The 144,179-nt window shown below is 31.0% G+C and overlaps 13 protein-coding genes, 1 long non-coding RNA gene and 2 other non-coding genes across 18 annotated transcripts; 12 read left to right on the top strand and 4 right to left on the bottom strand.

Annotated features, from left to right (window-relative positions):
* Positions 1-9,883: 9,883 nt before the first annotated feature.
* On the top strand, positions 9,884-11,014 carry LOC124912904 (kirola-like). The gene is made up of 2 exons (XM_047453541.1): positions 9,884-10,079; positions 10,746-11,014. The coding sequence occupies exons 1-2, from the start codon at positions 9,884-9,886 to the stop codon at positions 11,012-11,014; spliced, it is 465 nt and encodes a 154-aa protein (XP_047309497.1).
* Positions 11,015-14,869: 3,855 nt separating this feature from the next.
* Positions 14,870-21,380, top strand: LOC124912237 (cell division control protein 48 homolog C). The gene is made up of 11 exons (XM_047452804.1): positions 14,870-14,985; positions 15,311-16,342; positions 16,794-17,380; positions 18,117-18,269; positions 18,351-18,467; positions 18,547-18,651; positions 19,501-19,566; positions 20,154-20,218; positions 20,321-20,522; positions 20,600-20,719; positions 21,186-21,380. Exons 2-11 carry the CDS (start codon positions 15,421-15,423, stop codon positions 21,222-21,224), a joined length of 2,376 nt encoding a protein of 791 aa, XP_047308760.1. The 5' UTR covers positions 14,870-14,985; positions 15,311-15,420; the 3' UTR covers positions 21,225-21,380.
* An 8,438-nt stretch (positions 21,381-29,818) lies between these two features.
* Positions 29,819-40,020, top strand: LOC124911103. 3 transcript variants are annotated; one of them, XR_007096576.1, is made up of 8 exons: positions 29,819-30,129; positions 31,008-31,488; positions 31,608-31,840; positions 31,923-32,974; positions 33,068-33,118; positions 37,055-37,167; positions 37,970-38,058; positions 39,748-40,020. XR_007096576.1 is itself a non-coding variant. In XM_047451548.1 (5 exons), the coding sequence occupies exons 1-5, from the start codon at positions 29,841-29,843 to the stop codon at positions 33,095-33,097; spliced, it is 2,085 nt and encodes a 694-aa protein (XP_047307504.1). In that variant the 5' UTR covers positions 29,819-29,840; the 3' UTR covers positions 33,098-33,257. The 3 variants fall into 3 exon arrangements, 1 of the variants encoding a protein (XP_047307504.1); XR_007096575.1 differs by lacking the exon at positions 37,970-38,058; XM_047451548.1 differs by lacking the exons at positions 37,055-37,167; positions 37,970-38,058; positions 39,748-40,020 and having other exon boundaries at positions 33,068-33,257.
* A 4,997-nt stretch (positions 40,021-45,017) lies between these two features.
* Positions 45,018-46,346, bottom strand: LOC124911171. Its single transcript, XR_007096589.1, has 5 exons — positions 46,166-46,346; positions 46,014-46,073; positions 45,859-45,919; positions 45,612-45,698; positions 45,018-45,522 (listed from the first exon to the last, which is right to left on the bottom strand). It is a non-coding gene; the product is annotated as an uncharacterized LOC124911171 (long non-coding RNA).
* A 7,455-nt stretch (positions 46,347-53,801) lies between these two features.
* LOC124913438 (transcription factor bHLH162-like) lies at positions 53,802-55,420 on the bottom strand. Its single transcript, XM_047454020.1, has 3 exons — positions 55,278-55,420; positions 54,861-55,199; positions 53,802-54,054 (listed from the first exon to the last, which is right to left on the bottom strand). The coding sequence occupies exons 1-3, from the start codon at positions 55,413-55,415 to the stop codon at positions 53,980-53,982; spliced, it is 552 nt and encodes a 183-aa protein (XP_047309976.1). The 5' UTR covers positions 55,416-55,420; the 3' UTR covers positions 53,802-53,979.
* Positions 55,421-82,358: 26,938 nt separating this feature from the next.
* Positions 82,359-83,745, bottom strand: LOC124912903. Its single transcript, XM_047453539.1, has 3 exons — positions 83,524-83,745; positions 83,216-83,444; positions 82,359-82,886 (listed from the first exon to the last, which is right to left on the bottom strand). The coding sequence occupies exons 1-3, from the start codon at positions 83,743-83,745 to the stop codon at positions 82,429-82,431; spliced, it is 909 nt and encodes a 302-aa protein (XP_047309495.1). The 3' UTR covers positions 82,359-82,428.
* Positions 83,746-89,397: 5,652 nt separating this feature from the next.
* Positions 89,398-90,596, top strand: LOC124911411 (tetraspanin-19-like). Its single transcript, XM_047451889.1, has 5 exons — positions 89,398-89,697; positions 89,772-89,871; positions 89,959-90,039; positions 90,160-90,264; positions 90,356-90,596. The coding sequence occupies exons 1-5, from the start codon at positions 89,552-89,554 to the stop codon at positions 90,566-90,568; spliced, it is 645 nt and encodes a 214-aa protein (XP_047307845.1). The 5' UTR covers positions 89,398-89,551; the 3' UTR covers positions 90,569-90,596.
* Positions 90,597-90,652: 56 nt separating this feature from the next.
* On the bottom strand, positions 90,653-92,114 carry LOC124911410 (E3 ubiquitin-protein ligase AIRP2-like). Its single transcript, XM_047451888.1, has 5 exons — positions 91,873-92,114; positions 91,623-91,773; positions 91,483-91,549; positions 91,141-91,384; positions 90,653-91,071 (listed from the first exon to the last, which is right to left on the bottom strand). The coding sequence occupies exons 1-5, from the start codon at positions 91,947-91,949 to the stop codon at positions 90,861-90,863; spliced, it is 750 nt and encodes a 249-aa protein (XP_047307844.1). The 5' UTR covers positions 91,950-92,114; the 3' UTR covers positions 90,653-90,860.
* An 8,729-nt stretch (positions 92,115-100,843) lies between these two features.
* Positions 100,844-104,225, top strand: LOC124911474 (cold-responsive protein kinase 1-like). Its single transcript, XM_047451962.1, has 7 exons — positions 100,844-101,025; positions 101,921-102,027; positions 102,374-102,486; positions 102,562-102,772; positions 102,863-103,097; positions 103,298-103,448; positions 103,731-104,225. The coding sequence occupies exons 2-7, from the start codon at positions 101,952-101,954 to the stop codon at positions 104,058-104,060; spliced, it is 1,116 nt and encodes a 371-aa protein (XP_047307918.1). The 5' UTR covers positions 100,844-101,025; positions 101,921-101,951; the 3' UTR covers positions 104,061-104,225.
* An 8,990-nt stretch (positions 104,226-113,215) lies between these two features.
* TRNAI-AAU lies at positions 113,216-113,289 on the top strand. Its single transcript has one exon. It is a non-coding gene; the product is annotated as a tRNA-Ile (tRNA).
* A 318-nt stretch (positions 113,290-113,607) lies between these two features.
* TRNAI-AAU lies at positions 113,608-113,681 on the top strand. The gene has a single exon. It is a non-coding gene; the product is annotated as a tRNA-Ile (tRNA).
* A 678-nt stretch (positions 113,682-114,359) lies between these two features.
* LOC124912901 (polyphenol oxidase, chloroplastic-like) lies at positions 114,360-116,165 on the top strand. The gene has a single exon (XM_047453538.1). It carries the CDS (start codon positions 114,360-114,362, stop codon positions 116,163-116,165), a length of 1,806 nt encoding a protein of 601 aa, XP_047309494.1.
* A 3,753-nt stretch (positions 116,166-119,918) lies between these two features.
* On the top strand, positions 119,919-124,220 carry LOC124912158 (protein STRUBBELIG-RECEPTOR FAMILY 3-like). Its single transcript, XM_047452720.1, has 15 exons — positions 119,919-120,151; positions 120,227-120,356; positions 120,441-120,512; positions 121,107-121,172; positions 121,265-121,336; positions 121,427-121,498; positions 121,585-121,656; positions 121,736-121,801; positions 122,051-122,116; positions 122,196-122,733; positions 122,797-123,074; positions 123,283-123,421; positions 123,507-123,628; positions 123,715-123,871; positions 123,981-124,220. The coding sequence occupies exons 1-15, from the start codon at positions 120,016-120,018 to the stop codon at positions 124,041-124,043; spliced, it is 2,049 nt and encodes a 682-aa protein (XP_047308676.1). The 5' UTR covers positions 119,919-120,015; the 3' UTR covers positions 124,044-124,220.
* A 3,620-nt stretch (positions 124,221-127,840) lies between these two features.
* Positions 127,841-130,690, top strand: LOC124911967. Its single transcript, XM_047452512.1, has 5 exons — positions 127,841-128,317; positions 128,559-128,608; positions 128,971-129,048; positions 129,132-129,723; positions 129,965-130,690. Exons 1-5 carry the CDS (start codon positions 128,162-128,164, stop codon positions 130,580-130,582), a joined length of 1,494 nt encoding a protein of 497 aa, XP_047308468.1. The 5' UTR covers positions 127,841-128,161; the 3' UTR covers positions 130,583-130,690.
* A 4,382-nt stretch (positions 130,691-135,072) lies between these two features.
* LOC124912296 lies at positions 135,073-137,293 on the top strand. Its single transcript, XM_047452893.1, has 11 exons — positions 135,073-135,363; positions 135,463-135,570; positions 135,651-135,788; positions 135,871-135,948; positions 136,032-136,150; positions 136,235-136,336; positions 136,418-136,534; positions 136,697-136,762; positions 136,885-136,951; positions 137,024-137,077; positions 137,154-137,293. Exons 1-11 carry the CDS (start codon positions 135,334-135,336, stop codon positions 137,271-137,273), a joined length of 999 nt encoding a protein of 332 aa, XP_047308849.1. The 5' UTR covers positions 135,073-135,333; the 3' UTR covers positions 137,274-137,293.
* A 2,925-nt stretch (positions 137,294-140,218) lies between these two features.
* Positions 140,219-142,664, top strand: LOC124912203 (ribosomal RNA-processing protein 17). The gene is made up of 4 exons (XM_047452768.1): positions 140,219-140,399; positions 140,513-140,618; positions 142,059-142,176; positions 142,274-142,664. The coding sequence occupies exons 1-4, from the start codon at positions 140,287-140,289 to the stop codon at positions 142,525-142,527; spliced, it is 591 nt and encodes a 196-aa protein (XP_047308724.1). The 5' UTR covers positions 140,219-140,286; the 3' UTR covers positions 142,528-142,664.
* Positions 142,665-144,179: the final 1,515 nt, after the last annotated feature.

Below are 144,179 nucleotides of genomic sequence, written 5' to 3'. Positions count from 1 at the left end.
TTTTTTTTAAAAACATTATTTATCTATAAAAATAAAAATTAATATTATTTAAATTTAATTATTTAAAATTAATTTTAATTTATAAAAATTAAGTTAATTCCAAATTTAATATTATCATATATTTTAAAATTCATTAAATATCTAAAAAAAAAATATGAATTTGAAAAACTTCCAAGAAAGATATATTTCTTATTAATAATAATTAATTACACAATTTATCTAGCTAGTTATTATAGATCGATTTAGAGATTTTACTTAAAATTGTGTCATACATCTTGCTCTTATATAAAGTAATGTTATACGCGTTTTAGACTATTACCGGCCTCTTATCCATTATCGCGATCTTTCTTACTACCACTTCGACAAACCAACCACTAATCACACAATTCACATCTCATATTGTAACCTCATACACTTTCGTATACCTATTATCTCTTGTCAAATCAATCACAAATCTCAATTGACCTCTCATATCATGACCTCACATTTTTCTCATGCCTCTTATCACACTCGACAAACCAACCACAAATCTCAATCGACCTCTGAGCTCACACGTTTTCACATTTCGGTCAATCAAAATTTTATTCATATTATTTTTAACCATCAATATCTCCTTTATTATCGGCCTCTTATCCCCACAAATACCACTTCTCATCTCATCATTTTTATCCTTTCCGCGACCTCTTTTACCATCATTTGATCTCTTATCTTGTGACTCACACTTTTTCATATTCCTCTATCCACTCATAAAATCACCCATAAATCTCAATCAACCTTTAATCTCGTAACCTCACACACATTAAAATTCGATTAATCAAGATCTCATTCACATATATGTAACCACTAATATCTCATTTATTACCATCCTCTTTTATATTATCGCGACCTCCTTCTTTACCCCCACTTCGGTAAACTAACCACCAAATTTCAATCGACATCTCATTTCGTGACCTCAAACACTTTCACACAACTCTTATCCTCATCAAATCAACATCAATCCCTTAATCGACCTCTCATCTTTTAACTCATACTTTTTCATATGTCTCTTTGTCCCTTAGACAAATAACTCATCAATCACAATCGAGCTCTAATCTCGTGACCTCACACACTTTTACATTTCGATCAATCAACATCTCATTCATATATATTTTAACCACTAATATCTCATTTGTTACCAACTCTTAAATTATTCCTCACTTCCGACAAACCAACCACCAAATCTCAATCGACATCTCATCTCGTCTCATGACCCTACATACAATTTCACACACTTCATATACCTTGTCAAACCAAACATCAATATTCCAATATATCTCTCATCTTGAGACTCACACTTTTTCATATGCTTTTTTATCCCCTCGGCACTCACAAATACTAATTTTGAACTCTAATCTCGTGACCTCACACACACGTTTATACCATTGATATATTCTTTAATTATTGGTTTCTTATCCCGATGAATCAACCCTAAATCTTCACCTAACATCTCATCATATTTACTCTTATCACGACTTCAACAAATTAAACAACCAATCACCCAATCGACCACTTCGGTCCATCAACATCTCATTCATATATTTTAACCACTAATATCTAATTTGTTAAGAAGATCTCTTTATATTTACCCTCACTTTGGCAAACGAACCACCATAATCTCAATCGACATTTCATCCATGACCTCACATACATTCTCTAAGTCGACCTCTTGTGACTCACACTTTTTCATATGCATTTTTATTCACTCGAAAACCACCCAATAAATCTTAGTCGACCTCTTATGACTCACACTTTTCATATTACTCTCTATCCCCTTAGAAAACAACCCACCAATCTCAACATCCTTTTTTACCCATACTTCAACAAATCAATAACCAATACCAATTGATCACACACCTCTTATACCTCGTCAAACCAACCACTAACCCCCCCCCCCAATTGACCATCATTTTGTGACTCTTGACTGACAAATCATTTGGCACCCTACCTCCATCTCGTGACCTCACACTTTCAAATGCTCGTCAAACCAACTAAAAAATCCGATCACACACTTTCACATGATCTTATCCGTTGTTTAAAAGTTGTAGCACCATATATTATACTAAAAAATGCATTCTTTAACATATTTATAATTTTGTGTATGTATATATTTTTTTGTATTTAATATTTATTACCAATAAGTTAATTAGTCGATATCTTGTGACTCACACTTTTTTAAACGCCTCTTTATCATATTTTCACATGCCTCTTATCCTTCGGTAAACAAACATCTCATTCATATATTTTTAACCACTAATATCTAATTTGTTAAGAAGACCTCTTTATATTTACCTTCACTTCGGAAAACCAACCACCAAATCTCAATCAACATTTTATCTCGTGACCTCACACACTTTCACACTCTTATCCATTGTTAAATAACCCACCAATCCTAGTTGACCTCTTGTGACTCACACTTTTCATATGTCTCTTTATCCACTCGGCAAACTACCCACCAATCTTAGTCCACATTTTTTACCCCACTTCAATAAATCAACAACCAATTCCAATTGATCATGCACCTACCATTAAATTGTCTTCTTCTGCACTTGATCTTTTGATTCCACAAAACCCAAGATTTCCCAGTTCATTCTCAAGAGCTTATTTATTACTTATTCCAGGATTCTCATGTTCATTACCTCGAAAGGTGGCTCTAAGTCCAAAGATTGGGTCATTTCGAATTCTGATGACATTATTTTTTCGGTTCCTGTTTGCATTCCTAGAACTGTGAAGAGTGGACTCACGACCTATTAGAGTGTCTTTAGACCCAAATTTTCTTGTTTCATATGGGCCAAGTATTCCTCGTCTCATAGATCTTTTAACTCCAAAAACTTTATAACCAGGACCTGTAGTTGCATCAAGACCAGTTCTTTAATTAGTATTGGGATCGGTGGAGTTAGAACCAGCAATAATATCATCCACAATAATAGGACTTGTGCTAGTATCAGGACCAATATAGCTGGGTTCAGCAATGGTTGTACCTTTTTCATCAGGACCGATAGTAGCAAGTCCCGTAGCTTGAGTAGTTTCAGGATCAGCAAGTCCAGGACCAGGCTTAACATGGTCAATATGGCTAGGAATGGTAGAATTATGAGAAGCTCTAGGACCGGTGTGGCTATGTCCAACTTTATCAGGACCGATACCCTGACTAGGACCGACGTTTTGAACAGGACATATTCTTGAGAAAACAGAATCCCTAAGACCGGTGCCCTGAACATGACCGATAGGATCAGCGTTAGTAGGTCCAGCTTGTACTCTTACCCACTTCATTCTTTTTCCTACCTTCTTCCTTACCCTTATATGTTCTTGCTTTTGGTTGCCTATCTTATCATCCTCAATACATTCATTGCTGTTAAGTTCAGACCTGTTCATATTTCTCTCAACCTGAGCCTAGTTAGAGTCATTAATACTGTCTACTTTAGCGTTGTTATTGGCCTTTGATTTTAGATTATTATTGACTGGACATTTATTTGTAACGTGTGTGAAAGTGCTACACCATATACATCGATTTGGTTTCCATTCGTATTGTACTCGAATTTCAAATAAATTTCCCAGTCTATCTTTAAGTTCAAGCTTGATTGGAAGAGAGCTACTTGGATGGATTTCGACACTAACTCTGGCCATAAATGCACGCTCGTAGCCCTCCATTGATGGGTCAAACATAAGTGGTTTGCCTATAATGCTTGAAATATAGGTCAGGCCCATTGGGTTGCACATGTGTGGTGGAACATTCTTGAGATTCATCAAGATTTGTTCAAGTTTAGACGGTTTATGATTAGTATTAAGTTCTTCGCTCCACTTGTACAACTTGAATCTTTTTCCTCTAATAAAGGTATACTCGCTCTCTATGATCGACTTTATTTCGCTTCCATTCCTAAAGGATAGAAAGTATAATCCGTGATCATTGATTGTGATCTTCTCCAGACTAGAGGATTCCCACTGACCCATCAACGTTCTTTTAACCTCAGCAAATGGTACTTTCATGTTGCCCATAAAGTGAACAACTATGATAAAATCTCATGCCTTTACGCATTTTTCTTTAATTTCTGGTGGGAGCTCAAACCGGTGCGGATGATCAAGTGTAATTACCTTTGGGAATAAGGTGTCTATATGGAATTTTCCCTTTTCAGGATCGCTCATAGCATTTCCATTTCACACATTTCCTTCTTGTCAGGTTTTGTTTGGGTTGCTCATGATTGTGTACACCTTTGTTTTATTACATTTCGAAATTTCCTTCATGGCGTCAACCGTTCACTTGATCACTTCATCATATTGGTCTTTGTTGAAGAGATTACAATTCTTTAGATAGTGACTATTGAACTGAGCAGATCATTTCTTTCCCGGGGCATCGTAATCTGTTGTTTATTAACTTGGAAAAATAGCTTTTTCATCTAGTTTCTCAGTCCTGCCAAATTTGCTATTTTGTTTTTCTTCATTGACCACGTTGGACCAGTAGTAGGATCCTTGTTATCAGCCTGAGTATTTTCTTTGCAAAGAATTGCAGTAGTAGGAGGAGCTGAGGAGATGATTGTTTTAGGGTTGCTATATTTCTTGACTTGTGTGCTCTTTTCGGCCCATCTAACCCTTGTATTTCCCATAAAACTGTTGTCTTCAATTGTTCTAATCTTCTTTGGAATATCCCCTTTAGTGCTCTTCTCTTGTGTACCAGTTTTCCTCTTTTGAATTCTATCAATTCGAATTTCAGGATCCAGATTAACGAGTGGAAAAAACGCACACAGGTTTAATATCTTAGGGTTAACCTCGGGTGTCACGGTTTCCTTGGGATTTACTTCAGCATTCTTCTTGGAACTTGAGTTATTTGCCTTCATGTTTTTCCTTTCTTTGATTTTCGATCCATTCTTACCCTTCTTAGCTATTTTAGAATTATTCGGTCTTGTTTCTTGACCAATCCTTTCAATTTCAGCACTTGTTTTGGAAGAACTATGCCCATTTGCTTTTGGTTTGATCTTTGTTGTCGACATCTTCTTCATGGACTTATGATATTCAATGTCGCATATTATTATTTCATCATAGTTGGTGCTATCGTCTAATTACAAATTAACATTCATGCTTTGATTCTTTTGATTCGACCGGTGGCTCATAGCTTTGATGTCTACCTTTTTCAATTCAAGATTCATGTCATCCACCCTTGTTAGACCCACCTTTTTAGCAACCAGATTATCTTTTTCAGACCTAGCCAAGCGAAAACCATTGGCTAGCCCCTTATCAGACCCGGCCAAGCGAAAACCGTTGTCTAATTCTTCCAGTTTCATACATTCTTCACCTCTTATACCCTAACTTATATTCTGACCTAACTTATTTGTAGCTTCCATGAGATCCATACCCAAACCCAGGCTTTCAAACAAATTGCCATTCATGGTGCCATCAACCAACGAATCAATATAATTCTCAGTCAAGCTATCACCATTGGCTATACCAATCAAGTTCAGTTCATCATCCTTTAAATCTGTATTATTAGGCTTTTCTGATTTAGCTGAATTTATTTCCATGATCAGCTCCAACTTAGATCCAATTTCTCCAGTATTTCCAGATTCTGTTAGACTATGTCCTTCAACAACTTCAGCTAGATGTGCATGCTGTTTAGAAGATCATGCAATTTTAGCCTCAGTTTTAGAATCCTGGGCGCATTTAGTGTCTTCTGTCCAACCTTTTTCTTAGCCTAGTCCATAGTCTGGTTGTCTGACTTTCCATCTGATCATTAGCAGGACATGTAGACTTAGCATTCTGATCATCAATAGAACCCGAGACTTTCAAATTTGCAAGATTTCCCATTGCAGAACAAGATTCTGAAATTATATCTTTCTTTAGACCCAATGGACTCTGAGCAGCAGATATCTCCATCTCTATAGAGGCAATTTCAATATGACCCATTTTGCCCGGTTCAACATCCTCTATAGTAGGACCGGTAAAATTTGTTTTCTGATCTTTCTTTGCACCTGAATAACCCAAACTGTCATGTTTTCCTGTTTCTGAAACTAACCCCGGCCTTGTAATATTCTTTGAACTTACTAATTCTCGACTAATAGTCGTATTCAGCCCTATCATACTTACCTCAATAGGAACCCCAATATCAACTTGATCATTCAAAACAGACATAGATCTCAGCATAATGTTTTCATCCGATGTAGAAACAGACCCCAACATTGAGCTTTCAATATGATCCGATAAACTTGTACAATTTATGTCATTTTCCTGCATTACCATAGAGCCCTTTTGACAGATTATCTCCAACATTGGGACCAAATTTTGAGCACAAGCAACCCGATTGTCATCAGTTTCAGCTAGACAAGATTTCAATTCCAATTTCCCAACAGAATGACCAGTTAGGTCTAGGTTACCAACTAGCGACCCTAACGGTCCATTATGTGCAGCAAGTCCAATAACAACAGAATTTTCTGGAATTAAAGTTCTATCATTTCTATATGCAGTTCTATCTTTTCCTATCATTTCTATTATGAACATGCATATCATTATAGTATGAATCCCCAATAGAACTACTCTCATATAATTCATCAGCATGTGGAAATGAACTCATACCCGATGATGTATTTGGAATAGAATCAATAGGCTCATCTTCTCCATTGTTTAGGACTTCATCCATGATTTCTGGCTTCTGCTTCCTGGGATTGTTAAGAGACCTGCGAGTTCGTCTATCAGACCTAGCCTTGCTGCTTGTCGACGGCCCCTTCAACACCTTCTTAGGATCATCAGGGCGGACTTGAAGGACGCCCCTTGCTCGAGTAACTACACTGGACGGGCGCGTACTAGTCATTGGAAAGATCAAGCGCAAACTGCTTAATCTTCAAAAGAGCTAAAGAGGTTGGAATTCTGTAGTAAAGGGTGGGCGCAAACAGCACGATTGGAAACCAATTGCACCAGAATAGGGGCTTGAAGATAATTACTCAAACAAGAAAGGGTTTAAGCAATTTTGGAACGGTCTGTAGCTACGAAAGCTTCCTCTAGACCGAACACTTGATTTAAACGGAGAGAAAGAAGTTCAATGGAGACCTGCCCGCACCTCGCGGTGTGGTTTGATGTCCCGACCGAGGTCCGAACTAACCTGTAAACAAAAAGTGAAAGAGGAGGGCGACCGATGCCGATTCACGTCAGGTCTCTATAGAAGGGGGTTTTGACGAAATGCTTCGGTCAATGGTAAGAGAAGATGACCGCGACCGTCCCTTGCACAACAGAACACGTTCCAAAGGGCGCACAACAACCGATCGAAGGCGCTGGAGGATGGCGGCCGACTTCCGATGTAGAAGCACGGTCGCGGCGAGAATCCGTGTCGTTTGTATCGTTCATGTCGATCAATGACACTTGGTTAAAAGGTTGTACTTATTTTGTTATGTTGCAAGTTCGAAACATACCTATAACATTTTTTATTTCATCTTTAAATGTTTCAAGTTTATGGGCGGGTTAATCTATGCCCGACTCAAGTAGCCATTTATTTATATATATATATATAATTAACTACATTTCTGACTTAGCGAATCAAATAAATTCAAATTAAATATTATTATATAGATATATATTATTTTAATATATATATCTATTTTATTTTGTTTTTTTTCTTTTGCTATTTATGTTGATGTTACCTAACTAGACAAGACTTAAAAGCCAATATGGGAGAAGGCTATAACCCATCCGTAATAAAATCTTATATTATATTATATTATATTATATAATATAGGGACAAAGTTTTAAATGAGCACTTAATATTTTTCCCTTTTTAATAATAATTTTATAAATTATTATCTATTTAAAAAAATATATTATATATTATTACTTTAAAAATTAAATAATTTAAGATTAATTAAGTTTTTAATAATATCAATTCGAACTACATTATTTTTAAATAAACTTAGTTTTCTTAATAAGTCAATTGGATTAATTCTCACTTATAAACTAGAGCGGCCAGACGGGCCAATTCATGGCGCGGTGAGTCTATCCATCAAAATTTATCGTTTGACGGGTCGACGGCGGGCTGGTCCACCATCCCGGCGAGCTGAAAATCCCCAACCCAACCCAACCCAATGTAGGTTGCGGGTTAGGCGGGTTAGTCCGCGGGTTATCTCATTACAAATAAAAACAAATAAAAATTATTAATAGTTTTAGAAAACAAGAGTGCAAGAACATGATCAAATAGTCATAATACACACTAAACAAGAGTCTTGACATTGATTAGTAGTCCTATAATGTTTACCCCACATTTATATTGTTTTTTGCATCCATTACATTCAACATTTTCTATATTATCAAAACCTTCATTTTTTTTAAATACATCCAAATATCATAATATTCTCTAGACTTTTTAGATGACCATTGATCATGCTTAGCACTTTCAAATCCATCAACATCCAAATTAATACCTAGATTTTTAGAGGAGTCCATTTCGAAAATGAATCTGTTATTTAACAGAATATTAAGTTTTAGACTTTCAATGTGAAGCTTCTAGGCTAGAACCAAGTTTGAATCCACGAACCCTTGAAGGCGAGAACGAAGAGAAGAAAAGCGGAACAAATAAGTAGTCGGCGGCCAATGGGCGAAGTATTGAGTATTGACTGTTGCAGTCTAAAACAAAGTTTGAATCCACGAACCCTTGAAGGCGAGAACGAAGAAAAGAAAGGTGGAACAAATAAGTAGCCGGCGGCGATGATGGGCGAAGTATTGAGTATTGACTGTTGTAGTGCTGCCTGTGAGAGAGAAAAAAACTAGGGTTATGCGGCATATGCCTATAAGGCTATAAATCAGATTAGATTTTTTTGTCAACCCGCGGGCCAACTCAAGCCCGACCCGCCTAAGCCCGCGACCCGAGCAGGCTGGCCCGTGTAGGCCCACATCCAAATAGGTTGCTAATATTTTAACACAACCGTCTAAATTGTTTGACGAGTCGGACCAACCCAACCCAACGGGCCTAACCCAAATTGACGGCTCTACTTATAACGTTGTATTAATTCAATAATATAATAATTTAGATTTCTAATTTTTTTTTATCTTAATGAACATATATAGATCATTTTGAAAAATAAAACAAAAACCCTTTTGATATAAAATGAATAGGGATGAAACTCTTATCTAATTAATAATCATATTTATTAGAATTGTTAAATTAATTAAAATAATAATTATCTCAAAATATTTTATTCTAGATCATTATTATTACATATATGATTTAATTAAATATATTATTTAGTAAATATTATTCTAGATAAAATTAGTTATAAATTAAAAAGTGGTAATTTTGTTACAAAAATAGAAATAAATTTATTATACAAAAAATTATTCAAAATTATTATTAAATTAATAATTCTAAATAAAATATTTATACAAATTATTATTATTAATCTTTTTTTTAAATTATAATATTTAAATATTTTTTATTTTATAATAAAATTATTAAGTTAACTCGTTAATAAAACGAGTAATAAAACAGTGTGTTACATCCAAGTGAGAAATTGTAGTAGCTTCTAAGTTAAAATAAAATTAATTGATAAATATAACATAGATTATCAAATTTGTATATATAACTTTGACAATAAATTATCATGTTCATCTAAAAGTATCATTATTATATTTTTACAGATGTCCTAGCCCACAGCATGCATGACTGGTTAGGAAAATTGCAAGTTGGATTAATTTATTATTTTCATTTTTTAACTTAGAAAAAAAGATTTTATGAGATCTTATTAATATTTTATTGTATTATTAGCTTGAGTAGTATATAAATTAAACTCTATAAATAGTCCCCCATAACCCATAACCCATTACCCATTGGAAGGAATCATCTAAAACAACTTCTCTCTCTATATCAATATCATTGATCATAATGGCAAATACTAATTTACGGAAGCTGGTGAATCAAGTGGAGATTAAATCGGACGGTGATGTATTTCATGAAATTTTCAGGCAAAGGCCTCACCACATCTCCACCATGTCTCCTTCATTGATCCAAAACGTTGATATTCACGATGGTCATGATTGGGGAACTGTTGGATCTATCATCTACTGGAATTTCACTCACGGTATTAGTTTTGTTGAATGTTTTATTATTTTTTATTGGAATGATTAAAAGTTGATTTATAGTAAAAATCTTAAAAGCTATTAATATATATTGAAAAATTAATTGTTTTAAAGAAAAATCAATGGTCTTTTGAAAAAATGAATAAGCTTGAGATTATAATCAAGCCCCACCCAGTATTAAGGGTGGGGTTAGCTAAGAGTCAAGTTGGTTGGAGCTCAGCCTAAAGGACCGGGCATCGATCGGGTGAGGCTACATAGGCATTTCCTGATTAACCTAAGATCAACTTCTCTTCGGACACTCTAAAAAAATAAGCATTTAACCAACTTTAATATATTTATTTAATTTTTTAAAATTACAATACAACTATTATCTTTTTTTCATCCCTATATTAAAGAATATTTCAATACTAAAAGAAAAGCACTTATAGTTAATAAGAGTAAGGCTGTGTTTATTTATATCTTTCCCTACATAACCGAATATATAAAAGATTTTGCAAGGGTATCCAGTCCCTAAAGTGCATAATAAATAACTAATTGAAGACTTTGACTTCTCTCAACAATGAATTGTTACTATGGAAACTGATCAAAATAAGATTATGAATATATTTGAGAATAAGAAAAATTGGTTATTTCTTGATGATTACAACAAATTGTTTGGTTTTTGGAAGATGGTAAGGAGAAGGTGGCAAAGGAGATAATAAGAGAAATAGACGAGGAGAAGAAATTAGTGAAGTATGAAGTTCTAGAAGGTGACATAAAAGAACATTACAAAACATTTTTCGTCACTGTTCATGTGGACACTGAAGGAGAGAATAATCTTGTTACATGGACATTTGAATATGAGAAAATGAATGCGGATGTAGAGGATCCCACCTCCCTCATGGATTTCTGCATTGCTGTGTCGAAAGATATTGAGACTCATCATCTTGTTAATTAATATGATGGTAAGAATCAAATGGAGTGTATGGTCATGGTTGTGTCTTATTGTGTGTGGTTAAAACATTATTATATATTAATAAGCTATTAAATAAATTGAAAATGTGGTCTATCTTGTTGTAAAAAATGATGTTTGTGATCATTTCATCATGTTTGGTAACTATATAATAAATTGGAGGAATAATTTTAAATTTGATGTTTTTTTATAATTCTCAATCTCCCTACTTATTTCGGATTGTAATTTGAATATTTAATTTTTTGTATGTTTTCCAAACAAAATATCATATTATTTATCATTAGAAAGTTAAAATGTCGAATCAATATTTTTCAATATTTAACCGATAATTAATTTTTGAATTTAATAAGTTAAAATGTAAATCGATTCTTTTTAATTTTAGTAAGTTAAAATGTCGAACAGATATATTATTATTTTTTTTAATTTAGAAAATTAATATATTTAACTGATATTTTATTTTTTTAATTTATGAATTTAAAATTTTGAAAAAAAAATCTTTTTGAAAATTGAATGGTAGACAAAATTATTGACAAAACTTTTGATATTTGAGTAGGAATATTTAATATTTGGTCTGAATCGAATATCCGACCGAATTCGAATAACTTAATCGATTTTTTTTTTTCAGTTTTCAAATTGAATTTTAAATGGATTCGAATTCAAATACGGTTTTCGGTTTATTTTTCTAGTTTGTTCTTAACTCGAAAACAAAACCGAAAACTGAATTATTTTTTATTATTTATTTTAATTATATATTATATAATTTATTACATATAATTAAATAATTATATATTAATTTACCATGGCCTCCTGCAGTATCCATAACATTTTTATCAAGTCCAAATTAACCTTAGTCTTTCATAATTATATATTCCAACTTCATCTCTAACTCTAAAAATATCTAAGATTCTTCACCTATCTAGATATCTCACTAATAATATTTTGGTAGTCACCAATACTAATTAACTTCCATCGTTTAACTACTGAACATTGAGATAATAAGTTATTAGAATTTATAGGTTGGTTGATTTTTACATTTTTTTATAGTTTTTGATTTTTAGTAAATAAGATCTCTCTAATTCAAATTTGAATTTTGATTTGAATTATAATTCGAATTCGAATAATTCGAATTCGAAATTGATTTGACAATAAAAAATTGAATTATGTTCAAATTCGAACTGAAAAATCGAATTCGATTCGGTTTGAATAAAAAATTTCAAATTTGATTCGGTTTTCGAATTGTATTAAAAAAAATAATCGAAGAACAAAAACCGAGTAACTCGAATAATTCGAAAACCGAACTAGTGAACACCCCTATATTTAAGTTATCCTAATAGATTATGTGAACCAATATCTTAATAATATAGATAATATATATTACAATCGTTTTTTATTATATATTTTTTAAACATTGTAATTCAATTTCAATTACTATAAAATTAGAATTATAATTTTAATATAATTTTAAATTTCACTCATCTAAACGGATTTTACAAAATATATATTAAATTATTGTTTTTTTAATAAACAGTATTTTGGGTAATAAATTGAGTAATGTGATTAGCAAAAGAATTAATTCTAGTGTTTTATTATGATTGTATTTTTTAAAAGAACTAGGAAAATTTCCTTGCAATTCACGCGGATAAGGATAAAAATAAATTAAATTAAAAAATTATAATAATATTTATTCAATGTTTAAAATTATTAAAATAAAAAATATAACGCTCTCATTCCACATTTTATTCACTTCGATAAACACAACTTATTTTCTCACATGTTTCATCATATATTTTTTCCGAATGAATCTCTCATTTCGTGATTTTACACTTTCACTTTGTCAATCAAATATTTGATTCATATTTTTTAATAATTAGCATCGTGACCTCACACTTTGTTCAATTAAATATTCGATTCATATTTCTTTAACCACTTTCAAATGATATCGGTCTATTATCTCTCGACAAACCACATCTCAATCAAATTTGGTTAAAGGTTGTACTTGTTTTGTTAGGTTGCAAGTTCGAAATCTACAAAAAAAAACATTTTTAAATTTACCGTTTTAAGTTTATGAGCGGGTCAACCCACAATTCGACCAAAGTATCCATTTACTCTCACATAAATATTCAAATTAACCACGGTTCTCGACCCAGCAATCCGAAAACTTTAAAAATTAAGCATTATTATATATATATAGATGAGTTAGTTAAAAATTTGAACTTTTATTGTTAAAATGTCTCGCGTTCATCAAATTTTGTGTTAAATCTTAATTATAAAGTGTTGTTAGCCTAGTTGGTTAAAGGGTTGTACTTGTTTTGTTAGGTTGCAAGTTCGAAACCTACAAATAACATTTTTAAATTTATTTTTAACCGTTTTAAGTTTATGGGCGGGTCAACCCACAATCCGACCCAAGTATCCATTTACTCTCACATAAATATCCAAATTAACCACAGCTCTCGACCCGACAATCCGGACATTTTAAAAATTAAGCATCATTATATATATATATATATATATATATATATATATTAGTTTGTTAAAAATTTGAACTTTTATTGTTAAAATGTTTCACGTTCATCAAACTTGGTGTTGAATCTTAAATATAAAGTGTTGTTAGCCTAGTTGGTTAAAAGTTGTACTTGTTTTGTTAGGTTGCAAGTTCGAAATCTACAAATAACATTTTTAAATTTATTTTTAACCGTTTTAAATTTATGGGTGGGTCAACTCACAATTCGACCCAAGTATCTATTTACTCTCACATAAATATCCAAATTAACCACAGCTCTCGACCCGGCAATCCGGACACTTTAAAAATTAAGCATCATTATATATATAGAGATTAGTTAGTTAAAAATTTGAATTTTTATTGATAAAATGTCTCGCGTAATCAAATTTGGTGTTGAATCTTAAATATAAAGTGTTGTTAGCCTAATTGGTTAAAGGGTTGTACTTCTTTGTTAGGTTGCAAGTTCGAAACCTACAAATAACATTTTAAATTTATTTTTAACCATTTTAACTTGCAAGTTCGAAAAATACATATATCATTTTTTATTTTATTTTTATTTTTAATCGTTTTAAGTTTTTGGTCTGGTCAATCCACGATCCGACCGAAGTATCAATTTATTCTCACATATATATACAAATTAACCACAACTCTCAACTCGACAAATTCAAAGATTATATGATTGTCGCGCGTTCATCAAATTTTGTGTAAATTTAAAATATATAGTTTTATTAGATTATTTGGTTAAAGAGTTTACTTGTTTTTGTTAGGTTGTAAGTTCGAAACATACTTATAATATTTTTAATTTTTTAAAACTGTTTCAAGTTTATGTCCGGGTCAACCTACGATTCGACCCAAGTTGATATTTACTCTCTCATATATATATATATATATATATATATATATATATATATATATATATATATATTATTTATTTTATTTATTTTTTCTATTATTACTTATTTTAAAAATAAATAAATTAATAATCATAAATATCTATAAATTAATAAAAGAGAGAAATAATTAATTAAAAAATAATAATTATTATTTTAAATTAGTAATCATAAATATCTATAAATTAATAAAAGAGAGAAATAATTAATTAAAAAAAAATAATTATTATTTTTATTTAAAATTGTATTCTCTTAAATATATATTATCAAATATAATATATTTTAAAATATATATATTTATAAGTTTTGTTATTTAATTTATTATTTTCCTTACTATGATTATAAAAATTATATAAATAAATAAATTAAGTAATAAAAAAAATATTTATATATTTACAAAATTTTCAAACAAAATTTTATTTCTTTAATTATTTTGTACAAAGGATTCAACGGGCCTTTGGGCCTGTTGCGGTAGGTCGCGAAAGATATATAAGAACAAGGAAGACAAAGACCGCTATAATCTGAGGGAGGCGTAAAAGAACAATTTTTCGAGCTCCAGATTCCAGGTCAGTCGAAATACTAGCTTCTGCTGTATTTTATAAACCGATCAATGTAAGGGTTCACATCCTTGATTCATAGATAGGGATTAGTTAGTTCATAATTCTTCTGTAATTCTTGTTTGAGAAGTTGTGAAATAATTTCAGCGTATCTATGCTAATTTGATGATTTATGCAAACTAGCTGAAATCAAAGTTTTGAAATTAGATGTTAATAAGCTGTCGCTTTCTACCTTTCTCCCCGTTACAATTCATATTTGTTATTCCTTGTTGCTAATTAAAACTGTAAAATCGTGGATTTTTTCTATTCAATCCTTTGCTTTTCCTTGTTGCAGACTTTGTAGCTGGAAGACCTAAGAGAACTCTTATTTTCGCAGACCTAGGCTTACATTTTTAACAATAAGCTCGGAATTACCCTAGCAAGAAGCCCTCTCATACCTGTAAAATGGGTAAAAGACGAGGCGGTGGTGGCGGCAGCGGGACATGTGCATCTAGTGTTCTCCGTCGGCATATAGAGTCGTGCAAGCACAAGTATCCGACCCTTGAGGAACTTGTAGATCATCTGCGGTCAAACTACCCACACTATAGTCGACAAAAGCTAAATCCTTTAACCAGGGCAGTTAAGCGAATGCTAGACATCATCAATTCGAAAGAAGACCAATCTAGCGATATCAGCCATAGGAGGTCAAGTTCCCCAATGGACGAAGAGGTCCAACTGTCAAAGAGAAAGATGAAACTGATTGACCAGAGCGAAGAAGAGAAGATAGAGCAATTGGAGAGGCAATACATTCAAAAAAGACTGAAATTTGAAGATGGCAGTGTGTCTTCGCAGTCTGAGACATCCTCATCTGAGGAAGAAGATGATGATATTTCCACATTTGAAGATGCAATTTACGAGCAGAAGGTTGAGCCAAAGATCGACTTGGTGAAATCCATGCTGCGGGCAACATACAGCGCATCAAAGGATGCAGTAAAATCAAAAAGGAAAAAAGCGGTTGAGGAGAAGAGTGTCGAATTGGAGGATGTTGGGTCTAGTAAAGTTCCTATGCAAATTGATTTACTTGGAAACAATTCAATTTTGGGGAAGGTAGAAGAAGAATTAAAAATCTTACCCGGCAAGAGGGATGGGACGAGTTTTAGTGACCTAGGTGGAATGGCTGAGATTGTGGAGGAATTGAAGATGGACGTGATATTTCCAATTTTTAATCAGCATCTTTATAAATCACGTGGAGTGCGTATGCAGTCTGGAATTTTGTTACATGGGCCACCAGGGTGTGGAAAAACGAAGTTGGCTGAGGCCATAGCTTTTGAGTCTGAACTCCCTTTCTACAAAATTTCGGCTACTGAATTGATCAATGGTGTTTCAGGTACATATTGATGTCTTTTAGCATCCAATTTGTTATATTACCTTGCTTATGGTTTTAGAGTCACTGCTTATAGTTATCACAAATTCTTGCCAGAAGAATTTTGTTCTTACATTCATTTGACTATTCTGTTTACTATTGTTAGGGTATAGAAAAAAGCTTTCAATGAATCATCATGCTGGTTATGAAACCACTATTTTGTCATCTCAAATGTTCTGGGTTAGAGGGAAATACTTTAGTATGTTCTGGGTTAGAGGGAAATAACTATTCTAGTATTCTGTAACAACCTTCCAAACTCTTGCAAAATGAAATTTATCATCTTTCCTTGTTTCCAATCCAATTTTTCCTTCTGGACATTGTAGGCTAGATATCACTCATAACATGTTCTAGCCCATGGTTATTGTGATGTAAGACCGTTCGACTTTTGTTTAGTCCTTCATTGTGGTAATTTCAGGTGGATCAGAAGAGAATATCCGAGATCTTTTTGCAAAAGCCTACAGGACAGCACCGTCGATTGTGTTCATCGATGAAATTGATGCTATAGCTTCCAAAAGAGACAATTTGCAGAGAGAAATGGAGAAAAGAATTGTTACACAGTTGATGACTTCCATGGATGCTTCACACCGACCTGTTCAACCAGATGGAGAAGCTTCTTCTTCGGATAATCCTCCTTATGTTCTTGTGATTGGGGCTACTAATAGACCTGATAGTATTGATCCTGCTTTAAGAAGGCCTGGAAGGTTTGATCGCGAGATTGCCTTGGGGGTTCCAAATGAAGAAGCTAGGTTAGAAATTCTTTCAGTTGTTACTCGCAGATTTAAGCTTGAAGGTTCTTTTGACCTTTTAAAGATAGCCCGGTCTACACCTGGTTTTGTTGGGGCTGATTTGGAAGAACTAGCAAACGAAGCTGGAAAATTATCTATGAGAAAACTCGTCATAAACAGAAGAAATCTAGAATCGTCGAAAGATAAGAACTGGTTTAAGAAATCTTGGCATCCCAAAGAGTCGGAAGATGATGGCATAACAATGGCAGATTTTGAGGTAATCATAGGATGATGTATTATTTGAGTTATTGTGCTATGCAGATTTAGCTGCTATTATTTGTTAATAAAGGATAAACTTTTCATTAACTAGAAAATTGTTGTGAATGCGAGAAGCACTGGAAAAGAAAAATGGAACACAATTACAGAAATTAGATTCTAATACGCTCAAAGAAGTCCCATCCATTGCATATTCCTTTCTTCTTGATAGTTGCGAGAGTAAGAAGAATGGAGCCTTTGATCTTAGCAATGCTATGCTTTTTCCTTTGAAAAATTCTATGTTTTCTTTCTAAATAGACCACCACATAATTGGAAGGATTGGCTTTAAGTGAGAATCGTTATTGGGACCTCACATTTCAAGATGAAGGCCTTGTTTGATCTTGGGTTATTAGAATGATTAAGTGATTATTTCTAAATAATCTTACTTGATGCAGATTCTTGTAAATCAGGTTATTTTTGAAAAAGGCAGTAGGGTAAAAAATATTAATGATTCTTTATTATTATTTTAAATAGATAGTATTTTAGTTGATGATTTGATTGATGGGTAGAAGGTCGATTGTTTGAGGTTACCCTGACTGGAGGCCTTCTATGAATGTTAGGTCTCCTTAAGAAGTATATGTGAGGAATACTTGGAATTGTGGATGATTTGTGGACAGCTTTTTCTTTTTACAAACCTCTTTTGTTTTTTTGAATTTTTTATTTTGTTGTGATTCCAAAGATGATGTGTCTAAGTGCAGGAAGCAGCCAAAAAGGTCCAGCCTTCATCGAAAAGAGAAGGGTTCTCTACCATCCCTGAAGTGAAATGGGAAGATGTAGGTGGGATGGAACCAGTAAGGCATACGTTTATGCGTTCCATAGTTGGCCGCATTAAGGATCCCGATGATTATAAGGTGATCACCATTCCTTCATTTTAATGAAACATGTTAAGTTTTATTTTTGTGTAGTGTATTTTTACATTTTTAATGTTTTAGGTATTCAATGTTGATACGGAGAAAGGATTTTTGCTTTATGGACCTCCTGGCTGTGGAAAAACATTAATTGCAAAGGCTGTGGCTAATGAAGCGGGGGCTAGTTTTATACACATTAAGGTATGCGTGTTTCTTATTGTTTTCTAGAGTTGTTATAAGATATTTCTCTCAAGTCTTAATTGTTTTTTTTCGTGTCTAGGGTCCTGAACTCTTGAGTAAGTATGTGGGAGAAAGTGAATCGGCAGTTAGAACTATATTCCGCCGTGCAAGGACATGTTCCCCGTGTATAATTTTCTTTGATGAGGTGCGTTGTTTATACTTGTTATAGTAACTTATCTGGTTGATTATCATGATAGTGGCCCTACTACTAAATATGCACTTTTTTTATCTCAAATTGTGTTTTGTATTTTTATGATTATTTTCTTGTGATTTGGAAAATAATTCAACTTGATTCAACTTAGTCATTGATTGACAACACAATTTATACTTAAATGTAAATAATTAAATGAATATTTGAATTAAGTTTATTTATTTTATTTAAATTTAACCTAAATTAAGCTTAAAAAAGTATTTAAAAATGTGGCTTAATTCGATAAGATACAAATTACTTGAACTTGTTAATATAGTAAGATCTTACAAAAAAAACTTAACCATTGAAATACAATCATATTATGTCAATATAAGGGTAAAATAGTCTTTTAAGTATTTCCCCAAAAATTGTTTCACATTTTATGAAATTAACTGAATATCAATGCTTAATATTATATATTTTTATTTAGTTTATTCAACACTATTTTCCTGAGGTTTAATTAGCACTTCAAATTCAACATTAGCACTTAATTTTGTTTTATCAAATGCACCCTTATACTTATTTACCAATAGAAATATATTTACTTATTAGATCATGATCCATCCATCTACAACTTTTTTTTTATCTAAACATAAAAAATCCAACACAAGTACAAAGCTGACGAAATTTTATTGAGATTGAAGTACACCTCAATAATTTCTAATAAAACATAGTTACTTAAAATAACATTGAGGTAATCATGAATGATAGAACTGGACTTCTGGAACTACTAAAAAAAAGTCTCTCCTTTTTGGTCATGCATATACTAATGAGTTGATGTACCTGTTGTCTCATCTTTTTTAGGTGGATGCTTTGACAACGAAACGAGGAAATGAAGGTGGTTGGGTTGTTGAAAGACTTTTGAATCAGGTCTCCACTATGTTCATAACCCTTTCTTTCATATATCTCGTGAACTAGAAATAAAAGACACTCCAGTAAAATGCATAAAAGGATAACTATCTTTTTAATGGTGATTTGTGAACTCAAGGGTTTGAGTAATGTTGCAGCTAACATTGAAGGCCTGTTTGATATTTGGATTATTTGGGTAAAATCATCAAAATAATCTTAGTATTTTATATTTTAAAAATGTTTTAAAGAATATAAAAGAAGGGTAGTTTTTAGTATTTAAACGATGATTTAATAGAATAATTAAAACTTGTTTGGTGTACAAAGTGGCTTGCTTATGTTTGTTATTTGTGTTAAATGACCAAAAGTTCGTATTGTTTCATATTTTAAAATGTTGCAAAGAAAATAATCATAATTTGATGGAAGAAATGATTGATGAAGGAATATTGGTTTACCAAATCTAAATAAACCATATCAAACAAGCTCTTGATGGATCTGTATCAAAACAAGATGTTACTTAAATTAGTTCAAATCTCCTCTAGGGAACTCAAATTATTTGCTTGTTCATAACTAGATGTGTAAATAAATTTGAATCCTTGTCAATTTTACAGTTATTGATAGAGCTGGATGGTGCAGATGATAGATCGGGTGTCTTTGTTATTGCTGCAACAAATAGGTTTGCTTAATCTTTTAAATTGTGTTTTAAGAATCTTGTCTTTATTATTTATTTTTAGTACAAATTTAGTTACCTTTTGTGGTTATGATTTATTTTTCCTAGACCCGAGGTCGTTGATGCTGCTTTCTTGCGGCCTGGAAGACTAGGAAAACACCTACATGTCGGTTTGCCTACCCCGGAAGATCGTGGCTTGATTCTTAAAGCGCTTGCACGAAAGAAACCTATAGATCCTAGTGTTGATTTATTGGAAGTTGGGAAGGACAAAGCTTGCGATAATTATAGTGGAGCAGATCTTCGTGCTCTTGTCAGTATTCCTATTTTTTTTTTATTTCTGCAATTCTTCTCATGTGAATGATGCTCATACCGCTTGTTAATTTATAGGTGAATGAAGCAGCAATGGCCGCAAAAGATGAAAAAAAAGTCGACTTAGATTTGTCCACTATACATAAAAGGCATTTCGACATAGCATTCCAAAAGATCTCCCCATCAGTCTCCCGAAAGGTATTTATTTATTTTATTTTTCAACTTACATTTAAACTAAGCACATACATGAAAGTTAGTCAATCAAGACCAAATCATTCTTAACTGATATGTAAATCTGAACACATGTTTATCTTCAAATTTGAAAAGCTTGTTAGCAATGTCCCATTTGAATAATTTAGGTGCAATTCTGCTCTTATTTCACAAGGGCTATTTATTCTATATTTTACCTGATACAATGTAACTGCTATTTTTCATACCCATATAAGGTTAAAAAGTTATTAACATGATTCAAACAAACTTATCTATGTCATGTGATAGTAGTAACTCTTTTGAAGGTAGATTTGCACATTTATTGTTTACTATATTGCTTAGCTTAGTCTGCTCCTTTATTTTTCGTTGGTGCTCCGGGTTTTCGAGTTTCTTAAATTTGTATGTCCAAGCTTTTTACCGATTTCTCACCTTCAGTAATTGTCTTTTGTTGCAGGAAACTCGATTTTACGATAACTGGTCAGGCGGCAACTGATAGTTTGGACTACTTTATTTTTGGTGACTTATAGTTGCCGGTTTTGATTATAGTTTTCCTTGTTATTGTCATATAATGGAATGAGTTTTTATTTTATTATTATTTTGAATTGGCACTGTTTTATGGTTTAGTATCAATGGATATTATTATTTTTTACTGAGTTTAATTTGGAGAATTTGAATATAGATTTTTACATTGGAAATCCATACAAATATATGCATATGTATTACAAATATATCCAACTATTCTAATTCTAGATAAATTCTTATTGTTTTAAATTTAGTTTTTATAAATTATTTTATAAAAATTAAGTGAATTTATATTTATAAATTCAAAAAATATTATTACATTCAATTAAATGAACCTATTTTATTGATTTTGTAATTGTTAATTTTATATTTATTTATGTATAAAAAAATAAAGTAGGTTACAAGTGTATAAAATAATTGAACTACAATAAAAATTACTTACATAAGAATCAGAGCTTATAAAATTTTGGACAATAAATGAAATTTAGTCTCCATAAATGTGTTTACAAACTCATGAAGATATATTATGTTACCTTATTTAGCACATTTTAAATGATATATTAGAACTTGGTTTTCTATTTTTGCTTTTGTTTGTATATTGAACAACATTTCAATAATTTGGTTACAAATTATTTTCAAATATTGAAAATAATAAAATGAAAATTATTTAAATTTAAAATTCTTTAATATATTTAGTTTTACAAACTATATAAACACTAAATATATAAACAATTGATTACTAGTAGCGATGGACTTAGCAAAAGAATAAAATAAATGACGGATAAAAGTGTAGCTATAGCTAAAGTAATTTGCGACAATAATTGGACCTGTTTGAAATGAGGGAGAAAACAGTAGTTGGACCCTGTCCCTATGGATTCACTCGTTTTAGTTGACGCTTATATTGCAATAGGATGGATTGGGACAAAGAACACATTTACAATTTTCATCTCGTTCTAACTACGAGAAATTTCTTATTAACATTTTCATCCCGTTCAGTTTTGAGAAATTTTTTGTAGACTATTGTTTATATCATATTTTCTAAACAAATCTATTATAAAATTAAACAAAAATATTTTTTTATTTATTTTATTAAAAATTCATATTATTATAAAAAAAATAATTTAAAACTCTTATAAAATATAGAAAAATAAATATATTGATAATTTATATATTTAATTATATTTTTTATATTCGAGACAGAGTCGAGGTTGGAATACAGATATCATTCCTGTTCAATTATCTGTCAAACCGGAGAAAAACCGCTCTAAACGGGTTAATTCTGTTAAGAAACCAAACAATCTCACTCCACAAAATCTGCAAGTCAAAGATGCAATCAAGTCACAATATATTCCTCCATAATCTTAGTGATTGACAGCTAATTGTTACCCATATTTAGACTTCACAAAATCTGCAAGTCAAAGATGCAATCAAGTCACAATATATTCCTCCATAATCTTAGTGATTGCACAGCTAATTCTTACACATATTTAGACTTTACATATAACAAATTGTAATATAAATAACCTGTATATTTCTCATTCATATATACAATTATTCCTTTTCAATCATATATCTTCTCTACATGGTATCAGAAGTCTAGATCCTACAATGTCATCAAACGCCTTCTCCGTCCCAAACCCTACCGACCCCGGCTATCCCATCTTCTTTGTCAACCTATCGCAATGCAAACCCTTACAAACTACAAACAACACCACCAACTTTACACAATGGTCTTCCCAAATCAAGACATTCTTATTTGGTTTCGGCCTATTTGACTACCTCACTAGAGAAAAGAAATGCCCACCACCAACAATCACCAAAGACGACAACACTGTCACCCCTAATCCCAGTTACGCCTCATGGTCTCGACAAGACCAACTATTGTTAGGCTCCCTCATCGGCACTCTTGACGCCAAGATCGCACCTCTTGTAGCCTCTGCTGCTACATCTCATGAAGCATGAACTGCTCTCAAATCTCTCTACGCAAATCCTACTCGCAGCCATATCCTCCCAGTCAAGAAACGACTTGACTCAATCAAAAAGACACCCGATCAAACCATCACTAACTATATGCATCAAATAAAACAATGCACCACTGAACTTGCCAATCTAGGCAAAACTCTAGATCCCGAAGACATCATTGCAAAGGTTCTAAATGGGCTCGATCAAACCCAACACCGTTCCATCATCGAAACCGTTGAAGCTCGAGATACTCTCATCCCGTTCGATGCTTTCCATGAAAAACTCATACATCATGAGCTCACCAAACTCCATGACAACACCAACTCCACCTCATCAACACCTACCACCGCTTTTGTCGCAACCTACAAACCATCATCGAATACTCGCCAAAATAACAATTACTCCCGACCCCAATACTCTAAAGACAACAGCCGACAGTCCTCACCACACTACCCCAACCCCTCCTCCTCATCCAACACCAAATCACCTGATGTCTGCCAATATTGCGGCTACACTGGTCACACCATCTCCGTCTGTCGCCACTTCTCTCGCGCCCATCCTAACTTTACACTCAAACCCTTTATACGTCAATCTCGCTACACTCGTCCTCAAGCCAACACTGCATATTCATCTCACGCCCTCCATGTGACTGGATTATAGATAGCGGTGTTACTCACCATGTCACACATGATCTCGATAATCTATCCCTTCACACTCCTTATACATGCAACGATGATGTTATCATCGGTGACGGCTCATCTCTTCCAATCTCTCACACAGGTTAATTCACTATCACCTCTCAAAACAAATCTTTACTCTTTCAAAATGTTCTTTATGTTCCAAAAATTGCACAAAACATTATTTCTGTCTCCAAGTTTTTCCTTGATAATAATGCACAAATTGAGTTTATCTCTTCTTCCTTTCGTTTCAAGGCTAACTCCACGAACACCATCCTACTCCAAGGAACTTTTAATCATGGCATGTACACCTGGTCTTCTTCCTACAAATGTGCCCTTCAAACATCTCTCACATCATCTACTTCAAATCTATCCACCATGTCTGCTCTCCTATGGCATCACCGTCTTGGCCATCCGTCATTTAAAATTTTTTCTTATATTTCAAATTTATGTAATTTAGGTTCAATTTCATCCCTTGATTACTGCAATTCTTGCAAGATTAATAGAGCACACAAACTTCCTTTCTCTCAATCCACTCTTACGTCTACAGCTCCCCTTGAATTATTATTTTTAGATGTTTGGACCTCACCCCACCTCTCACATGACAACTACAAATATTATCTAATCTTTGTGGACCATTACACTAAATATGTATGGTTTTACCCTCTCAAAAATAAATCCGACTCTCTCACAGTCTTTCTTGACTTCAAAAAATTAGTTGAAAACTATTTCAAAAGAACGATCATAACCCTATTCTCTGACAATGGAGGCGAGTTCATCAAATTGGCTCCCACCTTACGCGCTAATGACATCTCACATCTTACTACACCTCCCCATACCCCTGAACACAACGGCTATGTAGAACGCCGTCATCGTCACATTGTCGAAACTGGTCTCTCTCTCCTATCTCATGCCAATCTACCTGTCACTTACTGGACACATGCATTCTCCACCGCTGTGTATCTCATAAATCGATTACCTACACCAACCTTACAAAATGACTCTCCCTACTATCGACTCCTAAATGTCAAACCTATCTATTCCCAATTACACTCCTTTGGCTGTCTATGCTACCCATTACTACGACCTTATGCTTCCAATAAACTAGATCCTCGATCTCAACCATGCATTTATCTTGGTCGTTCCCTAACTCAAAGCGCTTTTCTGTGCCTAAATCTTACCACAAACAAAATCTACACTTCTCTTCATGTCACTTTCATTGAGCATGATTTTCCATTCCACCGTCTATCAAACCAACAAAATTCAACTTCGCTTCCCTCACCTCACGAATGGTTTCCCACTCCTCTCATACCTATTTCATCCCTCGTCCTGTAACTCGTCTCACAAACAACATAACCAAACCTAACCCAAAGTATGCCCAACTTACCACTATCTCCTCACCCACGTCACTACCAACCACCCCCAAACAAGCACTCTCCATCCCTCATTGGCGTGATGCTATGCTTGCTGAATACAATGCTCTACTGAAACACAATACATGGACTCTCGCACCACCTAGTGAAGCTCGAAATGTCATTGGTTGTAAATGGGTCTTCAAAATCAAATATAATCCTGATAACACGATTCACAAATACAAAGCTCGGCTTATCGCAAAAGGTTTTCATCAACAAGCTGGTCTTGACTACTCTACCACCTTCAGTCCGGTTATCAAACCAGTCACGATTCGACTCACCCTCTCAATTGCTCTCCAACACAACTGGATATTACGCCAACTCGACATCAACAACGCCTTTCTCCAAGGTGATCTCCAAGAGACAGTCTTCATGCAGCAACCATCCGGCTTCATCGACGCTAACAACCCTTCTTATGTGTGTCGTTTAAACAAAGGCATATACGGGTTAAAACAGGCTCCACGCGCATGGTTTACAGCCCTCACCTCCTATCTACTACAATTCGGTTTTACAACATCTCTCGCCGACCCCTCTCTCTTCATTTACAAAAAAAATGGCGATCTCCTATATGCACTTGTTTATATCGATGACATTATCGTAACTGGTCCTTCACCTGATTTTGTCTCGGTTTTTATTTCCAACTTTGCCAAACGCTTTTCTCTCAAGGACTTGGGGCAACTTTCCTTCTTCTTAGGGGTGGAAGTACAACACAACACTTCTGGTCTCCTTCTCTCCCAAAGAAAGTACATACACGACTTCCTTCAACGTCATGACATGCTTGACTGCAAACCATCAACTACCCCTATGCTTGCTCACCCTCAACTGCTACAAAATACCTCAACACCTCCATGTGATCCTACTACTTATCGTTCTGATGTTGGAAGCCTCCAATACTTATACCTCACACGTTCTGACATTGCTTACTCTGTCAACAAGTTAGCCCAGTTCATGCAACACCCGCAAGAAGCTCACTGGACAGCTCTCAAGAAGCTCCTCCGCTACCTTCACGGGACTTCTCACTTTGGTTTGCAATTACATCGCAATACTCCGTCATCACTACATGCCTTTAGTGACGCGGATTGGGCAAGCAATGTTGATAACTTCATCTCCACTATAGGTTATATCATATATTTCGGAAAAAATGCTATCTCCTGGACATCTCGCAAACAAAAAATGATAGCCCGATCCTCAACCGAAGCTGAATTTCGTGCCATTGCTGACACCACTTCCGAACTCAATTGGATAAAATCCCTTCTACAAGAACTCGACATCCACTTACCTTCTACACCTGTTATATATTGTGATAACTTAAGTGCTACAAATTACTCCGCCAATCCAATTTTTCACTCTGGAATGAAGCATGTTGCTCTCGCTTTTCATTTTGTTCGTGAACAAGTCCAAGCTGGAACACTTCGGGTACAACACATCAGTGGACATGATCAGCTCGCCGACGGCCTCACCAAACCTCTCCCTCGCCCGCGTTTTGAGTTCCTATTATCCAAGATTGGCCTCTTCAATGGAAGGTCCATCTTAAGGGGGAATGTTAAGGAACCAGACAATCTCACTCCACAAAATCTGCAAGTCAAAGATGCAATCAAGTCACAATATATTCCTCCATAATCTTAGTGATTGCACAGCTAATTCTTACCCATATTTAGACTCCACAAAATCTGCAAGTCAAAGATACAATCAAGTCACAATATATTCCTCCATAATCTTAATGATTGCACAGCTAATTCTTACCCATATTTAGACTTTACATATAACAAATTGTAATATAAATAACCTGTACATTTCTCATTCATATATACAATTATTCCTTTTCAATCATACATTTTCTCTACAAATTCGGATTGAGAACTCCATTTGGATTATAATTGGCATCCTTAATAAAAAAAAAAAATTACTGGGTCTATAGCGACGGGGAATAAATCGTCGCTATCGCCTTCTATTTACAATTGACCAACTATTAAACTTAATTTTTTACAAAAGAAACTGATTTCACCTCTATACTTGAATCTTGATAGTAACTTATTATATCCATGGACTTTCTCATTTCATTTATTTTTAGCAAGCTTCTTTACATGTTATTTATTTTCTCTAATTGCAATTGAGAGTTTATATAAATGCCTCAAATACTAAGATCAATAGATTCAATGTGTGGCCATTGTGACTTATCCTCTACCATGTGGATGAATCAATATTATTTTTAAGGCAAAAATAGAAATATGTAAGTAATCTTGAATTAATCCTAACTTCTCTGAAAATGGAACTCGAGTGATAAAATTTAATTTAGAGAAAAGTGTGCTCTAGCACATTGAAAGCTTGGAAAGAGAGCGAGTTTTAACGAGACTTGTGATTTGTCTAGCTAAAAATTAATTGAAATCTCCCAACTAAGTGTGTCCATTGATTTCCTTTAAAAGCTAATGCTTAAACTAATGTGTTGTGGAATAGGGTTTTGAAAACATTAAAACATATATCTATCTATATATGGAATATATGGAAGGCCTAATACCATTCAATTGTGTCATGATATCAAAAGTATAATGTATCTATTTTCTATCATATTTATTGTTTCGAAAAATGAAAATGTTATTTTTATAAAAAAATGTAATAAGTTATAAAATAATTTGGATGATGATCATGATCCATATATAAATATCATGTTTAAAAATAAAATAAAATTATTTGTATAATGTCTTAACTACCCTTTTTATTCGAGACTCAATAAAACGCAGCGTTGAGGAGACAAAAAAACGAGTATTTTAATTGCTAAACCCTATTGCATCTCCTCATTACTCATTTCTCATTCTTAGATGGCGGCCGAGCATTCTCTCCCAACAACTCCTTCGCCAATTTTTCTAGGTTTCTATCTTGATCTTGGTCTATGCTTCTTCGCCATAACATCTAGGTACATCTTGAGTAATTTGTTCATTTTCTTATTGATTTCCTAATGTAAAGTTAATTAGAGATCCATATGGATCTCGCATGATTCCTTTGGTAGTAAACTTAGATCTGAATTGTCGTCCTTATAAATCTCGATCTCATGGACTTTCTCTCGCACAAACATGTAACTCTTTAGTAATTTGTTTCTTGATTTCATGATGTAAAGTTTATTAGCGATTCTTATAGTCCTTGTGTTTCATTTGTTAGTTCAACGTTAGATCATTTTTCAGATCTAAATGGTCAACCTTCAGAATCTTGGTTCTCATGCTTCTTTCCTCAAACATAAAGGTACATCTCAAGTAATTTGTTCATTTTTCTTCTTGATTTCTTGGTATAAAGTTCCTTAGCGATTTTTATAACTCTTGTGTTTCATTTGGTAGTAAAACTTCATATCTGAATTGTCGAGGTTCCGAATTAGAAGCCAAACATCTATGAAACTGGTTTACTATTATGTACCGATTCCAGGGAAGCACTCGTTTCTTTTGCTTTTCAATTTGGCAAATAACATATATATTACTTTTTTTTTGTTACTCAACTTCGGCTTGATATCATATCTAATTGATTCAATTTTCTAGTAAAATTATGGTTTATAGATATAAAAAAAATCAATGTAATCTTCCTATCTAATTTAATTAGTATATTCCACAATAATATTTGTATCTCTTACTTGCAATCCTTGGAGCTTCATTTGATTAATACAATATAACCTTTGATACTAAACAAATATTAGTGCAATTTAAGTTATCCATCATAATACAAGTCATTAAAATAATTAATGAATTTGTTATTTTTTATCATGTGTATTGTTTTTATGAATGAAGATGTAATGTGATAGCTGATGATATTCAATTAGAATAGACAAATAAAATATTAGTAAAAACATAAAAAAAAAAAATACAATTCCAATTCATTACTTTTTCTTCTAATAATTATATAATATATAATACATTTATATATAATTTTAATTGTGTAAACTTCTCTATTATTTTTTAGTTATATAAACTTAATTTTTTTATAATTAAAATTTGTGTCAAAAGAACAAATAAATGTCATAACTTAAACCATAATAAAAAAACAATAATAATATATCTGTAACACTGTAAGAATTGCAAAATATTTTATATAATTTTGTGAATTTTATTAGATTTTTGTAATAAATTGTGAGTGAATCTAACTATGATTTTCGTAATATAATAAAGAGGATGACATAATATTTTATATGGATGGATGAATTATTGTAATCTTATAAGTAAAAAAGGGAAAAAAATTAAATCAATAATAATTTGTTAATAATCTAAATCTTTATAATATTTATAAAATAGTTTAATTTATATTATAATTAATTTTAATATAAAAAATTAATTATTTAAAAAACTTTTAAACAAACTAAAGCACTTTTAATTGATTTATACATATCCTAAAAAGGTAAAATTATTTTTCTATACTTTTTTAAAAACTAAAATAGTTAAAAAAATAATAAAAAATATATTTCCAAATTGAGTCAATCTAAAAATTTATAATAAAAGACATAAAATTGATAGAAATATTTACTTCTTCACGCTTAGGCCGTTTCTAAGGGTTCAAGCAAAAATGCAATTCTCGGCCGTGCCTGATCCTGATGATCGCCGATCTTTGAGCGATTCAATCGCCGAAGGTTTTGGTAGCGATGAAGACGAAGATGTTGAATACGAGGAGATAGAGGTGGAAGTTGAGGAGGACGAGGAGGAGGAGGAGGAGGTCGAAGAGGAGATGGAGGTTGAAGAGGATATGGAGATTGAAGAGGAGGAGGAGGTTGAAGAAGAGGAGGAGGAGGAGGTGGAAGAAGAGGAGGAGGAAGAAATCGATGAAGAACTGTCAGATTCACCAATCGATCTTAAAGGTTAGTTCTTACTTAAATATCTTTTCTTTTTCATGTTAACAATGCTGGGTTTCAATTATAACTTAATGAATTCTTTATTACTTGTATGATCTTTGTGAATATTGCTTTTGATTCTATATCTTGGTTTGAAAATTTATTACTGGTGTTTATTTGAAGTTTTTGTATAATGGGATCATGTGTGTAATGTGATTTAACTATTGGTGTTGACTGATTGCATCTGATTACTTGTGCATTTGATTCCCTAATGAATGAGTTCAAAATTTGAGTTTCTTTGAAATGCAATTAGATGTTTATTTCTGACTTTAGGGATCCTCTATAGTTTAAGTTGGATGATATTATTTTTGAAAAAGTTGGATTCTTTTTCATTGAACCACGGTAAATGCGAAATTTGCATATACCGTGAGAAAACCAATCCATTACAAAAACAAGTCGTGACATTGTTTGTCACGAGTTAATCAAAGAAATCGGAAGTAAAACATCAAAAAATGTAAAGTTTCTAAACAGAAACTCAGAGCTCCAAATCAAACAAACTGTGGTCAATTTGGAGCTAAACTCTCTTGGCGAATGCTTCACTAGCATGATTAGGCTTGACTCCCTTTCGCCCGTCTTAGTTCGCGCCGTAGAGTTTGTGAATCTCTTATCCAATTATTATTATTATCTTTTGGAACCGGGGTTTAATTTTTGGGAAGAGGCTATCACAACCCCTCACTTAAATCAGGATGTTCATGGTGTGAAATTGAACCTGAGACCTCTGTATTTTAAAAGTAATTTGACTAATATCTTGAGGACGATAGGATTCTTGTTATGTTAGAATGAAAATTCCTTTGGAGGGGATTATGCTGATCCACCTTTTCTTATTTCATCTTTTATTCTTGTAGATGACCAGTTCACGAGGCATGAAGAAAACTTGAGACCAGATTCTGTTAATGCTGAAATTGCTACAGAAACTGCACCAGTAGCATACCTTGAACATGAAAGTTTAATTGCGAAGCCCGAGACTTCTAGTGTTGATGAAATAAGACAAAAGGAGGACCCATCTGTGATCAATATAAACGGATGTTCAAATATGAAGCAACATCTTGCTTTTCAAGGAAGTGGACTTCAAACTTTTGCTGGTGAGAACAAGAACTCTGAAGCCATGCAAGAAAGGGAGGAATCTAGAGATGATACTGTGGATGAAGGTGTTCAAACTTCTTTATATGGGTGTCGTCAGAATATGGTTGCCAATGCCATTGATCCCCTTCCCTCTTCTGTTGGAGTAGTGAATTCTGCGATCTTTAGGAATGAAGGTCTTTTTAAAGAGTCTTATGCCGTTATGGGCCTTAGTGCAAAAGTCCAGCCAATGAGTACACACTCAGGGTAAGAGTAGTACCGATATTGTTGCTATCTATTATAGAATATAATGTTGTCTGGTTTGAAGTGGTAGTTTATTTGCCAATATCCACATCCCTTTTTTATATAGATGCTCAATCTTTCAGATTGCAAGTTTGCGAGATAAGGCCTCGAAGTTCATCACCAGCAGCTGAGTTTAAGGATGGAAACAAAAGATCAACTCTACCATGTGACTTCTTTGCTCTGGGTTGGTGCATTAAAGGGAGATTATGTGCATTCCGGCATGTAGAAGATCATCCATATGCGATTGAGCAGAAGTCTAAGGGAACTGTTGAGTCCAATATGGATAAAAAAGAATTGCAGGCTATTGCTAATGGAGGTAATACCTATTTCCTTTAGAGCAATGATTTCCTTGAAAAATTCTTTTAGATGTGATAACATAGTCGATACCTTTGTGCTAGATACAAGAGATGGTTTTGGAAGATCAGGATCTTCTGAGTTTTCTAATGCAGCAGTTCCTCCTGTTGCCCATGGTTCATTTATTTTGGAAAGAATCCCATCTATTGAGCATGGAGGAAGCACAACACAACACCAATTTAGTGAAAATACATTGTCCTTCCAAAGACAAGATTCAACTCTTATGAAAGATACGACTGGATTTGTACCATCAGATGCATCTAGAAGCATGGGGCCTAACTTTCATAGGATGAGTACTGTAACACAGTCTGATTTCCATTTTAATCCATCGGAGTTGAAGGAATATAAAAGTACAGTCAACAATATTGATAGCTTTAAATTGGAAGTACCTCCTTATAATTGGGAACCATCAGTCCCTTTTCAACCAACATTTTCCATCACCAGAAGTTTGTTGAGGGGAAGTCTCTATGATCCCATTTGTGACCACGTTGAAAAACAAATGCTTTCAGGAACTTCTTACAGGCCGGAGATAACAATCTCAAATTCACATGAGAATAGAGATGTTGATAATCGATTTCCAAATACAGTTGACCCTCAGTCTGGCTCTGAGAGAAATATTTCCTCTAAACATCATAGTTTCAGTAACAATCTGTCAAACAAAAACATCGATGGGCGGGAGTTGTTCTTGAATGAAAAAGAGGACACTAGCAGTTCCCATGCTGGGCCACAAAAAGTTTCTTTTGTTAAAGATGAGAAAACTTCTGGCATATCTATTAAGGACAAAGGAGGAGACATGACATCGAAAGATGATACCAAAAGACCTATTATTGAAATGGCCGTTGGTGAGAGGAAAAATAATGATCAGGAGTTAAAAATCCAGAAATATTTCCGAGAAGCACTTGTAGAATTTACGAAGGAACTGGTTAAGCCAACCTGGCGTGAAGGTCGTCTAACGAAGACTGTTCACAAAGTAATAGTAAAATGTACAGTTGAAAAGTTCCTTAGCACAATAAAAAAAATTGAATTTCCTAGAACAGAGGACTCAGTTAAACAATATCTTTCTGCACGCCAACCGACATTGTCAAAGCTTGTTGCGGTAAGTGTCTTATTTTAGTGTTATGCTATAAACTACTAAAGCATCTTCCCTTAGCCAAACCCTAGCATCTGATATTAATACTTTTACTTTCAGGGATACATTATCAAATATGGAAATTCTTGAGTTCTTGCTCCCTCCTGTACGGTATACCATCCATCCTTTTGTGGTTTACTGTTTGTTTTTGCTCTCCTTTCGTAACTGTAAACCAATAGAACTCAGCTTTCTTATGAATATTAAGGATTGTATTAAATAATTTATTTATGGATGACAAATGTTTTCTTCATTTTTTGTTTCATGCTATATGGGGCCTTGAATCTAGTTTTTGTTCTCAACACTGTTAGTTTCATTGACAACATAATATCCAAACTCAAGTTATGAATATTGTGGGTAACATAGGCTGGCTGAAGTACAAGTTCACTCATGAATAACGCTGAGTGAGAACACCTTGCTAAAAGCATCATAATCTTTTTATTATTATTTTGGAAAGAGGTTAGAGACAAAATAAATATAAGGTGTTTGAACAAAAACGACCGGAGAAACAAAAAATAAAGAAAAACTAACAATCCTCGTGTCTTCAAGTCCACAATATCATAGATCAATCGTTGTGTTTTCAAGTCTACAATATCATCAAACGAAAAGCAAGGGGACCCGGTCCTAACCTCAACCAAGGTCAAGAAGATGGACCCGGTCCTAACCTCAACCAAGGTCAAGAAGATGGAACTCAAGTTCATATGAGTTCCTCAAGCCTTATTATCAAAGATTCTTCTATTTCTCTATATCAAGATGATCCATTAGAAACTCATGAGGATGAATAATCATTTTTTGTGGAGACGCATTGATTTTCACATCCCAATTCAAGCCTCCCTTTAAGATGGACCAACGAGTTCCAAGAGCCCCCTTTAATATTGTGAACAAAATGGTAGTGAATCAAAATGTAAGGCACCCTTATCCCTATTGCATCTAGGGGTAATGATAATACCTCTCCGTTTACAACTTAGATAACGATACCTCTAAGAAGAGCGCACCATCCAAATAAGATAATTTGGACGGTACCTTGTCAAAACAAACATGATTGTAGGGAAAGTTCCGTTCCACATTTGTTCAAGAGTGTCTAGTATTGACCAACACTAAACTTATCCATGTCACTCCAACGAAAGATGTCCAATGACATCTTAGAGAAAAGTCGGGAGCAAGCGACACCGAATCAACCATCTTCATGTGCAAAAAAAAATATCTTTCACTATGAATTTATAAGGACCGATCCCAAATGAGTTTGATCGATAAGTTGCCCCTAAAAGGAGAAGAGATGATTTTGATATTTTACTTTGATGGTTATACCTATTTATACTCTAGAAGTTAGTTGATTTTCCTTAATTAAAATAAATAAAAATCCCTAAAATATCTCAACTAAACTTTTATCTTTTATTTTTGAAGAGTGAGTCGCTTTTTCATTAGAGACTCTGCAAACACGTAAGGAACCAAATAAGCACAATTTATGACATTGTTTGCCATAAATTATAACCAAAAAATCCAATCAAACAACATAAACTAGGCAACATATTCTTCAGTCCAAGGAGACCTGTGAGTTGCTTGATTCAGCCAATTGATGAAGATGCTCAAAGTGCTTTTTTTTGTGTGATCAAAGTTTATTTCCCGGGGAGGCTAGCACAACCCCCATTACCATGACCATTCATTTAAATCAGAGTATTCCTAGTGAGAAATCAAACTTGAGACTTTTGATCTCATAGATAAGATCCTTTTTCACATGCTACCCTTAGGTAAGACCTTAAAGTACTTAATTTAACTAAAAAATGAGTGGCTTTGAAGATAATCGACAATCAAATGGTCCATATTGAGACTCATACAGAGAGACGCCGCGGAGTGTCTGCAAAATGGGGTCCACTAGATTGACGTTGTCTGCTTTGAAGTGTTGTAGATGTACAACGGTGGAGTTTCTGTAGTGGTGATGCCAAATCTTTAGTTGTTAATTTTGATCCAAACTTATGCTAAAAGATTGGTTTGCTTTGAATCTGCTCATGTGACGTAATAGAGCTCAAAGTTGAATTGGGCCCAAGTAACACATATATGTGAAGGCTAACAAAGAGATGGGATAATAGATTAGAAGAAGAGATGGGAAATGAATGGACTAAATCCTTAAATGAGAAGCTTGGAGAAAACCTGAATAGATGATATGAAATATATGAGACATTAGTGTTTGTGCTACAATTTCAACAGGATAAACATTAGCCTAATCTTTCCAATTATGTACTACTCTTGGTGGACATAATTATTACATAAAAATGACCCATATGACATAATATATAAGTCTGAATATGCTATGATTGTAACATCTTGGAAATGGACATGTGCGTGAATGCTTAAGGACCTTAACTATCTATAAGATTATGTAGCATGTATAAAACTAGAGAGGAGATGAGACAAAAGAGAAGACAGATGAGACTCTAGATCGAACTAGGAGAGAGATTCAGCCTTTACTACTGTACATTCATATCCCAATTAATTACCTTCTCCACTTCATTTCTTTTCTATTTTTCCGAAAAATTAACTTCTCCTCTGTTTATACAACTATACTAACAACTTAGCTTCCTACCAGACTAACAACTATTAACAGATCATTACCATACATATTAACAAACTAATAATACTAACAACTCTCTAACTTTCTTACGCCTGACACATTATTATTCAATATGCTTGGAAGAGTTGCTTGAGATTATACAAGTTCATATTGGAGCATATTAATTATCATATTTTATGCTCAGGTAAAATTTATATTGGTTATATTTGCCAAAAATCACACAAAACAATTTGGATCATTATCCATAAAATAATCTTTGTACCAAACTAAATCAAAAACCACACTATTATCTTTTATACCAGATGAAGCCAAAAATCACCTTATGTATAATCTGGATCATACTCAAGAAAAGAATCTTATACTAAACGAAAAAATAATCACTTCTAATTTTAACTTAATTTTTTTCCAATGAGATAGTGATTGTGACCAAGTTTGGAACAAAATACCAGTTTCTAAATATGCTCGTTAATTGATTATCCATCACCAGTTATGACTAAAAATTCAAGGATATCAGAATCTGGGTGACATTTGCTATGAAATCTAGGTGACTGCGTGTTCAATTAAGTACAACACCATTTTAACTTTTTTCAAGGCTCCGGGACGCAGATATGGAGGGCATTTACTAATCTTGAAGTGACCTGAAGAATCAACATTCTCAGGATGCAAACACAAGTATCTAAATCAATTACCCTATAAGATAATTTGACTGAACCCAGTTTCTTTAGTCCTAACCTTGATCAGTGAAGAACATAAACTGGAATATACACCGAAATAACCTTATGAATAGCTGGAAAGACTTTAAGAAGAATTGGGAGTCAGGGAAACTCTCCAACTCTTATTCATTGTGATAATCAGTCTCATATTTGCATGGTTAACCCAATCCACATAACATGCATGTGGAAATTGACACACTTTCATTTGGAGCAAATAAATTTTAGTCTCTTACATTCAAACAGCATATCAGAATACAGATAGTATAATCAAATCTCTTGCACCAACGAGATTTGAAGTGCTAAGTTGCAAGGTGGAATGTTGAAGCATTAATCTATCTTGTTGTTAAATTAATATTGGCTTAACATAATAAATTTAAAAGCAATTATCTTATTAATAAGTGGCTATATATTGATAGATAATATCATAAAATATCCCATCATTCTAGGGTAAAAAAAATCTATCCTAGAACCCTTGCGTACATTGTGAATTAGTTTTTTTTAAATGGTCCGAGGTGAAGACTCGAACCCATGACCTTGAGGACATGAGTTCTTACGCTCTATCACTGAGTTATGAGTCTCCACCTACATTGTGCATTAGTATTTAAAGGGCATGACCCTAATAAGATTAACACACAATTTACCCTCTAATTTCCTCAAGATTATATAAGTACATATTATTTAGTTATTATCTACCATTTACGACTAAAAACTTGGAGAATATCATAATCTGGGTGACTGCTTATTCAATTAACTACAGCATCATTTCAGATTTTATATAAGGCTCCGGGAAGCAGATATGGAAGTCATTAACTAATCATGAAGTGGCCTGAAGAATCAACATTCTCAGGGTGCAAACTCAGTTTCTGTAGCACATTTATCAGGTATCCATTTGCAAAGAAGCATAAAAAGGTTATCAAAGTGAAGAACATAAACTGGAATATAAACTGAAATAACATCATGATCACTATCTATCTGTGCAAATCATAGGAAAAAGTAAAAAGAATGAGCTCAATATCTTAACTGAGCCATACGTTACTTTCTGGTCACAAGGATAATAAAGCAAGAAAGATTAAGGGCATGACTCTGCTTAGTGAAGTTTATCCCCTCTTCATAGGTATCTAGTATCTAATCCAAAGTGATGCATAAACCTGCTCCTGGTTCACTAGAACAAATCCAAAAGAGAGCAATGAGAACAATACAACAGATTTGGAAAACGATGTTAAATGTTGAACTACTTTGTAAGTATCAATCACCATGATTATAAATGAAAATGTATGTATAGTCATGATGTCAGACATTCTCTTACTTGAAGGCAGAGTTAATCTGTAGAGAAATCATCCAATACAATGTCCCATCGATAGATGAAAACATTGTAACATTTTATGACTTAACCATTCTTCCAGACCTCTAATCAAAGCTAAAACTATGGCTAAAGTAGCACCTAACTCTTCTAGTTGTCAACCCTACTTTACTTACGTATTATAGTGATTTATGAACTCACAAAACTGCATTTAACTAAAATACACACACAATCACAAGGCCTATTTACAAAACTCAGATATAGTTCCTATATTTCCTTTTCTACATGGAACGTTGACATTTATCTAAGGTGTCCTAATTCTGTAACAGCATAAATAACCATTGTTCTGTTGCTGATAACTTAAACACAATATTATATTACAGGTCATAAGAAAATTCAAAAGAGGAAAAAGAGACACAGGAGAATCTTGCAAGCTCTTCAAGGATAAGTTGGAAAATATGGCTAGAAATTAGTTATGGGTTTCAAAACTTGCTAAAAGATGTTCTTTTGATCATTCAATATTTGCAAGTGAAATTAGATTGCACTAGAGTAAAGAAAAATGTTTTAGGAAACTAGCTGGAAGTCCAATGCTTTATATTAAAGTGAAGGTTCATCTTGATATCCAGAACTAAAACATGTTAGATCTACCATCTAAAGCAAAGACGTTGACCAACTGAAATATTTGTGTAAGATTAAAGTGTTTCTTTGACCAAATGCTAATATTTTAACATTAAGAAGTCTCAAAGAATACGATCCAGGCCCTAACTCTAGTTCTTTCAAACCTTTTTTCTTCGCTCGTGTGATATCAACGACGACACTGTCGTCGATGTCAACCGCGGCTATGACCAAGTTTTCGCGGGGAGAGGGAAGCATTGTCACAAGTTATTATTCTCTAAGTTCATGAGCCATTTTATATACTGGGTAAGATTAGGGTTAAGTTTATAATGTTAAAATTGTAGCTAAAAAGAAAACACTAATATGATGTCCCACATCGGAAATCACAGTAAATGTGAACTCCTTGTAAGAGTGGGCTAATAGCTTATATACCTTCATGGGTACCTTTTGCACTAAGGCCCATACAACCATAACCATAATTCAAAAATTGTGTTAATCATTTATTATGGAACAATATTCTCTTCTCAGATATTAATATCCTATCATAGTGTTTGCTGTGTTTCTCCTTTTTTCTTGTGTTTTTTACTGATGGCTTTTAGGTTTGTTCTTCTGGTTCCACTGAGCCCATACCAAAGATTTTGCGTTTTTCCTGTTGATTCCTATTTCTCTTCTTGTTTCAATCTTTATTTTACAGATTAAAAAAAGAAAAAAAAAGTGTCATGTTTAGTATGCAGGATTCTGGGCTTGGACTTTTTGGCAAGATGTCTGCTATTCCTATTCTAATTCTTCTATGGTTAACCTTTGCACTTTATTTGAGATGGCTTATAATCAGACTTTGAAACTTATCTCTATCAGAAGTGTCCTTTTGACAATGACCATTTTGAGAAGCTTGTTTGGTTCTTAGGTCTCCACTTTGCTATGCCCATGTATGAGTTTAGGCTTTAGTTGATTCGTGGGATCCATTGGATGTGTATATACCTAAAACAAGAAGAAAAAAATAGACATTTTGAAGATGAAGTGAGGCAAAGTATATATACCTAAAGGATAAAAGCACTAACTGATGTTCACATGATTATTGGATAATTGTGTCATTAATCTTAGGCCTTGCTTATTGCATAGGCATTCTCAAATAAGTGTTTAAATGTTGAAGAGTTAAGTATCTGGGAACCTAAATGCTGAATAAACCAAACAAAAATATTGAAAATTTTAAGTACTTGATACACACGCTGGTTTGATAATATAGTTAAAGACTGTTTTACCCTTATAGACATAATCTGATTACTTTCAGTGATTGAAGTTGTCTTTTAATCGCTCTGATTTAAATCTGAACAATTAAGTACTTTTATATAACAATTATCTCTAAATAAGCATATAGTTATTTTGATTAAGTTATAAGATGCATTATCAAACATTACCTTAATATTTTTCTTAATAATTTTGCAAACAACCCAGTTATTTATGCTGCTGTTGTCCTTGTTTGCTTGGTTTCTTATATCGTTTGTGTAAGTTTGGCTATTGACATCAGCACTTGGCCTTTTCTTGACAGATACTATCTTGGAGCCAGAACATTTGGAATTTTGGATTGATTTGAGGTCAATATTACATTTGCTAATTGGTCTTGGGAGTGTACAAAAATTGCAAATATATACATCTAACCTGGGGCACAATTTTGAGGTACGTCATTTTTACATGACTTTTTTTAGTGTTTGTGCGGATGGACGCTCCAAAGTAGTTAATATGTGTTTACAATGATGAATGAGAAGGCATTATACGGGACCTAGTGGAAAAAAAATGAAGCAAAAGTAACAGATTTCTGAAATTTCTCTTCTTTACAAACTCAATTATGCAAAACCTGAGGAGCCCAGTACCTTGGTTGAGGTTGTGGTTTACTCTTGATGGAGAGATTTCGATAAGAAAGTGAGCAAGATGACTATAACAAAAAGGGATTCTTCAGATTTTACAACTCAATTGATTATGAGAAAAAGAGTTATTCTCGATAATTATGAAGACCTTTAATATGGGAGGTTAGTCTTCTTGCTATGCCTTTCATTACTTTCTTTCCGATATTTTTGTTCCCAATGTTTGTATTTTAACGACTATCCACATTGCAAATTTGTATTTCCTCTGTGGCAGCCACGAGGAACACCGTTTAACTGCTAGAATTGGGGTTATTTGTTGGAATTTAAAAGTTGAAAGGCATATTTTTAAATGTATCATCACTTAAATTTTCAAACAAGTCTAAGACAGTCTTGAAAATAAAGGGACTGATTAGTCAATTTGATATAATGGGCTTTGCCAGCTTTTAACAGTAGGTATCAATTGACACCTTCCATCTTTTGGACATTTATAAAAGAGCAATTTGTCCACCACTATATTTTGTTTTTGAACTTGAAGGAATATATATATATTTTCTTTTAAAAATTTAAAAAATTAGTACAACCCATAGCTTTTCATTTCAACAACGTAGGGCATTTTATTTTAGTGGGAATCAAACCTTAGACATTTAGTATTTCAGGATCAAACTTTTTTCACTTAATCAACCCTATGAGTTGGAAGAATACCTTTTTATTTATTTCTTTTAGTGTTTGGAAGAGCTGGCATTAAGAACGATTAATTATTGGGAGGTCAAAACAATAACTTACCGTTACGACCCACTTTAATTCAGATGTTTTATTTCTGTGAAACTTTAAGGTGATGAGTAAGTATGTCATTATCATTATTCTTGTAAGGAATCTTACTATCCAATGATCAAATAATATCCACATATGTAAAAAAGTCATATTTCTTTTGCCAAGAACATGGTTAGGGTGGTTTAATAGAAATGGTTTTGTACTCTGTTGAATTCAATAAGATAATAAGGATAGTTTTAAATATATTTTTTGTCAAACAACCAAATACAGATAAAACTAGAACAACAAATCTCCGATAATCTACAATATTACAACAGGGGAGTAAGTTCTGATGAAAGTATATTCAACATTAAGTTGAGTAGAATTTTTTGGTATTTTTAATAATTTGTGTACTTTGTTATTTTTTCTGTTACTTTTTGATGATTTGAGTTTGTATTGATTACATTTTGGCATCAGATGATATACCTTGTATTATTTGATAATCTTCTCAAAATTAATGTTTAAAGTAACAAAACACACCATTCTTTGTTCTTGTTTTTATCCCTTTGTTGTTGTGTTCTATTTATTTTGTTTTGAAGCATTCTCTATGAAATTACATTTATTCCAAAAACAATTATTGTGTGATAATGTTAGAGTCTAAACTTGTTCTAACAATTCAGAAATCAGAATGATGTTAGATATGCATGTTAAGTCTATAAACTTGTTGATACATACTCTATTAACTCAAATGAGTTTTTGAAGTAAACTGTCATAGTTTTGTCAGTCATTTGATCATTTTTGTGTTTCCATATATTGGTGATATATTTTTAACAAATATGGACTTCTGGAAATATTATGAGTTCTAACAAAAAAAAAAAAAAAATAACATATAAAAAAAAAATTTAAAGTATTTATTAGATTAGGGTTGACAATTTGGGTCACTTACAAATTGACGAGTTTGGGTTGGCAAGTTAACGAGTTGAACGATACTAACCTCAATTTGACATGTTTAATAATTTGAATCAAAATCTCTAACCTGAATCTGATATGTTTATTTGTGTTTGACCCGAACCTGACTCGTTTGATCCGATTTATCTAACTCAACTCGAACCAAACCCGAAGTAATTAGTTCACATCTCTTTGTTTCAAATTAAAATAACATCACCATAAAATTACAAATTCGTTTATAAAAAATTTTATGAGCGAGTGAATAAGAAAAATTAATACAAAATTCAACCAAAGAAACTTGTAAACGAGTTATTGGGTCTACTTTGGGTTATTTTAAGTCGACCCGATTTTGATCAAATTAAACAGGTCGACCTAATTTTTACCCGAACAAAAAAATACACGACTCTAACCTGATTCATACGTGTTTGGTCCGGGTCGTCTTTTCGTGTTGGTTCAAAATTGTCGGTCCTATTTGAAATATTGATTTAAATAGATGTATTAATAAATTTGATTAAAACAATTGTTTCATCATTAAAAAAATAATCTAATTTTTTTTGAGAAGGGTGTCTCAAGTCAAACAAACCTTAATTAAGCCAAAGGAAAGAAAGAATCTCAAATATGTCAATTATAAAGTCAGAAGCAGAAGTCTACTCTTTTTTTTTTGTTCATGCATGAAGTCTCAACACATGCATAATAACCTGGATTTATTATTGATTGTATATATATATATATATATATATATATATATATATATATATATATATATATATATATATATATATATATATATATATATATATATATATATATATATATATATATATATATATATATATATATATATATATATATATATATATATATATATATATATATATATATATATATATATATATATATATTGAAAAAATAGAACTTTATTTATCCCACTAAAACATTAGCCTTATGTACACTATTCTTTTCATTAAAACATTTTTTACACTATTATGAAACATAATCCAATACACATCTCTTCTTAACAAAGGTTGTAGAAAATTTGTTTGGAATGTTGGAAACTTTCATAATCCCAAAAATATGATATCCATTTCAAGTATAGATGTTCTAAGTGTAAATTGATCCAAGAAAATAACATAATATCCAAAAATAAAATAAAAAATAAAATAAATGTCTTTGACATTTATATGGTTTTCCATATAGATTAGAACACATCTATATATAAAGATTTATAAAATAATATCACAGCCATTTACAGGAAAAGTAAAAAATTGAAAGGGAATAGTGCTATAGTTTACCATATTATAACTTTGAAACGTTAAATGCTTATTATTATTTTGAATTTTTAAGAAGTTAAGTACACTATAGTAATGCCATTTATTTATTTATTTTTATTTCAAACTTAATTAAACTTAAACTGAATAATATAAGATGTGATCACAAGTCAATCCAAATGAAAGTAAAATACAACTTAAAAGAAATATCAAAATATTAAAATAAACTAGATCTATACTCATAGAAATATGAATGTCATTAGTTTGATCGGATTCTATACCTATTTTATATTTATAATTAATATAGATGTAAATATCAGTGATTTTTAAAACCGGACCATTTATTAAAAAAATTAAAAAAATCAAAGGAAACAACCCTTTTCATATTCTTCAAGTACATAATTAAGTGGACACGTGTTCTTGATACATATAAAAAATTATTAAAATTAACCCCATAAAATTAAAAATAAAAGTACACGTGTGGATGACGCATGTGAATGGTATACCTATAGTAGGGTTGGATGGAATATTCACACATGCATGTTCCTTGTCTTTTTAGCACATTATTTTTTTATATATGTCCTACACTACAATCATTCTATTCAAATAAACATTAATTTGTTATAATTTTATTTAATTCTCCCCTAACGCAAAACACATTCAAAATACATTACGAACTTTTTAAAATAAAATTTGGAAGACTTGGACAGACGAAAAACAAAATAGATGCTTTGGAGAGAAGATCAAGCCTATTTATTAAGAAATAATTTATTGTTTTTAATGTTCCGAATTGTTGCATGCTATTTTAAAATTTGTTTCAAGATGTTTGAGTTAAACCACTCGAGTTCAACTCGATTAAGTATTTATTAGCTAGTTAATTGGCTCGAACTCGAGTTTGAACGAGTTTATAAATTTGAGCTCGAGCTCGACTATTTACTTAATCGACTTGAAAAGCTTGAACTAAAATTAAAATTTCAAACTCGAGCCCGAATTCAAGCTTAAACTCAAACTAAAGTTTATTTTCAAAACGAAAATATCAAACTTACATACCTATTCAACGAAAGAAATGATTGAGTTTTTACTAATTCTCGAATGAAATAATATGAAAAAATAAACAAACAGAAAAAAGGAAGAGTGTTTGTGAATAAGTGAAAGAAATGGTGAAGAGAGAAAACTACTTATGAATAAGTGAAAGAAATAGTGAAAATTGAAGAATGTTTGTAAATAAGTGAGAGAAATTGTAAAGATAAAAGAATATGATAAAAATATAGATATGATAATTGTTAGAATATATTATTATTAATATATTCTAAAGATGACATGACGGATTAGGGAATTAGAGTTTCTAATTTTGATTTTTTTTTGGACAATATGATATAAGAGAAATGATAGAGAGCGGGAAAGATAATGACAAGAAAGTATAGGGAAAATCTAAAAATTCTCTCTCTTATTAAAATTTCAATCCACTCAATGAGGGATGACACATCATTTCCCTATACTTTTTTGTCATTATTTTACCGCTCTCTATCATGTCTTTAATGATATAATAATGTGGGTCTAACATATGAATTTTGAACCAGGAGAGAGTGAATAACAAATATTCGTTTTAGATTTTAGCTTTTAACACTACTGAAAATTATACTATTAGCGACGACAAAGGCCTTCGTTACAAGCCCTAATGCCGACGTTAATACTTATTAACGCCGACTACCAAAACCGTCGACGTTAAAGATTTGGACGTTAATTTTTTTGATTTTTATCCACGACCATTTTCACCTAAAGCCATGGTTAATAAATGATATTATTAACTACGATTTTAGGATAAAGTCGTGGTTAATAAAATGATATTATTAACGTCGGCTCTCCTCCTATCGCCGACGTTGATATTGTTTGATTTCAGATTTTTGGCATTTTTTGAATTTTATAAAACCTGTTTCATAAATAAAAAAGGCCATTCAAAAGAACCATTCATAAATAAAAATCACCAAATTTTAAAATCTCAAACCATCTCAAATCGTATTAATACAAAAATCTAAAATATACATCAATCACTATTGATCGAGGGAGGAAGGGCATCCTAGACATGAGTGTCCTTATAGACTCTTGTTGTGCGAACACTAGTGCACGCATCTCTTCTATTTCACATGTATGTTGTGCGCATATCTCTCTCTCTTCCATTTCATGTGTATGTTGTGCGCGTATCTCTCTCTCCTCCATTTCACGTGTTTGATGTGCGCGTATATCTTTCATTGCATGTGTTTGCTGTGCGCGCAACTATTCTATTTGATGTTCTTGTTGTTCCATTTGTCGTTGCATGTTCCTATTCTCCTCCATGAGCATTTCTTGTTGTTGACGTTGAGACACACGTGAGTTGTTGACGTTCGAGGAAGAACTTCCCCGCTTATCAGGTCTAAAATGAGTTGGACGTGGTCCCAAAGCAGACTCAAGGATCTCAAGCGGAGAATTGATCTTTATTTATACACATAACTGACAAATCTAAATTGTGAAAAAATAGGTAAATTAATTTTTTTTGACACAATCCATACATAGACAAAGTATAATGAAAACTTTAGTACAATACTCACCCTTTTATGGGAGCTTTCAACCCGGTACTTATTTGATTTCTTAAATATCAGCTTCCCAGCGTTGGTGACAAAAATTACATCATATTCCTACAAGTTTACCAACAATCACAATATGTTTATTATTAGTCTTTAGCTTATGAACAACAAAAACTAACAATTCCATGTGTTGGGTATAAGCCTACTGCAATTATCAAACATTCTTCACAAATAAAGGAGATCTAACTGAAACAAACTTAACGTAAATCACCTCCAAGTTTAACAATTTAATTAATCATGTTGGTGAGGTCTAAAACAATATCTCCAGGCATCTGAAAACATAATTTGAAGTGATTAATTTGTATGTAATGAAAAGTTAATTTACAAAGTAATATCAAGAATATAAGAGGTGAAATTGGAACTCACAACAAAACGATCAATTTGATTAGTCATGTTGGTGAGGTCTAAAACAATATCCCCAGGCATCTGAAAAATAATTTGAAGTGATTAATTATATGTAAAGAAAAGTTAATTTAAAAAGTAAAATCAAGAATATAAGAGGTGAAATTGGAACTCACAACAAGACGATCAATGGAGCTTGATGTAGAAATTGAAGGTTTAATCGGCTAAAGGAAGAGGCGGCGCAGAAGACAGAGGAAGGAGGCGGCGCGACAGACGGAGGAAGGAGGTGGCGACAGACGGAGGAAGGAGGTGGCATGACAGACGAACGATGGATGGAGGCAGTTGCGGAGAAGAATTGCAAGAGAGATCACTTGCCGCTGCGGAGCAGAGAAGAGAGAAAGAAGAAGGAAAAAAGAAGAAGGAGATTCTATGCAGGTTATCGACGTCGACATTATTATTAATTTAATGAATATTAACCACGGTTTTACTAAAGTTGTGGTTATTATTCATTTAATGAATAATAATTTCCATTAATTCTTTTTTATTAACCACAATTTTACTAAAACCTAGTACCATGGTTAATATTCATTTATTAACCACACTTTTACCATAAATCCATGGTTAATATTATTGGTTATTAACCACGACTTTGATAAACTCGTGGTTAATATTAATTTAATGAATAATAATTTTTCAGTAACTCTTCTTTATTAACCACAGTTTTACTAAAGTCGTGATTAATATTATATGTTATTAACCACGACTTTACCAAAGTCGTGATTAATATTCATTTAATGAATAATAATTTCAAATAGCTATTCTTTATTAATCAGTGTTTTACTAAAACCGTGTTAATAAACTACGGTTTTACCATAAAACTGTGGTTAATATTATACGTTATTAATCATGGCTTTACCAAAAACTCACTTAGACGTATGTACTTGTACAACTAGTTCACTTAAACGTATATACTAATAAAAAGTCATTTAAACCTACGTACTATAAAAAATTGACTCATTTAGCCTCTTTTAGTAATCATAGTTAATTTTTATTTTTAAATTTATATATTTATTAATTAAATATTAATATATTTTCTCTCTCCTTCTTTTACATTAATTAAACTAGATAATTAATTTTTTTTTATTTTTTTATTTTTATATTAGATTTTTTAATTTCATCTTCATTTTTTTTATCAGTTTTTATTTCTCATAAATCTTAAATTCTCATTTTTGAAAAAACTTTAACAACTTATTTATGAATTTTATGTTTACTATAAAAAAATTAATTTTTTTTCTTATTTAATTTAATATTAACAAAAATAAAATTAATAATTTTTTATTTAATTTTTATTCATTACTTATAGTAATAGTAAGTAACATTGTTTTGTCTAATATTTAATTATTACTATTTTGGTGTTTGATGAATGAGTTGCTATTATTATCTAAATATTAATTAATTTATTTTTGTGTTAAAAGATTTTTATTGTTGAAAGTATAAGTATTATCTTATTAGACCAAACAATTTTAAAATAATTAATAATTAATGTTAATATAAGAAAAAAACATAAAAAGGAGAAAAAATATAAAGTTAAAATAATTAATAACGAATTTCCATATATATATATATATATAAAATAAAATTAAAATAATCAATAATAAATACTCATATAAAAATAATAAAAAATTTATGAAAAAGATAAAAATAAAGGATTCATTTATTAATAAAAAAGACGAGAGAGAAAATATATTAATATTTAATTAATAAATATATAAATTAAAAAATAAAAATTAACCATGGTTTACTAGAAGAGGCTAAATGAGCCAATTTTTGATAGTACGTATGTTTAAATTAACTTTTATTAGTATACACGTCTAAATGAGCTAGTTGCACAAGTATATACGTCTAAGTGAACTTTTTTCCTTTATTTAATGAATAATAATTTTCTAGTAGCTCTTTTTTTTATTAACCACGGTTTTATTAACGTCGTGGTTAATGAATAATGAATATTAATCACGATTTTACCATAAAGTCGTGGTTACTATTATAGGTTTTTAACCACGACTTTGGTAAAATTGTGGTTAATATTGTAGGTTTTAACCACGGCTTTGATAAAACTGTGGTTAATATTTATTTATGTATAATAATTTTTTAGCAGCTCTTCTTTATTAACCACGGTTTTACTAAAGTCGTGTTAATATTCATTTAATGAATATTAACCAAGGTTTTACCATAAAGTCGTGGTTAATATTATAGGTTATTAATAACGAATTTATCATAAAATTGTGGCTAATAATATTTCTAAAAATGATGGGGAAAGGGCGGGAAAACCTGACTTTTAGCCACAACTTTCATGACCAAAACCGTGGCTAATAATAATGGCGGGAGAGTGGTGGGAAAGCCAGAACATTAGCCACGGCGAAGACAATGAAAACTGTGGTTAATAATATTTATTAGTGTCGACCATGTAACACCGACACTAATAAATATTATTAACCACGACAGATTGATCGTCGTGGTTAATAAATATTATTAATCACGGCATATGTTCGATATGGCTAATGTTTTTGTTGGGTCAGTTCATTTGGCAGCTGGGCCTGACAAATTAATAAAGTCCATTAGGGCATATTTAATTAAGGAAAAAAACACAGTAGTTTTTGAGTTGGTTTTTTTCTCTCTCCCTCTTCCAGCAGTTCTTCCTCCATTGAAGCAGCAATTCCTCCATTGAAACAGCAGGTGCTATTATTCGATTTCTACAACAAGTGGTATCAGAGCTGAGTTCGTTTGGTGGTGATTCTTGTATAATTCAAATGGAAGAATCGTTGAGCAGTAATGGAACGATGATCAAACTCACAACTACCAATTACACAATCTGGAAGTCACGGATGGAGGACTTATTGTGTAATTATGATTATGAAGACACTATTTTGGGTGATAAAGGCAAACCAGAGGCTATGACAGATGGAGATTGGAAGAAGCTGAACAGAAAAGCAGTTGGTAAAATTAGGCAATGGGTTGACAACAGTGTGTATCAACATGTGGCTACTGAGGTTAATGCTCATAAAGTGTGGACTATTTTGAGTGAGCTGTATGAGAAGAACAATACTCAAAACAGAGCATTTCTATTTAGGAAGCTTTGCTCGTTGAAATATCAAGATGGGTCTTCTATGTCTGAGCATCTAAATGCTTTTCAGGGGATTCTAAATGAGTTGGCTGCGATAGGAATGAAGTTTGATGATGAGCTTCATGCTATGTGTTTGATTAATTCCCTGCCTGATAGTTGGGAAACACTTGTGGTTTCAATTACCAATTCTGTTCCACAAGGTAAGCTCACTTTGAAAATGATGAAAGAGAGTGTACTAAATGAAGAGGCTAGAAGAAAAGAACAGGGCTTCTCGACTCCAAGTCAGGTATTCGTGACTGAGAAAAGGGGTAGAAGTAAAAGTAAAACTCCAAAGAATCGCAGTGGCAGTTCAGATAGGTCACGGGGAACATCCACCTCGAGAAAAGAGATTACATGTTATCATTGTGGCAAGCCAGGACACACGAAGTATCAGTGCAGATCTTTGAAGCGGGAACAAAAGGAGAATAAGCAATATGGAAGTAGTAAGGTTACAAATGTGGGTGGTAACAACATCGATATTGTTTACGACAATGATAATATCAACCTTGTTCCTCAAGATACACAATGGGTGGTAGACTCGGGTGCTTCTTATCATGTCACCAATCATTGTGATATATTTGCTTCTTACACTAGTGGACAATTTGGTTTAGTGACGTTGAGAAACCATGTTACGTGTAAGATTGTTGGAAAATGAGATGTCTGTTTGGATACTAACACTTCGTGCAAGCTACTTTTGAAGAATGTTCGACATGTTCCTGATATTCGGATGAATTTGATCTCTACTGGTATTCTTGATGATGAGGGCTATCATAGTTACTTTGGTGAAGGAAAATGGAAACTCACTAAGGGGTCTTTGGTGATAACTAAAGGAAAGAAGGTCAGTTCTCTTTATGTGACAGAGACTAAGTCTTACAGGGGAGAAGCAAATGCAGTTAATGATTGTTTAGCACAGCTTTGGTATAAGCGACTTGGTCACTTAAGTCAGAATGGCATGCGAATTCTCTCCAAGACAGTCGATCTTCAGGGCTTAAAGTCCACAGATTTGAAGACATGCACAGATTGCTTAGTTGGTAAGCAACATAGAGTTTACTTCAAAAGTTTCTCTCCATCTAGGAAGCCCAATATCCTAGATATGGTTCACACAGACATATGTTCTATGGATTCCTTGACTTTAGGTGGTGCTCATTATTACATCATTTTTATCGATGATTGTTCAAGGAAGGTGTGGGCATATTGCGTGAAGACTAAGGATCAAACATTGGATTACTTCAAGTTGTTTCATTCTGAAGTGGAGAGAGAAACTGGGAAGAAGTTGAAATGTGTTCGTTCGGACAATGGTGGCGAATACAGAGGACCATTTGTGGAATACTGTAAAAGTCATGAGATCAAGCTTTTGAAGACTGTGCCAAAAACACCTCAACAGAATGAAGTTGCAGAGAGGATGAACATGTCTATCAATGAGAGAATTTTATGTATGTTGTCTCATACTAAGTTGCCAAAATCCTTTTGGGGAGAGGCAATGAAGACAACAGTTGATCTGATAAACCTTTCACCCTCAACTCCTTTAGATGGCGACGTTCCAGAAAGAGTGTGGAGAGGTAAAAACGTCTCTTATGATCACTTGAGAGTTTTTGGTTGTAAAGTATTTGTTCATGTTCCTCGAGATGAGAGACCTAACTTGATAGCAAGACGAGACAGTGTATCTTTATTGGGTATGGTCACGGAGAATTTGGGTACCGATGTTGGGATTCGGTTAACAAGAAACTCATTAGAAGCAGAGATGTGGTATTCTTTGAAGATCAGACCATTGAAGACTTTGAGAAAAAAGAAAAGCTGAAGTCTACGAAGAATGAATTGCCTGACAATGGTAGGATTCGTACACCACAATCACAGTCCAATAATGTGGAAAACGCCCAAGTTGAAGGTTGATGAGACTTCTCTAGTTGATCCTGAGCCAACAGAGGAAGCTGAACAAGATGATGATAGTTCTCTAGAGCCATCCGATGATCAGCATATTAGAAGATCTAGTAGGCAGCGACAACCTTCTAGTAGGTATCCTCCCAATGAGTATGTGATGTTGACTGACGGGGGAGAACCAGAAACCTATCAAGAAGTATTTTCTCATGAAAACAATAACAAGTGGTCAGTGACAATGCAAGAAGAGATAAATTCCTTGCAAGAGAATGAGACTTATGACTTGGTGAAACTTCCGAAAGGAAAGAAAACTTTGAAGAACAAGTGGGTATTCAAGTTAAAGCATCAAGAGAATAGCTCACAACCTCGATACAAAGCAAGACTGGTTGTGAAGGGCTTTGGACAGAAAAAGGGGATTGATTTTGAAGAGATCTTCTCACCGGTTGTGAAAAGATCATCCATCATAGTTGTGTCAGCATTGGCTGCTAGTGAAGATTTGGAAATTAAACAACTGGATGTGAAGACTGCATTTCTCCATGGTGACTTGGAAGAAGAGATCTATATGGAACAACCTGAGGGTTTCAAAGTTAAAGGTAAAGAAGATCTTGTCTGCAGGTTGAGGAAAAGCTTGTATGGGCTCAAGCAAGCGCCTAGACAATGGTACAGGAAATTTGACTCTTTCATGGAAGCAAATGGGTACAGTAAGACTACTTCTGATCATTGTGTTTTCATCAAGAGATACAGTGTTGATGATTATGTTATTCTTCTGCTCTATGTTGATGATATGCTGATTGTTGGGCAAGATATTGCAAAAATTGAGAAGCTCAAAAGGGATTTGAACAAGTCTTTTGCGATGAAAGATTTGGGTTTAGTGAAGCAGATCCTAGGCATGGAAATCACAAGAGACAGAAAGAATAGAACACTTTGGCTATCACAGGAGAAGTACATTGAGAAGGTATTTGAGAGGTTTGCAATGAAAAATGCAAAACCGGTTTCAGTTCCACTTGTAGGTCATTTCAAGTTGAGTTCTAAACAATGTCCTATAAGTGAGAAAAAGAAAGATGAAATGAAGAATGTACCTTATGCCTCTGTCGTTGGTAGTCTTATGTATGCCATGGTATGTACAAGACCGGACATAGCACACGCAGTTGGTGTTGTTAGTCGGTATCTCTCCAACACTGGAGAAGAACATTGGTTGGCTGTTAAGTGGATTCTCAGATATCTTCGAGGCTCTTCGAAAGCACGTTTATGCTTCGGAAGTGATACTCCTATTTTGGAAGGCTTTACAGATTCTGATATGGCGGGTGATGTGGATTCAAGAAAATCTGTATCAGGTTTTTTGGTTACCTTTGCAGGCGGTGCTGTTTTGTGGTAGTCAAGGTTACAAAAGTGTGTTGCTTTGTCTACTACAGAAGCTGAGTATATTGCAGCTACTAAGGCATGTAAAGAAGTGTTATGGATGAAGAAGTTCCTACAAGAGTTGGGCCAAAAGCAAGAGAAGTTTACTTTGTTTTGCGACAGTCAAAGTGCCATTCATCTCTCAAAGAATTCAGCTTTTCATTCGAGATCCAAACACATCGACGTGAGATATCATTGGATACGTGATGTGCTTGAGGAAAAAGAGCTGAACTTGGAGAAGATTCACACAAGTGAGAATGGTGCCGATATGTTTACAAAATCCTTGCCCAAGGACAAGTTTGAAGATTGTCGGGAGAGAGCGGGTTTATTGGAGCCCACGAAGTTGCGCTGACAGGGGAGATTTGTTGGGTCAGCTCATTTGGCAGCTGGGCCTGACAAATTAATAAAGCCCATTAGGGCATATTTAATTAAGGAAAAAAAAACACAACAGTTTTTGAGTTGGTTTTCTTTTCTCTCCCTCTTCCAGCAGTTCTTCCTCCATTGAAGCAGCAATTCCTCCATTGAAACAGCAAGTGCTATTATTCGATTTCTACAACAGTTTTAGTCATTAAAAACTTTGTTTTTACTAGTGTAATATTAACATAAATAAAATATATTATTTAATATTAGGTTCGAAAAAGCTCGATAAGTCATCGAACAAGTATTATATGAGCTCGAGTTCGACTCAAATATTAAACGAGTCGGCTCGAGCTCGGCTCGAACTTGTTCAAAGTCAAGCTCAAGTCGAACTTTGATCGAGCGGCTCACGAGCTGCTCACGTAGCTGCTCACGTAGCTGCTCACGTAGCTGCACTGATCATTGCAGCCCTTGATAGTAATTTGTTTTTGTTCATTTGTGCACATATGAGTTTTTGGTATGAAGTAATTGTCCAACTTAATCATTATTTTTTTTTGTCTAATATTTAATATGAAGTCTTAATTTAACAATTTGAAATAAAAGATTAATGGATTGGGTTAGCTTGCTTAGAATTAGGTTTTAATTGAGATGTGGTTAGTTTAATTAGATAATTTTGGTGTTAAATTAGGTTGAAATATATAACTTGTAATTATTTCACATCCATTAAGAAATGATTGACATTTGTTTTCAAAGAAAGGAGAAAGCCAGATGCAAATGGTTCATGCTAATATATTCATAAATTTATGCTTGAAAATCTAATTTAGTTTCTGAAAAAATTAGAACACGAAATCTATTCTTCACAGTCTTTACTTTATTTAGATTTTAAGTTATACAATGAACTAGCTATAATAACACGCATTAATTTACACATTTAATCTAAATTTACATAAGCAAGGCTAGAAACATATAAAATTTAATTCAAAGTGCATGCTTTTCTATTGTTTTTGTGAGGGTTATAAAAAAGATGGTGAAAATCCATAAAAAAAATTACAAGTTATAACTCATATAAAAAAAAGATACATAACATTAATAACAATGAATGTTTTTAATCTCCTAAACATAAATAAGAAGTGTTAATATTCCAAAATAAGACATAAAACATTTGACATGAATAATTACCAACAAAATTAAATGTAGATATTAAAGAAAAAATTTCTTTAGCCTCTCATTTACCCTTGCAACACCAGACGACTCTATTTGATCAATCTCTCCAACCTACAAAATATCATAAAAAACCATACAACACAAATCATTAATACCATTTATCTCCAAACAAAACATACACATAATTTTCCCAAAAAAAAAAAAAATACACATAATCTGATTTATTTCAAAAAAGAAATAATATATATATATATATATATATATATTTATATATATATATATATATATATATATATGGAAAACATATTAATAGCAATATTTTCTATATGAATAATATATTATATATACAAGTGAATCCGCTATCATTAATTTATATAAAATGGTTGGACATTTGTAAATTCGTAAAATCGAGAATTTCATGAAATAAAATCGTGAAGGTTTACTTTAAAATAATATTAGTTATATTATTATTATTATTATTTTTCTATAAAATCGTATGAATTGAAATAATTTATAAATTACAATTTTAAAATTGTAAAAATTTAACATTTTATCTTACTTGATGAAATAGACATCTTATATTTATTTATTTTTATTTCTAAGAAATACCCATATGCTAAATTACAATTTTTAGAAAAAAACTGTTCCTACTTAGAGCTTATTTGGATTTGAGTTATTTAAAAAATCTAGAAAGAGAAAAAAAATAATGATTGTTGATGATTTTGAGTAGGTGATTATTTTTAATAAAAAGACTTAAAATGTGATATATATAAATAAAATAAAAAATAATAATTTAAAATAAAAGTATTTTAGCTAATTATTCAAGTGATGTGATGAATGAATTAATTAAAGAGGAATGAAATGATATTTGATTTTAATAACCCAAACCGAACAAGGCCTTAAAAGAATTTGTGTACCTTTGAGTGAATCATATGGAAAACTGTTCCATCAACAACTGAAAAGCTAGCATTCACCACTTCAAGACCCTCTTCATGGATCACACGAATGATTTCATTAAACATGAAATGATAATCTAAGCCTGTGGTCAAAGTCACATCCAATGCCGACCCTAGGTCACGAATCTCAATCTGTGGTGGTGATCGGACCTCAACCGCCCTGGACGAGGAGGAGCTATTATTATTATTATTAACCCCCATTAGATTGTCCCTTTTCTTCTTCAATTCCTCAATGTTTGTTTGCATCATCTTTATGTACTTTGTAGCCTCATCAAGCTGATCCGTCAGTGCCATTGTATTCTGTTACATAATATTAATATTTATTCATCTGTCTAGCTATCAAATGATATATATGATAAATTAATAGAGAGAATTGACCTTATAAGAGGATGATTGTTGGGAAATAAGAGAATTGAGCTGAGAATAGAGAATCTTCATCTGATTTCTTCTGTTTCTTTCAATGATCTTTCTGTCGAGTGTTGAAGAACTTGGATGGATAATTTGACGACGATCCATATTTGTCAAAGACTTCAGCAGCATAAGCAATAGTTTATATTATTTCCATCATGTTTTATAATGGGAAACCTGGAACGGGTGTTGTTTCGTCTTAATTATTAAAATAATCAAATATTATTTTACTCTCTCTTCGTCTATTACATCATTTAATTCATTAATTAAAATATAAAAAATATAATTTAAGTTTTTTTTATTATGAATATTTAACTCTTTCAAAATCATCACTTTCATAACCAGTTTAATTTATTTTTTGTTTTTAAATATATATATTAAAAAGAGAAAAAGACCACATTTTGGGAGGTCTTTGAGGGGTGGGGGCAACAATATGATATCATTGATAGGTTAGGTTGATTTTAGAGAGTATACAATTATATATTGGCATCTCAATTTATGTAAAATGTTCAATTATGTTATTTTATTTTTATTTATTTAAAATGGACCAAAACTAATTAAGCATTGTACTCAATTTTTCCCTTAACTTGTTGTATAACTATTGAGCCCATTTTAAAAAATATATTGGATATTAAAAAAATCCACTAAATTTATTTGAAACATTTTACTTTAAAAAAGTTCATTTAAATGTTAATATATATTAGATAACGTTAAACGTAACATAATTAAACTTAGATTTAAAATTTATTCTTAATTTATAATTTAAATCTAGACTAAATCCAAATTCAAACAAATAAATATTATTAAATTTGTTAATATATACCTAATTAAGATATATTTGTATTTAAACTCACGTTTACAAACAGTTCCCGCTTGAAAATTTTAATGAAATACTATTTGATTGAATTAGTATAATGAGTTGAAGTATAAAATATAAAAAAGTTTAGGGACTTACTTTATAGTGTTGTATTGTTGAAGCACTATTATTTTATGGGACCCGACAGCGACAAAATGTGTATGAAAACTTTTAAAGTCATTACGCAAAGAACTATTCAAAAATCGGCTGTGTAGTTTATACTAGCAAACTGTTTAATTTGATACTTCTACACCTATTTGTCAATCACAAAAAATCAAAATATAAACGATAAAGGAATTCCTCAAATCTTTGACAAAGAAATCTAGGTCAAGTAAACGCCCTCGGAAGTTTAGGATGCCCTAGACAAAAACGAAATTTTATCCTATCTTTTTTATAGGATCTTACACGGTTGTCTAGCTGGCCTCACTCAAAATCGGGTTTGATTAGACAATGAAATGAGCTATATTTGTTCAAACAAGTGTCATATTGGTATACGAAGATAATAAATATAATCAATCTAATATATTTCTAATATATTGGAGATATAATATAAATATAATATATATGTAAGATATTATCCCAATATGATAAATTGTGATAATATTAATATTATATTATATTATATTAGTTTTTTTATAAATCTAATTTAATGTATATATAAGAGACATACCATGACCTTGTTCGGTTGGGGTTATTTAAATAACCCAACCCAGTCAAACATTTTTTCACTCCCTCTCTTATCAATCACATCATTCAATTCATTACCCCAAATACTAAAATACACTCTATTTTAAATTGCTATTTATTATTTTATTATTATTTTCAATACCCTTTAAGTAATTTTACAAAAAAATATTCTCACTACCTCAAAATCATCACCAATTATTATTTATTTTCCTCCTCTAGGTTATTACAATAACCCCAATCCAAACAAGGCCCATATGTAATTTAAAGATAATTTATTCTTTTTTATCAGAAAAAGATATACAAAATTGAACAAAGTGTAACTAATCAAATACTCTTTAAACATATTGAAAAAGACTCATTTTGAATAAGAAAGATCTATTCTAACTTTTTTTTACTCAGGGTAACTTAATTATGTATATGCTTATCTCTTCAAAAATATCAAAGATAATAAGGACAGTCTTTCCGAAAAGATATTTGGTATGAAGTATAATATATTTAATAATAATTTTTTATTTGGTATAATGTATAAGTAGTATAAGAATGAAAAGATGTGTTTATTGTTGCTGTTTTAATTCTATTTATTATAATAATAATTTTGTTTTTAATATTATAAATTATTTCCTATTGTTGATGTTTTAATTTTATTTATATATATATATATATATATATATATATATATATATATATTAAAGTAAATAATAAAAATCGTTTTAGCACAACAACAAAACATTATATGGAAAAAAACAAAAAAACGTTTCTCAATAAGTTAGGAAGCTTTTAAGTTCTCCAGAAAAACGATTAACTTTCTGACAAACTTTATTGTCTTTCTAAAACAAATCTAAAAAATGCGGCATAATAATAACATTATAAATTATACACATCAGAAGACTATTATCATTAAAAGTTGGACGATTTCTCTCAAATCAGATAGTACACCAAAATATAATTTAAATTGTAACACAAATATGTAAGTCGACTAATCAGTCAAGTCAAGTCAAACTTTCTAACAACTACCTAAAGACTTTGACATTTGACATTACCCAATGATTATTTATTATATATTATTAATTATAGTACATATTTTAATTTATTAAAATAAAATTTTATTTTAATTATTGTTTTTAGAAACATATAAAAAATTTATTATTAAAAAAGAAAATAAAAATATTATATCAAATATATATATATATATATATTATATATATATTGAATTAAAGAAATACTTTATCACTAAATTTATTTTAATTACTTTAAATTGAACACAAAATTATTAATATATACTATTAATTATAATAATACAAATATTGTTTTTTATTATTTATTTAATTTAATTTATAAATATATAATAATAATTTAATATATAAAACAACAAATTAATCAAATAATAAATTATATATATATTTAAATATAACTATTTTATCCCCTCACTCTCTCCTGTCTGTTAACCGGGGATTCCATATCAGGGATCCTAACTTGTAATCAAATAACATCAAAATATTAAAAATAAATTGGGTAATATTAAAATTACTAATAAATAAAATAAAATAAATACTTTAGAGATAGTACAAAAAATAAAGTAAAAACAAAATTAAAAATCAAACAAATTTGGTATACTACTGCATAACAAAGAAAAGTCAGTTTAGACTTTAGAATCACGTTTATTTAATATATAACTTAATTATTTTATTTTAAATAATAAAATATTTTAAAATTATAAACTTTTTTTTAATAAAGTAATCATTTTAGTTTGTACATATATAATTTATTTATAATTGTAATGGTTAAATCAATCCTAATTTGAATAATATATTTTTAAACAATAATTTTACTTTAGAGAAATGAATAGAAAAGAAAATTTGGGAGATAATAAGGGAGAGAATGATATGGCATAATCTGATTGACCGAAAAAATAACAAAATTTTTCTTCTCTATCTCCTCACCCTTTATCATTTTTTCAATCAGTGATATAGTAACACATAATTTTTTTTCCATTCTCTCTCAAATTCTCTTTCCTTATCACTCATCTTTTTTAATAATTTTAACAAAATTAAAATTATAATAGTTTAAAATTCTAATATGTATAATTTTATATATAATTTATATTAAAATATTGTAAAACAATAATTTTATTTTAAAATATTTTAATAAGATTAACAATTTCATAAGATAATAATTTATATTTAATATTGTAATTTAATGGTTTTATTTTACTATTAAGTAATAAAATATTTTGAAATTAATATTTTATTTTAATATTTTTATGATAGTTTATATATAAGGCATTGTTACAAGTTGTTTATTTTATTTTTTTGGTAAAGTTTTGGGAGTTAAAGATTTTATCAAAGATTTCATTCTTTATTAGATGAAGCGTTATTCACGGTAAATTTTTTACGGATGATATATGAATGAAAAAATATTGTATTATGGTTAGTCGTATTGTCACGAGAAGGTTGAATCGACAATTCATTTACTTTTGCATTGTCGAGGGTGCCTAGTATCTATAGTCCTTTGTGAAGTATTACTGTGTAACCCTCAGAAAACCCTTTGGTTCCATGGAAAGCTCGAGCTTCGAGAAATTCAACCTTGGTTTGCGTCTCAAAAATATTTTTAAAATAAAACATTATTTTAAAAGATCTTAAATAATTCTTGATAACTTTTGAAATTAATTATAAAAATAATTAACTTGGGTTCAAATTTAAATAATCTTTAGATTTGTAGTAATCAAATTACAATTTCATTCATTAGAAATCCGTTGTGAAAAATAATTAATTTAAAAAATTATTTATTTGAAAATATAGTCGCCAATTGATTTTCGAAAATTAATAAAAAAAAGTGTACATGTACAAACGTATTTTTCACCAGAGTTTTGTTTTGGTTTGAAGTTTGGTGATACTCGAGAAAGGACTTTCGTGCTTTATCCTCCGTACCCGTTTTAAAAACGGTCTCTACTTATAAATTTGACTTTTTAAAATCGGTTGTATAACGTTTTGTTTTAACTAATTATACTTCTAGTCATAGACATGCGTATGTTTGTTGTTGATGATGACTAGAGAGAGAAATATTTAATAAAACATCAGTGTTTAAAGACATTTGAGTTTAAACATAAATCTCAAACTAGCCTTCATCAAAATAGTTTTTTGGAAATATCCTAAGAATATTTTGAAACCATTTTCTAATTTATTGGAATTTTTAGAAAATAGTTTGGGGTTCCAAAATTACAAAAATAATTTTGAAATTTTAAAGGAGGAACCAAACAAGCCTTAGGACCGGTGTTCTAGGTCCTGAGTTCGTTTTATCGGTCGGGGCTAAAAAGCCTTCGATCCTAGTCGAGAACCCTTCGGTCCGGGTTCATGGTCCTCGATAGGGGTGTGAAAGTCCATCGACCGGGGTGTTAAGGTCTTTCGGTCCTAGCTAGAATTCTCGGTCGAGTGCCAAAATTCTTGGTCGGATGCCTCAGTCCTAGGTGGAAGTCGTCGGTACAGGTTCAGGAGTTCTCGGTTAGGTGCGAGACTCCTCGGTACTAGGTCTGACTTCTCGGTTGGACGCTTCGGTCATGGGTGGAAATCATCCGTTATGGGTTTAAGAGTTCTCGGTCAGGTGCGAGACTCCTCGGTCGGGTGTGAGACTCCTCGGTCCTATGTCTGACTTTTCGGTCGGATGTAAAAATCATATGTCGGACCTCTCGGTCCTAGATGAAGAACATCGATCGAACCTCTTAGTCCTAGCTGAAAAGCCACGGTCCTGGTCGCATTTTCTCGTTCATGGTTGGATTTGTCGGTCTTTAAGAACATCAAAATTGCAAGTTTTACAATTTTGATGGAGGCTTGGATCCTTTGATCTAAGGGCTTGGGTAGCTTCACAAAGCTCACAGGAACATTAGAAATATCAGTCAATGTATCATTCGACCTGGGTGATGATCTATTTGTTCAAAACAATTTATGTTCAAAAATCGGATTTTTGGTTTTTAGAGTTTAATAAAGTGTAAAGACTTTGCAAATAACTTCTTGATACTTCATATACTTGATTGATACCAAAACATGAACACTGACTGTTCATATGGACCAATTCAAAAACTCAAAATTTTCATTTATTTTGAAAATTTTGATTTTGATCAAACATAATCCAATAGTTGTCCAACATTATTAGAAACATGTTGGGAAACTTTTTAAGCTGCTGATCTTGAGGATTAGCCCAAGAACAGAAAATCCGTTTTTTAATTTTTCCAAATTTGAATTTGGGTTTTTTTTGTTTAAGATCGATTGATTGATCTTGACTTTCACAAAAAGCTCATAAATGATCTTAGGATCGATTTCCAATTATCAAATTTAAAGACCAGACAATATACAAGCTTGTGAGAACTGAAATATACAAATTTCAAATTCAAATTGGAAGTATGAAGGAAAGAGTTATAAAAAACTTACCAAATGTTGGAGAACACTTCTTAGACCTTAGGGAAGCTTTATGGATGCTTGAATTCAAGCTTTAATGTCTTATACAAAGATTTTAAAAAATCCGAAAGCTTGAACTTTAATGGCGGATTTTTCTGTAAATCCCGATTTAAGGCTTGCGATTAGATCTATCTTCTTTGAAATTGTTATAGCCTCCTGAAATCGGTTGAGGAAGTCAAGTGGCTTGAATTAGTCAAAATCTATTAATGACATGTTGGTTGTTCTTTCATCCAGTTATTGGAATAGGCATCATTGACGCATATAGATGTAGGGGAAATGATCACCGAAGTAGGATGATCATTTCAGTTTTTGAATGGAGTCAAACCATCCAGAAACGGACGAGATCCATCTTTGAAAAATCAAAGATGGTTGCAGATGGTTATCCATCCAGCGTCACAACAAAGACAATGATCGGGGGACGAAATTGTGTCGTTTCAAGTGAGAACGCAGATGTAGAGCGATCCGTTGATATTCCGTCAGCGTGCCGTTGCGTTTCGGTGTTCCTCCGCGTTTCAGCTAACAAGGCGTTAGTTGATTCGTTGTTTTGTGGGCGCACGCTCCTTCTGTTATAGCGGGCGACTCTTGGGCGTTAGATGAAAATTCAGCGCTCATCTTTAAGAAAACTTCATTGTGTGGAAGAAAGGAGTCCGTGCTCATCTTTCTTCTCTTCATGATGAAATGTGGAGTGTCCTCACAGATGGTTCCATCAAAATCTTAAAGGACAAATCCGAATGGACCAGCGAAGACAAGAGAAGGAATAACCTTAACAACATGGCATTAGACGTTCAATACACATCCCTTGACGAGAGTATGTTCAACTACATCATCGAGTGCGAAACTGCCAAGGAGATCTAGGACAGACTCACTCAACTGTGTAAGGGAAACGAGCAAACCAAAGAGAACAAGATTATGGTTGCCACTCAACAGTTTGACACCTTCAAAATGCATCCTGGAGAAACAATGACTGAGTTCGACGCAAGGTTCAACAAGGTTAGCTCCACTTTATCCATTCTTGGCAAAACCTACAACAACAGAGAGATTGCTATCAAGGTTATGCGTGCTCTACCAAAGGAGTGGACATCAAGACCATGGCAATGAGGGAGTCCAAAGATCTTAACAAGATCGAGCTCTTTGATCTGTTTGTTGATCTCAAAGCCTATGATTTCGAGTTGAACTCAGGAATTGAAGAAGATCAACCCTCACCCACCATCATTACCAAAGCCCTGGTAACTGTAGAAGATCCACCAGTTTCCCCTGATGTGAAGACAGTTGCTTAGCAGCTCAAAAGCGATGCTATGTCTCTCTTCGTGAAGAAGTTTGGCAAATTCATGAAGAAGAACAATTCTAACTCAAGCTCCTCAAACACCAATGATGATAAGAATCTAAAGCTAATGTTAAGTGTTTTAATTATAGTATTTTAGGTCATTACAAATCGAAGTGTCGAAAGCCGAAGCGTGATGAAAAGAAGAAGGACGAAGAAAAGGAGTTGAAAGCTCTTTTAGCAGACGATGGGATGGACAAATGGAACAACAGTGACTCTGACACATCATCCAGCGACAGTGAAGATGACGAGGTTGCTTGTTTCATGGCAAGAGAGGAAGAAGAATAAGCTGATGAATCTGAGGTATTTGACTTTTCCTCCGAAGAATTTTCAAGGGAAGAACTGGTAGCTGCACTCAATGACATGGTCAAAGAGTATAAAAAGCTATCAGAATCCCAAAATGAAATAAAGTCCATCTCTAATGTATCTCAACCAATTTTTTCTCAAACTATAGAACCAAAAGCTTTTGAAAATGGGAAGGTCGAGATCTCATCTAAGAATGAGATGCTCAAAGAAAAGATTCAAACTCTCTCTTCTGAAAATAAACGCTTAAACTATATTGTTAGTGATTGGACAAGGTCTAGAGAAGTTGTCAAATATCAGATTAGTCTGTTGAAACCTGTTGGATCCAGATCCGGTTTAGGATTTGATAGCAATGACCAAACCAGTCTTGTAAGAAGTTAAACTCAACAACTGACAAACTTAAGTCAATAAGCTTTGTCAAAGGGAGTTCAACTAACACTGAAACGGATCCACTCCAAGAGGAATTAGCTTTAAAGGATAAGATAACTTATGTTCTACCGACTGTTAGCTGGCTGAAAATTAAGTTAGACGCAGCCAACAAGTCTGGCAATCTAAAACCTGACACAAGGTTAAGGAGTTTTAAGAAAAAACATCCTCTAAAGCTAAGGGATTAGTGATTAGCAGGAAGACGTCTTCTAAGTCTAAATCATACGCATTAATCACAACACAAAATGGGAAATCCATAAAGATAACTCAAATATGGATTCCCAAGGGACTGATTGATCGAGGACCCAAGTGAATGTGGGTACTAAAGTTGTAAATATTTTCTTGTGTAGGTGATACAGGAAAGCGGCATAAAGGAAGCTTGGAGCATACTCTTCTGAGGACATGCTCTAGAAGATCAACAGTGGCTCACGCCACTCCTAAGGACTAAGTGTTTCTGTTTTAAAAATATTTTTGGTCTTGAGGACCTCAAAACATTTCTTCATTCTTTTTGTACATGCATAAATTGAGAGGGAAATTTATTGTATAAATAAAGATGCACGCAGAAGAAAGCTTTAATCGGTCTATTAGACGAAGTTGTCTAAAAGGAAAAGTAAATACTTAGACGTACTCTTACTCACACATTCTATGTATCTAAGTTAAATCGTCTTGGTTGAAAACCTGTGCGGTTAGACGTTGAAGTCTAATAGACGTTTATAAGACAAGAGCAATTAGATGCTCACGTCTAACCAAACACATGTCTAATACGTGATGTTCATGCGTAATTAGACGTCGACGTCTAATAGATGTTTAGACATCTATAAGACATGTGATTAGATTCCTGCGTCTAATAAACTCATGCGCTTAATAGATGCTTAAATCACATGGATTGTAGAATTAAGAGCAACGTCTAACTACGTGTGCTATTAGACGCTTCATCTTTAAAATCAATTAAGGACAACTGTCCTCTATGCTGTGTTATCTAACTTTCCTGCTCAAACATTAAAACAATCAATTTAAAATAACATGAAGACATGTGTCTTTCAAGTTAAGAGAGATTGACTAATATACCCTTAAATTAATGATGACTATCCTTGGGGAAAGGCGTCTAACATTAATTAGTGGGCCTTACTTTTATACAAAGTGACCGTTAAGCCATAAGACTCTTCAAAGTCTATATAAGGACATGTTGCATGCGATTGAAACCTTTACGCTTACAAATTTCTTAAGAACCCTAGCTTTCTCTAACTTCTCTCTTAGAAATCTTGTTCATCTTGAGTATGTTCATCTTCTTCATTCCCTTTCTAATGGCTAACAAGAAGATTACTCTTGGTCACTGCACCCTGCAGGTAGATTTCGCCTCGATGTACTTCTTCGAACAATAGGATGTGGTTGATATGTTCCTATCTCTACAGTATTCCGGCCTCAGAAAGTATCTCGGTAGTCCATTTATGTTCTATGAAAAGGAAGTTTGGGAGTTCTTCAAGACGACGACTGTGGTCGGAGACTCTATTTCAGAAACTGTGAACGAGATGGCTATTTCTTTCGATGAATCTGTCTATGCGGAGTTCTTTGAACTTCCATCGGAGGGCCACACCTTTGATCTTCATCTTCCAGTAGAAACTATCAAAGAGATGAAGACTGTTTTCTCAACCGACGTATTGGAAATAAGGTTGAATGGGAGTAAGAAGGTTCTAAAGCCTCATTTCATTCTTCTGAACGACATTGTTGCTAAGGCTCTACAAGGAAGAGCAGGTTCGTTTCATCTATATAGTCAGGATCGCTTCGACTATATGACGGTTATTTCAAAGGGTATTCAAGTCAACTAGGCTTCTACGCTCTTCTCCAATCTTTGTGAGTTGATTCAATCTAAGAACAAGGAGAGTATGGGGTTCGCTGCCCAACTCAGTCGATTTCTACAACATTTGGGAGTTCCTATGGGGGAAAGTGAGGCTATTAGCACTAGTCTTGTTTTCACCCTTTTCACGGTTTCTAACACTCTTACAAGGATGAAGAACTCTAAGGAGTCTTTCTATGGCTCTTTTAGCCAACAAACGGGTGGTAGGTCTGTCACTCGATCCAAGCAACTAGTAGCGTCTATTCTCTCCACGGGGGCGAAAAAAGCAAAAACTGCTACAGAATCTGAGGCTAGCTCTACCAGCCAAAAGAGTTCTGTGAGGAAGGATTCTGGAGTGGTTGACTCTAGAGTAGTGCAAGGTCCTCCTCCATTTGCAGCTATCCCTATCTCTTCATTTACTCCATCCCCGACGAAGAAGCCAGCTAGGTCTTCTATTTCAAAAGGTTATAAGTCAAAGGCGCCTAGGGCATCTAAATCATCCAAAGCATCCTCGAAGGTAACTCCTCCTCCTTCTATGGCCGAAGTGCCTACTTTTAGTATTCCAATGTTGGAACAATTATTATTTGTTTATGTTCCTGTGGTGGAATAAGCTGTCGGGCTAACTGTTGAGTCAGTTAGTCCAAATGATGAAATTATTGACAGGATCCAATGCCCTGTCGGTCTAAAAGAATCTGTAGTTGCTGAAGCTACTGTTAATGCTGAAATAGAGCAGAGTGATGTTCCAACCCCTTTTGTTGTTGAATTATCTGCACAAGCTCCCATTCTACAAAATGTCAAGTCGTCCGTTTCTAAGATTATTCAAGAAAAGTCCGATGTCATGGGAAAATGAGTTATGTCTAAGGGCTTAGAAGAACATTTTTCCAAGCCCTTAACACTTCACGAAATTATTAGAGCCACCAGGAGAGCTCCTGGCATATCTATCGGTGAACCAAGGCTAATTCCTAAACCAGTTGAGGTTATTGGAAGAGGCAAGTCTATTGCAACTGAATCTGATGAGGAAGTTTCTGAAGCGACATGTATTGTCAATCTAATGATAGACCAAGCCAATGAAAACGCAGATGCGAAAATTGATATTTTCAATACTTGGGTGATGCAAAGAATGGTCAACAGGTATGATCAAATTATTACTGAAAAGGATGTTAGAGAAGGATGGAGAAAGCTGATCAATACGGAGAAACGGATCCTGAAATGTGCCAAAACAACAGAGGTCAGTGAAGCTCTAAAGAGAAGAGATCTGGTGGAAGCTAACATCAGAGGACGAGCTCTCTTCCCTCTACTCGAGGCAAGAAAATGAAATTTTTATCATATGGAAAGAAACGCTACTGCTGAAGAAAAAGTCTTAAAGAAACTTGACGAAATCATGAGCAATTACAACTCAACGGTTCTTAGATTTGTTCATAACGCCGATTGTTCAGGGTTGAATCAATTTTATAATCATTCAGATGAAGACGAGCCGATGCAACTCTCTGAAGATAACAATTTGATTTCACAAGAAGATGAGCAAGTTGCTGCTCACCTTATTGAACTGGGAAATATTTCTGTTGAGGAGAAACGCCTTCTGGATCAGCCCCTTATCGATCAGATTCAGGATCCTATTCAACCTGATTCAATCGTGGAAGAAAAGAGAATAATGCTGAAATTATTCAACCGCCTATTCAACAGGAATCAGAAGTATTGGAAACCCCTATTCTATAGGAAGAGTAATCTCTAGTGAAGGAGGCTGAGGCTGATCAGCCTATTGTTGCACAAATTGAGGGGGACCTCGAAAGAAGATGTATATGATAAAAGTCCTTCGGCTGAGGGGGAACAAGCTGAAGACAACAATTCGTCAGAAGGAATACCATTAGAGGAATGTTTTATTACATGATCACCCATTCCTCGATCCTCTCCTGACATAACAACTACTGACATATTTGAAAGAGTTGCTGATTTACCTCTTCATCCCGAAAGTACCTCAGAACAGATTTACAAGGTATGTGAGGAAATTCTCAATGATCAAGAGAAGACTAATGATGCATTTGAGGAAGAAGAACCAGAGTGTTATATGCAAGTTCATACCCATATTAGTCCCATCAGAACTGCTCCAACAAACTCTCGAGAGGCATCATCTGCTGAAGAAACCTCCCTTTGAGGCGCAAAGCTTTTAAGCTCTATGGCGGAGATGATGCAAGCGCTTCAACAGAATATGATAGACATGCAATCCATATTGTTAAACCTTGAGAAGGGATACAGTTCAAACAAGAAATAATTTTCTTCTTTTCTTGTAACTCAGAAAGAGATGGAGAAGACGTTGAAAAGAAATACTTACGAAGTCAACATCCTCAACACTACTTATGCAAAGTTTGAAAAGAATCTATTCAATAGACAGACAGAGAAGTTTGCTAAAAACAAAGAATTCAAATTGGGGCTTCATCAAGAGGTTATGACTTGAATGAATCTTATGCAAGATCAAATGGTTGAGATGACTAAGTTCATGAACAGAGCCGACGCTGAACGAATGGAACAAGTTGACTCCTATGCAAGATCGATTCAAGCCATGGAAGAGGCTGATACTGCCGTTGAGAAAGAGAAAGCCCTTATTGCCCTTGAAACTGATAATGTTAAAAGGGGGAAGAGAATTCAAGAGGCAGAAGTTCAAGAGGAGGTGGTGCTTCGAGAGGAACAGGAACTAGATCTAAAAGAAAAGTTGTTGAGGCAGAAAGATGCAGGCCAGTCAAAAGAGGTGGAGGTCGCGGTGGTGACCGAGGTGGTAGAAGTGGTGGTCGTGATCCAAGTGGTGACCGTACTCCTATTACTCAATTTCGTAATCTTCTGACTGGTGATAGGTTTGTTGATCCAAACGTGAAAAGAGAAGGACAATAATCTCTTTTTTGTTTATCTATTAGTTGGTTTTTGGAACATGGTTTTTGGAACTTATTTTTAAAGTTTGTGAACTAATTTTATGCTTAATTTAATTTGATGGGTGGTTATCTTATCTTATTAATACTGCAAAGTTTTAACATCATCAAAAAGGGGAAATTGTTGGGTCAAATTATTTTGACTAATGTTATTTTGATGACGTATTAGTAAAACTTAAACAAGAATGAAGCTAAGTCATCTAATTGTCCTTGTGTAGGTGCATTAAAATTATGTTATATTAGACATGGACTAGAAAAGGCTAATTAGACGTGTTGCTAGTTAGACGTGCAGTCTAACAGATACATAGTTAGATGTGCAGTCTAACAGATACGTAGTTAGACATGCAGTTGAACAGACGTAGTTAGACGTGTAGTCTAATAGATACGTAGTTAGACGTGCAGTCTAACAGATACGTAGTTAGACGTGTAGTCTAACAGACGTAGTTAGACGTGCAATATAAAGATACGTAGTTAGACGTGCAGTCTAACAGATACGTAGTTAGACTACACACGTAGTTAGACGTGCAGTCTAACAGATACGTAGTTAAACGTGCAGTCTAACAGACGTAGTTAGACGTGCAGTCTAATAGACATAGTTAGACGTGCAGTCTAACAGATACGTAGTTAGACGTACAGTCTAACAGATACGTAGTTAGACGTGCAATCTAACAGATACGTAGTTAGACGTGCAATCTAACAAATACGTAGTTAGACGTGCAGTCTAACAAATGTAGTTAGACGTGCAATCTAACAGAGACGTAGTTAGACGTGCAGTCTAACAGATACGTAGTTAGACGTGCAGTCTAACAGACGTAGTTAGACGTGAAGTCTAACAGACATAGTTAGACGTGTCGTCTAACTCTATTATACGTGTTAGTCTAATGGAATGCAAGGTTAGACGTTGGCGTCTAACTCCTTCAGACAAGTCTGAAGTGATGAATAGTTAGACGTTGCAGTCTAACTCCATTAAACTTGGTGGTCTAATGGATCTTGCTATTAGACGTTGACGTCTAACTCCATTAGACTTGGCAGTCTAATGGAGCACGTCTAATGCCTCGTTTTAACAGCTGTTTTAAGTTAGCATACGTCTACCCACGATCAATTAGCTGTACGCTACTCCTACTCCACTTTTGAGCGTAGTCTAGTACACCAGCTATTTGCATCCAATGAATGAATGTCACGTAAGTAAATATTATTTCCACTACCTTTTCTGTGTAGGACAATTACAGAAGAATGTTTGGCGCACTATAGTTTAGTACAGCCACGTTCCAGAAGCACAAAGCCTACTGTATTATGTCCTTTAGGCGGTCATCCTATAGGCGCATGCCACATGTCCATACAGAAAATTCGACTGTTGGTGTCCTTCCACCATATTTAGATTTTCGAGGACAACGGACGGAGTTGCAACACTATGATAGAACAATCAGAAGTTACTCTGCAAACATTACTACGTATTACTCTTGCACTTACTATTTTGTACATCAAGAGAGAATCAAAAACAGTCTAGCTGAGAGATTTTACTAATTAAATTGTAAGTTGAACAGAGAGTGTTCTGTTCAACAGAGAGTTAGCTAGCCAGTAAACTGTATTTTGATTCAAAGAAGTTTAGTGAAATCCTTCCGGTGGTTGGAAAAAGGGGTGACGTAGGATAGTTTTTCTCTGAACATCCATAAACATCTTGTTGTGTTCTTTACATTCTGTCTTTCCTTCTCTCATTGGTTCAAGCTTCAAACCTGAGAAAACAGTTCCACACTTGAATCGCTTCAAGAGTTTGTAAGGGTTTGTGAGGAATAGAAAGTGATTTTAATCCCTAATAGGATTTTTATCAAACCGTTTTCCAGAAGTTGTCATCAATAGTCAGACCCAGTCTCTATTGATTACATCGATCCTATCAGACAAGTTCATAGTTTAATTATTACCTTCTTCTCTTCGCGGTGACAAAATGTTGGCAAATGATTTTCAACAGATCTGCATCATTAATGGAATCAAGTAAATTACAGTCAACAAATGAATTAATCAAAAGTTTTAACTAAGAATGAATAGTTGATAAATATACTTTACAGCCTGGTATATAACTTCAAAGGGGTTGGTTCCAGCATGGATGTAAACAAGAAAAAGACCATGATCTGTTTCAACAGCATTATCACCCCTTTCAAGACAAATCTCCATTTTATTATTTTCATTTCCCTGAAGAATAGCACGGAATTAACCGTCTAGAAGAGGAAGGAAGACTGTATAGATAATGGGAGCTAATTTATCATCATCATCTATTACATCCTTACTTTCCACAAGCATGAATTGCGTTTCGAGTGGAATATCTTTCCCATTTGTTACCATCCTTTGAGTCATCCACCATAGTTTAAAACGGAACAAACACATGAATCGAAGACCCTTATAAATCAACAACAAATATATATATATATATATGCTAAATCCTAAATGGTTTCAAAAGGAAAGAAAAACATGCAATTAAAACTTACTCTAAAGCACCTATGGGAAAGAAATGAAGGCTTTTTGCTAGTTTCAGCCTTAACACCAATGAAAGCACCGGTGGTAACAAGACATGTGGTGATGTTCGTAGTAATTGCCATATGTAGACTGTATTCAATCGTGCGTGATTCTCGACACTCGTTACTGTTTCTAAATACCAAATAAAACAATGAATTTTTAATCACACCAAGCATATTGTGAATACCAATAAACTATTAACTACGAAGAGAAATTCTATTTTACTTACATTTGAATTTAGACTTTACCTCTTCTTACTCAGAATGACAAAAATACAATGATCGAAACACGAAAACTACAGGGAAGAATACACAAGATTAATTTCTTATTTTTGTGAATATAAGAGAGAAAGGGTGATAAGCATGGAGAACCTTTTACTCACGCTCACGAGCGCGTTGGAGGTATTCTTCTAGATCAAACTTCCTTCTAAAAGTGTTGTCAACACCTACCGCCTACAAATCGATGACATTCAGTTTGAAGTTGTGAAAGATTCTACAAACAAATAATATACGTGCCTGTATTATTGAACGAACGGAGCGGTCGCGGTCATAGGCTATCTTAAACGAACGGAGTGTCGTGGCAAAGGGAGCGGAAGATATGGGGTTTGAGAGAGAGAGTCGAAACCCTAAAAATTGGAGATTTAAAATGAGGGTCAAAATTAGGCGCTTTATATACTATGAAACACGCACATTACATATTGCGCGTAAGTGTAATTCGAGTAAGTGTAATTCGAGTAAGTGTAATACGCGTAAGTGTAATTCGAGTAAGTGTAGTCACCAGGGCAAGACGGACATTTCGCATGGCGAAAAGGCTCTTTTTGCAAAGTTTATCAGGTGTGGTCCATTTTTGGAATTACACCCATTATTAGAGCCATTTCGTCAAATTTCTCGTCCCATAAACTCCCTGTACCATTTGAAAAAAAAGATTTAAAACATGTAATTTTATAATTAAATATTTATTATATAGTGCCTTTTTTCAAAAAGAAAATATTAAAAATATTTATTAGGCTATAGGATTATCATTCCAACATTTGAAAATTAAGTTGATGAAACTAATTGACCAATCCTTCCTACCTAACAGGTGTTATTTTCAAAAGAATAGAATTTAAGTATGACCCACAAAAGTTTGTCAATGCAAAGATGATATAATTATTAGTGACGACTTAGGATTTTATTGCAATGTGAAAAGATGGAATCTTGAACCAAATAAAATAAGAACATGTTATAAACAACTAATTATTAATGGTTCTATTATAATTAAGTATTAGGACAAAGTGTTAATTTTTCTTTCGTTCACAATAGACGTGAAAATCACATTATTGGTAGAAAACAAACTAAATGTAAGTAAGAAGTGTATAAGTTTAATAATAATAAACCATCAAAAACTATCAAAATTGGTCAAGTGGATAGATGACATTAATAAAAAAAAAGGTTGAAATTTTCAAAAGAACATAACTTTGACATATATGTATATGAATATTCTTACTATGTCCGATTTTGAGACTCGAAGATATATATTCATAATAGAAGTATTTGGATATCCATATATATATATATATATATATATATATTAAGATATAAACAAGATTGAAGTCTATATATTATCTGATCACAGGGTATGTTTGGGTCAATTGATAGTTATTAAGGAGTATTGATTGAGAAAGTTAAGAAGTTGGGTTTGAAATATTTGGTAGGAAATAAACTGCACGATTTTCAACCGTGTTATTCGGTAGTTGCGACTTGTGACTCGTTTATAATGTCATTATTATGACGTTGGTTGAGATTTTTATCGGGATCTCATTATTTTATTAGAGGATAGCGGGGAGTTTGTTTGTCTCCTCTCTATATTTGCTTAATCAACTTTATTTATATTATTTTACATGAATCATAATTGGTTTTTTAAATAAATATTTAAAAATGAAAATGCAACATGCAGCTTTAAACTTTGTTTGAAAGTGAAAGTGATAAAAGCAATATTTGATGCTCTTTCGTTTTGCTTTAATTTGCATTTAATTGTTATCCATACTTCCATACTTCAAAATTATTCTTTCCAATAGTATATATTAAAATCCCCCAAGGGATGGTTCTCGACCCATCTTATTCTTATCACTTGAAGCCATATATACACTAAAAAAAATCATTTTAATTCATTCTTTTTAGGCATAAGATGGATCTAGATCAACTGTGATGATAAGATTTTCTCTCAATCTAATAATGCCAATATCCTGCTTTTTGTTGTCGGAGATCATGATTCTGGAATTGTTACTTGTTAAGAGGAAATACCATATGTTCTCCAAACGGAAACATTGCAACTCTTGATGCAATCTTACTTCCATTCAACAATCAAGATATTTAGTTATGTTTGAATCTGACTTAAAATTTTTGATTGATGGTTGAAGGATTATGTTAAACTTCCATAGTCCATTTGGAAAAACAATGCCAAGATTTGTCACTTAATTAGCAAACCAAAGATATTTTTTCAGGTTTTCTTTCACTAAAGAAAAGGTAATAGACTGGTTAATGGTGTTGCAAATCTAGCAAAAATATAGATTAAGAACTGAGTTTTGTAACCTCAATAAAGAATTTTGATGATTTTTTTTATTAATTGAATTATAGACTAAGCCTGTTAGTCAAAGATGTTGACCACAGATGGAACGCAATGGAATTTCAAGTCCCGTTAGGCGAAACGTCCTCGCCGAGATCAGACGCTTGCCGAATTCGCGATCGTCGTGGGTGTTTCTTCCAGAAGGCTTATTTCCACCATCTGTCCACCTTGTCCCCTAATTTCTTCTACCTTATCATCGCCTCGTCATCGCCTACAATAGCTCCCTAGCTAGGATGAACACCTTGCACAGAAAATAGGCTGCCACGAATGGATAAGAAATTAGGGATAAGATTGTTGATCGGCCAATCTGACTTGAATTGGCCTTCCCCCAACCGACCTAAACGACTATAAATAGTCTCTAATGTATAAATAGTCTCTAATGATTTCTCTACCTAGACATCAAACAATTACAACCTACTACAACACCACGAATCAAAGAATCACCTACAAAAAAAAAAGGGCAGTCCCGCACAGAATCAGGTTATTCAAGAAGAATCACAGTAATTCCTTAATCCTAAGGAAGTAGTTCTTCTTTCATCCCCATCATAAGGAATAGAGAGACAGACTAAGATTGAAGAATTTGGCCAATAATAGTTTCTGTACAGACTTATTCCGGCCACCAAAGCTTCGATCCAGGCTTCTGGATAGCCTCCAACACATTCAAGGAGTGTTCTCCGACTGTTCGTATGAATTCAGAAGCTTTGAATTTCGATTTGTAATTGAAAGTTTGAAAAAAAAAATTCAATTTTCTCTAGTTTGATCGATTTGATCTGTGCTAGGGCTTGTTCATGTGATTTCTTTGTATAGATCAATCCCTATATCATGTATGAACTTTTTGTTGAAAGAAATCAAATCAAACTGAATCAAAAAATTTGAAAAATTAAGCTTAAAAACTGAATTTTAAAATATTGTATTCTTGAGTTTAATATGTTTTTTTATTTAATTAGTTGTTAAACATGTTGGGATGAATTCTCAATAACTGTAACAACGTTTTAATCATGTTTGATCAAATTGTGTTTTTTTTTTAAATTAAATGGATTTTGATTCAATTTTCAAAAACTATTTTAATGTTTGAATGATGTTCTTGCTTTGATTGTGCTCAACTATATTCATCATTTTAAAGCTAATTGAACAAAAATCAGGCCTTGAAATTGCCTAATTTGAAAAATCTAAATTTTGACCTAGAAATGGTTTTTAAAAATTTATATTTTAAAGATCCAATAATCGTGATTTATGTTCGATCTTTTGTTCTTTATGATCATATGAACTAACTGTAGCTTACAGATCATGATTCCATGATCCGAATCAAAAGATATGAGACCTACAATCTCTTCATACCAAATGAAGCACACTCGGTTTTAAGACCGAGTCTTGTAGGACCGGGACCGAGAAACAAGACCGACAATCTTCAATTCGGACCGAGACCAATGACCGGTGTTCTTGAGTTATGACCGAGGATGACGACCGGTATTCTTGAGGAAAGACTAAGCCCCATGATCAATCCTAAGACCTAGGACCGAGAAACCTGACTAAGTTTTCTAACCTAGGACCGAGCCCTCTTTTAGCCTAGGACCGATGTTTTTAACTCTATGACTGAGTTCCATCCTAACCCAGGACCGAGTACCTCTAACCCTGGTCCAATGACCAGAACTGATAAACTTGACATGGGATCGAGTCTCTTAGGTCTAAGACTGAGTAATTTGAGTTCAGGATCGAGTCTCCCTAACCCAGGACCAAGCCCTTCGGTCCCTTGACCCATGTGCCCGAGTCCTAGTCCAGACCACCCTAGTCTGACCAAGCCCGTCCGAGTCCAGATCCACCTAACCGGACCCAGACCTTAAGACTTGGATCCTAAGGCCTGTTTAGTTCCAGTTTTCAAAATCCAAAATTATTTTTGTAATTTTGGAACCCGAATCTGTTTTCAAAAAATCATGAAAGGTTAGAAAATGATATTTTAATATTTTCGGGATACTTCCTAAACCAACATTTTGGCTAAGGTCCAGTTTGGAATTTATTTTTAAATTCTAACACTTTTTTGATATTTTTCAGGGTTTTACTCAGTTATATATCAACGCAATCGTAGGTACACCCTTCTACCTAATTTTGTACAATCATTTACGAAATCTAAACTTATCATTGTTTAGGACTCCCGGACTACTAGTTAAAGAAAATAAATGTTATAAATAAGAGTTTTAATAAAAAGAGTATTTTATTTTTTAAAAAATAAATGTTGTCCTTTGACGAGCGCGGAGGACATAGCGCGAAAGCTCTTTTCCTAGCGTAATACTCCTTACAAAAATTATGGTATAAATACGTTTATACACGTATCATTTTATTAATTTTATTAACTCTGATTTTAAAAATAATCTTTTAAATTAGTTATGTTTAATTTATTTAAACCAAATTTTTGCCAAATTATTATTTGACTCCCAAACTATTAAAATTTGAACAAAAATTAATTATTTTTACATAATTAATTTCAAAAACTCTCAGGCATCATTTTAAAAATCTTTTAAAATAATGTTCTTTTAAAAGAAGTCTAACACGCAAACTAAGGTTGAAACGCATTGAACCTCGAGTCACTCCCAATGTATTGCCACGTGTTCACGACACGTGCTAAGCTACATATGGGGAGCCTATTCCTTGGGGTCACAATAAGTAATAAAATTGTTTTTTTGCTACGATTTAACTCAACTCATCTAGTATAGATGTGTTTATATTTAGTCATCATAATCCAAAAATTTGTTATCAAACTCATAATATAGATAATATAGCAGGTGTCATCAAACAATAATTCAACTTAAATACTCATTTTCAAATTTGAGAATATTTTATACTAATTTTTTAACTTTTTCAATATTACATATATATTTATCAATTTTACAAATTAAGCCCCAATACTTTTTCAAACTCACACACATTAGATAAAATTAATTATATATTAATAATTTATACACATAAAAAAACAAATTAAACCCCATTAAATTAACACAAATTACATTACACAAGGAAGACAATTACATCAAAACAAACATTATTAAAAAAAAATTAAACATCAATAAATAAATACAAATTATACTACATGAGCATGAAAATTACATCAAAATAAATATTATTAAAAAGTACTTCGTACACATAAAATAAACAATGTATCAATTCTCGAAATTTGTGTACTCCTCTCACAAATAATCAACTAATGCATTATTGATATAGTGCAGTTATTATTATTTTTCACTAAAAAGACTATATATATTTTTTATTTAATTAATGCAATCATTAGAATTATAAATCATTAATTATTTTAATTTATAATTATAATTATATGAATAATTTTATTATTTAAATTTTAAATTTAAACTATATTTTGTTTTAGTGCACCGCGGGAAACTTTGTCCCCGATCGGGACGGGGATGGTTTATATTTATAATCTCTTCGGAACCGAGACTGGACGGGTAGATTCGGGACATGATGGTAATGTGATTTTCCAAATCAAACTTCTCCCATGCCATCCCTATGAACCGTACCAACACATATTGTACCAACAACACATATTTGTGTTGTTCAGAGAGGAAACTAATAATATACACATTTTGGGTTTGCATTATTAGTTGAAGTCGAATATTGATTATGGGTATCGTTTGGCATAGGATTGGAGATAATCTTAGAGTTTAATAAGTCTGCCAATCTTCTTAAATGTTATTTTATTTCTTTTCAATTTCATCATCATTACACAATTAAGAGAATGAATTTCATTAAGCTCTCAATGTCTGGTCATGTCTTATATCCCAAGTTAAGTTTTACAACACCCTCCAATAATTTTAATGAGGCATAATTCAACATATTACAAATGAGATTTGATTAAATATTCAATATTTTTGCTATGATCGAACGATAGAGAAATAAATAAGATGTAGTATATTTTGCCTTTGATTCATCCAACTCTTTCCTTCATTTTTCGCATCACTTAACTAACTTTTGACCCTCTTTCAATAGCTGTTCAATAACGGGGATTAACCCTCCTTGTACCAGCAAGCAGAACTTTGATATATAAACGTTATTGGAAGATTGACAAATTATTCTAACATTTGTAAATCCCAACAAATATTGAGTTTTGGTCTCATATTTTATTACCGTTTATATATTGTAATGGGCTTTAGCCTTTATTGGGCTTAAAAGTAGTAATTTAGTCTTTTTTACTCTTAATGTACTTTTATAAATAAAAACATTGTAACATAGGGTTACTTAGACCATTATTCCATGAAAAATCTATAGAATGGACGACTCCCAATGATGTAGACATTTGTTGGTCGAACCTCAATATATCTTGTATTCTTTATTATTTGTTACCCCTCTACATTTATATCTTATTTTATCGTGTGTTTAAATTAGATATTTTCTCAACAAGTGGTATTAGAGCATATTTTGATAATATTTAACCTAATTTATTTATGAAGATATGACGGAAACCTTAACCAACATTAAAAAAGTTACAAATTTGTGATTTTGTTGAAGATTGTTGGTTGTTTAAAAAAACGACATTGATTGTAATTAAGAATTAGCAGTTGTGAATATTTGAGTTGAAATCTCTCATTTCTAAAGGAAATGTGAGCGGTCGTCAGGCCCGGCCCGGAGGGGTAGGCAGCCTAGGCCATGGCCTAGGGCCTAGGACCAAAAACGGGCCTATTTTTTTATATATGTTAGGTATTAGTAAGGATTTTTAGTTTCTTATTCTTTAATTTTTTTTATTATGTTAGATTTTTAGGTTCATGGCTCTATAGCCCAAATAGAGAAACAAAATAACACTATCAGAACAAAAAGTTGAAAACCCTACTGTCTGTCTCTCTGTCTGTCTCTCTCAGTCTCTATATCCTACATCGACAACGAAACCGACAATGAAACTCACAACGAAACCGACAACGAAACCGACAACAAAATAATTTCGACGGTGGCTATGTTTCGTTGGGTTGAGCCTTGAGGTAAGGTTTAACCATTAAAAGTGAAAATTTAACATCAGGGTTTGATTGTTATTTATTTTTATGCTTTGTTTTGAGATTGTGTATTTGTGTGATTAAGCCATAAAGATCTTTGAAAATAGTTTACTTGTTTGATGGCGCCGAAAAAATATTTATCTAGATATAAAAAATGAAAAAGGAAAGAATTAGAAGAACAATTTGTTAAATCTCAAAGTGGTGCGCTTGACAAGTTTGTTAAAAGAACAAAAGCTTCTGAAAATTTAGACTCCACTACAAGTTGCTTTACCTAGTTTGGATATGCCCGCTGCTGAAATTCTTGATTTTGTAATGTCAATAGATTGTTATCCTAATGTCTCTATTGTATATCGAATTTTACTAACATTGTTTGTTACGGTAGCTTCTGCTGAAAGAAGTTTTTCTAAGTTAAAATTATTGAAAAATTATCTAAGATCTTCGATGTCTCAAGATAGATTGAATGGACTTGCTATTTTATGTATTGAAAAAGATTTTTTGGAATATATTGATTACGATACAATTATCAATGATTTTGCATCTAAAAATGCAAGAATAAGTCATTTTCGTTGACAATTTATGTTGCATCTTTGTAGATATTGGAAGGTTATTGAAGATTAACGGTGAAACACAAGTGAAGTTTATGCGTAGGGCCCCAATTTCGTGCTTTCGTCTAAGGCCTAAAAAATCTCAGGAACGGCACTGGCGGTCGTTAAAAGTTTTCTCAAAAGTTGTGTGACGATGTCTTGAGAAGAAAAGAGAATAAGACAACGGGTCTTTTATTCTTCTCGAAGGCGCCAATGGGCGCAGGTGACGAAAAGTTGGCGTAGGTAGTAGCACTAGAACAAAAAAAATGAGTTTTATTCTTTTAATTTGGGACATATGGTTTATTAAAATATTAAAACAGGAAAAAATATATATATATATCTCCATATGTATTATATTATGATATAATATAATATATAAAGAGAATGAGTCAATCAAAAATCTTTGAAGCGGTCAACAACTAAGAATTTTTCATCTAAGAATTTTTTTTTATGTCTCGTTTGATTTCACAAAATGGGTTTAAGATCTATTTGATTCCAATTTTCACAAGTAAAGCCTTGTTTTATTTTAATCAAGTTCTTAAAGCTTTGTTTCGCTTTGATCTTGAATTTATTTGATATGTATTGAGTCTTGTTTGACTTAAATTTCTTAAAGATGGAAATTTGTGACTTATCTCATAAGAGATTTGATATTCGTTAATGTGTAGATTGAAAGTTGGAGTTAAAATGAAGGTGAAGTGCTTATTCGATGTTGCAAGACAGTTAATGCAACATTTAAAAGGTTTCTAATTAAAGTGAGTGGCTTTAAATTTTATTTGCAAGAGTGTGGTTTTTATATGTGGTAGATTTGGATTTACATTAAACCTTGTGAGTATATATTGTTTGGCAATCTTTGGTAAAGTGCTAGTGCAAAGTTTCCAAGTAGGTGTTGCGCCTTAAGGTTCTACCAAGAATGATAATTTATAAGGTATGAGTTAAGAGTGCACTAATCGTATACATTGATTGTTAGATTATTTCTATGCATGATTTAGTTAGAAGAATATGGAGAACAAATGATACATCTTCAATCTAGAAGAAAATTAGAAAATTAGTTGGAGGTTTTTTTAACCGGTTTTTGTCTTGACATACATGAGTGACATTATTTAAAGCTCTTGTTGATATACTCTTAGAGATAGTCAAAAGTAGAAAAAGTTTTCACAATGTTCAGGGCTTTGACTTGAGGAAATTCTCGACTAAAATGATTTTGGAAAGATTTTCTTTTGGAAAAGGGTTATTGAGGAAACATATTGGAAGAACTAATCAAGATGGAGACGATTGTGAGATTATGCATTTTATACTTGACAAAAACATGATCGAGTATGAAAAGTTGTTATCAATAACGTGTTTACCGATGACAACATTGTCAAAATGTTGAAAAGCCAATCCTTTCGGACAAATTTCAAGATTGCATTGAATTGGTGGGTGATTAAGGATTGACACAATTCTAGCTAACACACAATATCAATGAAAGACCAAGAAGAGGAAGACTAGTGAAAGACACTTATAAGTTAAGGTGAAGACATTTTGAGAGCAACTCTCAAACGAACCAAGAAGAAATTATTGCATTATATTTTAATGTGAGAAGATAACTAAGACCTTGAGTGATATTTCTAGTCATGAAAAGGAGACTAGATATGAGACTCGGTTAATTCAAATGTGATAATGTTACTTTTTATGTTCTATCATAATTGTCTATGCGTTGTGAATCATAGTTTAGATGAATGAGATAATTAATTTGTCATCTTATTGAGGAGATGAATGAGAATTTGAATGGAATTCATAGTCATAAAAAATGGGCTAGATGAAATGCTCGATCGATTAATATGTGAAGGATATTTACGTCCTCTTTTAGAGAAACTATAGATGATCATTTAAAGCATGGTAAAAACAATAGATAGTTAGTGAATCTTGAAAATATATTCTTGAATTGCTAGTTGTTTTTGGATTAAAAAACTAATAGATTGCAAGTTAATTTGTTCAAAGAAATGTATGAGGTTAAATTTGGTTGAGTGTGGAAAGTTAAAGGCAAGATGTGTGGCAAATGCTTTGTCAGATCTTGAGCTTGAGAAAAGAGATGTCTTAGGTCTTCTCGCTTTCGATTAGTATCTTATTTTGAGGAAGTAGACGATGGAAGTTCGTCTTCGTTTTCCTTGGTTTTCAATAAATATCTGACTTTGAAAAAGTAGACGATAAAATTTTGTCTTGTGTTTAATCGGTGTTTTTGTTTCAGTCGATTGTTGAACTTGAAGAATAAGACAATCAGTTTGTGGCAAACAAGGCTAAGATTATTTTGACATAATAAAGAATTGTTAATTCTAATTTCTGCATGTATCAACAAGTATGAATAAAGATTGTGAAGAGTTATTGAATGTCTCTAGTTGCTGAAGTAGTGTGTTATATCTTCATGTTTTTATCTTCTAAGGAATTTTGAGCAGAAGTGGAGGTATAATGATTTATCTCGTGAATGGCTTGAGCAGTAGAGATTGATGTATGACTCATAACCTTTTGATGGCCCAATATATGTGATGGTGGAGATTGTTATTCATCTAAGGGCTCTTAAGTGGAACTGAAGGTATGCAAAATTATTTCATGAATGACTCGAGCAAAGGTGAAGAGTAAAGTGTTGAACCCACTTATTTCTTGATGGCTTGATTTTTGTCAAGCTGAAGATTGATGGGTACGACTCGTATATTTCATAACGAACGTGAAATTCTTCAAGGTGAAGATTGTTAAATTTTTAACTTATTCATCACATCTCAATAAGCGTTGTATTCGCTTAAAGTGGAGATTATTGGATTTTAAGCTCATATTTTATTAGAGTTTATATATTATAATGAGTTTAGACTTTATTGAGCTTAAGACTTATGAGTAGTAGTTTAGTTTTTTTGGCTTTTCATGTACTCCTATAAATAGAGACATTGTAACATAGAGTTACTTGGACCATTATTCCATGGAAAATCTATAGAATGAATGACTCCCCAATGATGTAGGCATTTGTTGGTCGAACCTCATTATATCTTTATTCTTTATTATTCTTTACCTCTTTATCTTTATATCTTCTTTTATCGTGTGTTTTGATCAGATCTTGTCTAATCTCAATAGCAAGATCAAATAACCCACAAATTCCACTTTGTGATGGATTGTGACTACAAACATCCCTCAAGCTTCCCATCCTTCCTTCCCTCATACTCGAAATAGTACAAATTTTGAAACGTAGGTTTGGCCCTTCCCCACTCATTTCCTCATAGAGAAACACGCGTCTCTTAAACTAGACGTTCAAACAGCTTCATTCGGGACAATCTTTGTTGACTAACATGTTTTAACCATGATGAAAATTAAACATTTTGGGTTATTATTGCCTTTTTAACTACTGTTTTAATATTGTCGTTAATTATTTTTAGCGACAGTATTTTAAACCTTAGTGAAGGTATTTAGTGTTGTTATTGACCATTTCTATACAATAATCAATTTTTATCCATTCTGTGATCATTTACTTGTTGGGGTGGTACTTTACAATGATATATTATGAAAAGGTTCATACTTGAAAAAAAACTCAAATTCAATATTTATGTGCAAATTTGATGCATATTTTGTTGTAAGGTTTGATCTATATTATTATATATGGACCATTTAATTACCAACTTGTTTTACACAACCACCATTTGACATCCCAATTTTGGCAAAGTCTCTAATAAATCTACTGTCAACATGGAAGCCATTGGCCTACGATCACCACCCGCCTCGAGCCTTGTCCTGGTAGTCCACCCCATTGCTGGTGTAGCCGAGGCGGTTGGTGGCTCAATTCTTTCGCACGCCCCCCCTACCCACTTAGCTTGCATGTATCTTTGTTTCCTCCATGGACCCATATGCATCTTCTTTTCTTTCATACACTTCTTCGCAGCTGAGCAAACAATCTTGATTAAACACTCCAATCTGTGTACCTTCCCCACAAACACTTCCGGTAGTTTTCTAGTCAATCGTTGATATTCTTCACCCGCTTTGTTCATCTCAAACTCGGCTCGAAAGTTCAATTCTATTATCACTCTAGTCATCGTATCCCCTTTGCGATTCTTTCCATCTATCACATCCAAAAACTTGTGTTCACCTAAAATATAAATATTAAAAGTTAGCACATTAAATATTCATATAATTTAATTAAATTGAAAAATGACTATATAAGATCTTGTTTCATATTTAGTTTTCAAAACATTTTGCTCAAAACTCAATATTTTACCTCATTTCACTTCATCTATCTCATCACTCATTTTAGAAATACACTTCATTTAATATATTTTCCCTCGTCTATCAATCTCATCTATTTAAAGGGTAGAATAGTCATTAAATTTTAAAAAACTAAGACAAAATTTTACCCAAAACGTCGATAAAACCAAAGATGAAACAAGCTATGAATGTTTTGTTTAAACATGCATGCACCTGATGGGATATCAATGGAATTTCTCCATTTAGAAATCGAAATAGCGCAATTGAATCCGGCATTTCTCAGGCGATCACAAACCGCTCTCATTAGACAATCCCGGCAGCCACCGCCGGTGACCGGTCTTCTACATGAACAAAAATTTCCGGCCAACTGCAATTCTTTCAGCCCTTCATTCGTTTCTTGTCGGATCCTTGTTTCTAAGGAACTTGTTCTGTACAACGTTGCCTGTACAAAAACTAACATAGTATTATTATTGGTTCTTTAGTTGGTTAAATGATATAATAATACGAAAACTGAAAATTACTCGAAGAAGTTGATGTTGATTTTCCCAAAAGTTCTTATCGAGGTCGATTTCACCACCGACGATGTCATCGAAGCAGTCAATTTCCCGGCAGAAATTGCTGCCGTTGCACAATTCCGGCGATCTATCATGATCAAGGAATTCGAATACCGTATCCGACAAATTCATGACGGAGATGCACTCTTTTCGATGGCTGATCGGAATCTTCGCCGTCGCTCCGGTCATCATTTTTTTCCGGTGAGGAATTATTATTGAGGGAAGGTTAGGGTTGAGGTTTATAAAGTTTTGATGATGTTGAACCGGAAAGGTTTATCCGGTTCAATAGGTAATGACAGCTATGAAAGGTGACACGTGGGATGGATATTATTGGATGGATCGCATCGATATTAAATATCTAAATATATATTGACAGCTAAGATTCCACGTAAGCATTTCACTTTTAATCAATTGGATAATACTGACAGTTTTATTATTTCATATATTTTTATTCGAATTAATTTAGGCATTCAGTTATGTGTTATTTTAATATTTTTCAAATAATCCAACTTATCTTCTTGTAATTCTTTATAATCATATCAATTAAAATATTAACATATATATCTTTTTGTTTTTTTTTTTAAATAAAAATATATATAATCATCAACCAATATTTAAGTTTAAAAGTTCATAGAATATTAAGTGTCTAAAATATTAGAAGTTTATTCAATATTACACCTTATTTGGTTTATTTATATTATTTAATAACACAAATTAATTAATATTTTTTTATTTTTTTATTTATTAAATTAATTAATTTATTATATAAAATATTAAAATATTTTTTATTTTAATTATAATTTTTTATTAAAAAATATTTGATAGAAAGAATTTGAGAAAAGACATTTGAGAGGACTGAAAAAATAACACATCTTTTATCGGGAATTCATGAATTATAACGGAATATCACTGAAGTAATTTTTGTTCATTCATAACACTCTAATTGAACTTAATGTCCATCTATACATTCAAGTCCGTTAAATTTTCCGTTAAATGATGACATATTTTATTATATATTATTTTTTTTAAATTAATATATATTATATTTTTATTTTTATTCATAATTTTTAAATAATAAAACTTTTATATTTTCAAAGGTATTAATCAAACAATATAAATATTTTGAGAGATTAATAATAATTTATTTTTTTTAATTAATATTTTTTCAACATTTATTTTTGTTTAGGATTTTATTATTTAGAAATGTTAACAAAAATAAATGTTAAAAATATATTAATTAAAAAAAAATAAATTATTATTAATATTTCTCAAAATGTATAATTTATTTGATTAATACCTTTGACAATGTAAATTAAGTTTATTATTTGGATGTTTTTGTTTAGTGGTAACATAAATGAATATTAAACTCAACTACAGTGGTATGAACGAACAAATATTAGTTCAGTGATATACATGAATACTTAGATGATAAAATTGGCATTCTTCCCATTTTTTATCTCTTCCCTCTTCATCCCCTTTATCATTTTTTTCAGTCATTTATTGGTGACACGTCACCCTCTCTCAAATTTATTTCATCTATCACTCCTCTTTTTTATTTTATTATTATATAGTAATACTATTTTAAGTCTTTCTATTAAAAAAATCTTCCACCTCTCAAAATCATCTCCAATTGATATTATTTTTCTCTTTACTCTTTACAAGTTTGTTAAAAAAAACCTCAAATCTAAACAAGACTTTAGTTTGTTTCTTATGTACACCAAAATAAATAAACTATTAATGTTCATCTATTTATTGATTATGGTTAGATGAATTTTTTATTTGTTTATAAAAGTTATTACTAAATAATATACATATTTCTAAAATTTACTTTTAAAAAATAGAAATAATAATAATAATAAACTGCACATAAATCATTTTGAGTCAATAATTATTTATATATTTTTCAAACATTTAGTTGAACAAAAGCTTTTGTTAAAAAAATTTAAAATTCAGATATAATTAACCAAAAATTATATTAAAATACCATCTTTCTAAAAAAATATTTTATTATTATATATTAACTTTTTAAATATTTTTACTAAAAAAAATCACATACTTAAAATCACCAAATAAATAAATGTTTGTTTAAAACATTTTATACCAAATTTAAGATAGAGTTGATTAGGTATCAACTATCAACTATAACTCTTGGCTTTAAATTAAATTATTTATATTTTTAAAATATTTTAAAAATATTTAGAGTAGGTTTAGCGGTTTGATCGATACCAATCTGACAAACCGATAGTTATGTTCAACTCTTTTAAAAATTATCGATCATTCAATTTGGTCAGTTCGGTTATTTTTGTTGAACTTAACGAATTCAATTGATTTCTCTTTACGCGTAAGATGTATTATCAAATAATGATAATAATTTGTGATTATGGGTGAGCCAAACCTAGTAAATATGGAAAATGACATTACAATATCGACATTATAAATAGAAGTACCTAACTGTCTCCATGCCAATCCATCCAACCAAACGGGGCTTTAAATAAATTGCCGATAGAGATTTCAAATAATCACATGGGGAAGTCGATCTTGTACATTGAACTCGTTGGCAAGATCTGGAGCGTTGACACTTATCCGATGAAGTAGATATTCATCAAACTTTTGTATTCTAGTGCTCCAAAGAGATAGGGACTAATTCATTTATTGGAATGCCCCACTTATGCTGCGGCCCGTCCGTGATTTTCTTATAATGACGAAATTGCCCTTCAATAATGGAAATGTTATGAGGTTTGTGACACCTCTTAGGGGTATTTTTGTCTTTTACAACTCAATAATTTGAGACATCTATACCCTACAGCCTCATAGGAATCTCATTGTCTTTTTCTTTTTCTTTTTTTTTCTATCTATATTCTGGCCCAAACATATTTCATTTTGGAAATAATAAATGAAATTTGGTGCATAAATGTTGGGTAGTATATCACCCTCATACAAAAATAAAAAAAGTATAATTAGTTGAGATCAATTATCAAATTAGGGTATCAATACAAATATATTTGTCTTATAAGTTCAATTTTTGTTCTTTTACAAATATAAATATTGTATACAATCAATTTATTCTCAAACATATCAGTTATTATTAAAACAATACTCATAAATATATATATATTCAAATTTTCAAAAAAAAAATGGTATAGTAACACTTTAGTGTAGAAGTAGAAGCATGTACTTCAAAAATATCTTTGCACATCCGATTTTAAGAAATATAGGGTAATTTGAATTAGAGATCGTGAGACGAATTATAATGGATGAAAGTGAATTGGGTTTCAAGTTCAAGTCGCCAAAAAAGACGGAATGTTCTTGAAACCAATGTGGTGCAAAATAGGTTACCAGACTTTATTTTTTTTATAAATTCAATGAATAATTGAAAATAAAAAAATAAAAATGTAATTCAATGTGCAACCTATTCAACAAAACCATAAGCTAAAGCTAAAAGTAAAGTTGAAGAAATAGAAGTACAAAGTTCAATTTTCTTTTAAAATGCTGTTAAATGTCACACTACAACTATTTTTAATTTTTTTTTTTCATAAAACACTTTATATATCTAATCTTGTTAAAATATGCAATTTTCTATTAATGTTAGAAAAGGTAAGTTACAAATACCCCTTTTGTATCACTTAATATAGTTTGTTTATTTTATTTGAAATAGTTGAAAACATAACTCTCTACCGTCAACTCCTATTTAAATCATATATATATCGATTTTAGTATGGATTAAATATGATTTGATCTAACTTTAACATTTTAGATAATTTAATAACAAGTATTTGAATTTACTATTTATGATCAATTTTTTACTAGTCTTTTATTCCCTCTGAAAGTTAATATGGACACAATATAGCTAATTACAAAATAATAATAACTCTGCCTCAAAATTAAAAAATAAATATATATATTTCAACATAAGTAATAAACAATATTTGAAAATAAATTAAATGATATATTTTTGTCAATGAAAAAAATATTCTGTTGTTGGGCTAAGAATGGAATATATCTACTAAGTAGGTAAAGAGTTGTACATTATTTAAATGGTTAAGATTTATTATTGAAATTTGATTAAAAATAATAGATTAGACAAAATCCAATAATGTAAAGCAAGTGAGGATGTTTTTAGACTTGTTTATATATATATGGGTGATGGGTCCAACCTTCTTCATTTTTTGTAGCAATATGGGTCCAACCTTACTTTAATTAATATTTTGCTATAGTCTCCACAACAATATTTTTTTAATGAATTTTCAATAATTGTGTTATTGCTCCTAATTGACTTACTTAAATTTGTTTGTGTGGTTGATTCCTCAAATTAGACTAGTTGGTTTGTTTTGGGAGAGAAAGTTAGATATATATGTGTTAGCTAATTAATCAAGATTTTAGGCTAACTTTTCAAGTTTAATTATCTATTTTGTTTAATAAAATAAAAATGTACTAAGTAAACTGTTGGAAGTCATTTTCACTTTGTTTTTCTGAAAATGAAGAAATCATTTTGTTATAGTTGCTTACAAATAAAATTGGTTGATTAAACAACTTAGGAAAATCCCCTTCTGTAAAAATAGTTTATGCAATATTTGCATAGATGAAATAATGAAAATGAAAAGGTGTTATCCTTTATAAAAGATGAAATTAAATCTATAAGAAAATGTTGTTAAAGGTGCTTAAATGTTGATTTAAAATATTATTTAAAGTTGGCTCTATGTTTAATTAAAGAATTTGTAAATGCCCCTACTATCTTTATTTAAAAAGTCATAATGCAACAACAAGGGTAAGATAGTAATTTGTACCATAGTTATGTTTTCATAGTTAAAACTTAAAACCCATTATTTTGATAGTGAATATTGTGTGGTAACCAATTACAAAGTTATTTTATTCCAAACAAATTATTAATGTATATTGTATTAACTTTCTAAAAAAAACAAAAACAAAAATTAATATATTATTGATTTGGTTGTATGGCAATTATATTTGTATAACCCCAATAGCATAATCTGAAATTTAACCAACATATCATTTTGTCATGAATTTAATTCAAGCATAGCATGACTATATATATAAAAAAATCAGATGTATTTCAATATAATATTCTTTTGTCATGGTAATAATTAATTTACCATGAGCTATAGTAGTATATATCCATAATATATTAATGGGTAACTATCTAATATATAGAAAACAGGAATCTTGTGGAATTAATTAATGACATGAGAAATAGATTATTAGTTTTAATTATGCTTTGTACCAATTAATTAATAATTTATAAAGTGACAAGTTTTCAAAATTTGACTGATTATTTCACTAAGATTGAAATATAACTCCAAATTTTCAAAAGAAGCATAATTTCCACATATAATTCATTTAAAAATATCAATAATTGTTCAATAAATATAACAATTACAAATTAGTTCCATTAAAGAGCACCAATAGTATATGAATCTTCTTAGTATATGAATCTATTAAGAAGTTAGATTCTACTGTCGATATTCATGATTTTTACTTAAATTTAAAGTATTCAACTTTTAAGTAAGAGTCGAACTCGTAAATTTGATATCTTAATATCGGTATCAAATAATAGCTTATATATAAATGTATCAATGAAATGAAAAGAAAGAAACTTACTAGTGAATGAATCTTCTAAATAACTAATAATGAGATATACTCAATTCAAATATTCATGAACTAAATGTTAAAGAATTAAAATATTTAATTAATGAAGCTCTCTCTCTAACTTAAAATCTAGGAACCATCCAAGTGAACAAAACCCCAAAAGAAGAAAGTTTCCTTGGAAATTTCCTTAAAACAATATTTGTCAGCTTCCAATATAAATAAAACCAATTGAACCATTTTGAACTTGGGAAAATATGCCATATTACTTCAAATGTTCCACCTTAGAACCCTAATATTTTTTCTCCTATTCTTTGCTTCTTGTGCTCTATCTTTGCTTAGAGACTTAAGGCTCATAAGATAGATAGTCTTTTACTATTTAAACCCAAAAACAATGAAATCTTTCTTTCAAATATGTTTGAAAGTTGTTAACTTCACCATTGGTATTCTTGGTTTCTCCATTGTTCTATATAGCTTATGGATGATTAGATTCTGGCAAAGGGAAGTCGAATCCTCGTCGTCTCATCTTCCTCTTCCATGGTAAATCTAGTTCTAGTTCGACTCGTTTATCTGCGAATTGTTGGTTGATCTCTTTAACCGCTTTGTTTGTGCAGGTTTATACATGGGTTTCTTGGGATGGGAATAGCTTTGATGGCGGTAACATGTTTTGGACATATTGCTGCAAGTACCGCAAATTCGCACTGTCTCAATGGTGTATCCTATGTTATTTTAGGTTTTATTTGATATACAACATTGTTTTGGACCCATTTTTTATATAACTTGACTTTAATTTTCCCGAAGTATATGATTGTGATATTTATTGTGCTCTTGGCCGAAACTGCACTATTGGCGGACGTGATTTTGAACTCTGACTGGGAAAAGGTACCCGCTATTGTTGGTTGCTATTCGATCAATTTAAAAACCGTCATAATTGAGAAAAAGAAAAAAAAAATTGTGTGATGATCAATCTCATTGCTTAATTCTTATTAATTCATGTTGCAGGACTTACCTGATGATGAATCAGGTGTTCTTGAAGATTTCAAGGATTTCATAGAATCGAATATCGAAACCTGCAAATGGTTAGGCCTATTGATTTTGTTAGCAAAGGTAACAAAATGTAACCCGACAATCCACGAAAAGGAATTTGGTTAGGTCTGTACTAAAATATATATACTCATTGTCGTTATTGTTGTTATAGGGTTGTTGTATTCTATTAGCGACGGTTCTACGAACTCTGCCAACAGAAAACAACAAGCACCAACACGAGGTTGTCGACGATGAATACTATAATGAACAATATAGTGCTCCATTCATGGGTCATCCTGTCTATTATCCGAGCCCATTTCCATCAACTACCGATATGCTATTTGTTCCTAAAACCGAGCCTTGGGAATTCTACAATAATGTTTAAATCTTCTTCCTTCACATTATTGTGTAATGAAAATGGATAAGAAAACAAAAACCCTTTTGTTTAATTGGCTTTTGGAAAGAAACATAGATTGAAGCTATACATAATGATAATAATAATAATAAGCATGTACAATTTGGTTACATAAAACTCTCATCTCATCATATCTTAAACCAACAATGCCTCAAATTACTCGGCCGGGTTGTTTGTTTCTTTCTTTCTAATCAACGAAAAGCAAAATAGACTAAGATAATGATAAGGAAATTAAATTTCCAATCTTGATTGATAAAGGAAATTACCTAAGATGAGAATCGAAAGCATCGAATAATGTATCAGGAACAACCAGAGGTAACTTCTCTATGTACATGAAAAGCCTTCTAAGATTTTCTCGAGTAACCGTAGCCATGTCAATTACTTCTTTGATATCCATGAACACCCAGAGGTCGGCTGAATTCACCCTCTTCAGACTATCGCGACAGAAAGGGCACGATTGAGATCTTGTGCTCCTGCCAATATGAGTATTTTATTTAAGACTATGTTTGTTCAATAAGGAACAATTTCATCTACAATCTTACCATTCGCGGTAGCATTTCAAACACATGGCGTGATTACAGTTAGGTAGAACAATCTTACTATTCATCTCCATACAGATTCCACATTCCTCTTCTCGTTCAATATCAACATCTGAAAACAGATTCCGATCATCATCAACATCATCATCTCTTTTTCTATATCTTTCCATGCATACAGCTTTCTGTCTTTTATCTTCTGAATCAGTAACTCCTCTTTCGAGTTGTAAAAGGGAAGGGTAAATAATAGCTGAAAACAGAGATTTTCATTCATACATCAGAAATCAAAATTCAGAATGAACGAAATCAAACAAATCACAAATCATCCTTTTTTTTCATATCATTTACCATAGAATTCTCTTATACTTGCTTTCCTTTCATGAACAGACATCGTTGTAGTTCCATCAACATAAACCTGGAAGAACTGAAGATGTGAAAACAGAGATGATAGAATTCTCACTCACTCTTTGTTTAAGCAAGCATCAAACCTTATAGATTAGAATTCTGAGTAAACCGAGTGCACCAGCAAGATGACAATCTGACCATTGTACAAGGAAAAGAAAAAGCTGTGCAGCAGGACTATACGACATTCGCATCTGAACACATGCGCCATCATACTCCCTAGGATAATCAGATGCTCTGCATCATCATCATCATCATCATCAAAACATCATCTAACTAAGGCGATTCAAATAGAAACTTCACGGTGAGAAAATTAGATCGTTAGAATCGGCTTACAGTGTGTTTGCGTGCTGAATATCGGCTTCAAGGACCTTGAGAGAATCCTTGAACGATTTCCCCGATCCTACGTACATTCCTACAGAATTTCACCTCCTTTCTCAAGAACAACAACAACAGCAGAATCAAATCAAATCAAATCGTAGCAGCTTGACGTTTGAAAACTGGAAACCCTAACCGCTTCAAACCCCCACTCTTCGTTCAACAACTTCACTTTAATTTCTCTCTCTAGAGATTTTTCATTTTGCTTTTAGAGAGAGAAAGAGAGAATTCTCCGCCCTTCTATTCTCTTCCTTGAATGTGAAGACAAAACGTACGCTTTTTTTTTCTTCAATTTAGCCGCCACGTAAGCATTTGGTGGTGACACGCGCGCGTTAAATATTTCCATATATAATAAATAAGATAACGTTATCTTATATATATATATTTTATATTATTATACTATATAGATTCTAAGAGATTTGTTTTATGTAAAAAGAGAAATATGTTTATTTAGATGAATGATTTAAAATAGTGAAATAAACAAGATATAAGTTCTAAGGAAATTCATTCATAAAAAGAAATGGTTTTATATATAAAGGGTGTTAAAATTTTATTAATAGAATATATGGAGTTAGATTGAAATTTATTGATATTTGACGGTTTTGATTTTCAATTACACTTGTGAACTATTTTTTAAATTTGAACTGTTTTAATGTATTATTTTGTGTATATTATTTAACATTATATTATAAACTTTTAATAATTTTGTTGTTTGATGTTTATTTTTCATTTAAAAGTGATCTAAATTATAATTTAAAAATATATATAATAAATAAATAAATAAATATTTAAGATTAGATTATATTATAATTTAAAAATATATATATATATTAAATATTATGATAAAACATTAATTTTCAAATATTTTTTTATTGAATTAAGTTGTTTTTTAGATATATAATAATATTTTGTTTGATGTAATTTTTTAAAACATAATTTATTTATTTTTTAACCTTGATAGATGAAAAAAAAATTATTTAAATTAAATGATTAAATTGTTTTGGGTATAAATAAAAAAATGTAATTGAAGACTTTTTTTTTATTCTTATGTTTTATTTTTTGTTTTTCTTTTAATTTTAAAAAAAATTACATTATCTTTTAATCACGATTTTCATTTCATTAGAGTATTTTTTTAATTGTTATGCAACTGGTTTAAACTTATATAATTGATTAAAAAAATAATATTATAATTATTAAAATGATGGAGGAGTTAAAATGTAATTTCTTACCAAAATAAATTTTAAAATGTAAGATTAATCTCTCCCTTTTCAGATTAATGGTTAAATTTTATGAGTTGATAACTTTAGTTCGTCTTGATTAAATTAATTGAGTGTGTTTACGGAATATATGTATTTAACACTAATTTTACGGTATTGCGAAGAGAAGCGGAATCTGTGTTCTAAACAAATATTATAATAAAAAAATAGAATGTATTCTGTCTATTCAAAGACAAACAATCCTAAACCTTATCCTCTCTTTTGTACATTTCCCTCCACGCTCAAGGGTCTTATCTTTTGCCCCTACTCTTCATACTATTTACACTTCTCTCCCAAAGAAAATAGTAAGAGTTTTAAATAATTAATTTCTCTTTAACAAAACAAGTTTATTAATAAATAACTAGTTAATTGGATATAATTTAATCATTAATTATTTCATAAAAAACTTGTGTTTTAAGTAATATTTCCTACATTATCATCACATTAATAATTTTCATTTTTAAATATTTTAAAATAAAAGTAATTTTTTTCTTTGAATCGATATACACAATTTAAATAAGATAAAAAAAAATCATTTAAAATATATATTTGCTATAGTTTTTCCTTGTAATAAACTCATTTTTTCAAAAACATAATTGTGTGATTTTCTACTAGTTTAATTTTTTAATTGATACTCTTTTTTTAACTTTTTTGTTTGAAGCTAATTAGAAGACTGAAAATTCACCAAATGAATTCTTAAAACATGACTATTTTTTCTTTGTTTGTTATAAAATGTTAGATTTTATAGTGTGTTTTATGTAAGTTAATCATAATTTTAATTTATAACTAATTTGGTCAGAACTTAAACTTATTTAATTTGTTTTCTTCAACAAGTGCTTTATATGACATGGAGAAGAATAAAAAATATTTCACTTTTCTAAATGAAAATATGTTTTTGTTTATTTTTAGTTATTTTGCCATATTTTATCCACATGACATCAAATGAACTTATCTTTTTATATTTTTTTACTTAAATTATACTACTAATAAATAATATAAAAATATTTTTTTTTTTAAAAAATAACAAATATTGGGTAGATTAAATAGTCATATGCAATTATGACTAATCAAATCTCTCTATTTTTTAAATAATATTTAAACTTTCAAATTATATCTAGGAAAAATAATTATTTAATCATGTAATCCATTATATTGTTTATGTATCACTTTCATGGTCATGTATCATAATTTTTTTAACAATATATATAATATTACTCCAATCATGAAAATTAGTCACCCTCTAATTGTAAAACCAACTATCTAAAATAAAATAAAAATAAACATTTTCAAGGGTTTACTTATATTCACATGAGCAATCAACAACGAATATGTCAAATAAAAGTAACACCGACCCTACCAAAGTATCTCAGTAATAAGAGTCGGCTTAAGATATCAAAATGTCATAAGAGTTCGATTTCATTTGAATTTTTTTTGAGTTTAAGCATAAATCATGACTGTGAGTGTCATATTTGTTCTCCTTTAATTCTAAAAAAATAAAAAGCAACACCGTCATTATTGAATATGTTATGTAGAAGGATATTAAATAATGTTGGTATTTGTTTGAGTACTTTATGACGCCGGCCATTATGGAACTTTATGTAACATTGGGATAACCTTTATTTTGGTAATGTATAAGATTTCAAGGAATATTCAATTTCAAATATCTTTCTTTTTATTTTGGTAATGCAGTATAAGATTTCATGGATATTCATATTTCAAACAAAAATTTTATTACATGTAATGCACGACTCTATCCAATAGAATCTCGGTTGAACATTGTTCTTAGATGAGTAAAATTACTTTATCTAAATTATTTTATATGAAATAAAATCAATTAAATTTAGATTATATAAGTTAATTTAACAAAAAATAATAAATTAAAAAAACAATAAAAATTATAAACTTGTGTTGTGTGTTTAAGTGAAGATGCAAATAGTGACCCCAAGTTTTGAGTTGCCTCAGCGGTTGAAAAAATGTGAAATTACTTGCTATAACCTCTTTTGTTTAAATATATAATAATTTTAACTAACTATTAAAGATTTTATTAAATGGGTTACCCTAGGGAGTGGACTGCCCTAGCCCGAGAATCCTAGCCCGAAAATTTGTTGGGCTTACCAGGGCCGACCAAGAAGATATATTTCACCATTGTAACTTTGAAATAGTGAATAATTTTAAAAATAATATTTGGTTTTAATATATATATATATATATATATTAAATGTATCACTATGCCGTGATTTCGAGGCAGATTGTTTTATATAAAAAAAAATAACATGTATGACAAACAAGTAGTGCTTTTTCTGCGACGATAAGATCAGTCGACATTGTGTTATATATGGCGACGGTTCGAATCTTCAACACATAATTTCTCAATGGCGATGTTTTTTTAGTGGTTTACAAATAGTACTTTATGCAAACGGCACTAAAGCAGTTGGTGTCTATATTTTCAATACCGACAATGACAATACAACGACCGATTATCGATCTATCAATAGTTCGTATTGGCTTATACCTATAGATTGGGCGACAATGTCCCTTTTATTTATTTATTATTATTGAATCTTAAGAAAAAAAATTAGTTATTTGATGGTTTAGGAGGCATTTGATAATCTCTCCTTAAACTCTGAAATGTTCTAATAAAAGAACTTAACACTGTTCGGTTGGTATACAGCACCATCATATATTATCTTATCCAAGATTCTAATTATTTAATTATGAATTATTTAAAAGGGATAACATACATAGTACATACATTTATTTTATTTTATTTAAAACGGAATAACTCTATAGAAGTTAGTAATGATAAATAATGTTCTTGTTGTCACATCACAACAACTAGCTAGTACAACTGTTTGTTTGTTTATTTCATATTAATGGTTAAATCATCATAGTATGATGATCTTTCTTCATACTTATTAAAGTTAATAAATTCAAATAATTACATAAAAGGTTTTATTACTAACATGTCCATAACTTTCAATTTAAAGTAAGTTAAACATAGAATTATAACCATTTTTTTATAGCAAAAGTTGATACTCAAATATTGTTTGCAATCACACTTTGTATGATGTTGGATTATTTAGAATTTTTATTGGGGATTTTTTTCTAAAAATTTGTTTATGAATAAATTATTTGTTGAATTATTATTATATTTTTTATTTAAATTTTTATAAATAAATAAATAAAAATATTGTAATTAATAAAAAAAATTAATAACATAAACCAACCTTACACGAGCTCTTTTAATTGGGTTGTTCAAATATCATGTCAAGGAAGAGAAATATTAAAGATGTCGATGAGATAAATTAGGTTGTAATATAAATATATGTTTTCAAATATTATTTTATTCAATTTTTAATAATTATATCACTAATCCATTCATTAAATATTAAAATACTGTCATTTTATTTAAACAAATATATTTTTATCAATATATAATAATACATTTAAAAACTCGTTTAATATAAGTTTTTTTTTTTAATTTTCAATATTATATTGTTATATTTTAACCATAAAATTACTAATTTTATCAATTAAAATATTTTAATTTTAAATAAAAAATAATTATTAAACCAATAAAAAAAATCAAACAACAAATTTTTTTTATCGAATAATTTTTTTAAAAAAAAAACTCAAACAAAATCTTAAAAAAGACGAAAGATTAACGTGCTTTAAATTTTTTTTATCAAAAAAAAAATCTAAACATTACCATTAATCAAGATTATTTAATAAATTATTCTTTCATGATTCAAATCGATCAATTTATAAATCAAACATTTTTTTTTATCTTTTCTAAAAAAATTATTTTTCATTAATATTAATACTTTCTAAATATATTAATCAAATAAATAACTTTCATAATTCATTTCGAATATAATTTAATAACTAAAATCACTACAAGCCCTAAAATCTAAAGCCCAACATATTTTTGCAGCCCCAATAAGATTTAATTAGCATACTAACTAAAACACTAATACCCAGTTAAGACTTAAATACTAATTCCTCCAATTGACATTTATGAGACCCAAATTTGTTCTCTAACATTAAAAAATTATTACTTTATAAGACATGTCAAGAGTTTATTTTAAAAGGTTTACAAACTCTTGATTAATCTACTGCCTTGTTTTGCAAAGGTTTTGTCATTTTTATTTAAAAATCTACCCTACCATAGTTTGTACATCAATAATAAAGTACAAATTTTAGGCACGATTATTTAGATTCGAAAAATTAAGTTTAAAAAAATATAAATTTCCTATTGAAATGAGATAATGATGTCGAATGAAATTGAATACTTAATAATTAATTCACTTAATTGATTATCATTACATATTAATTATATTGTCTGTTAATCTCTTTTTATAGCATAACGGTAACAAGTGATGATATTCTCAAAATCTCAGGGGTTCGAACCCGTCATGCAGCAAAGTCTATTATTATCATTGAATAGACTTAGAAATGAAAACAAATTATGAGTGCATTTCAGATTTCTTGCATCGACAATTTGAGAAAATAAAAGTCCTAACCTTCTTACTCAAATCATCGAGTGAGAAACTTGCAAATTCAAAGGATCGTTGATAAAAAAAAACGTAAAGAAGATCATCCTTTGGATTCTGAATCATTTGATAACATCCATCAAAACATTAATCACTCATTCTTGTTGAACCCAGAATGTCTAGGTTGCACAACTCATACCTTCACTTTTTATTCTTTCTTTAAGTTTTCAAGGAAAAGATTATGGCAACTACTCTTCAAATTGAACGGTCATTTTCGACACATTTTCAATCCATGAAATATTCTATAATTTTCGAGATATCAAAGTCAATTCAGAGCTTTATTTAGTCGATTGAAAATCAGGTCTTTTCATCCGTTCTATTTTTCAAGTCCACCTCTATTGTGTTTCTTCTCAATGTTTTGACATCCTAACTATTTTGGATTTCCCTTGCTCTAAAGAACTTAGTAAAGTTCAATTCAAAAAGTAACCTATGTAAGAGTAAAAAATCGTAAGAATTACGAGTTCAAGTGCGACAATGAACATTTTTTTATCACCATTTATTTATTTTGAAGAATATATGCACAAAATTCCTTTCAAGTTTGTAGAGTTTAACCACAAAGTTCGGATGGATGGGTGTGGTTGCTCTACGCCTAGGACACTAGAATATCGAGCTTCAATTTTTCTTTACTTTTAATAATATTAATATACTTTTTTCTTCTTTTAAAAAAAGATTAACAAGAATATAAGAGTTTGCCCAACCATGAGTAAATATTTCATAGTGGCCTCATTAGACCGTAAAAACTTCCATATTAAAAAGAAGGAAACTTAATCGGAATGAATATCAAAACTTTTTTATTATGATCTACACTTTTTTCAAATTAGTTCGATAGGTAACGTACTCTAACCAATTGAAATGATCTTTTGATCAATCCAGAGATCATTTGAATTCCATTAGTAATGAGAATTTTGAGATTCATAGTTGCATTACTTATAGCTTCCTTGTTTATAGACACTAAGTTGAATTCAATAGATTTCCCTACACCTAAAAAAAATACCAGAAAAATTATTTTCTTTTATGACTAAGTTTCTATTTTGCCTACCTCTATTCCGATGAGCCGAAATCAAAGCTCTTATTTTCTGTTGAATAATAGTTCGAGTAAGTCTTGAATGAGAAATATATTCTTTAACTAGAAAGAATTCGGTTCGAATGTAGGATACCTATCCCAATTGATAGAAAAAACTTACAATCCTTTGGGGTTATCCAGTACTTAGATAAATTCCAGTAGAAAAGAACAAATTTTCTATTAATTTACCATTCGTAAGTATATTTTTATATAGAAACGAAAGGTTTCAAAGTTTCCAATATAAAAGAAGAAATTCTTGAAACTAAGAAAACGAGGTTGAATTGCTTATTAGAATGAAGTTTGTTATATTGTCTTAAAAATTATTTTTTTTAGAAGGCTAACAATACATTTTTTGAGTCAAATTTTAGTAAATATTTAATCTTGGGGTTGTTAGCTTGATTGACCAATTCTTATTATGCACAAATAATTTCTTAAGGTGACACTTATAATTGAAAAATATTTGTCAACAAGTCAAACTTAAATATCTTATCACCATGATTAAAAAATATATCTTTTTAAAAAGAATATTATTATTGTACATTTTCATAATTTATATGTTCACACTATACTATAAAATATAAATGATTAGTTTTTGACACGAATTTTCCTACTTCAATCTAATTATTTACTAAAATTTTAATTACTTTTTTTAATTATATAAAATATTTAATAAAAAATATTCTCGTTACATCTTTCTCTATTTAATATTTCATTGTTACAAATTTATAAAAAAAAATAGTAATTTAGTTGGGTCTCAAAACAAATCAATCTTAGTTTTTATGTTTTTATTTTATTTTATTTTAATATATTGTCCTTATCATTCACATTTGGAATATTATTAAGTTATTTATATTTTCCATTTTTTCTTATCATAATTTGACTGAGTCAGATATTTATGTTTTATTTCAAACAAACGGAAAATTCATCTTTATTTTGACTTGACTTTTTTTATAATTAATTTATTAAGTACTTAAAGTTAAAAGAATATTTAAATTAGAAAAATGAAATTATTTAAGTTTTTCTATCTCCCATATATATTCACGATTTCGACCTACTATAAGTTGTCGTAACAGAAAATTTAATCTTTAATTCTAACGGCGTACCTCTTATTTTGTTCTATCTCTCACAATTACAAGCATACCCAATTCATTAGATTCAGCCATTTAAATTTAAAGATAAATGGTTAGGTACATCATCTTGTGTAAGTGACTAAAATCGCGAATGTATATGTTGAGAATGAAGAAGAAACCTAAAATAAACTAAAATGTAACTGTGCACGAGTAAAGATATAAAATTCGTGGAAAAAAATTAAAGTAAAAATGTAATACCATTTTTAATAGCTTTAAATTTATGGACTAGTCAACCCACGTTCCAACATACGTAAATTTTATTTTATTTTATATATAACGTTTATAACGTTCTTAAAGTGTTGTACTAGGTAGGGCCGGCCCTAGGGTAAGCTCGGCAAGCCCTCGGGCTAGGGCAGCTACTACGCAGGGAAGCCCATTTATTAGAGATAGTAAGGTTTTAATAAAATATATAAAGTTTCAACATAAGATATTGTAGTTTAGTGGTTCTAGATAAAATCTTAGAATTTTATTTAATTATGGGTTCAAACCTCACCAAAAACTATTTTTTATTAAATTTTGTAACTTGACCTAAGGCAACAAAAAATATCGAGTTTTTTTTCTAACGGGGTTGGGGTATCCCAAAACTCGGGGCCGACTCTGGTACTAGGTTGCAAATTTGAAACATACATAAACTCACAATCCGACTTAAATATCTATTTAATCTCACGTATATATCCAAATTAACCACAATTGTATTCCGAACACTTTAAAAATCGAGCAGCAATTGTATAGATTTTTTTATAATTCAAACCTAATACAAGTGACAATTACAAATTCAAACTCTATTTTGTGAAAAAGAAACTAAATTCGAACTAAACTATATATTGAACTAACTTTAATTTAATTTAATTTTTGTGAATATTAAGAAGAAAAAGAAAAGTAAAACTAGTTATTTAGATATTTAGAACTGAAAATGGGTGGTTAAGAGGAGAGAGAGAGAGAAAGAGAGGAGACTGAAGCAAAAGTCAGTAGACCGAAATATGCATACGCGTCTCGGCAGCGACTTCGGAGAGAAGACAAAAAGGGAGAAGAACTACAAACAAGGAAGGATAAATAATACGAAGAATCATCCACGGATTCCACGCCAATTCGCTAGACAATTTAATGAGGTGAATCTTCTCTCATTTTATGATTCTCTCATTACTTTCCATGTATCGCTGGTAGTAATATCAAATATGTCTCTGCTAATCGATCTGATTGATGTACTACATGATATGAGGTTCAATTTTGTGTGATCTAAGAGGTAACTTCTTATTTTTCTGTTTGGATGTTATTTTTACAACTAGCGGTATAATTTCTCTGTTGATAGTTCGATTAGGAATATTGTTTTTCAACTATGATCAGCTAATGTTTGAAATGCATGCGGAAGTTAACTAATTAGGTTTTCCATGATTCGCTTAATTTTGTGGCTTAGGGAGCAATTATAGTGAATTTTGGCCACATTTGCTTCATAAACGTATGATTATTATCATATAAGCAAGTGGAAACTTACATTCTTCATTCATTAAGCTTGATTGATGTCTTTGATGAATTTCGATTACTAGGTACTCAAGTGAAAATTGTGTAGATTGACCATCTCTGTCTGCCGTTGCTTCATATTTTCATCATTTTTATAATTTCTCTGTTGATAGTTCGATTAGGAATATTGTTTTTCAAGTATGATCAGCTAATGTTTGAAATGCATGCGGAAGTTAACTAATTAGGTTTTCCATGATTGGATTAATTTTGTGGTTTAAGGAGCAATTATAGTGAATTTTAGCCATATTTGCTTAAAAAACGTATGATTATTATATAAGCAAGTGAAACTTACATTCTTCATTCATGAAGCTTGATAGATGTCTTTGATGAATTTCGATTACTAGGTACTCAAATGAAAATTGTGTAGATTGACCATCTCTGTCTGCCGTTGCTTCATATTTTCATCATTTTGATTTTTTTCGCTTTTGGATACTTTGTGATGATTCATGAATCATATGACATATCATTGGCATATTTTTTTTTTAGGTAAGTAGTGGAAATTCTTGAGGAAAGAACCATGGTGTTCCGCTGCTTTGGTTCATCAAGTGTAGATCGTCGAAGAAATACAGTTCAAGCTCAGCAAGAAGTATCAGGTATGCACTTGGATATAAACAATTCCATATTAATATATGCTGAAGAATTATCTCTTGTCTTGATATGCTTCATTGCATAATCTGAAAAATGTGTACATTGCTTATTTTTTGTGGGATATTGGTAATCTGTGAGATTTTTAAACAAGGTGAATTTGTTACTTGTTATCATTATTAATATGAGCCTATGGAAACTGGTATATTTTCACAATCTTTCGCACAATCATGATCTATATCGTATTATTTTTCTGCATCATGATCTTGATTATTGTTTTGGATTTGTGGGATTTGTATACGATTCACTAATTGTATGATCATCCTTCACTGTTTAAATCTTATATTGAAATAGAAAATCTACTTGGAAGTGTTAAGAATTTCTCCTACGATGAGTTGAGAAAAGCAACAAACGACTTTAATTTTAGCAACAAGATTGGAAGAGGAGGTTTTGGGATTGTTTACAAGGTACTTTGATGTTCAAATATTTGTTTAGCATTCTAAATTCCTTCTTTCAATATATTGTAAATTTTTATTTCATAGGGAATCCTTAAAAACGGGATGCCAGTTGCTGTAAAAGTGCTCTCTTCTGAATCAAAGCAAGGATCAAAAGAATTCCTGACGGAGATTAATACCATAGCAAATGTCAAACATCCGAACCTTGTCGAGTTGATTGGGTGCTACAACCAAGGAATGAGGAGGATGTTGGTGTATGAATATCTCGAAAACAACAGTCTTGACCATGCATTATTAGGTGATGCAACTATTTCGATTACTTAGCAGTTTTATTAGAACATTGCGCACCAGATTAAAGCTTGAATTTAGGGTGTAAGTTTGCTTGTAGGTTCAAAGAGAACCACAAACTTGGAATGGGGAAAGAGATCTGCAATTTGCATTGGCACGGCTAAGGGACTAGCTTATCTCCACGAAGAACTTGATCCGTCTATAGTGCATAGAGACATTAAAGCAAGTAACATTCTTCTTGACAAGGATTTCATTCCGAAAATTGGAGACTTCGGATTGGCTAAGCTCTTTCCTGATACAATCACGCATATCAGCACAAAAGTGGCTGGCACAACGTATGCAAGCTTTCATTCCTTTTTGTGTTTGGAATCCAAATTCATATTAGATATAGTCTTGCTCGTCTTAGCAGAATTTCTAACTCACATCTATTTGTTTTTCTTTCCAATGATAAATACTTCTTTTAGACACTTTAGAGATGGGATCTGTATGGAAAACCATCCTTGGCTTATTTTGATTTATTTTTTCTCTATTGCAGCGGTTACCTAGCACCTGAATACATGTTTGGTGGTCAACTTACGAGGAAAGCTGATGTATACAGCTTCGGCATTCTCATACTTGAAGTAGTAAGTGGGAGAAGCAACACAAGGTCAAATTGGGGAGGGTTGGAAAAACTTCTCCTTGAATGGGTACATTTCTTTTTTTTACTACTTCAATATCAGTCTTCACAAACACTCAAATACCCCTGCCCCCCAATCTACTAAAAATAAACTCTAATTGAATGTGTGTATGACGACTCATAATATCACGCCCCTTAGGCCACGGTTTGAATTTTGATTTTGAATAATATTGATCAAAATGGAATGAATTCAAATAAGGACCACTGCATATTTTTCTATCTGATGCTAATACTACAAACAGTCAACTAATAATCAAGTCTTGAACACTTATAATACTTTTTCCTGTTACAGGCATGGGAGTTGTATGAGGAAGAAAGACTAATAGAATTGGTGGACAATGAAATGGAAGATTTTCCGAAAAATGAAGTGATCAGGTACATGAAGGTAGCCCTGTTTTGCACACAAGCAGCAGCCAACCGGAGACCGTTAATGAGCCAGGTTGTTGAGATGCTATCAAGGAAAATCAGGTTAAACGAAAAGGAACTCACAGCACCCGGATACTTCCAATACGCGGGAGAGTCTTCACAATCCCATAAAAATGGAAAATTATCGGATGAGACCTCCACTAGCTACCAGATGAGCTCTGCTCCATTCAGCATCACTCAGGTTAGCCCAAGATGATGAATTAAGACTCATCATTATAATTTTTAGTTATATTACTTTATTTATACATAGAAAGGTGAGAAAAATAGAATGGCTAAAAGCCCTTTAGATGAGAGAAGACTTTTACCATTGTAAACTTCCATTTCATTCAATATTCTCTTATAAAAGAATGGTTCTATCTAATCTCTACTACCCTTATTTACAATTATTCCATTAAGCATATTTACATGAAGAATATTAGAAAGAACGGTTACAAGCATTTTCGATCTTGCGAATAAGGTAAAAGAGATAACTTAAATGATAGAGAGGTAACCTTACCGGAAATGAGGTTCCTCTTAGTGGGGCGCAAGACAGTGATTTCTTCTTCGCGGGATATTTTACGTTGACGAAATATGAATTTATTTAAGGTTGATCATTTTACACACTATTTGCTGATATTTTTTCTGTAAATTCGGTGGAGTGGAGAAGGTACGTGAACTTTTTAATCTTGTTGTGAATTCTTAGCATTTGTTAATCTTGTTGTGAATTTTTAGCACTTGTTAATCTTATTGTGAATTTTTAGCTATAATTGTTGATAAAATGAATATTCGTTTTTTTTATTTTATTTTATATTTTGTCGTTATGATTAAACAATTATCATATATTATATTATATTGATTCAAATAAATAAAATATAAAGAATGATTACAAGTCGAAGCTATTGGAAAAGAGAGGAATTTGAGCATGTGACCCTAAAAATAGGCTGAATTGAGGGAAGTGAAGGTGAATAATTTAAATAGCGTGACCCTCTTTTTTTTAATGATAATTATACCCTTGCGTAACGCAACTCCAGTTGCGTGACGCAACCGAATTATTATTATTTTTTTTTAAAAAAAAAAAATTTCAATTTTTTTTTATCTCGCGGTTGCGTGACGCACCTGGAGTTGCGTGACGCAACTGGAGTTGCGTGACGCGATTGCGTAACGCAACGGGGGTTGCGTGACGTAACTGGGGTATTTTCGTCCAAAAAATTTCATAATTAAAATTTTTTGAAAAATAAAAAATTGCGTCACGCAACCTGAGGATTCGTGACGCAATAGGGGCATTTTCGTCAGAAAAAAAAGAGGGTCACCAGCGCTATTTAAATTAGTCACTCTCACAAAATGCATTTAGGCCTCTTCTTAGGGTCATTTACTCAAATTTCCCATTATTTAGTGGTTGAAAGTAATATTATTTATTTTTTTGTTGGGAATTATATTAATTTAGATATAATATTTTATTTTTAATAATATATAATTAACTTACTTAATATGAATATTTAATAAGATTATAATAAGAAAAATGTTAACAATATATTATTTAAATTATTTCAAAAATTATGTCAAACATGTTGATACAATATAAATTAATAATTTTTATTTATTATAATTTATAGTTAAATTCAAATCATAAAATAAATTAATAATATTTTTAAATAAGTTATAAAAAAATAACTAAACATAAAATATGTCTAACTTTCAACAAACATTGACCTATACTCTTTAAATAATATATACAATTTATCTATAATATAATATATAAAAAATTCAGTAAAATTACAATTTAAATATGTTCTTACACATTAATTGACTATTAATTTATAATAATTTTTAATTTCACCTCACAACGTATCAATCATAATTATGGTCGATCTTATACGGAATTTTTTTTTATGTTATATTGTAAAATTAATAATTTTGTATTATATTTAACATAAATAGTTTAGTTTAGTTGATTAAATGATATAATACTTTTTATTTTTTTTTAAGAAATCTTAAGTTTAAACTTTGTTAGGTTATAATTTTTTATAAATTCTTTGACACTATAAGATTGAGGATCCTAAACGACTGCATTAATTATCTTACCTAGACGATGAGCCCTTATTTCATATACAAAGTCTATAATTTTACCAGTTTATTTAAAATTGTTAATTTAAATTTCAATTTTCTATAAAGAATAGATTAATTAAATAATATAAGTCGTGTCACTTGTATATTGACTTACCATGTCCATTTACATAAGCAATGTCCACTTTAATATATAATATAATAGATATGAAGACACATTGTTAAATAATTTGATTTAATTTAGCAAAAATATTTTCTTTTTCTTACAAGTGGGTGTTGATTAATAATTGCTTGCACGTTTTCATGTACTCCACTCAGCAAATCTGGAAAGAAATATAATAATATAATATTAATTAATTAATTAGTCTTTTAATATATATATAGTGACTATATGCCTAATTCAACTTTCCTTCTTAAATTATGATTTTCAAACTTACCACAAAAAATTCAGTATTTCAACTTTTTCGTGTTCATTATTTTCTTAATTTTCATGTATTTTAATTTTTTCTAATTACTACTCTCAATTTTTATTATAATTAATGAATCATTTTGAAAAATAAAAAAAAATCATTTCTTATAAAACTCTCAGATCTACTCAATCTTTATGTATATGATTATAAAAATTAAATTTATCATATATAATGACATCTGGATTGAAATAAATTACATTTATATGTTTGTAGAAATGACGGTTTTATCATATTATATATATAAAAAAACAAATTCTTTTAAAAAAACCTCATTGACGATTTATTCAATCTTTATGTATATGATTATAAAAATTAAATTTATGAATTCATCTCAATTTTATGATTTTAATATATATATATATATATATATATATATATATATATATAAATAAAATGATACTTAATTTTAAAAGTGTTCGAATTGTCGGGTCGAGAGCTGTGGTTAATTTTGATATATATATGTGAGAGTAAAGGGATACTTGGGTCGGATTTTGAGTTGACCCGCCCATAAACTTAAAACGGTTAAAAATAAAATTTAATATGATATATGTATATTTCGAACTTACAACCTAACAAAAACAAGTACACCTTTAACCAACTAAACTAATAAGAATTTATATTTTAAATTCAACACCAAATTTAATGAACGCGAGACATTTTAACAATATAAGTTCAAATTTTTAACTAACTTTTATATATATATATATATATATATATATATATATATATATATATATATATATATATATATATATATATATATAATGATGCTTAATTTTAAAAATGTCTGGATTGTGGGGTCGAGAGTCGTGGTTAATTTGAATATATACGTGAGAATAAATAAATATTTGGGTCGATTTTTGGGTTGACCCGCCCATAAACTTAAAACGGTTAAAAATATTATTAAAAATTCTATACGTATGTTTCGAACTTGCAACCTAACAAACAAGTACAACTCTTTAACTAAGTGTGATTGAAATGTGGTTTGTCGAGAAATAATATGCCGGTATTAATTGAAAGTGGTTAAAAAATATGAATCAAATATTTGATTGATCAAAGTGTGAGATCATGATATTAAATGTTAAAAATATGAATAAAATATTTATTAACCAAAGTGAAAGTGTAAGGTTACGAGATAAGAGGTTTATTCAGAAGAAAAAAAAAATATGTGATGAGATATGTGATAAGATAAATTATTTTACCGAAATGAATAAAATGTGGAATGAGAGTGTTTTATTTTTTATTTTAATATATTATTCGTAATTTTTTAAGAATTTTAAAAATTGAATAAATATTATTATTATTATTTATTTAAATTTATATTTTTTTATATTTTTTTTATCCGTGTGCGATAAATCTTCTTAGTTAAATTAATGAGTTTATGGATAGTGATAAGTGAAGAAGACTTTTTTAGATTTAATTTGCTTGTTTATTATTAGGTCATTGAGACAATAATTAAACGAAAGAATACATCAAACATACCCAAAAATATAAAATATAAGGAAAAAATGTACTGAAGATAAACAAGAAAAAAAAAGATGACTAAAAATAAATACATTATCAAAAACAAAAATCAATATATACAATACGATTAATTTTATCTCAATTCTGGAGGTTACTCATGAGAGTGATTCAGCTATTTTCGCAAACATTATCCAGTTTTATAATAATTTATTATTTTCGTTTATCAATAGGCTAAAGTTATACAACATAAATTTTGTGGCTATTAGTTCTGAGCAGAAGGGTATTATTAAGAAACGTTTTACGGTGTAGGAGTTGGAAGATGCTATTAATGTGTGCGGTAATGACAAGGCTCTAGGTAGTGATGATTTCACTTTGGCTTTCTTAAAAAAGGTGTGGAACTCTATGGAATACTTTTAACGTTTTTCTTCTTTTGATAAAAGTTGGAATTCTACCTTCGTTGTTTTCATCCGCAAAATTTCAAAAACTATAGACCTAAAAAATTTTACACCTATAAGTTTAGTCACGTCTTTTTATAATTTTATTTCAAAATGTTTAGCAACATGTTGCATGAGGTGTTAGAATCAATTATATTTGATAACCAAATGTCGTTTATTAAAGGGCGTCAAATCTTTGTTGCGACGTTATGAGTGCATTGGTTCAACTAACTCTAATTATGCTCTATGTGCCTTCGTCAAACTTGATATTGAAAATTTTTATGATCATGTTAATTGGAAATTTTTCTTCAATGTCATGGCTAGAATGTGAAATGGCGAAAAGTGAATCCAATGGATAAAATTTTGTATTTCCATGACTAATACTTTTGTTATCGTGAATGGTATTAGGCAAAAGCTTTTTCAAGAGTTCGAGGTGGATTAGGCAAGGAGACCCATTATCTCCTTTTTGTTTGTTATTGTCATGAAAACTCTTTCTAGGATGATGATCTTCGCTAAAAATAATAGACTTATCTATTGTGTTGATTGCGGATCGAGGAGGGCTCTATTTTCCATTTCTCGCTTACTTTTTCTAATGATATGCTCAGTATGATTCAGGCTTCCCGTAAAAATTTTAAACATCTTCGTGATATTTTGTGGTTATTTAACGCTTGCTGGGGATTTCGTGTTAATCTTGGCAAATCTGAAATATTATTATATAATTTTGTGTCGGCTATGAGATGATCTTGTTTGGCGGGTATTATGGGATTTGGCATTGAATATTTTTCGACCACGTATCTTGGTCTTCCACTTAGAGCAAATGTTTGCTCTAAATACTCTTAGGATCCAATTATCTCTAAGATTGAAAAAATTTCTCTATCTGGAAAATCAATTTGATCTCTAAGGGAGGTCGTATGATTCTCATCAAAAGCGCATTGGAATCTATACATACTTAATGATGTCATTATTTGTTATTCCTACAAGTGTGGAGGTTAAAATGGAGAGATTGATGTGTAATTTTTTTATGGGAGTCTTTTGAGTCTTCGTTTTCACATCTTGTTAGTTGAACAAATAAAAATGTCTAAAGATGAAGGAGGTTTGGATTTTTGTGACCTATGTACTTTTAATAAGGCATTAATATCAAAGTGGTGTGCTCGTTTTGGTTCGGAATAAGGAAGTCTCTAAGTTAATATGATTATAAGAAAATATGAGTTGGATTGGTTTAGCTGGTTCACAATAGTATGCAATCACCCTGCGAGATGTAACATATGGAGTGACATATCAATAATGTGGAAAAATTATCGTGAACATTTTTTTTACCGTGGGCGATGGTTCATCAATCCATTTTTGAGAGGATGCATGGTGTGGGGTACGAGTTTGGATGTTCTCTTTCCCGTGTAGACCTCTATTTCTATTTGTATAGATCGCTCTCAAGATTTTGCGCAGTTGAACCAGGATGCGATGGAGAGGTTTGTATAAGTTGGATGTGTGACATTGTTATTAACTTATTATCACTTTGATGAAGTCGGTCCAGCTGAGTTGTGCTGAGAGAAATTACGGGAGTCTAGGATTCTCACTAAGATATATTTTTTCGGGTGGAGTGTGATCCACAATCGTATTCTAACAATGGTGAAGAACTCATTGCATTTTTAGAAGATCTTTGCACACATTAATTTTGTATTATTTGTGTAATTATTTCCACAAATATAATGTTTTTGTCGTTGTGTGCTTAAACGACTATCTATTACTAGGGGTGGATCGGTACAATATACTTTAATGTTTTATTCATACCTTATATCTTATCGAAAATTTCGGTATACTAAAAATTCATACCTTACCTTACCTTGATTTTGGTATACCTTAATTTTGGTATACAAAAAATTCATACTCTTACCTTGATTTCGGTATATACCTTAATTTCGGTACGATATCAGTATTATACCTTTGATACCTAAAAAAATATATTAACTTAAAAGAAATCAATTTAATATATTTACTATATAAACTTACACAAAACTAAAAGAAAGATATTTATCATAAATTAAAATATTCGTTTTAAAATTCAACATTTATAAAAATTAGCAAATGTTAAAAAAAATGGAGTTAACAAAAATAAATATAAATATAGTCTTCAAGTTAACTAAAGTGGATGCGAGAGTGAAATTCAGAACGGTCTTTAATCATATTTGTATCTACAAATTTATTATATAAATTGATAATACAATTCAGGTTAGATAATAATATTAATAATAAAATCTACTTTTTTATTTTTTTTAATTTTCTTAAATAATTCAAGTTCATATATGATATTTCCATAAGTTCAATTATTTTCTTTTTAGTCAATCATTTGTGCACAAATGTTTCTACCATTTTAGAACTTAAATTGCTCCTAAAATTATCCACTATCCTTTTACCCAAGTTGAAAGTAGACTCACTAACAACCGTTAATGATGAGATTACAAAAATATCATTGACAATAATTTAAAGGATTAGATACCAAATTTCACTTCCTTTCCACCACTCAAAGAGATTGAAAATTTGGTTGTATTTTTTTTCAATCTCATCTGGAAGGTAAAAATTTCATATATAAAATAATATTTCAGTATAATTATATTTTAATATTATTCAAAAATTATATATATTTTTATAATTAAATTAATATTAATTTTATTTAATTTATTTCCTTACAAGTATTATATATATATATATATATATATATATATATATATATATATATATATATATATATATATATATATATATAATATTTTAGTTTAAAAATAATCTTTCGATATTTCGGTATATCTCGATATCCCAAAATTTTAAAAATATCATATATTTACCGTAACAATAATTTTGGTATTAGTACCATACCTTACATTTTTTCGGTATACCTTAAAAATCAATATTTTTAATATATTACGGTACGGTATTTTTGATTTGCATATTATCATTCCATTCCATGGATCATTTAAAAAAAATAACAAAAACAAACTCTTCAATAATGCCATTAATTTTCCAAAGAACTTTCCACTACACGATATTAACTTAAAATGTGCTTAAACAATTCATATGAATGGGGTGAGATGTTTCATGCGTTTTTAATATTTAATATTTATCTTAAAATTAACTAAACTTGTGATGATAACTAAAAGATTGTCATGAACTTTCCCGTCAAATTATAAGATCTGTGATTATTATCCGATCGAATTGCTTTTGCGGTTGGGTTTAGTCAGGATTAAGGATTTTAATATTTTATTTTGAGGATTTTAACTTCATAAGGGTCTTTGTTGAATTTATACATTAGTAAATGTGAAAAATCTGTTAGAAAAAAATAATTAAATAAACAATTAGTTATATATAATAATATAAATGGATTTCGATCTTCTGATCTCAGATCGTATCCAGTGACGGAATTAATTGTTCTAAGGTTGAGAGGTATATTCATGGAGATATCTATTGATATCAAAAATAATTTATTAATTAGATATGGGCTTAATCAAATAAGTATTAATTGTTTGACTATATATAGATTCATAATTCAATTTAGTCTCATTCTTTTGAATTGATTAATAACAAATTCATATACAAGTAGTCATCATTTTAGATATGGGTTTGCACTAAGTCATGTTATTTTTTATATTTTTAAATTAATGACCATTTTAAATTCAAAAATAGGACCTAGAGAGCATACAAATAGCAATATATGGATTTTTTTTTTTTTTTTAACAAAATTATTTTTAAATTCGAGATGAGAACTATTGGCGTTGTTATTTAAGTATTAATTTATTTTCTTAAAAACGTGTGATTATTTTTTATTTATCTTCAATCACTTTGAAGTCATTAAAAAAAAGTATGCATAAGCCATAGGAACACGAAATAAAATGTATAAGAAGAAGGTGTTGCCAATAGATTCAAAAGGTTCGGACATTATATCAGAATCAATACAAAAATTTAAAATTAACGAGGATCAGGATAGTCTTTCATTTATTATGTTTCAATACCTTTTTTTATACCAATATCGAACAATTTATTTAGTATTTTAGATTTCCACACTTATCTATTCTTTTACGATTTAACATATATCGTCCTCAATCTTCCCAACCGTCTTGATAGTCTTACAACCATTAACACTATTGTCGTCCCTCCCAAATAATTCAATCTAAGTATTTGTTTTTCTATGTTACTCTTGTAATAATGTGTTTTACAAAGTTTGTACAATATTACAAAGTTTTTTTAACACTTAAAAACTAAGAAGATTAATTAAGTGATCAAATAAATTAACTGTTTTAGAAAATTAAACTAATTGAAATTGTATGTGGACTCAATTCAGTCAACCAACTAAATGCTTAATCTACTAAATTAGGTGTACATAAATATGCGCATTATGATATTTTATTGTATTTTGTTAGCAAAAAAAAAAGTTAGCTGGAGTTACGTGCAAGATAAGGTATATTAATTGATTGGCTTAATAAGTGACATTTTTTTTTATTGTTTGAGGAATTTATCAATAGAAAATCTTATTAGTTAAATAGATTGTTATCAACTTGGCCATGTGTTATAAATTAATAATATCGATCTTTGAGATTCTAGCTACTTACCCATATGGCTATGCATGGGCCAATATATAATATATAAAATTTTGATGTTAACATTTACCAAAATGAGGATGATATATACCAAAAAGTACAAAAACCTAACATTAGTTAATTTGATTGCGACAAATCTTAAGTTTTCTTCTCTAATATTGCATTGAGACTTGAGAAGCGTGTGATGGTGCTGAACTGTCTTTGAATCACCAAAATTGAAATGATTTCATTGTCGATTGCTAGCTCCATGATCACCTCTGGCTCACTGGCAAATATGCATGACCTAAAATTTTCACTCATATATCAATATCAACTCTTGATAAATAGTTTTTGTTTTTTTATTAAAAACACAGAGGCCTATTAGCTCAGTTGGTTAGAGCGTCGTGCTAATAACGCGAAGGTCGCAGGTTCGAGACCTGCATAGGCCATATTATTTTATTTTCTTTTGCGTCGGTCTTTCAAAGACAAAAATCGAGGAATGCTTGAAAAAGCTCTTTAGTATCTTTCTCGGCACCCCGACGAAATGAGACTAACATATAGAAGGGCTGGGGTAGACTTAGTTTATTCCGAATGTAACATATAAAAGTGTATCGATATCAAGAATTAAGGAATGCTTGAAAAAGCTCTTTAGTATCTTTCTCGGCACCCGACGAAATGAGACTAACATGTAGAAGGGCTGGGTAGACTTAGTTTATTCCGAATGTAACATATAAAATTGTATCGATATCAAGGATTATAAAAATAAAGGCCTATTAGCTCAGTTGGTTAGAGCGTCGTGCTAATAACGCGAAGGTCGCAGGTTCGAGACCTGCATAGGCCATAATATTTTTATCTTTCTCGGCACCGACGAAATAAGACTACCATATAGAAGGGCTGCGTGTAGAATGTAACATATAAAAGTGTATCGATATGAAATATTATAAATTTAATTTTTTTTTATTTCTAGAACATATATATCTATCTTGATCAACTAGATTATTATTAATACCAAACATAATTAGAAATACTCCAAATTTAGCCAGTCCATAACTTTAATTTAGTCTAGATAGAAAATCAAACTTTAAGACTTTAATATAGAAAGTCCAAACTATTTCACTTAATGTTTAATTTATTTAACAATAACATTTACTATTAGATATCCCAATATTGGATATAAATCATTAGTCAATAGTCTATCTTTATAAACAAGTTTATCACATAAATCAAGGAGATGTGCTTTCAATTCTATCTACCACACCAATAAATAAAATAATCTCAATTCTCAACTAACCATATGGTGCATGCATGTGATTTTTGAGCATCTAATTCTTGTTACAACTTAAGAACAAATAAGCAAATCTAAGTCACCCTCAATAGAATATTAACTATTATTGTCAAATCTACATCTCCTTACGTGGGATTTGTACTTTCTTTATGTCAACTTGTTTTAATCAACATTCATGACCCTTTTATATAAACTCTACATTCAAGATGCACTAAAACTCACTTTTAGCCTATCATGGCTTCTCTTCTCCTTTCAACTTCCCCTTGTACCATCTCCAACAAGAACTCTTCTAATAATTTATCTTCTTCATTCTTGAACAAGTTCAAAATCCCATCTCTTTTATCCACCAAGAAGCTTGCTCATGTCCCATGTAAAGTGGCATGCCAAGCAAAAAATAATGACCAAAATGATAAGTCGGATGGAAAATTCGATAGAAGAAACCTCCTCATCGGTCTAGGTGGCCTATATGGTACCGCCGCTAGCTTAGCTGGCGATCCCATGGCCACTCTAGCTGCTCCGATCTTGGCGCCTGATGTAAGCAAATGTGGCAATGCACAGTTGCCATCAGGCGTCAAGCCTACCAATTGTTGTCCTCCTTCGTCCACCAAGATTGTTGATTTCAAACTACCCGTGACGTCTAATGCATTGCGGGTAAGGCCTGCGGCTCATTTAGCCGATGCTGATTATATTGCCAAGTATACGAAAGCCCTAAACCTCATGAAGGCTCTCCCGGATAGTGATCCACGTAGCTTTAAGCAACAATCTAATGTTCATTGTGCTTATTGTGATGGGGCGTATCAACAAGTTGGATTTCCGAATCTTGAGCTCCAAGTTCATGATTCTTGGCTCTTCATGCCTTTCCATAGATGGTACTTATACTTCTTTGAGAAGATCTTGGGTAATTTGATTGGGGATCCAAATTTTGCAATGCCATATTGGAATTGGGACAATCCAAATGGTATGCAAATACCTTCCATGTACACCGATAAGAACTCGCCTCTTTACGATGCCCTTCGCGATGCCCGCCACCTTCCACCAACAATTGTGGACCTCGATTACAATGGATCTGATTCACCAACAGATGATCAAACTCAAATATCAAGCAATTTAACCGTCATGTATAGGCAAATGGTGTCTAATTCCCGAACTCCCCGCCTTTTCATGGGAAGTCCATACCGTGCCGGAGATGAGCCGGATCCAGGACCCGGGTCACTTGAGAACATGCCTCATGGCCCGGTTCACATATGGGTCGGGGATAGCACCCAACCAAATTTTGAGGACATGGGCAACTTTTATTCGGCCGGGCGCGATCCTATATTCTATGCTCATCACTCAAATATAGATCGCCTTTGGTCGATATGGAAAACCCTAGGAGGCCGTCGCCAAGACTTTACCGATCCAGATTGGCTCAACTCATCGTTTCTATTCTACGATGAGAATGCTCAAATGGTTAGGGTTAAGGTCAAGGATAGCTTGGACAGCACGAAACTCGGCTACAATTATCAAAACGTGGACACCCCATGGATGGATAGCAAACCAAAGCCTAGAAATTCCAAACTTTTTGGAAACCTAATTGGTAAACGTGGAAATGGCATAGCAATGGCAGCCAATGGTCCAAAACCTTCAACACCGGTGACGGTTCTACCAAAGGTTCTAGATGGACCTATCACGATTAAGGTGGCGAGGCCAAAGAAGAGTAGGAGCAAGAAGGAGAAAGATGATGAAGAAGAAATTTTGGTGATAGAGGGTATAGAAGTGGATAGAGATGCGTTTGTGAAGTTCGACATACTTATAAACGACGAACATGGATCGCATAGCGGACCAGAGAAGACGGAGTTTGCTGGAAGCTTCGTGAACGTGCCACATAAACACAAGCATAAACACGCTAAAAAGACTAAGACGGACTTGAGGCTAGGAATAACCGAGCTATTGGAAGACTTGGGTTGTGACGATGATGATAGTGTGTTGGTGAGTTTGGTTCCACGATATGGGTCCAAAGGTGCGGTCAGCGTGAGTGGGATCAAGATCGAGTTTGAATAATATTCATTGTTGAGGAATTCATAAGGAAATTAAGAGAGATTATTAATAATGTAAAATAAATTTGGATTTGTGTTTATTTCTTGTTTGTACTTCGGTTGAATTTCTTTGATCATTTCTAATGTTACTAGGCCTGGTTACATTTGGTTCCCACAAATGAAACTAGAAAAAGAGATACACAAATCTCTTAAAAGGATTTCTAATATTTTATTGTATTTAACATTGACTATGCGTCGGTAAAAGTTCTAGTTGCGCATAACTAGAGCCGGTAGAAAGATTATTGCGCCGGTAAAAGAGTTTTACTATATATGGTTATATCATATATGACCATGTCAGACCCCAAATTTTTATTTATTTTTAAATGATTAGGAACAAAATTAAGAAAAAAAATTTGATCGAAATGTCTGTTTGGGACGGATTTTTCCAATTTGATCAATAGTGATAGGGAATAGCAATATAGCATGTGCCAACAAATATTCAAAAGACTAATTTTTTAGTACAAAATGAAGAGGGATATTTGTCATTCAAGTGCGCCAATAATGTTAGTACACTATTTGAAAATATGAGGATTAATAATGTTTATAAGTTATTTAAGACGGAATAAAAATGTTTATAAATAATTTACGACGTAACGACGGAATTCTAACTCATAATAGGTATATATGATGATTATGAGTAGTATGTGTTAGAAGAAGGTGAGGACGATTTCTCATTTGTTTTTACATTATCACGTTTTGAATTTTTTTTAAGTCTTTGGTGGAATTTTATTGGAATCTTATGGGTTATGTTGGAGATCGCTGATGGCTATTAAGAGACATGGATTGAGGCGGCAAAACGAACAAGATTTACTAGATATATATTTGTCCATATAATTTTTAGTAGACTGTCTGGTTGAAAAAAATTGAAAAATATTTAATAAACAATGTAGTCTTGTAAAGATCATTCTCAATGTCATTATTATGAAAATGTTAGAGATTAGATTCGAAAAACTCGTTGATTCGTTTGAAAACCTCATTGTTTTTCTTGAGTACATTCGAGTCAATTAATTGTATTTTGTTGTTATAAGGTGCTCTTGAAGGCATGACGGGCTCCAAGCTACACCCTTCTCTGCTACCAAATCATAGATTTTTCAGAAAAGACCAAAGCGGATGAGCTCACTCGACTCAAATCAATCCCGATCTTCGAGGTCGTTCTCTGTGGGCAGGTGTTCAAAGATTTCATTGTCTTCCCCAAATGTCACGATAAAGAGGATCTGTGGGAAGACGTCGAAGCGGGTTTAAAACCAAGAAATCTCATCACATCAACTCGACAATAATAGGTCAATCAGGTTAATCCCTCCTACCAACACTAGCTAGTTGTTTTAGAAGGAGTTGCAATCGGCTATTCCTTATCTGGATTCACTCAATTCCCGTTCTTTCTAATCCGCACTTTATCCCGAAAACAGACATAATTCTAGGATTCGATTCCCCCAAAAGGTAAATATTTATTTGCATACTTATCCACACCCTACTATAGTCCCAAAGACAAGATCTTAGATTTCGAGTAAAACAAAGAATAACAGACATTCACTCCCAATTTCTTTGAATAAGTGAAACCCCATACAAATATTATATGATTGAAATGAATCTAGACCTTTTAAGAAAGAAATCATACCAAATCTCTTTTTGGATCCTGTATTTACTGTTTCAGGATATTCTACAAACTCGTTGATTTGTTTGGAAAAATTCATTATTTTTCTTGGTCACATGTGAGGCAATTAATTGTATTTGTTGTTTAATTTTCCTTTTTATTTTGAATTACTTTTTTCATATTATATTTTTGCAGTACAAATCGAACCACATACGCAGGGACGGACCCAGGATTCGATAGTGGGGTGGACTTAAAAAAATTTAGGGTGGGCTAAAGTAAAAAATGATTTTTTTTTTATAAAACGAGTAAATAAAGGTAAGTTTTATCATTTTTTTAATAATTAAATAAATAAAATAGTGAATTCTATTAAAAAAAATTTAATGATTAAGGGGTAATGTCACATTTTAACCGTAAAAAAAAAAATCGGGGTGAGCTTCAACCCACCCGAGCCCCTATATAAATTCGTCACATACGTACATTTAATATTCTATTTTCACTTCCATTTAAGATGTTTTAACTTAAGAAGCACTCTTAACCACTCTAGGTAGCCCAGCTAACTCTTTGGGCAAGACAGCCCATTAGGGGTATTAAAATTTTTAAAAAAAATATTTTCAAATAAGTTTAGTGTATTTTTATTTTATTTATAAATCATAAATAGAAGATTATTATTTATATATAATTAAGTTAGGATAAATTAGCCAGGTTTGAACCATATACAACTATATAAATCTTATAAATTAGGGATGGTCATAGTTGCTCTTAACATTTGAGTTATTTTAATAAAATTTTAATTATGAGCTATCATCTATCAAAAAAACTTGTTTTAACTTGTAACAAAGTGTTAATTACAATTTGTATTTACAAAATCTAGAAAGTAAGAATGTAAAAACTATAAGTGATTGAAAATTTATGGAAAGAAATTAAGAATATTCATTTATTATTCAAATTGGAATAGGAAGTAATTAAAGCAAACAAACACAAAACTCAAAATGTGATTCTACATATTGAATGATTCTATACTTTAAAATTGATGGTGATTCTATACATTAAATGAAGTGATAAAAATTGTTGATTTGTCAAATACTTTGCATCAAATTTGATTAAAAGTGTTTTAGTATGATTTATTAAAATATAATTAATAATATAACAAATGTTTTCTTCTTCCCATTAGTTAAGTATGAATCTTACTTTAACAGTCAGCTGGGGCAACCTTTGTTTCAAATTTTGAATAAAAAGACACTTTACCTATCAAAAATAAAATAAATTAAGAAACTTTACCTTTTCTTATATTTATACAATAAAATTAATATATTAGAAGTAGAACCAATTTGTACAATTACTACTTGTTTTTGGTAATTTATCTTTTTTTAAAGAAAAATAAAATATGCCCTTATGGATCTTGCCATACTCTTCTTTTAAAAGCAAAAAAAAAAAAAATACTTAGTCAAATTTGTAATGTTTATCCTTTATATAAAGAAAAGTAAATTACTTAATTTTTTTTTAAAATAGTCTATATATTATAAAATTAAGTATTACTCTCCTCTAAGTCATTACCATACTTTAACGTATGATATTATGTATTACTTTTTTTCATTTGAAATATCTTAATGACTTAAGTTCTAAGTCTTTAGTTCAACTTTTTTATTTATTAATAAGGTATCTTTGAATTAATAAACTAAATTATAAACTTACATGCATAATATTAAAAAATGACCTACATAAGTCTTGATTTGATTAAATATGAATTGAGATATTTTTGAAGGATGTGTTTTATTTATATAATTCACTTTATTCATTTGTGTAAAACTTTAGACAAATCCTAAAAAAAAAAATTATATTTATTTTAAAATATTATAAATTGAATAAAAAGAAGAAATTAAAATAGTTTAATTTCAATACCAAATAAACTTTTTTCACAAAAGTTTTTGTCTAAAGCTAGTTATTATACCTATTTACCTTCAATATATAGATTTTAAAGTTATCTAGAAAATCTTTTTAAAATACACTCTATTAAAAATAATAATAATATTTAATTATATATTATTATATTTATTATTTATTATTTATTACATTTTCTGCTTTATTCAATCTTTCTTCTCCACTCAGCTCATGCCCTGTTCTCTCTTGTGCAGCCCACAAAAACTTACAAATCTCTCTCTCTTCTTCTGACTCAGAGAAATCTCAGATTAGGGTTCTTGTTTTGGTTCCATCCTTTAATCTGTTGATGTATTTGCATGTCTCTGAAACTAATTCAATGGTTTTTATCAGAGAAATGAGCTATGTAAAATGGGTTATGGTGTGGCTGATTGTGGGTTTTTGGATTACTTCTTCTTCCCATGGTTTAACTCATCCTAGTGATGGTAAGTAGATTAGATAGATAAGTTTTACAGATTTTGAAGCTTTAGATTGAAGATTTGATCTTTTTTTTTTCTCAGTTTTTGCTATAAATGGTTTATATGCTGCATTGGGTTTTCCAATTCTTCCTGGTTGGATTTCATTTGGAGGTGATCCTTGTGTTGATGCTTGGCAAGGTGTTCAATGTGTGGATTCAAACATCACTCAAATGTATGTTCATGTTCTTAATTTCTTAATTTTTTTCTTTTGATTTGGTTTAGGGTTTAAGTTTATATGTTTCTAATCAATTTGCAGAGTTCTTAGTGGTGTTAATTTGAGAGGTCAATTGGGTGAAAGCTTGCAGAATTTTGCTTCTATTATCCAATTGTAAGTAACCATGTTAATTTGGATTAATTGGAAAAACAAAATGTGTTGTTTGAGGTAAGAAGAAGGGGATATTAAGGTAAAATGACTCAAATGTTTTGTTTTTTAATATTTTAAAATGTCTAATTATTATTTGGGGATTTAAATTTGGACTTATTTTAATATATTAGACTCAAACTTTAAGTTGTGTCATTTGAATGTTGAAACTTTAATATTTTTATTTATTTGGGTATTTTGTTTCTAACTAATTCAATGTGATAATTATTTATTGTCATATATTTTATTAATTAAAAAAAATATTCAAAGTTTGAGCTCTAATTAATAATTAAGCCTATTTTGAAATGTTATAAAAATAGTGTAGTCAATTTAGTATTTTAATTAATAATTTATTTAAATTCATTATTTAAGTTCTCATATTCTAATAAGCACTATTAAAAGATAACTTTAACCTTTGAGAATGATCTAACATTCTTCTTATGGGGGTAAAATAGTCTGTAATTTATCAAAATAACTTCAAATTCAAAATTTAGTATTCAATATTTTGAAAATTTAGTATTTAATGATTTTTTTTTTTGATTTTTTTTACTGAATAATCAGAGACTTGAGTAACAACAGCATTGGTGGTGGCATTCCATCAAGTTTACCCATCACTATCAGAAACTTGTAAATCTTCTTCTTTTGAAAATTTTAGTTCTATTGAATCATGAATTTTGCATTTCATTGTTGATCATATTTTCCTTTTTTTCGATTTTCAGTTATCTTTCGGGCAATCAATTGACCGGAAACATCCCAACTAGTCTATCTTTACTAGGTCAATTAACCGATTTGTAAGATCTAAAATGTACATTACCCTTTTATATTGTAACTGGTTTTGGCTTTTGGTTTGATTGGTTTATAGTTATTTTCTTTGTTTATAGGTCATTTAGCAGTAACAAATTAACTGGTCCAATTCCTGATGCCTTTCAACGGCTCACCAATTTGATCAACTTGTATGTACTAATGTACCTGATCAAGTTTATCAATTATTTTTGAAATGTAGTTTTTTTAGTTGAAACATTCTTCATCGAGTATGCAGGGATTTATCGGGTAATAATCTTAGCAATCAACTGCCTCCTTCAATGGCTAATTTATCATCTCTTGTTACATTGTAAGGTTTTCTCGTTTTTCATTTTGTATTTTTGAACATTCATGAATTTGATGATTCTGATTCTGATGCTATTTTGCAGGCATTTGCAGAACAATCAACTCAATGGAAGACTCGATGTTTTGCAAGACCTTTCCCTCAAAGACCTGTACTTTTTCTTCTTTCTTTGGAACCATTATCTAAATTCGAATTCAAAAGTTAGATTATTTGTTGAAAAGATTTAGTGGGTAATTAAGAAAACATTGGTATTTTGGATAATAGATTATTTGAAAATTATTCAAATGACCCAAAAGGAACAAGGCTTAAGTTCAGTTTAGAAACGTGATTTCATCTAGATTCATATCAGAATCGAAACAGACCATTATGTTTTCTGATCTAACATGAATTTTCTTAATAGGAATGTTGAGAATAACATGTTTACTGGTCCTGTACCTCCTAAATTACTAAATATACCAAATTTCAGGTAATGTAAGCTCTCTTTTAATTTGGTTTTGAGCTTCTATATATATTATCATCTTTGATTTACATGGTTATCGTTGCAGGAGTGGCGGGAATCCGTTTAACAAAACTGTTATACCCTCGTCTCCTTCTCCATCTCCTTTTTTATCTCCTCCCAGAGTTCCATCTCCGGATATAGGCTCAGGTGGGCCGAAAAATAGACCATCAACAGATTCTGCACCCAAAACGCCAAATTCTAAAAATGGAAAGAGATTTTTGAAAACCAAAAGGGGCGTTTTGATTATTGTTGGAGGGATTCTAGCAGTAGCTGCAATTATTTCTTTGGGACTATTCTTGTTTATTTGTAGATCCAAACGAAGACAAATAACTAATAAAATAGACAAAAGTTCGGATTTTATCTCAAAACAGAAGGAGGATCATCATTCTATTGATCATGTATCTAATGTAGAAGATAGTTTAAGGGTTGAAAAAACAAATAAAGAAACCACTAAGAACCTTAATTCTGTAAGGACATTCACTGTTGCGACACTTCAGCAATACAGCGACAGTTTTTCTCAAGAGAATCTCATTGGACGAGGTTTGCTTGGTTCTGTTTATAGTGCAAAACTTCCCACAGGAGAGGTAACTTTTCCCATGTTAATTTTCTACAATGGCTTCCATTTTTACTTCTGAAAATTGTTGTAGATTCTAGCAGTCAAGAAACTGGACACGACGAATACTATTTGTGGGTCGTTAAGTGAGGAACGATTTCTGGAGCTTGCATGTAGTGTTTCTAAGCTTAGACATGGAAATGTAGCTGAGATGATGGGATATTGTGTTGAACATGGACAAAGGCTACTTGTGTATAAATACTACCAAAATGGAACCATTCATGAAGCATTGTATTCTAACGAGAACCTCCACAAGAGCCTGTCGTGGAATACTCGAATTCGATTGGCTCTTGGTTCTTCGCGAGCATTAGAGTAAGTGAAAACCAAAATCTATTTGAGCTTGAAGTGAAAAACCCTGTTTTGATGAAAAAAACAGTTATTTGGGTTAAGCCAATAAAATTTCCATTCTATTTAATAGTTAAGATCTTATAAAAAGTAAAACAGGTTTTTTTGCCATTTGATCATCCTATTCCCCAAAATACCTTTTTTCATGAACCTATACTTTTTTTTTTTACAAAAGGTATCTGCATGAAGTTTGTGAACCACCAATTGTGCACCAAAACTTCAAGTCTTCCAATATTCTCCTCGACGATCAGCTGGCAGTTCATGTTTCAGATTGCGGTTTGGCTCCTATATGGCCGCCAGAGTCCCTAAAACAGGTAAAAATCCCTACTTAATAGTCTCAATTGGAAACACTTATTTTTTAATTATCGACATATATTACATAAGAAATGCATTTGACAGTTGATGAACGACGGTTATGGTGCCCCTGAGGTGGAGTTGGGAGCCTATACTTGCAAGAGTGACGTCTACAGCTTTGGGATATTAATGTTGGAGCTTCTTACTGGTCGAAAATCATGCGACAGGTTTGTCATCTTGTAAAACTCGGCTATATTTTTTCGAAAATGGTCACAAAGACTTGCACTTCATCAGTTCATTGTGATGTTTATAGATCAAGGGCAAGAGGAGAGCAATTCTTGGTTAGATGGGCGATTCCTCAGCTTCATGATATCGATGCATTATCGAAAATGGTTGATCCTTCTTTAAATGGAGCATATCCATCAAAGTCTTTATCACGGTTTGCTGACATAATTTCCCTTTGTGTTCAGGTATGATTTCTATTCAGAATGGATTAAATTTATAGACATTTCTTGCTCAATTTGAAGTTTAATGTTCTTAAAGAGTAATAATTTATTGTTTTTTGCTTCTTTTTTTTAGCCTGAGCCCGAGTTCAGGCCTCTGATGTCGGAAATTGTTGAGAGCCTTTTACATTTGATATAGCAAGAAGTTGTGAAGACTGAATGAGACGAGTTGTGAATTGCATAACAAAATAGGAAGAACCATAATTAGATTCTTTAGTTTTTATTATTCTTTCTATGATTTGGTTTTATATTTGAAATTGTTTTTATGTAGACTTGTGATTTATATATCCAAAGTTTGTATAAAATTATTATCATAGTCTAAGTGTTGTCCAGTGAATGTTTTTTTTTTTTTAATGACAGAGATAATCGGATCTCAAGAGAATTTAAATCGAGATTTTAGCTTCGAGAACATGGTTTTTTTGGGCCTCCTTGGTTTTTGAACATGGTCTCGAGAAGTTAACTTTTCTATTCTATGATTTTTGTTTCAACTAATGAAAGATCAATATTTTTTATTTCCATCTTATTCTCTAAACTCACTTACACACCTTTTTAATTTTATCATGTTAAAAAAAATGTTATTTAATTGATTTAGATGGAGAGAAATGAAAAAAATATTTAATGGATGAAGTGTCAACCATAATTTTTTTTATATAAAGTGTTTATCATATATATTTATTATATTATTTTATATTTACTTAATTTATTTATAAAATAATAAACAAGATAACTGAAATTTAATAAAAAATTTATAATATTTTCAACATTAAAAGTTAATTATAATTTAATATTAATTATTGTAAAATTAGAATTAATTTTTGTAACGACCATTACAATTCGAATTTCATTCTTCTAAATATAAATTTATTAGAATAGTTTAGTCGGGAAATTTGACAAGATGACTCTGATAATGAGTCAAATTCGAAAAATACCTTAATGATACTTTCAACCTGCGAAATGTCCTTTTTGCCCCAAGACGGTCCCTTACCACGTATTACATAATATGCGCAAATAGTGTATTATATCATGCACTTATTATGTAAAACGCGTATTACTTAATACGTACATTACATAATGCGCGTTATATAGAGAGTGTTCATTTTGGTTGTCCACTTTGGGAGGAGTACGGAACCTTATAACTCTAATCACCAAAATTGTTTTCGACAATTAAGACATAGAACATTCCAGTAGAGAAAGATTCAATCGTAAGTATTCCACATCTGACAATGCTCACAAAGAATCCAAAAGAAACGTTCCCTCCTCTGATCGTATAAAGATCGACTTACTTGATCAGATAGGATATTCCACGGGGTACCCAACAGAGGGGTTCTTGTCCAGATGAAGAATTAGAGCCATATTATCCTATAATGTTTCTTCACGGATTCATGGTCTGCACTTGAATCAACACCCAGTACTATATACCAATCTGTTTCCAGTTTTTATTTTTTTCTGCAGAAAGATGGACATCTAGAGTAGATACTAATTTCTTCTAGAAAAGTGAATTTGCTTTCATAGCAAATCTTTTGCAACAGTGATATCCATAGCTACAAAATTCTTTTCAACAATTTCTTTTGCCTCAATGGTGAATTTTGTTATATAAACTCTGCCTTCAAACGGTACAAAAGAGAATTAAAATAAAAAAAAAAAAACATAAAAATTTCATTTTCCGCATTAAAGCGAACATGTGTAACATTAATTTTCTGAGATGATTTTATTAATATTTTTTTCCTTCAAAAATTCTTATATTTCTTCTTTATAGGTGTCCATCAGATTAAGAGTAATTGGTTTACAGGCGTCTGCAATATTTTTTTTTTTTCAACTCCATTCAATCTATTTTACTCAAAAGTCGGCAACATTTATTGGTGTATCCCAAAAAAATGAAGAAAGTTCAACAGAAGAGTCCACATTCTCTTGATAAGATCTCAATGAAGAAAAATATGATTATAAATTTTTCATTTTTCAAACAAATGTTTTATCTATTAGTAGTATTAAAAAAAATCAGTTTGTTAGATGTCAAGGTCTCTACCCTTGATAACTTCTTAATAAAAAAATGAAATTTTTTATGAAATTTTTTTTTCTATACCTCTATCCAAGGAAACCGAGATGGAGTCCTTTGGAGTGACACATGACAAATGTAGTTAGTTTTGAAATCGGGAGAGTCGGTTAAAGAAAAATTGTCGTAGTCTCCAAGTCAATCAAAACATGGTAAAAGCATTTATGAGGAGATTTTGTCTTCTTTTTTCGATAAAAACGTCTATTTAAAAGATTTCTCCAAACAATTTGATTAGATGTGAGACGAAAATAGTCTGCCACTTTAAACTCATTTTTATTAGAAATCTCAAAATGGTCCTAGATAAAGTCTCACAATTTTTCGATGTGGTGCTACGAATCAATCCAAAAAATGGTTTTCTTATCATTACCCACCGTAAAAATGAGAAGGGGTGAAGCTTCTCCCATGTTTTAGTGATACGGCCTCAAATGCTTCTACCCATAAATTTTTTCCTAGAAAGAGGCATCCATTCGTTATCTCGAAATTCGTACTTGACAATAATTATTTTTTTCTTGTCGTTGAGAAATCTCCACTACCATTTATAGAGGAACAAAGTGTAGAGAAGGAAGAAATCATTGATTCAAGCTTCATTTGTCCCATTTCACTAAGTAAGTGGTTTTAGAAGAGTTTGAGCTGCCCTAAAAAAATTCTAACGATTGTGTCAATTCTGTTGGTCACCGATATAGGGATAAAAAAGAATGCCATAGTGAATGTTGGGATTATGGCGAAGGAGTTTTGATAAAGACCAACCTATCGCCTAGAGAAAAGTTTGCTCTTCCAAAAAGTCAATCTGATTCTCATTTTCTCGATGATAGTATTACAAATCTCTTTACAACTAAATTTGGCGTCTAGAGGGAAGTCGATATACTTTGATGGGAGATAACCGATTCTAAACCCTAGAATGTCAGTCAATGATTGAGTGTTAAAAATTATCGATAAAAAAAATCAGACTTTTTTCTATTAATCTTCAACCCAAATCATGCCTCAAAAAAATAAGAATCTTTCAAAGAAAATGTAAGTTTTCCTTTGTATGCTTAGTCAGCAAAAAGGAAGTGAAATGTGTAGTTGGATCTCATCGTTATCATATTAATTCCCGTGAAAAGACTAGTGTTGATAGACTAGCGTTGATGACTCTCTCGAATGACTTTGACAAACTTTTCATAACCACCGTGAAAAGGAGGGGTGATAATGAATCTTTTGTCTAAGTCCTATCGAGCTCTTGAAAACACAAATACCGTGTCGTTGATAAGAATTGAAAACTTAGGTTCAATAATATAAATTTTGATACACCTCTTTCTTTCACTTCAAAACTCAAATTATCATGAAAAATATCTCAATTAACATGGTCAAAAGTTTTTTCGACATAAGTTTACAATGACATTATGTCCCCTTAGTTCATTTATATTTCATAATATATGCATATATTGTTATATATATTGGAAAACCTATTAATTCATTTGTGGACCTTAGTCTTTCTCCAAGTACTTTTGAACCCAATTAATTATAATTTTTATTTTAAATTTTGAACTCAAAAAATCAGTTAATTATGATTTTTTTAACCCGTATGCATGATTTTCATTTAAAACTTAAAACGTTTTAAGTGATTAGAATTTTTATTTTTAATTTGTCCATTATTATTTTTGTTTTAATTTGTATGGATCATTCTTTAAAAAAAAAATCAATTTATTATTAATGAATATGAGATGATAATGATATATTTTTTTAAATATTATTTGATTTAAAAAATAATAAAAATCAGTTAATCTAACAACCTCCTAGACTTGAAAAAGTAGTTGAGTTTGGGGGGGGGTTAATTTAGTCAATTGAGTTTCGGGGTAATCGAGGCGATTTGGGGTAGCCGGAAAAGGCGAGATCTAATAGAAGAGAGAGAGAAACAGAAGAAATTCCGGAGAAAGAAGAAATTGTTGGTATCTTTCTTCATCTTCAATCTTCATCTTCTTCCTTTTCTTACCTTTTTGATGATAATGATGCTGTTAATTACAAAATAATTATTTCATCTTCCCTAATTCAACCTTAATTATACAATCACCCCTTTTCTATATATTTTATATATATATTCCCCCACCAAAACACACAAACAGACAGAATCAGGACAAAACAATTCTCCACAAACCCATCTACAATTCTGTCCTGTTTCACCGTTTTTGGATATTTCTTCTTTCTAGAAACCCTTTGTTTGAAATTGGGACATGGAAATGGTGGTGGGTCGGTGGGGGACGTGGGAGGAGCTTGTTCTAGGCGGTGCCGTAGTCCGGTATGGAACACAAGCTTGGGATGTTGTTTCTTCTGAACTTCGTGCCCGAATAAGAACCCCTAATCATCCCTACATCTTCTTCACACCCCAGGTTTAATTCATTCATTACTTTATGCATTTAAGATTATTTTGTGGATCATGTGATCTATATTTGTGTCAATTTTGGCTGGCTTTGTTGGGTTGAAAATCTCTATTTTGAATCTTAATTGTTTTATAAATTGATGTGATTTTTCATCCCATAAAGAAACATCTCATTGTGGACCATTTTCATCTATCAAAAGTTTATTTTATCCATATTGTTCAATTGTGTATAAAATATCCATATGTTTCAGGTGTGCAAAGCCAAGTACGAGGATTTGCAGCAACAATATTCAGGATGCACGTGAGTACAATTGTTATTTTAATTTTTTATTGTTTTTTTTTTTTGAATGCTTTGAATCCACTTAGATGTTGTAGTCTTGACTTTTGGGGGTGTTATGACAGTTTTTTATATTTTAGTAAAGAAATTCAAAAAAAAAAACCTTTCTTAGTATGAATCAAATTTGACCAAATTAAGATCTTTTTCACTTTAAGGTATCATAATTGATTAATTGTTTCTTACATGGTACCAACAAACTGAATCTACTCAATGAAACAAAAGGATTTATGCACTCACTTTGATGAATGCAAAACAAAACAAAACAAAATAAGTGCTAAAATGTTTCTTCTTGTAAGGTTTTTCAATGTTCTTCCCTCTTTGTGTAGAGCTTGGTTTGAAGAGTTGAGAAAGAAGAGAGTCGATCAATTGAAACTAGAATTGGAGAAATCCGAAGAGTCAATTGGGTTAGTCAAAAATCACTCGAAATGAATCAAATCTTCGTGTTCTTCATCGTTCTTGATCCTCTTCAACACTATTTTCTTCTCAGATCTTTGGAGTCTAAACTTGAAGTTCTTAAATCCCAGAGTAGAGAAACATCAAAGGATGGATTATCAGCTGGAAGTTTCACACAAGAAGTTAAGAATATTAATTGGCAGCCTATTATACAACCAAAAATAAAGCAACAATTACAACAACAAATCATTCCTAAAGAAGTTAGAGGGACTCCAATAAGGAGGAGAAGAGGGAAAAGAAAGAGGAAAGACGAGAATATTGAATTTGGAGACGGTTTTACTTCTGAGAGTGCAAATTTGGGCTCATCGTGTATCGTCGTCATCTCTACCAAGTACGATGAACAAGAACAACCAAAAATTGATTCATCCGAAGCGAAAAACATTGGTATTGTTCATAAAAAGATAAGGAGAAGGAGAAAAGATTCTACAAAGAAGCCGGTTGAAGTTGTTTGTGAAGGGCATAGTGAGAATTTGAGTTCAACACATTATAAGGAAAAGCCAACAAGTAATCACAATAGAGAAGGAGATTCAATTGGTATTGTTGGGAATACTCAATTATTGGCTATTTTTAACAATCTTGCGACGACTCCAAATGCATTAGTCTTTCGTCATCGCCTTGATAGCCAGGTATGATCCTATTCCTTGATAATTGATCGCGTTTTTACCTTTTGTTTATCAGGTTAAGAGTTAATGATTTGGAGTTTGTTTGATTTATCTAGGTTATTTGGAAAAAAAATGATGTTGTTTGATGAAAAAGTGAATAATTTGGTATTAAATACAAATAAAGATTTAGGGGAGCAAATGGTTAGTTTAAACGGTTAGCTACACTACATTGGCTAAGTCTTACATTTTGAAATCGTGTTAACAGAAAAGGGCGAGATATAGAAGAATTGTGAGACAACATGTCGATTTCGACACGATAAGGACGAGAATTTCGAATAGGTCAATCACCTCGGTTAAAGAGCTCTTTCGCGACCTCCTTCTACTCGCTAACAATGCTTTGGCCTTTTACTCGAGAAGGACTCGTGAATACAAATCCGCTTTATTGCTTAGGGACACCGTCACAAAAGAGTACAATAAGCATAATTGTAATCAAGACGGTCCTAGCAATATTAATATAGTTACATCCTCCATCTTCCCATTGTGTAACCGTCCCGTTAAACCACGTAGCTTACGTCCATTTCAGCGAAAACCAACAACCAAGGTCCCCTGTTTTGGCGATAATGTTGGTTTATCTACAAAATTACGTGAAAAGATTAAAAATAATGAAGAGGAATTAGTTGTTTTTGGAAATTCGGAAGAATGTAGGAGGCCTTCGTCTAGTACAAGGGGTGGTAGGGCAGGACCAGCACCATCGAAGATCGAAAGAAAGTCTAGCAATGCAGAGGAAGTGTTGGGTCCGGTTATAAAGCTAAAACGTAAAACATCTAGTAGTCAATTGCCGAAAACTCCAACTAAGGGCGCGAGGAGGGGCAGGAGAAGGTGAAAATGGGCATTTGATTATTTTGTAATGTAACATGAGATGTAGATACTATATCATATGTATATAGTGTAGAGATTCATAATTCAGTTATAAATCTCAAAAACTTATTTATTTAAGGTGATAGTTACGAAATAATGTGTATAGAACAAGTTTTTTTTATAAGTGCTATAAATAAGAAACATAAAAAATTGAAAACAAAGAAAAACGATCTCAAAAGTATATGGGTGTCACGGTTTGCTATGTTACGTTGAATTATAAGGTAACGATCTTTCGGAAAATAAGTATGAGATTAAAAATAACTTATAAATTATGTCTTTATTAGTTTGATTTAGTATGACTTTGTTGATTCTAAAGAGTAATTCATCCTTGGAAACTCATTAATTCCCTAATTGTGCAATAAGTTGTTTTCTTATTCTTTTTAATTTTTAATTAGATATTTTGCTTATATGTATAAATTAGTGATTAATAAGTTTAATTTTAGATGAAAACAAAATATTTGAATAAAAATAAAGAAACTAATAGAAGTCAACTCATCCGGACCTAAATATAGGTGAAGGAAACAAACTTTTATTCAATTTGGCATGCCCAACTCTTAAAGGTCAAACTCTAACTCCTATGTATTTATTATTTTTTAAAGTTAAAATAAATAAAAAATAATTTAACCTACTTAATTGGTTAGCTTGTATCTATTTGATGCAATTTTTATCAATCAAATTGGTTTCTAGAGATGATTGAGTGAAAAAATGAATTTGAGATTTTTTTTAAGTTTAAATTGTCAATAAAATCATAAAAGCAATCATTAAGAAAAATAAAAAGGTATTCAAATATAGTGTCGATTGTGAATATATAACTTATTTGTTGTTTTATTGTGTTATTGTTATGCTTTGTTTTTGTTGCGTTTTAACTTTAAAAAATTTTATATGAACAATTATTTAATAAAAATTTGGCTATTTTGGTTGCGTTTTAATTTCAAAGATTTTTTATATTGACAATTATTTAATAAAAATTAGACCGAATGAATGATTGAAAATAATATTTTCTCAAGTAAAATAAAAGGTATACATGTATAGTGTTGATTGTGTGAATTGATATGAACTTGTTTGTTGCTATTTTGTGTTATTGTTTTTTTTTTAACTTTAAAGATCTTTTAATATTGACAAATATTTAATAAAAACATCACTATTTTTGTTGCGTTTTAACTTTAAAAATTTTCTTATATTAACAATTATTCAATAAAAACTTTATGGAATGAATGAAATAAAATCTTCTTACGTAAAATAGATGGTATTCATGTATAATGTTGATTTTTAAATGTTTTGGTAAGAGACTCGAATTCATGATTTTAAGGATATGAGTTTGTATTTTTTATTACTCTATCTATATAATTTTTGATTTGTTATACTAAACTCGGTATTTAAGAATTAAGCTAATCTATATATATAATTAATACTTAATTTTCAAAGTGTTAATTTGGATATACATATGAGAATAAATTGATACTTAAATCGGATTGTTGGTTGACTCGCCCATAACTTTAAAACTTTTAAAAATAAAATTAAAAATGCTATCAGTTTGTTTCGATCTTGTAACTTAACAAAAACAAATACAATTATTTAACCAACTAGGTTATTAAGACTTTATATTTTAAATTGAACATCAAATTTGATGAATGCATGACATTTTAACCATATAAGTTTAACTTCTTAACTAACTAATTTACCTTTCTCTCTATATATATATAAATAATGATGCTTAATTTTCAAAGTGCCCAGATGACTGGGTCAAGAAATTCGATTAATTTGGATATATATGTGAGAGTAAATTAAAAATGCTATCACATTTTAACCGTAATTTTTTTTCTCAATTTTTATTTTATTAACCGTGCAAATGTATTACCTACATGCTAGTTTTAATAATAAACATTTTTTGAGTTGAAGTCATTAATACCAATCAAACAAATTTATAAAAATTATTTAGATTAATGTGGAGTGAATTATATTTTTCATTTAGGTTATCTAGTTCTATAATCAATAAGAAAAATTGAAAGAGAATAGAGAACCGATTAAAACTTTAGATAATAGTTAGAAAAGATTTATGTTTGTCAAAATTTGTATTGTTTGATCTGTTCTAATATCTCTAACTTACTGGAAAGCAAATATACTTAAAAAATGAATTTGAACTATTAGAACTCAAATAAGATGATATATCACTAGAAATCGACAATAAGATAGTTTAACTAATTTCTGAAAAACCTAGATAATTAATACACTATCTCTCTACAAATATAATAATTTCAACATTTTATCTTATCATTAACTAATTTATAAAATATAATTTTAAAAACAAATTAATTAAAAATAATGAATTGAATCTAAATGAATTGTTAAAGTCAATCCATACCAATTAGAATTGAGTTGTGTAATAGATTTAATCAACTATTTTTTTTTTTGAAAAATATTAGATAGGAACACTTGAACTGAAAAAAGGAAAATACAAAATCAATAATTAGTTGGTAAAGTTTGGCACCTAAATATTTTTTAGTTTTGAATTATTTGTTATATCTACCCTATTAAGTTAAGTTAAGTTTATAATAAAATATATATATATATTTTTAAATAGTTTTTGTAAGAATAATTAGTTATATTTACTAAATTAAGCAATGATTTACAAACCTTAGGACTTAAGTTTCAACCAAAGTAAAAACTAAAACAAAAATAAAGTAAGAATAACGTGAAATTACATCATCAAATTACACAAGTTTACTCACAAAACAAAAAAAAATATATATTCTTATATTTTGTAGTTATATTTTTTTATTTTATTAAATAAATATAATAAATTTATATTAATTTTAATAAAAGTAACATAATTTATTTGGTTAAATGAAATAGTGGGATGAAAGAAGTATTTTATTTAAGCAAAATTTAGGTTATTTGAATAATTTTAAAAATTCAAATAATATTTTTTATCCCTTCATTAATCACATAAATAAAAATATTGCTTGTAATCTGTCATGAGCTGTAAAAACGTATCCAGTAATTTTTTTTCTTTTATTGGGTTGACGTATCTGGTTAAATTATCTAAACATTTATATATAGTAAGAATTAATATATTTCTCAAATAAATTTCTAATTTTTAAATATTAAAAATATGTAATATTTACACTTGCCCATAAATAGAGTAAAGTTAAAACAGATTGGCTGAGAGAATTGAATTTCAATTAAACAAAAGCTGTATTGTATTCCCTTTTTTTTATTTAAATTACACTAATAAATTTGTTACTTCAATCAATTATCAATTATAAAAAATCACAAATTTAATTCTTATTAAAAAAGAATTTGAATTAATTCGTCACAATTTTTTCTTGATAATAAGCTCTTGTTAAAATATTAAAAAATAAAACATAAATTACTTCTTTCCTTTTTTACCACATGGCTAGTTTAGTAATACTATTATTACAATATTTTACTATTTTTACTAGAGCGTATTCATTAAGAAAATATATAAAAATGAAATTACTTTATAGACATTTAATTCCTTTAGCCCCTAAACTTGAATATAATATTCATAATCATCCCTAAACTTAGTCAAACCATACAAATAACAAAGATGTTTCTTAAAAAAATTCACCAAAATTTGCGTTGAAATTCTCTAAGGAAAACCAAAATATGTTATAATATGACAAAATCCGATTTGAATAAAAATTTTAATTTATTTTCCAGGTCTTAAAATTAACGAATTCATTTTTTATTATTTATTTTAATAATGTATTTTATTATATATTAGTCTTGTTTGAAAACACGTAAAATTGAGTTTGAACGAATAATTGTTATTAAATTTGTCGATTTCATCAAAATCAACATCAAAATATGATATTTAAAAAAAAAGTTATAGCTCCAACTCTGAAACAGGATGTTTTCAACAAATTGGATATAATTATATATATATATATATATATATATATATATATATATATATATATATATAATATAATTTTGATAACTTAAATGAAACAAATAAATTTTGAATTCCAATTTTGAATTCGAATTCGAATTCAAAACTAGTTTGTCAATAAAAATAAAATAAAAAAATCAAATTCGAATCGGTTTAATTTTATTCGAATTTAATCGGGTTTTTGAATTGAATTAAAAAAATTAAAATTTAAAAGAATAGAATCGATTAACTCAAATAACCTAAAATAAAACTCATGAGTCTAAGGTTACAAATATTCTAAGTTGAATTGGAGCTAGATTACTTTCTTTAAAAAGAAACATCAAAGTGAATTTTAATAAATCAATAATTTTGAATCTCTATTTAGCAAAATGGGATTTATAAGTGTAAAATGAAAATATCAGATGAATATAAGGGTCTAAATGGATTTCTTTATCCGCCGTAAAAGTTTAAAAAGGAGCTCCGGCCTGTGCTTCTTACCGTCGGCGGGAGAGAAAGAAAAAACACATGCAGAGAGGAGAGAGAAAGAGAAAGAGAGAGAGAGAGAGAGAGAGAGAGAGAGAGTTATGAAGATCATACTTTGTTGACATCTTCTTCTTCTTCTTCTTTAGAGATTAGATTTCATCTGTTTCAGTTTGTTCTTCAACCGACCGAAAAAACGCTTAGTATCCTATAGAAGTTATATCGTTTCATATTCTATTCTGATTCAAATTACAGTCATTACGGTTCAATTTTGAGTAAAGAAATCAATATTCCATATTGGGTCTTGCTGAAGGAAGGGTTTTTTCTGCAAAAAACGATCTATGAAGAGACTTAAGCCATCCAGATGGCCGGTGAGGAACCCTTTTATACTTGATAGTTGATACACTTGTTTTGATTTCATTTTGAGAAGAATTCATGTTATTTTTTCATTTTTTGGGGGGAGAATGCAGGGGATTCAAAGAAAGACATTGAAACAGCTGCCATTTATGGGAATCATTTGTATAGTTATGTTCTTCATTGTGTATAGGTTAACAAATCATCAATTCTCACATACATCGGTATGGGTTGGTTTACATGCTGTTTTTAATTTGACTGATAAATGAAATGTCTTATAACCCATACTCTTATGTTTCATCAGATAGAGAGATTATACCCATTTGAACAGGAACATGATATGTTTTCTGCAAGTTTGAAGAACTTACCAATTGGAATCATTCAATCGGTGTCGGATTTGGAAATGAAACCTTTGTGGTCAAATCTTAGATCAAGGGCAAAGGTTAGATATGTTTAATGGTCTTGATTTTTTCAGTTTTGGCTTTCTGTGTTATGAATGATCATTTAAGAATGTTCAGATTGAGGTGTCTAAGTCACAGAACTTGCTAGCAATTCCAGTTGGTATAAAGCAAAAGAAAATTGTCGATAATGTTGTTCAGAAGGTAAAATTATGTCATATGAAACTTAAAGAACAGTTGTATGTACTTGTTTTGAGTGTTCTTTGTCTAGTTACAGTTTATTTCAGTTTCTTGCAGAGAATTTTACCGTTATGTTGTTTCACTATGATGATAACGTGAATGAATGGAGCAACCTCAAGTGGAGTAAGAACGCCATTCATGTGTCAGCTTATAATCAAACAAAATGGTAAGTCTTAGTTTGTGCGTTTGATCAAACTGAAAATTTGAATAATTAGTAGACAGTAGGACTGATAATATGATAATGTTCTAGGTGGTTTGCAAAGCGGTTTCTGCATCCTTCTGTTGTTTCCGTTTATGAATACTTATTTCTCTGGGATGAAGATCTGGGAGTTGAAAATTTTCACCCTGGGAGGTAAACTGTAGTCTGAAATTCACTCAAATATGAAGGTGAATTTATCGTTTGATGGTGATTTATGATGGTTTCCATTTACAGATATTTGCATATTGTGAGATCAGAAGGACTTGAGATATCCCAACCGGCTTTAGATCCAATTTCGACGGGCATACATCACAAGATTACAGTAAGGAGGAGAATGAATAAGTTCCACAGGTCTGTGTGGAAGTTTGTAAATTTTTATTTTTGAATTGATTTGAATGAGTTACATCTCTGTTTTTTATATATAACAAAGCTTCACAATAAATTTATTTATTTATAAATCGTTCTCGAGGCTTTGTTTTAACACTAGCCTATTTCTGTTTATGATGATTGCAGAAGATTATGGGATGGAAGAGGCAGTTCAAACTGTTCTGAAACTAGTGAGGAACCACCATGTACTGGGTATGTTTTTTGTGAAATCGTTGTCTGAAATTTGTCACATTTTTCCAAATGTTCCTAAGCCAAAATAAAGCAAAGAAAATGTTTTTTTCGTATCATATGATCAACCGCCCTTTGTCTTATAGATTTGTGGAAGGAATGGCACCAGTGTTTTCAAGATCTGCATGGAAATGTGTTTGGAATCTTATACAGGTGATTCTCTTGTCAAATCTTTCCTCTGAGCCTGAAAATTCATAACTTTGATTTCATTTCCTTTTTGTTCAGAATGATCTTGTTCATGGTTGGGGGGTCGATATAAAACTTGGGTATTGTGCACAGGTTAGATATTTATGTTCTTTAGTTTTAACATGATATAAAATAGTACTAGTATGAGTTTTTTGGCTTTCTTTTACAGGGAGATCGAACAAAAAATGTCGGTATTGTTGATAGTGAATATGTTCTTCACCAGGGTATACAAAGTTTGGGTGATTTTAATAATAGCAAGGTTAGAAATATTAGATTGTGTTTCATTTAAGTGACCTGGTGAAAACAAAATCTGACTCTGTTTATGTTTATGTAGGATGTAATTAGTTCTAACAGCTTAAACGAGGTATACATTATTGTTATCTTCAGTCCGATTTTATGATCCTTAAATTCTTATTATTTGAACTTCTCAAATTTCAGACGCGTCGCTCTCTTAATGCCCGAGAAAAGGTGAGACCACATTGTATCTTCTTGAATGAAGAAAGACTTTAATTTGATGAAATGTATTAAATTGTGAAGTGTTGAAATGAATATAATATAGATAAGGAGGCAATCAACTTCGGAGCTTCGGATATTCGAAGAGCGATGGAAATCGGCGGTGAAGGAAGATAAGAGATGGGATTGGAGGCGTAAACCAAAACCAAAACCAAAGGGGTAGAGTAAATAACAAGCATTTAAGGTTTTATAAGATTTGTCAAAAATAGTTTTAATTGATTGTAGAAAAGATAGAGCATTGGATTCTTATCATATTAATTTTAAAATATATAAAGAAATTGCTATTCATTTTTCTGTCACAAATGACACAATATGGTCTTTCCATTTCTTATATGGAAAATTATGCCTAAGGCTATAAGTAAATCGAAAATGTCGTTTTAATTGTGAGATTTTTGGAAATCTCGGAATTCTCGTGGAGTCGTTTGGATAGTTGGTCCGAAAATTGAGAGACTCAATTCAAATTTTCTGGACACAAAATTAATAAATATAATAATTATAAATTTTATAAAACATTATATATATCTAAATTAAATATATAAGAATATTAAATAATATATAAAGTATTTTATAATATATAATATAGATATAAAAAAAATGTTAATATATCATATATATATATATATATATATATATATATATATATATATATATATATATATATATATATATATATATATATATATATATATAATATGAAAAGTGAGTAATATATATTATATATAATATGAAAAATGAATAAATAAGATTGATAATATATATTATAATATATAAATAATACTATTATTTATATATATATATATATATATATATATTTATTGGGTGCCATGGCACCTGGGCAGACACTTTTTTTAATATTTTAAATAATCTCATTCTTTAATATTTCGTGGACAATTTAACTAAAAAAATTAAATTTATTTTTAAATAAATTTTATTATATTGTAATTTTATTGATTATATTTTGAATTTATTTCAAGATTAATTACAATAAATTTTTGTTATATAATATATTTTTATTTTTCAAAATAAAAATACTATTTATAACTTTTAATAATATCATATAATATATCTCTGAAAATAAATTGAATGAGAAACAATAAATAAGTTTCTTCTTAACTTAGCTTCTGCAAAATAAAAGGTACCCTGTCTAAGTTATTAAGTGTTGAAATGAGTATAAGGAGCTTCGGATATTCGAAGAGCGATGAAAATGGACGGTAAAGGAAGATAAGAGATGAAAACGGAAGCGAAAATCAAGACCAAGTGCATAAAGCGAAGAAAAAAACAAGCATTTAAGGTTTTATAAGAATAATTTGTAACATATCGTTTTAATTGATCGTATAAAAATAAGAATTTGGATTATCATATTAATTTAAAAATATATAAAGAAATTGCTATTTTTTTTCATAGTCACAAATGACACATTCCTTTTCTTATATGGAAAACGGTAAAGAAAAGACAAACTAATAATCACCTAAACTTATAAGTAAATTCAAAATATCGTTTTAACTATTTGATATTCATTCCGAAAATCTCGTGAAATTGTTTGAAGAGTTCTCATTCGTTAATTCAAAATTTGTGTCTAACAAAATTAAAATAAATAAAATAATTATAATTTTTTTTTTTATCAAAAACGTAATATATATATTAAAATTAAATATATAAAAATATTAACTAATATATAAAATATTTTATAATATAGAAAGAAAATAAATATTAATATATTATAGATAATATGAAAAGTAATAAAGAAGGTTAATATATATATATATATATATTATATTATTTTTATATAATATGAAAACTGAGTGAAAATATATATTATATTATTATATATTATTATTATATATAATATGAAAAGTGAGTGAAATGAAAAAATAAGATTAATATAACATAAAATTAATACTATTATATATATATATAATAAATTAGGTGCCTGGGCCGGGTCAGGTCAGGTCCATATTTTTTAAAACTTTTTTTTACCTAATCTCATTTTTTATATTTTGTGGACAATTTAACAAAAAAAATAATTATTATTTTTTTAAAATTTTATTTTCAGATAAATTTTTTTATATTGTGTTTTTACTGATTATACTTTGAATTTATTTCAAGATTAATTATTATAATTTTTTTGTTACTAACATATTTTATTTTTTATAAATAAAAATATTATTTATAATATAATATGTCTCTCGAAATCGAATGGAAAACAAAGGGAAATTTGATGAAATGGCCCCCATAACAGGGGAAATTCCAAAAAGGGCCCCCGCCTACTAATGTTGGCAAAAAGGGCCCTTTTTGCCCTGCGAAATGTCAGAAATACCCCTTCGACGCCAGTTTTTACGCTCATAGACGCGAATTACCAATCACGCGATTTTATCTAAATCGCGTGAGTTCATCACCGCGATTTAGATGAAACGCGTGATTGGTAATTCGCGTTTTTAAATGTACGTGAATTACCAGCCACGCGTTTCATCTAAATCGCGGTGATGAACTCACACGATTTAGATAAAATCGCGTGATTGGTAATTCGCGTCTATGAGCGTAAAAACTGGCGCCAAAGGGGTATTTCTGACATTTCGCAGGGCAAAAAGGCCCTTTTTGCCAACATTAATAGGCGGGGGCCCTTTTTGAAATTTCCCCTGTCATGGGGGCCATTTCATCAAATTTCCCAAAACAAAATAATCAGTTCCCTCTTAGCCCTCTTAGCCTAGCTTCTTCAAAATAAAAGGTGCCCTAATTTCGTCGAGGCAAAATTCGGCAGCTTGTTTACTCTGGTTAGGCTAGGTTAAGCTATGGAGGAAGAAGCACTCATCGCACAGCTTCCTAAGGGACGAAATCTACACATTAAGAAGAGAGCTTTAAAGAACAAAGCTCTCGCTGTATCTTTCGATGAGAAAGATCTCAAGTATATCTCCAATTTTCTCTTTTTTCTTTACACAGATTGTTTTCTTCCTTTCTTTCTCTATCTGCTACTAGCTTGTTATCTCTATGCTAATTAGGGTTTTCCGTTTCATTAAGGGACTATGTGACTGGTTTTCACAAGAGAAAGAAGAAAAGAAGAAAGGAAGCTAATCAACAAATAGAGGAAGCCCAGCGTCGGAAGCGTATTGAGAATCGAAAGAAGGTTTGAACTTTATTAATACCCTTTTTTTTCTTTGCTTTTGGTGCTTGAAACTAGTTATTAGCAGATTTATGAATTGTTTTGTGTTTAATGGTGGACTAATTTTATGAGAGATTGAATTGAAGGAGCTCATATGTATTTATTATTTCTTGCTTAATGTTTTATTTCATAGAGCATATAGATATTACAGTTTTTGTATTGTTTTTTGAAAGGATGAGACTTTGATTTTCCTTGAGTTAATAGCTTGATGAAGAGAAGAGAATGAATAAGTGAAGTTGTCCATTGTTAGGAAAACCTAGACATTGTTGATAACATTATTTGAATGCTTATGAGAATCCATTCCTTGCATAATAACTTATAGTCAATTGTCCATTGTTACGAAAACCTAGACATTGCTGATAACATGATTTGAATGCTTATTGTATCATAACTCATCATCAATTGTCCATTGTTAAGAAAACCTAGACATTGTAGATAACCTGATTGAATGCTTTCCAGAACTCAATCCTTGCATAATAACTCATCATCAATTGTCTATTGTTACGAAAACCTAGACATCGTTGATAACATGATTTGAATATGCTTTCCAGAACCCATTCCTTGCATAATAACTCATCATCAATTTTAAAGGATCAATACCTCATTCCTTGCATACTAACTTATTTTTAAACAAGTTTGCTACTCTCTTTTTTTGTGACCCGGTTTATTCTCGGGGTGGCTAGCATGACCACTCAGTCATGACCCCCTTGTAGTTCAGAGTGTTCTTAGTAGGATTCGTACTTTAGACCTTTGGTCTCTTAGATAAGACCCTTGGCCCTTAAGTTACTCTGGTTGGTTGAGTTTGCTACTCTGTTGGTCTGCTTTGAACAATAGCACATTCTTGCACCTCTTTTCATATTTCTTCATTACTTATATTCTTGCTCCAAAAGGATCTTGAAGAATATTTCCTTCCAAATTTCATAAGTGCAGGCTGCAAAGGTACACTTAAATAGATTTGGAAAGAAGTTATTGCCCTCAGTTTTCAGAATCATCCAATTCCTTGATATTCTTTAAGTAATCTTTATACATATTTATTCAGCTTGATCCAGATTTCAACAGGTCATTTAAACAGAAGATGTTTTAAGTGTTTCCCTTTCACCCCTACACAATGGACATGAGCATAGTTTGTTAATTTAAACTTACTAACTTTATTTTTCCTCACGATCTTCCAAAGGAATGCTATCCACAAGTTGAATTGGTGTCTATGAACAATATTTTATTATCAAAACCAGCTTCTACCACTTGATTGTTTCTGATTAAGTCTTAATGCCTTTGAAGTTTCGCTTAAGCATCGATTTGTATGCATGGATAATACTTTCTGGAGGATCTCCTTCCCCTTTAATTGTTCAGATTAGTTTCATACCCATGATTGATTCAACTTCCCAATTTTTTCCACTTGAATAGAGAAAGTTGGACAGAGAGTTTGTTTACAGTGGCGGGCTTGCACCTTCAGATGCAAATCCAGGACCCGTAGAAGATGGTGATGAATCCGAGCAAGAAGATCACAAGCCTTCTGTATTCGGTATTTCTCTATTTTAATCGTATGCTTCACTATTTTCTTTTGCTTCTCTTATTTAACTGACATCTTTTTCTTTGTTTGGCGTTTGGAAATTCGAAAGAGACAACAACTTATGACAATGATGAAGTGAAAGTAATTGTTACGACCAGTGAGATATCACGAGAAGAGAAACCATCTTCGGAGAGACCTCGTGCAGTGATTTCAACAGATGGACGCGTTAATGGAGATGTGAAGAAGCAACAGATTTTACCTGTAAAAAAGAAGCCAGCGGCGAAAACTGGGAAAAAGAGTTCTAGAAAGAAATTGCTCAAAAAGAGAGATAAAAGAAAGGGTATGAAAAAAGAAAAGCGTTAAGCATATTTTCATTTTTTTCTTTTCTTGGAAAGTAAAAGCTTGGAAGAACATGTTCACTTTATTTTGTGTGGAATATTGATAAATAGCATCTTCTATCTTTAAATTTTATTTAAAAGTTTGTCATTTTTTGACTTTAATCTTTGTATGTGATTTTATTTTGTATTTTTAGGTGAAAATCATATTTTGTCTATTAATCTATAGATTAACGCCATAGTATAATTAAATACAAGTTTACTCACATATAAATATTATAATTAATAAATTAACGTAAAAATATTTAAACTAATAATTTAGTTCAAATGATTTTATTTAAGAGACTTTTCTTTTTATCAAAGTTTAGTTCTATGGGATTGAACTAATTAAATTGGTCCTTTGGTTTGATTATAGTATTTGCAATTTTAGAATCCCCTCTATTTTAATAGTAAAAAGAAGTGCTCCATTAGGTCTTGGTTCGAGTATGTTAGGCAATATGTTTCATTTTTCTATTTGGATTATGTTTTTAACCGTCGAGAAATAGTTGGTACGTTTGAATTATGTTTTTAACTGACGACTAAATAAAAAAATGGATATATAGTTTGAATATTTTAGAGGTGATAGATAATTTTTTTTTAGATATAAACAAGTAGAAACTATTAAAGTATGTAATATTTATTTATATATTTATATTTTAATTTCTAAGAAAAAATGGATATATAGTTTGAATATTTTAGGGGTTCTATATCTAGATTATTGTAGATATAAACTAACTAGAAACTATTAAAATAAAAGTAATATTTATTTATTTATATTTTAAAATAATATTCAAATTTAACATGTTAAATATGAATTATTATTATTATTTTAAACTTTAAAAGTTAGCATGCTTAGAAATAAATAAAAATGACTTAATATTTTGTTATCAACGACACTTCATTTAATTGAAAATAATAATTTATTATAGCTTAAATAATAAAAATAATAATTATTTTTGTTAAGAGATTCAAATTAAAATTACAAGAAACAAGATGAAAATAATAATAAAAAAATGCATTGTTCAAACACCTATAAAAAAAGACAATAAGAATGTTACTAAAGAACAACTTTGGTCTTCCATTATTGAGTAATCCCTGAGACAAAGAAAAAGAGCATTGATTCACGAAAAATTACATAAATAAAATATTGGACAATTTAACCGATAAAAATGCGAGATAAAAAAGTATATATAATAATATACTAAATGTGTTTATTCAAAATAGAGTGAAACAAAATCTAAAAACCTTACAAATTAAAATATATGCAATAAGATTCTTCGTCTTTAGATATTATCGACTGCTAATGTTGTTAGTAATGTAGCCAGCTTAAACTTATTAGTTTTTTTAATAAATAAAACTGTTTGTTTCAAATTTCGTATTTTTTTATTAATATAATGTTTAAATTATTGTTTTTAAATAATTTAAGAATGGATTGTTTGATTAAAAAAAGTGACTAATATCCTAAATTAGAGTAATAATTGTAGGTTAATTATGACATTACACACGAATAAGCAGAACTATTTTAAAAAATAGTCTTTGAATGAGATTATTTTATGGATTAATATTTGTGTTTTGACAAATATAACCAAATATTATATTTTTAAGATGATGAAAAAGACAAGGGTAAAACTTTTGGCATAT

The sequence above is a fragment of the Impatiens glandulifera genome, chromosome 8 (assembly GCF_907164915.1).
Source record: "Impatiens glandulifera chromosome 8, dImpGla2.1, whole genome shotgun sequence".
Lineage (NCBI taxonomy): Eukaryota > Viridiplantae > Streptophyta > Magnoliopsida > Ericales > Balsaminaceae > Impatiens > Impatiens glandulifera.
This window is presented reverse-complemented; position numbering and strand designations above follow the sequence as displayed.

What these genes read in the sequence shown, in the direction of transcription:
- LOC124912904 (XM_047453541.1), top strand. Translation starts at nt 9,884, where the DNA reads ATGGCAAATACTAATTTACGGAAGCTGGTGAATCAAGTGGAGATTAAA. An exon ending in CTACTGGAATTTCACTCACG is followed by an intron (nt 10,080 to 10,745) that starts GTATTAGTTTTG and finishes GGTTTTTGGAAG; the next exon opens with ATGGTAAGGAGAAGGTGGCA.
- LOC124912237 (XM_047452804.1), top strand. Translation starts at nt 15,421, where the DNA reads ATGGGTAAAAGACGAGGCGGTGGTGGCGGCAGCGGGACATGTGCATCT. An exon ending in GTATAATTTTCTTTGATGAG is followed by an intron (nt 18,652 to 19,500) that starts GTGCGTTGTTTA and finishes CATCTTTTTTAG; the next exon opens with GTGGATGCTTTGACAACGAA. An exon ending in GAGCAGATCTTCGTGCTCTT is followed by an intron (nt 20,523 to 20,599) that starts GTCAGTATTCCT and finishes GTTAATTTATAG; the next exon opens with GTGAATGAAGCAGCAATGGC.
- LOC124911103 (XM_047451548.1), top strand. Translation starts at nt 29,841, where the DNA reads ATGCAATTCTCGGCCGTGCCTGATCCTGATGATCGCCGATCTTTGAGC. An exon ending in GCAGGCTATTGCTAATGGAG is followed by an intron (nt 31,841 to 31,922) that starts GTAATACCTATT and finishes CCTTTGTGCTAG; the next exon opens with ATACAAGAGATGGTTTTGGA. An exon ending in CATTGTCAAAGCTTGTTGCG is followed by an intron (nt 32,975 to 33,067) that starts GTAAGTGTCTTA and finishes TTTTACTTTCAG; the next exon opens with GGATACATTATCAAATATGG.
- LOC124913438 (XM_047454020.1), bottom strand. Translation starts at nt 55,415, where the DNA reads ATGGATCGTCGTCAAATTATCCATCCAAGTTCTTCAACACTCGACAGA. An exon ending in AACAATCATCCTCTTATAAG is followed by an intron (nt 55,200 to 55,277) that starts GTCAATTCTCTC and finishes ATTATGTAACAG; the next exon opens with AATACAATGGCACTGACGGA. An exon ending in TCCATATGATTCACTCAAAG is followed by an intron (nt 54,055 to 54,860) that starts GTACACAAATTC and finishes GATATTTTGTAG; the next exon opens with GTTGGAGAGATTGATCAAAT.
- LOC124912903 (XM_047453539.1), bottom strand. Translation starts at nt 83,745, where the DNA reads ATGACCGGAGCGACGGCGAAGATTCCGATCAGCCATCGAAAAGAGTGC. An exon ending in ATCAACATCAACTTCTTCGA is followed by an intron (nt 83,445 to 83,523) that starts GTAATTTTCAGT and finishes GTTTTTGTACAG; the next exon opens with GCAACGTTGTACAGAACAAG. An exon ending in TTCCATTGATATCCCATCAG is followed by an intron (nt 82,887 to 83,215) that starts GTGCATGCATGT and finishes TTTATATTTTAG; the next exon opens with GTGAACACAAGTTTTTGGAT.
- LOC124911411 (XM_047451889.1), top strand. Translation starts at nt 89,552, where the DNA reads ATGAAATCTTTCTTTCAAATATGTTTGAAAGTTGTTAACTTCACCATT. An exon ending in ATTCGCACTGTCTCAATGGT is followed by an intron (nt 89,872 to 89,958) that starts GTATCCTATGTT and finishes ATTTTCCCGAAG; the next exon opens with TATATGATTGTGATATTTAT. An exon ending in TGAACTCTGACTGGGAAAAG is followed by an intron (nt 90,040 to 90,159) that starts GTACCCGCTATT and finishes TTCATGTTGCAG; the next exon opens with GACTTACCTGATGATGAATC.
- LOC124911410 (XM_047451888.1), bottom strand. Translation starts at nt 91,949, where the DNA reads ATGTACGTAGGATCGGGGAAATCGTTCAAGGATTCTCTCAAGGTCCTT. An exon ending in AAGTATAAGAGAATTCTATG is followed by an intron (nt 91,385 to 91,482) that starts GTAAATGATATG and finishes CTCTGTTTTCAG; the next exon opens with CTATTATTTACCCTTCCCTT. An exon ending in TTGAAATGCTACCGCGAATG is followed by an intron (nt 91,072 to 91,140) that starts GTAAGATTGTAG and finishes TCATATTGGCAG; the next exon opens with GAGCACAAGATCTCAATCGT.
- LOC124911474 (XM_047451962.1), top strand. Translation starts at nt 101,952, where the DNA reads ATGGTGTTCCGCTGCTTTGGTTCATCAAGTGTAGATCGTCGAAGAAAT. An exon ending in AGCTCAGCAAGAAGTATCAG is followed by an intron (nt 102,028 to 102,373) that starts GTATGCACTTGG and finishes ATATTGAAATAG; the next exon opens with AAAATCTACTTGGAAGTGTT. An exon ending in GTTTTGGGATTGTTTACAAG is followed by an intron (nt 102,487 to 102,561) that starts GTACTTTGATGT and finishes TTTATTTCATAG; the next exon opens with GGAATCCTTAAAAACGGGAT.
- LOC124912901 (XM_047453538.1), top strand. Translation starts at nt 114,360, where the DNA reads ATGGCTTCTCTTCTCCTTTCAACTTCCCCTTGTACCATCTCCAACAAG.
- LOC124912158 (XM_047452720.1), top strand. Translation starts at nt 120,016, where the DNA reads ATGTATTTGCATGTCTCTGAAACTAATTCAATGGTTTTTATCAGAGAA. An exon ending in TTATCATCTCTTGTTACATT is followed by an intron (nt 121,657 to 121,735) that starts GTAAGGTTTTCT and finishes GCTATTTTGCAG; the next exon opens with GCATTTGCAGAACAATCAAC. An exon ending in TAATTTCCCTTTGTGTTCAG is followed by an intron (nt 123,872 to 123,980) that starts GTATGATTTCTA and finishes TCTTTTTTTTAG; the next exon opens with CCTGAGCCCGAGTTCAGGCC.
- LOC124911967 (XM_047452512.1), top strand. Translation starts at nt 128,162, where the DNA reads ATGGAAATGGTGGTGGGTCGGTGGGGGACGTGGGAGGAGCTTGTTCTA. An exon ending in ACATCTTCTTCACACCCCAG is followed by an intron (nt 128,318 to 128,558) that starts GTTTAATTCATT and finishes CATATGTTTCAG; the next exon opens with GTGTGCAAAGCCAAGTACGA. An exon ending in CAACAATATTCAGGATGCAC is followed by an intron (nt 128,609 to 128,970) that starts GTGAGTACAATT and finishes CTCTTTGTGTAG; the next exon opens with AGCTTGGTTTGAAGAGTTGA.
- LOC124912296 (XM_047452893.1), top strand. Translation starts at nt 135,334, where the DNA reads ATGAAGAGACTTAAGCCATCCAGATGGCCG. An exon ending in TTAAGCCATCCAGATGGCCG is followed by an intron (nt 135,364 to 135,462) that starts GTGAGGAACCCT and finishes GGGAGAATGCAG; the next exon opens with GGGATTCAAAGAAAGACATT. An exon ending in AGAATGAATAAGTTCCACAG is followed by an intron (nt 136,535 to 136,696) that starts GTCTGTGTGGAA and finishes TGATGATTGCAG; the next exon opens with AAGATTATGGGATGGAAGAG.
- LOC124912203 (XM_047452768.1), top strand. Translation starts at nt 140,287, where the DNA reads ATGGAGGAAGAAGCACTCATCGCACAGCTTCCTAAGGGACGAAATCTA. An exon ending in TTCGATGAGAAAGATCTCAA is followed by an intron (nt 140,400 to 140,512) that starts GTATATCTCCAA and finishes CGTTTCATTAAG; the next exon opens with GGACTATGTGACTGGTTTTC. An exon ending in GTATTGAGAATCGAAAGAAG is followed by an intron (nt 140,619 to 142,058) that starts GTTTGAACTTTA and finishes CCACTTGAATAG; the next exon opens with AGAAAGTTGGACAGAGAGTT.